General features: G+C 38.7%; 7 protein-coding genes across 17 annotated transcripts; 3 read left to right on the plus strand and 4 right to left on the minus strand.

The window, feature by feature from the left end:
* Positions 1–9,489: 9,489 nt before the first annotated feature.
* Positions 9,490–37,694, minus strand: mlip (muscular LMNA-interacting protein). Of its 5 annotated transcripts, none has more exons than XM_086168560.1 (13): positions 37,547–37,677; positions 36,183–36,433; positions 33,431–33,556; positions 23,196–23,333; positions 21,227–22,747; positions 19,767–19,838; positions 19,218–19,304; positions 19,054–19,137; positions 18,914–18,958; positions 17,840–17,881; positions 17,108–17,170; positions 16,873–16,983; positions 9,490–10,695 (listed from the first exon to the last, which is right to left on the minus strand). In XM_086168560.1, exons 4-13 carry the CDS (start codon positions 23,292–23,294, stop codon positions 10,486–10,488), a joined length of 2,334 nt encoding a protein of 777 aa, XP_086024686.1. In that variant the 5' UTR covers positions 23,295–23,333; positions 33,431–33,556; positions 36,183–36,433; positions 37,547–37,677; the 3' UTR covers positions 9,490–10,485. The 5 variants fall into 5 exon arrangements, with proteins under 5 accessions (XP_086024686.1, XP_086024678.1, XP_086024669.1 ...); XM_086168552.1 differs by having other exon boundaries at positions 36,179–36,433; XM_086168543.1 differs by lacking the exon at positions 36,183–36,433 and having other exon boundaries at positions 37,547–37,694.
* A 6,151-nt stretch (positions 37,695–43,845) lies between these two features.
* On the minus strand, positions 43,846–72,150 carry lrrc1 (leucine rich repeat containing 1). 3 transcript variants are annotated; one of them, XM_086168640.1, is made up of 21 exons: positions 71,552–72,150; positions 62,818–62,935; positions 62,291–62,369; positions 60,472–60,561; positions 58,148–58,204; positions 57,879–57,942; positions 56,810–56,884; positions 55,791–55,935; positions 55,426–55,544; positions 54,967–55,050; positions 52,888–53,003; positions 52,379–52,551; positions 51,208–51,353; positions 50,319–50,438; positions 47,632–47,820; positions 47,126–47,368; positions 46,911–47,000; positions 46,637–46,714; positions 45,991–46,266; positions 45,723–45,821; positions 43,846–45,554 (listed from the first exon to the last, which is right to left on the minus strand). In XM_086168640.1, exons 1-21 carry the CDS (start codon positions 71,708–71,710, stop codon positions 45,402–45,404), a joined length of 2,673 nt encoding a protein of 890 aa, XP_086024766.1. In that variant the 5' UTR covers positions 71,711–72,150; the 3' UTR covers positions 43,846–45,401. The 3 variants fall into 3 exon arrangements, with proteins under 3 accessions (XP_086024766.1, XP_086024759.1, XP_086024750.1); XM_086168633.1 differs by having other exon boundaries at positions 47,126–47,365; positions 47,632–47,844; XM_086168624.1 differs by having other exon boundaries at positions 47,632–47,844.
* Positions 72,151–72,880: 730 nt separating this feature from the next.
* Positions 72,881–79,558, minus strand: eloal (elongin A, like). 4 transcript variants are annotated; one of them, XM_086168685.1, is made up of 10 exons: positions 79,218–79,545; positions 78,009–78,065; positions 77,774–77,886; positions 77,341–77,654; positions 76,358–76,525; positions 76,179–76,276; positions 75,656–75,836; positions 75,412–75,517; positions 73,934–74,037; positions 72,881–73,798 (listed from the first exon to the last, which is right to left on the minus strand). In XM_086168685.1, exons 1-10 carry the CDS (start codon positions 79,293–79,295, stop codon positions 73,737–73,739), a joined length of 1,281 nt encoding a protein of 426 aa, XP_086024811.1. In that variant the 5' UTR covers positions 79,296–79,545; the 3' UTR covers positions 72,881–73,736. The 4 variants fall into 4 exon arrangements, 2 of the variants coding, with proteins under 2 accessions (XP_086024811.1, XP_086024802.1); XM_086168676.1 differs by having other exon boundaries at positions 75,406–75,517; positions 79,218–79,544; XR_015107795.1 differs by lacking the exon at positions 72,881–73,798 and having other exon boundaries at positions 75,412–75,539; positions 79,218–79,558.
* A 638-nt stretch (positions 79,559–80,196) lies between these two features.
* klhl31 (kelch-like family member 31) lies at positions 80,197–84,170 on the plus strand. Of its 2 annotated transcripts, none has more exons than XM_086168654.1 (3): positions 80,197–80,336; positions 81,249–82,454; positions 82,541–84,170. In XM_086168654.1, the coding sequence occupies exons 2-3, from the start codon at positions 81,280–81,282 to the stop codon at positions 83,271–83,273; spliced, it is 1,908 nt and encodes a 635-aa protein (XP_086024780.1). In that variant the 5' UTR covers positions 80,197–80,336; positions 81,249–81,279; the 3' UTR covers positions 83,274–84,170. The 2 variants fall into 2 exon arrangements, with proteins under 2 accessions (XP_086024780.1, XP_086024790.1); XM_086168664.1 differs by having other exon boundaries at positions 80,222–80,336; positions 81,252–82,454.
* A 5,051-nt stretch (positions 84,171–89,221) lies between these two features.
* On the plus strand, positions 89,222–99,312 carry gclc (glutamate-cysteine ligase, catalytic subunit). Its single transcript, XM_086168727.1, has 16 exons — positions 89,222–89,764; positions 90,633–90,745; positions 93,379–93,561; positions 93,794–93,907; positions 94,694–94,752; positions 94,896–95,032; positions 95,436–95,510; positions 95,760–95,876; positions 96,395–96,533; positions 96,677–96,789; positions 96,868–96,960; positions 97,041–97,145; positions 97,448–97,529; positions 97,622–97,731; positions 98,356–98,476; positions 98,564–99,312. Exons 1-16 carry the CDS (start codon positions 89,615–89,617, stop codon positions 98,743–98,745), a joined length of 1,893 nt encoding a protein of 630 aa, XP_086024853.1. The 5' UTR covers positions 89,222–89,614; the 3' UTR covers positions 98,746–99,312.
* Positions 99,313–102,349: 3,037 nt separating this feature from the next.
* On the plus strand, positions 102,350–112,353 carry elovl5 (ELOVL fatty acid elongase 5). The gene is made up of 8 exons (XM_086168715.1): positions 102,350–102,608; positions 104,939–105,003; positions 105,198–105,385; positions 107,904–107,981; positions 108,469–108,640; positions 108,962–109,086; positions 109,359–109,493; positions 109,895–112,353. Exons 2-8 carry the CDS (start codon positions 104,946–104,948, stop codon positions 110,021–110,023), a joined length of 885 nt encoding a protein of 294 aa, XP_086024841.1. The 5' UTR covers positions 102,350–102,608; positions 104,939–104,945; the 3' UTR covers positions 110,024–112,353.
* Positions 112,354–114,922: 2,569 nt separating this feature from the next.
* fbxo9 (F-box protein 9) lies at positions 114,923–121,087 on the minus strand. The gene is made up of 13 exons (XM_086168704.1): positions 120,921–121,087; positions 119,851–119,919; positions 119,239–119,370; positions 119,091–119,148; positions 118,485–118,581; positions 117,956–118,083; positions 117,744–117,858; positions 117,305–117,423; positions 116,756–116,846; positions 116,579–116,674; positions 116,388–116,481; positions 115,406–115,554; positions 114,923–115,316 (listed from the first exon to the last, which is right to left on the minus strand). Exons 1-13 carry the CDS (start codon positions 120,921–120,923, stop codon positions 115,208–115,210), a joined length of 1,260 nt encoding a protein of 419 aa, XP_086024830.1. The 5' UTR covers positions 120,924–121,087; the 3' UTR covers positions 114,923–115,207.
* Between the last annotated feature and the right edge of the window lie 809 nt (positions 121,088–121,896).

The following is a 121,896-nucleotide window of genomic DNA, read 5'->3' on the forward strand; positions in this document are numbered from 1 at the left end:
TTTTACGGACAGAATTTCTAGGCTTAGCCAAAGTGTGGTTTGGTCTGGTTTGGTGGCCAAAGGATAGAGTCTCTGCTTTCTGCAGATGTGGTTCTTTTGGCCTCATCAGGCCATGATCTCCAGCTCTCACGGGAGCAGTTGAACAATAAAGTTCTGTTAATTAGAAATATCTGTACAAACACCATGAATCATCCTGAATAAGCTCCAGTGTTATGGAGGACATTTACCATGTGAGGAAGTCATTGAAGAGTGGAACAGCAGTGAGTCCTGATATACCTGTGGAGGTGTCTAGGAGAGGCAGCAGTATAGTTTCCGACTAGATTATTCAACAGGATCTTAGAGAGTGAGAAGATGCCTGAAGAATGGAGACAAAGTGTAATGGTCCCGGTTTAAGAATAAGGGGGATGTCCAGAATTGCAGCAACCATAGAGGGATAAGGTTGATGAGCCATACAATGCAGTTATGGGAACGAGTAGTTATGGGAGTAGTTATGGGAACAAGCATTGGTATGATCTAGAAGAGGATTGGAAGAATGTCCAATGGCCCAGTTAAACCAAAATAGGAACTTTTTGGTAAAAACTCAAGTCGTGTTAGAACGAATGCTGAGGTGCATCCAAATAACACCACACCTACTGTGAAGCATGAGGTGGACACATGCTTTGGGGCTGTTGTTCTGCAAAGGGACCAGGATGACTGATCCATGTAAATGAACGAATGATTGGGGCCATGTATTATGTGACTGACTGAAAACCTTCACTCAGCAGGGGCATTGAAGATGAAATGTGTCTGGGTCTTTCAGCATGACAATGATGCCAAACACACTGCCCGGGCAACGAAGGAGTTGCTTCGTAAGAAGCATTTCAAGATGCTGGAGTGGCATGGCCAGTCTCCAGATCTCAACCTCACGGAAAATCTTTGGAGAGAGTTGAAAGTTCTTGTTGCCCAGCGACAGCCCCAAAACATTAGTGCACTAAAGGAGCTCTGCATGGAGGAATGGGCCAAAATATCAGCAACAGTGTGTGAAAACCTTGTTAAGACAGGAAACATTTGACCGCTGTCATTGCCAACAAAGTGTATATAACAAAGAACTGTGCTGAACTTTCGTTCTTTACCAACTATTTATTTTCCACTGTAATTTTCAAATAAATTCATTTAAAAAAAAAAGTGATTTTCAGGATTTTTTTTTCTCATTCAGTCTCATAGAAGCGTATCAATAATGAAAATTACAGGCCTCTCTCATCTTTAAGTGGGAGAACTTGCACATTTAGTGGCTGACCATATACTTTTTCCCCCCACTGTATACAACTGGTGTGCAACCATGTGTTTCTTCTCACTTGCATAGCTTGTCTGAGGCAAAACATTGTACTGTTATATCTTTTTAATTTCATTTCAGATGCAGCCTATTCACTGAATTAAAAATACATTTAACCTCGATGTACGTATAAATGCCAGTGTGATGATGCACATATTGCTTTTTGAGGTGGAATCAGAGATTAGTAACGATCTAAACAGTCAGGATCATTTTTTTTTTTTTTTTAAATCTACTCACCTAATTCCATCCCAGCCTGTTGCTACTCTTCAATTTAGTGTCTTTTCTTATCACTACATTGAGTTATTCTCAAGCCCAACTCCAGTGTCATGTTTTTGGGAGGGTGCAACAGACCCAAACGCAAGGACACTTAGGAGGTAAGGCGTCTAAAGCACTTTATTTGACAAGGAAGATGAATGAAGAGCTGTGCTGGGGCAGGATTGTTTCAGGAACTGGAAAAGAGCGATGTCAGGAGATACAGTGAGCTGGAAAGCCATGGCATACAGGAGCAAGGAAGAAACCACCAACAATTTGGGACTGAAGGGCTGGCAGCAGGCTCCTCTTATCCTCAGCTTGACAAGGCCTCATGAGCCGCAGGTGTGCCGGCACCCCAGCTGAAACTATTCACCTGCTCAATCAGACTCACTGGTGAAAGGAGCTGCACACAGAGCCCTGGCCCCGGATCCCAGCAATCAGTTTTCTTCCTTTATCTCTCCTGACTTACCTGACTATCTTGCAACATTTCTTTGATCCTCTCCTTCACTTTGATTTAAATTTTCTTTTCTGCTCATATTTTTTTTGCTTGGATGTTCCTGACCTTAATCTTTTTGCCGTTGGTAGTATGTTTTGGATGCGTTTACCATGTTGATGATCATAAAAAAAAAAAAATATTGTTCACATGTATTACATCAAAGAGAGAAAAATGTATCATAGTTATTGAATTTAAAAATCTTTATTCAGAAAACTACACTGTCAATTTTGACAGATCATACAAAGGAATCCAATATAACCCTCTTTCCTCACTTGCGTTCTTACTCATCTCTATTGTTTCCACCGCTTAAGATTCATATGGCATCAGTCTTGCCAGGTTTAAAAGGAGTTGCAGTTCAGAAAGACTGTGATCATTTAAGATTAGTTGCATTACAGTCCTGTATCTTGGGGTCCTAGCGGGCAGGAGATCTGTGATCCTTGTAGATTTCGCTGTCTCAAATGTTGTGCTGCAGGGTGTCACAGTTTGTGGGAGAGCAGGATGACATCAATACTCCAGAGCCAACTGAAAAACCATGATATTGTCTGAAGATTGTGTTATTTTGGTGACTTAGGGATAAACGTGGTCCTGAATTTCAATGCCAGCCAACCAAATATTTACATTTTATGACAGGATTACCTCCTCTGGCCAAAATCTACTGTTATCTCGAGTATTCCTGTGTAATTGGATTATTGTTGTTATTTGGTGTATTTTCCATTCCATGTTATTACAGCTGTCTTCTTGCAGTGGAATCCTTTTCCAAACCTGTTCAGACACAGGTTCTTTATCCTGATGGAAAACAGAACCTCAAAACTTCATTCGGAACTTATCAAGATGACTGTCACCCACTTCAGCAATTATAAAACCATAATATGACCATAATAATTTTTCAATATTAGCAAAGATTTTATGTCTCGTATCGTCAAATATTAGTTGATGCATGTTACCTAAATTTACAAAAACTATGATTATATTCAAGACAAACTAGATGCTCCCAAGTGACTATAATGATACTTAATGGAGCTGCCACCGTGGCTGATCTGTCATATTCATTTGATAGATCAATTCATGAATTATTTCTGATTACTAAGGAGTGCAGTTCAAAAATCTGAAATGTTATAGGTTGTTGATGGCCTTTATGCAAATTTAGACAGACTCAGTGCCTTAGATGGGCGGGCACTGTTCCATTGTTGACCACCATTATCCAGCCAAACAATGGTGGACAAATACATCAAGCTTCTTAATGATGTTCTTGTCACTCTTTTGCAAAAAAAATTATTATGATGTAGGAAAATCTGAAATGAAGCTCCAGAGGCTTTGTAACTGGATGGCAAAAGTCCAAATCTCAGTTCAGTTCATTTACTACTACTGTGTAAAATGTATTATCTGAGGATTTTTAACTGTAACTATTTTCTCTCTTTTTACATGTTTTGACGGTGTTATATCTCTGTGACACTAAATGAGAATAGAGAAAATGAAATACGGAAAATTACATTGACATTTTTAGTAGCGATAATGCAAAGTAAAGCATCCTCCATTCAAAGTAAACCACAATCATCTCAGTACAACTGTAACCCCTGGTGATCTAGGTTTCATTAAAGTGCCTATCTGACTACCCCACTACTTTTAAGGTTCCGGTGATCAAAATCGGAAGCTCCACTCCATGGCCCCTAGCCCCCAATACTTTATTTTCATAACCAATTAACAGCTCCAGCACCTGCACAGGCCATTTCAAATCCAACGGCAAGACCTTGTGACATTAGACCTGTTTACCTCCTAAACTATAGCATTCTTTGCAATGTAAAAATTGTTTTACCAACTGGTCGGCTGTTTTCAAACGAAATATTCCCTTGATAACATCATGCATCAGCATCATGTGATTGAACTCTGCCCCCTAAAGATAAAATCTTCCCATGGTGGTGGCTTACCTAAACTATTTTTAAGAACCATGTATATAGTTTTCCCTTTTTTTATTGTGAAATTATTACTTTTATAAGAACCTGTAGCTGTTTTCTCATTTAATTCTTACTGCCAGATAAATGCCATGTGGTTAAGAGTTTTTCAAGCTGTTGATAATATTTTCAGGTTCTTGAACAATATTTATTACTACTTCATTTTGTGCTGTACAACTGAATGGTTTTCTATGACCTGTGAAAAATGAACTCTTTTAGTCAGAGCTCAAAGTAATTGTCCCAGGATATGTTCTTGAGCATCCCACTCATATCTGAGTGACTGACTTTGAGGGAAAAAAATGATCAAAAAGGGGTACAGCAGAATCAAAGCTGAGGCTCCAGGAGACTCATTATTCAACTATGGATAAGCACAGGAGTATAGAATGCGTACGAACAATACCACACAAAGTATAAGATTCGTCAATTCGTATTTGTGCATAGGAACATGCCTAAATGTGTGTACGTGTGTATGCATAAGCAAAAAACCCAAACTACGACTACAACACACCAAGGGATCCCTGGTTACCAGGAGGTTTTTTATCCATGTCATTTTTTTTATGTGACAATTAAGTGATAATAAAATCTGTCAACATATCTTAGTTTGTATAAAACTGTCAAAAAAACATTTCACTCATAGGCTGCCATTGTTGTTTCATTGCATTACTCTGGGTAGTGATGCCACAGGTTGTACCTGGGCTCGGCCCCATTCATTTTACCCTTCAATTAAAAAAATGTCACCTTTACAACCCTGCCTATTGAAACCAGGAGTATTGTGAGCAGAATAATACTGAAGATAAAAGTCAAAATTAAGATAAACAAAGATGTGAAGAGACAGGAGTCGGCAAAAGTCGCTGGTATGCGTTCAGTAACTCCGTTGCTGTGCTAATAGAAAGGGAGCATCTGTTGTAAGGAGCTCCATTTTTTTGTCACCTGCTGTTCACTGTAGACTTGCGAACTCCTGCATTGACTAACTGGGTGACTCCTTGTCAGCTTCCTCCATGATCATGCTGGCACCCAGCCTTTTGTCATCAGATGCTACTTCTGCAGTAAAAGCTTGTTGGCATCCTCGCAGGAGACCATCCAGCATCTCCTGCCTTTCACACATTTCCCATGGACGTTTTGGATGCTTTTGAAAGAAAACTACAGGCATGGCGTTTGGCTTTAGTGGCCCTTTAAAACTAGAAGCACCCAGAATTATACCGACAGTTTGGATGCAATAATTTCTTTGGCCCTAACTTGCATCAGGTTGCCATGCAACCATCACCAACAATCTGATTTTGAACAACCATTGATGGATTGCCAAACATGATCGGAGCCATAGATTGGACCCACATCACAATAGAAGCACCATCACATAATGAATTCAGCTACATATACAGAAAAGGATTCAATTCAATCAATGCACAAATATTCTGTGACACACTTGTGTTTCTAGTGAACATTGTTGCCCGGTGGCCTGGAGCAACACACGGCTCAATCACGGCTGACTTTTGAGTGTTATAAAAGTTCAAATTTATTTTCTGGGCTACATATGGTTATTTTTCACATGAGAATATGAAATCCCCAGTGATGCTAGCAATACAAGTATCCATGGGTGAAAAATAATTTGCATCTTTGGGCCGAGATACTCGTTTGATCACTACCTTCTCCCACACTGAATCGTTTCATTTGTTTGTCACACTAGCATTAAATCATCCAAAACACTATTGTGCCGAAGCTTGGGTTTTCAATGGCCAATCACAGGATTAACGCTCAGGATGGCTCTCTAATAGAGGGTCATTGAATGGGTTTAGGGGTAATTCACAATGCGAACAATTAGGCTTACGTTGCCGCCACACGCTTCCCTCTATTATGCCAAAATACCAAACAAGTTGGTGCAATACAACAGTACTAACATGGAACATCCACACTAACAATTGGGCTTATTAGCATTAGGCTTCAAGAGGCTCACAAAATTCTAACTATTACAGGAGCAAAAGGATACTGGAAAGGTTACACCAGCCAGTCTCCCCACATCACATTACAGTATTTTGTGGTATGTTTCATCTTTCCCTACAACAGGGGTGGGCAAACTACGGCCCGCGGGCCACATCCGGCCCATTTTCTTTTTAATCCGGCTCGCCAAAAATTGGTACAGAATTCATACTTGATGTGAATAATTGGATCAATGAATGTGGGAGCTAAAACAGGAGATTATTAAATTTTTGGAGCTACATGAGAACACTTGAGAATTTTTCTGAGGTGAGCAGATTACCTCTGTGATTTAGTCTTTACCATGGACATACTGACACACATGAATGAGCTGGCCATGAAGCTACAAGGGAAAAACCAGCTTGTGCATGAAATGCAAACAAACGTCAGAGCCTTCAAAATCAAGCTGGTTTTATCTTCAAAGCAAATGTCAGACTATATTCAGACAAATGTCAGATACTATTAACAAATGGGTTTTTATTTTTTATATGTATTGTGTCTTGTAGTGACCAAGCCGATCTGTCAAATTTTAAAAGTCAATGCGGCCCCTGAGCCAAAAAGTTTGCCCACCCCTGCCCCAAAAGAACCTCAATCTCTTGTATTATGTCACCAAAATTTGCTCTTCTTCACACCATGATTTTGGTGAAGCGGGGGGCTTCACGCCTTCTTATAGAGATTGCGCTACCATATATGGCGATTGGAGGCGTTTCTGAATGCAAATTAGGCTAAATATGCATGAGCATCATCGTTTTGGACAGGTGGGATTCATCAACAGGTGTCAACATGTTTGATAAGAACAGATTCTTTTGTACTTACGCACACTGTAAATCTCATTCCTCATATGCAAGACTTTTTAACCTTTTCTATGCAGTTGATGAATGAGGTCATTGCCCCATATTTGGAATGTAAATTGAATTATAGATGGATAGATTCAAAAACATTGTTTATCCATTTTAGAGCACTTCAGTTTTAAAGTATTTCAGTTTATGACATGCTGATGTGGGTGAAAAAAGGCAAAAATCTTGATGCTTTTTTGGAGATATTTCAAACACTGGGAAAATAGGATGTGGGTATGGATCCACTGTTTACCACTGCCTGGCACAGCTGGGCTACAGAACCCGCAAGATATAGCTGTGGGTTCAGAAATTGAGGAAAGTTTTACTTTTGTTCTCTTTTGTCTCAAACCCCATATTCATATTTCAAGGAACATCAACAACAGCAGAGAAATTAATGCAAACTATTACACCATGAAATTAATATTTTAAATCATTCTGCAGAGTTAGAGATTTTCACAAACCGCGGTCACAGATTTGTTGAACAACATCACTGGGACAATTGCGACAAATCAACCAACTCAATCTGTAATTCTATGCAAATACAAAAATAAATAAAAGCACCTAACACACAGCATCAGTCAGTTTACGTGTTAAACTGTATTTGCTACAGGTAAACTATAATTATTTCTTTTAAGTGTTTTAAGTAAAAGGAATATAAACTATGAATTTTGTTGATGGATTCAGCAAAATGTCAACACTTTTTAAAGGCTAATAGGCTGATGCATCAGTTAGCAGCTGGATTGGTCATTGTACTTCCTATATACCTCGTGAACATGAGCTCTCATCAGGTGGTCTGGTTTCCCCCTGAAAAGATAAGATAAGATAAGATAAGATAAGATAAGATAAGATAAGATAAGATAAGATAAGATAAGATAAACTTTATTGATCCCCATTGGGGAAATTCCTTTGTCACAGTAGCATGACAGTTATAATGTCAATAAAAGGAAATAAATAAGACTATCAATATGAATAGAAAGGCAGAAGACAGAAGATAGCAAGACAAAAATGTCCACAAATAAATAGATAGCAGATAAATACACAGCAGTCAAAAACAACATCAGGGATGACAATGGGCAACATCAGGAACGGTGAGGTTGAAAAATACACTACTAGAACTAATCAACAATATAAATAGTGTATTGCCAGGCTGTTAGTGGAAAGGGTTTTTTTAAAATATGACAGCCATGTGATTGACAGGCAATCTGCGGACACAACACAGAAAAAGAATGCAAGAACAATATGTACATCCTAGAAGTTTTCATCCTTTAATTCTTTGGTGTAGTAATGACTAGATTTTACACCAAAAAACTGAAAATGTTATCACAATATCATGTAGTTTACCCCCCAAGACATGTGGAAAATGTGCAAAAGGCTTAGGAAACCTGAGTATTATTGTTTCAAGTTTAAATTACAGACAGGCTCGTCCAGTAGCAATTCTACCAGGGCTTCTAATATATGCTTCTTAAAGATGCAACAACGGGGGGGGCTGTGGCTTTAATAGAATGGGCGTCATTTGTAATGTAAGGTTGGCAGTTCACTTCCCGGCTCCTCCTTGCATGTCTAAGGTTTTTTAGGCAAGACACTGAGCCCCAAGTTCCTGATAATGGCCTGGTTAGCACCTTGAATGACTTTGTAATAGTGTAAAGCACTGTGGAACTGCATGGCGTATACATGTTCTATACATTGAGACCACTTACCATACAAAAATATTTCCATTGATTTGCTTCATGCAAAAGGAATTAAATTAAAAAAAAACATAATAATAACCAAAATATCCTAAAAGAGGAGATTCAAAAACTGGCGTCTTATTTTTTTTTTTGTTATGGTTCAGAAGCACAAGCCTGAGGAGTTTTTGGAGGAGGTGTGCAAAGATGGGAAAAGGGCTGCAGAGCGATGGCATTCCTCACTTATATTCCACCTATTGGAATTGGGTAAGTAAATAGTCAGAGTGATAAACCTTGTATTTTGGCACAAAATGCATGTAACATTTTGTCCAGTGTATTAATCAATGCTCTAATAATACAGACAAAAACTAAGATTAATTAAATATCAACTAATAAATTTCCTAATTTTTGTTCCTGGGATGTTGAATTTAAAATCGTTGTTGATGGTGAATACTGTTATGCCCCAGATTCAACAGCCTTAATTCTGTTTATGGATTGTGTAATTCTCACGAAACAGCCGGGTGTGTGTGAAATCCACAACGGGTACAAAAGACATCCTAGAGGCTGCCTTTAAATTCCAGCTTCTTCGGTTGCTTCCTGGAGTTTGAGTGTTTACTTTTTCTTTTCCCGTATGTCTTATCAGGTGGAGGATTCCCCAACATATGAGACCATTTTCATTCCCCAGTGTACCAAATGAAAACATTTCCTTCTCTCCAGTCAAACATGTACGTGTTGCCTCAACCCCAATTGTATTCGTACCTATATTCAAGCTTACTTTTAAATCACAAATTTGCAATTTCCTTTCCTGGTGGAAATGTCAGTGATAAAATGGATAGGATTCCAAAGTTGGGGAATCTCGACAGATCTTTTATCGAAGTTACAATCACAGATGATACCATTATTCAGTTCAACTCAATATTTTCTCATTCCAACTATATCTATACAAAATACAGTGGAATGCAATTCATTTCTGCTACTCGTGGATAGGAAAAAATGCCCATTTGACAAGTTCAGTATAAACCATTTATTGCATTTTATGATGAAATACTTTGCAGCATACTGTATAGTTATACCTATCATGGATTACAGCTGTTAAGACAGCTGTTAACACAGATAATATTTGCTATTGCTTGAACAACAATTTTTGACCAATCACTTCTTCTGTATGGCACTGACCTATGTAAAGGTTGTCAAGCCATAGCCTTAATGTATACACTCAAACTTGAAACTTTCTCTTTTAGCCTTTATCAATGAATGAGTTTGTTTCAGGATTTCCTACATTCCAAAAGTGAACTATAGTATTTACTTCAGTTCGAGTGGACATTCGGTACAGCGTTTCCTATTTTAATAGAGATGCTGGCTGAATAAACTGTTTTTGTAAGTATTATCTTTTGCAAATTTGCCATACATAGGATTTGTAGAGCCCAAGTTCCAAATACAATTTTTTAAAGAAATAACTTTGTAAAGTTATTCCGGTCATATACCGTAAGACGTATAATTGCGGTACAGCATAAACATAAGACAACCAGCCAAATAGTATCAGCAAATCACAGCCTCGTCTTACATCAAAGCAAAATACTATCTGTAGTGCCATTGCTTTATGTCAGCATCTTCTACATGGATGAACATCTACAAATACTGAAAAGGAAGTTAGACATTGGTGTCAACATTCATGATTGGCTGTTTGATTAGTGCTCAAGCTTTAATAAATGTACAAGCTTCAATGTCATGGAGTCCGGGGCTGTTTTTCCCCTAATGATTAAAGAGTTACTGTGAACTTTTTTATTCCCTTTTTCCTTGCAAGAGCTTGGCAGGTGCAGCAACGACTGAGGAGGATGGGTTCTTTTTATTTCATCCAAATAATTCAGTCATCTAAAAATGTATCTGAGGTATTTAAGGGTTGTAATTTTTCTGGGAGCCAAAAACTAGTGTTCAGTATCAAAATCTTTATTTGAAAAAAAATATGAAAACATCTTACAATCTGTAAATAGCTGACTTTTGGTGTTCAAAAATGAGTCTCCAGGGCTTCGATCTGCCCTGCAGTTGAGGTTGAAGACTCTGCCCCCGTTTGTTCAATGTGGTCTTCAGGTTCAGTAATCTGCAGGTCATTGATTGACGATGTAATTCCTCCAGGTTTACATTCCTCCCTCGATATGGGGCTTTTCGAACTGCAATTATCACTTTGTCTTGGGTCTTCCAAACTCATGGTTTCCCCCTGGAATGTAGAAGAATACAACTGCAATAATGTAATCATAATTATATTTATAAATAATTATAATCATAATTACATATATAATCATTTAGAAAGATAGCCAAGTAAGATGAGTCAAATTGAGCGGTTGTCCATCATTTCCTGTTTAGAGTTAATTCACGCCAGTCTGAAATCAAATGGAAAAATAATTCTCCCTGAAGCATAGTTTTGGGTCTGAATATTCATAATGCACTTAATCATAATTGGTAATTTTCTACTTGGTTCAGATGCTAAATTACTCACTGTATACTATATTTAATTTCTATTAAATTGAACTGAAAAGACACCTCACCCAATGAAGATTAGCTGAAAAACAATATTCTGATGTGCATTGTCAATGGCATTTCTGTCTTTTACAGCTTTTAATTGGTTTTGTAAAAGAGTGACCTAAAATCTCACTTCAATACTACAGTATGGTTCTGTAGCTGGGATGGGATTACAGCAAAGAGGTGTACTGGTATTAAATACTGCAATGGGTTGGAATGGCCATTGATGTGCTATCGCAATCACTGTGGAGTAACAATCAAAACACAGTTCATTTAGGCGGCGTTATTCATTTTGGAAAATTCGATTTGTCAGAAGAAAAGTGAATTGTGCTGTATTTTTAAAAAGAAACAAATGTACTGTATCTTTAGATGACCTGCATCATACAGTTTTGCTTTGCATATGTGAATAAACTACATACTACAGAATCGTCATAATGCAGGAAATGTGATGATATGCATGAGAAAGGGGATAAGGGGGCACGAGCCAGTGTCTCCCTGAGCCAGTCCCAAGCTAAGATAAATGCAGAGGGTTGTGTCAGGAAGGGCATCCACTGTAAAACTTTTGCGATAACTAAATATGCGAATCAAACCTAAGAATCTCATACCAGATCGATCGAGGCTGGGTTAACAACAACAGCCATTGGTGCCAATAACCTACAGGGTACCAGTGGAAATTGGGTTACTTTGGGTCGAAGAAGGAGAGGAGGCAGGCGTGTTCAGAAGCAAAGAGAGGAGAGGAAAGCCAGGAATCTGGGACTGAGAGTAGGGACTTTGAATATTGGGACTATGACTGAAGACAACTAACAGGAGTGTCAATGACTAGTTAGACTGGAGCTTTGACCTTTCCATTGACACAGAGGCTCCACCTTTATACTTCTTTTATTTATCACAAAAAATTTATCTTTAGATATATTTTTAATATTTCTTTTGTTGTCACAATCTCCCCTTAAGGCTATCTGCTTTGTATTCAATACGTTTTTTGTTTTTTTTTTGTTATTTTGAAGGGTGCATTCAGTGGACACCTAACAGCTAGTCATGACATTGAACCAACATAATGTCATTTACTTACAAGGGTCTCTTATTTTTGCTTGCTTGCCACCACTGAACTCTAGTTCTCTGAATGGAGGGCAAAGGTATTGACCATTGTTGTGTTGTATGAACCATATATTGCCCATGTTAAACCTGACAGAATTCATTCCTCTTCACATATTTGGCAATTCTAAATTTTCAGGCCCTTGCAAAATATAGTGATGCTGACCTCAGACAAGGAAGCAATCATCATACAGTGCCCCTGAAGTGATTATGCTGGTGTCTGAATGGTTGTGAAACATGGAACCATCTATAAAAACTGACAGCCATAAGTAAAATACTTCCCTGACAGCAGTTCCACTAACCTACGAATAAATGGTAAATTGTCCAAATATAAAGGATTCCTTGATGACTTCAATCCTTTTCATTGTCTTGCTACCTCACACGGGTCGATTGATCGGTCACGGGTAACAATGATTTACTTTGATCTGTCAGTTATCACAGCTTCAGACAATTTTGGCAGCAGCTGCTGCTGCTTTGTGAGTGGCCTGTCAGACAAAAACCTCCCGCTATTCTAAAAATCTGTTCATCTTTTGTCGCTGATTGTACCCGGATAACATCGAAGACTGACTTCAGGATGTCCACTACAGTTACACATTATCACCATCAGGGAATAATCAGATAAAATGTTTCAATCAATAAAGTTTTGTTTGAGGTTAGTGGATTACAATAACTCATTCAATATACGAAAAAAAAAATATTTTTTTTGAAAGCCTAAATACAGTCAAAAGACAAAAGACAGTTTAGAATTTATTGGCAGTTTCTTCAAGCCTCTGAATTTTCTTAATTGTTAAAATAAAATATACAACCTACAGTCTCTGCAATAGTTCACAGGAGCAAATTCATAGCTGGATCATTACCTGATCGAATGAAGTTGGGAATATCAGGCACATTACGAAGAAAACAAAGCAAACTCAACCAGTGCATTGAGCTGCACCACATATCTGAAAGATTCTGAAAGCACTTGGTGTTCAGGCTCAGGCCTGACATCATACAATCCCTTTCAGCAGAAGGCACAAACCAAAAAATCTCCGGGTGATTCAGAAGAGAGAAAGGCAAAAGAAAAATGTTTCATCTGAACTTGTTGAACCTATATTATTGTTGGTTTTACAGCATTGACTCACAGAAGCATGAACTGGCCCCTCCCAACATAAAGAGAGAATCGGTGGATAAGAATCAATGGCAGCACAAGAGATGAGATGTGAACATTTTTGGATGGATCAAGTGAAGAATAACGGTATAAGAGCTCAAAATTTCCTGATCAGATAAACATGAAAAAGAACAGAGGTTTTGGAACCAGCTTCATGACACTGAGTATTTCAATAATGAGACTTAGGGTTATAAAAATAGAACATACACTTAACAAGGAAGTAAAAAATAACAACTGCCGTATCCTGTCACCCGCCAACCTTTCGGTCTGACAATACTCATCAACACTTTTTTAAAATTGAAGCATTTATCTATAAACCTGCAGATAATTTGTTATTTGTTGCAGAGCACTTCTTCTAAAACAAAATTCTCACCTCGACAGACACTGATGTGATTTTAAAATGAAAACAAATTGATTAAAATTTAGCAGAAGTATACAGCAAGGTTCCGCATTGAGTGTTGTTTTCCAATGACTGTTTCTTTCTTTTTGTTTTACAGGATGGTTTGAGCAGAAAAGAGAGATGAAACACGATTATGTAATATGTACATAATATACATCATGAACAATTGTGAAATCCTCCAAAATTTTTCCATTATATCTCCATTATTTTTTGGCACACTAATAACACTGTCTTTTTTAGAAACATAACTAATCTCATGACAAATGACAAGGCATGGCGCAGAGATTTGGTCTGATGAATTGTCACACACTCATCTATCTCTGACTGCACTCAATTGAACTTCTCTAAAATCAGCAAATCATTTAGGGTTGTTACAGAGAATTGTTGAGGGCTCTCCAGCTGTACAGTACATAGTACTTAACATGAGGAGAAAAATTATTTTCTTGTTGCTTTATCACTATGGAAAACAATTGACTGTTTGGCCATGTCACAAACACACCCCCTTGCCTAAAATATGTATTTAAAATGTTTTAAAGGAAAGGCCTACTGTATTTTGCAACTAAAAATGTTTGCTTGCAATAAGTAAAGGAAAAAGTGATATTACTCAAGGCACAGCCTTGTAAGAGTTAGTTTTAAAGCTCATCAAGAGCAATCATGTCAAAATGAAGACAAGAGTGAGAAACACTATCACACAGCTCTTCACACTGTGTGATGAAGCAGGATATTGATTACATGCAAGAGAGCCGTAAGGAGGATAAATGATCTAAATGTCACACAGATAGGATAGAGTGAATCTACAGTGAAGCTGACTTTCATTGCCATCTCATCACCACTGCTAGGGCTTGATGCTAAAATCACCGAACTGGTGCCACTGCTTTTGACACATCATTATGTGCCCAACAAGTGTCTGATGTGAAACATTACAGGGAGAACAGATCCCCTCAGATGTTGATACCAGAGCAGTGTTACTACATCCAATATTGTACATATATTGATGTTGGTGCTAAATAAGGGATTGAGAAGACTGTTGAGAAGGAAAATATTACTCATAGAGTGGCAGGTTAAACAGTGATGATAAATCCATCGCAGTAAGTGCCTCACAAGTTTCTGTCAGCAAGCTTTTAGAATGCACCTCTTTTGCTACTTTTTTCCTCTCCCACAGCAAGATGGGTAAAGGCTGTGACAAAAAGATGACAAATGCAAATCAATATTGACCAGGGACTGATGATGTGTCAGTCAGAGGCAACAGATGGAGCCCATGTTTTGACCATCAGCCATGACACTGCACGTCAGAGACCAGTGGTTCTGGAAAATGTCCTTCCAGCATTTCCTCCATGGTTTTCACAAACTGAATTTCTTCACTCTTCAACCACAAAACACTGCTGGACATGAAATGCAACGAGGAGTGAGTAACTAGGATCCAAAGGAAAAAAACTGACATCTTGTTCATGTTGAATTGTATGCTGGTATTCAAATGCTAATTATAAAATATGTGCTTATATTGAAAAATAAGTAATCTCAATTTGGAAATAATGCTGTGCCTCCTCAGGAATTTGGTATATGTATGCATTGTTCCAGTCATCTTTTTGTACAAAACCTGTTCTAAAAAAAATCGTAATTCAATACTTAATTGCTGTGTTAAGGAACACATTGCAGTCCAAAAGCCTGAACTGCACAATGAACTCACAAAACTGAGTTCTGAGTCCCTGAACTGAGTCCCTCAACTCACAAAAATTCCTCACAGGTCTAACCAAAATATAGATATATAGCATAGGCTTTAAATGACAGCTCATCAGCAAGAAAGCCAACACTTTCATTTCTGTTGGCCTTCCATTGAGCTTGCATTTGCACATAACAGTTTTGTCATGTATACTATATATATATCCTCCTGCATCCCTGGGACCCTAAGTAGAGTAAGCGGTAGATTATGAATGAATTACAAAACAATGTGAAAGCAGGATTCAGCAGACTAGTCACTAGCTGCGAGACAGTACTTGCATTTTCAATGAATCTCCTGCAACAGTTGCATGTACATGGTCAGCTTTGATGTGAGTATGTGAGTGTCTGTTCAGCAATAGCATTAATGGTGTTGGGCTTGCTGCTATGGCAATAGGCATGTGCATGTCCATTGCACATGTATGACCACTTAAGTGTGACTTTGAAGTGGGCCAGTATGGTTAACAAGCATGGACACGATGTGCCCATAGAATATATATGTCACTGGCTGCATTTTGTTTATGACAAGATCTTTAGCTAGACCATACATACTTGAAGACGAGACATCTTCAAATTTGGGGTATTGACATAAGATGGCATTTGAAATCCCATAGCGGGACTGTCAATATCTGATCAACTAGCCCTTTTATGCATAATCTGTGGAGGTAAATGGTCACGTGAAACTGTAAACAGAGGCACAGCTGTAACACACAGCAGGGAATAAGAACTGTGAGTCTCTAGCTAGTTGTTAGTAGGATGACCAGAGGAGGAGGAGTTATTGCAGTGTCCAACTGTGATGGCCTGAGCTTAACGGGCCTCCTCCAGAATATTCAAAGTTAATGCAATGAATCATCATCTTTTCCAGAGACCCATCTTGGTCATACTGGGAGAAAAAAATCCTAGTTCATGCAATCTTTATGCTAACAACCCATCAACCCAATGAGCTGTGGGACTTCTGTTCTGTTACTAAGACACTTATAGTTTTATCACTGCTTACTAAGACACTTTATAGATTCACTGAAACATTTTATAGTTTATAGTTTATTTTTATTTCTAATTCTGCCTTTCTTTTATTATTTATTACTGTTATATTTTCTGTAACTCTGGCACTGCAATTTCCTTCGGGATTAATAAAGTTGTTCTTGTTCTTATTCTTATTCTTATTCTTATTCTTATTCTTATTCTTATTCACTGCTAGAGCTCCCTCCACAGGCAGGTGGACATATATTTTGTGTATTCAGGATACAAGGATATAACAGTAATAGTGCTACAAGGGTAAAATTTAACTATATTTAATATGTGTAATTGAAAAAAAAATTAGACAGGACAGTTGCCATCATTTCTGTTGGGTTTCAGGCACTCCGACATCCGCAGGAGAATCTAAATTCCATCTGTCATCGCAAACCACCTCAACCAAAAATGAAATAGGAATAATATTAATCAATTTCCTTTTTAAAAAAATAATTCGGATTAATTTTGATTCAGTGAATGCATACAGTTTAGATTGTTCATCCACTTACTGTTTTGTTGGTCTGTTTGACAAAAGGTTGTGGATAGCAGTTTTGGTACCTCTTGTCTTCCACCATCAGTCTTGGAATGGGTGTCATAGGGTGAATAACCCCAGGTTTTGTCTGGAAATAGGATTTAGTATTTTTAACAGGAGAGAAGAATTCAGTTTGTAAATGTTCTGGTTCTATTTGCAGTTTATTTTAAGGTGCAGTATTGTCTCATTAATTAGATAAAAACACGGTGTACCTTTTTGGCTTCCCCCAGTTTTCTCTCACCATCAACGGATGGATGCAAGGTACAAATAGATGCCTGAGTACATTACGAGTGAGAAAATCAATGAGTCTATTGGTGTCATAGCTGAAAATTATTATTAAAATTATTTCATGCAAATTTTCACTATAAATATCCAAGAAATTTGAGAGAAATGTGTTTCATTTATGATTAAACAAAGTCATTGATTGTCAGCTTTATTATAAAGTGAGATTTACACATGAATTAAAAGCTGCTCTACGTGTAATGGATCCTATACTTGCGTCCAGTTCCATTTTCACCAACATTTAGGTTTCAGTTTATTTGTTTGGTATCTCACCAGTGACATAACAAACCTAATTTCATATAATGACAAAGAAGTGCTTAATCAAACCAGGCTCTGCCATGTAGTCAAGTTTAAGATTTCTTCCCACATTATGATTTTCAGCACCAGACAGTGCATGACTGTTGTTAATGTGGGTATATATTTATTAGACCTGAAAAATCAATTTTCCCATTAATGTTACCATTAACTCCCAGTACTGATAGTAATAGTAATAGTAATAGTAATAGTAATAGTAATAGTAATAGTAATAGTAATAGTAATAGTAATAGTGCAGACTACCCCTCCCACTCACCCCATTGTCAAAACTGCGTCTTGTAACTATGAGCCTGATAGGGATTAGTGGATTGGTATTGTGCATGTAGCAGTTCAAAAATGTGACTCACATATTTGGTTTCACGTCCCAAGCTCTTTGCAAATGATGAGTTCTGCCAATGCAGGTGAAAATAAATCAATGAATGCATTTAAAAAATGCTAAACAGATCAACATTGGAAGCAAAATAGAAACACTGAAATCGTAACCACCTTAAACATGCAACACTTACCCTCCGAAAGTGACTGAAAGACAAAAGTCAAAACCATTCCTCAGTGACTTCCTGAACTTGCCTGAGCGCTATAGATGATTAGTGTTTTTTACATCTTCATCCAATTTTTGTGTTGCAGGAGAAAATTAACATCAAGGTTCTGCTGAGGATGTGTGTTCTTGCAGTTCGTTTGACATCTGTATTATCAACAGAACTGGTGACTGTTCTTCTCTCAATCTTTGACAAGCATCAAATTCATGCTATCTTATGGATGGCACACCCTCCTCCATAAATATATATGCACTAACACACATACTTATTTTCCCTGAAAACTACATGGAAGTTTCATTTCAGTGTTGAATGATAAAGAAGGAAAGCCACTTCATTTCTCCTGCTGATGATTTAACACTGAGAGTTCCCTTTTATCTTACTTCCAATTTGAATTTTGATAAATTTGTAGTGACTTTACTCTACATTTTTAGTTACATTTCCACCATTCAAATTTTCATGAATCTGTCTGTGTGCGTGTGTGTGTGTGTGTGTGTGTGTGTGTGTGTGTGTGTGTGTCTGTCTGTCTGTGCTTGCATGCTCTTAAGTGAATATAAATTTATACAGCATGTTATGATGAAAAGGCAATAAAGATCAATGCTTTTCAATCAAAACCTTGATAGTCCGCCCCAACGATCACTGCCACCAGTTTTAAGTTATGTAAGATTAAACATGCTAATATCATTGATGTCTTTCAAGACTGAAGTCTTTCAAGACTTTTCAAGACTGAAGAACATATTTGAAGAAAACATTTCTGAGATATGGCATTCCCACAAAACAAACAAATGGACAGAAAACATAATGTCTACATTAATGTGATCATATAAAAGTTAGATATTCTCATATAAATGTGTTCTTTAAATACTGTGTAAAGAATGAAAAATGTACCTGCAAACCTGTGTCAGTGGTTGACATCCAGGAAGGTTTCTTGCACTAAAATTTTGCAACACAGCCTGATAAATATTCATCATCAAAATCGGTGTTTCTCATGTTTAATTATACACAGGTATTTAAGTAAGATGACTCACAGGGGGAATGGAATTTGCCAATATCTCATCAATCGTTGCATATAGTTCCTCTGACTGCTGCCGGAGCTGAGCAGGAGAACACATCTATGGGAAGCATATCATGAAAATTCTCACCAATCTTATCTGGAAATACATGCTGACAAATCTGCTGTTTGCTTGAATACCTCAGCATGTGTATCATTATCCAACGTGAAACCTCTTTCCGGTGTGTCACGCTGAGTGACCTCTCTCTCCACCTGGTCATCTATAGCCTGTAAATACAAAAGAGACCAATGCAGTGATTTGTCCTGCCCAGATTGCTGTATGATTGGGATTGTTTAATAACCTTGGAAACACTGCAATATATCCACCATGCAATTCACATTCATCCTTTATATTATTATTAGAGGGATTTACCTCCAACAAACTGCACTGAATAAAACATGATGTTGTGTTTCTATGTCTCTGTTAAGGCTGATAGCATTTTCAATAATTCAAGTACTGTTATTATAGTTTGTGCTATTATTGTTATTGTGACCATCTGAAACCTGTCCCCATTTTGATGCAACTCTATAAAGAGTGATGGATGAAGAATGAAATCCCACTGTACATCCATTAGATGATTCCCCAAGTAAAGCTTTCAAACTTCATTACCTTATATCATCAGCCTGATGAAATATTCAATAAGGGTACAAGATGCATTAGTAGGAGTCGAGATGAATAAGTTAATTTACCTGTTGATCCAACAGAAGGGTGTTTGTAGGAATTGCAGCAAGGGATTTGTAGCTTGACTTAATCTTGTGCAGCTGTAGTTTACAGACACCAGACAATGAATGTACAGTAAACTGAGAGAATGTTTGAATTTTGTTAAACATTTCAAAACATGCAATGAAGAATTTCATATTTTTGGGCTTAAGTAATCTCATATTGCTGTAAGCTACTAACTATCTCTATGCAAAATTGTGACCTATACTCCAGTTTCCCAAAACCAGGTAGAACACTGCCTAAACAAACAAAGTCAATTTTCTCCTGCTCAGATTTAGCTGTCAATAAACATCCATGGTATGTTAGACTCTTGAAATAAAGTTGCCATTAATCAAAATATCTCATCATAAACATGATAAGAAGTCCTAAAGTATGACTCTCCCATATTTAAATGATACATTTCTCAAATTGGGCAGTTTTTGGCAATCTCTTTCAGATTGACTAACAAGAACAACATTTGTAGCCTCAGCTCTGCAGTAAATGTGAAAATTTCTCATACTTTCACCTAATGGCTCACATTATCATTCACCGCCAACAAGCAACTCTGTGGCATCTAATACATGCTACAAGACAGTATAGTCATTATCATCCTGAAGAGCTTTTGTACAGACAGTGTAGCTGAGGTAAATTTAACCAGCAACATTAGCCTCTCAATTCTGCAGCTGTTTGTTTCTCCACTCTGCAAGTATTTTTTGGAGGAAATAAATCAAGTGTGGATTTCTTCTCCAATTTCAATGCCAATTACAGTCATCATTAAATGGCGGCAGGATGAAGACAAGCAATATTGGGCTCCATGTAGTGTCAACTGTCATGACACCACAAAGCTGAAAAAAACATCACAGGTTTCATGTTTTTATTCTCCTTTGGTCTTTTCACCCCTGGACTTTCCTCTCTACTGACTATAGATCAACACCAGCTGCCTTGGTAATATCATGCATTTGATCATCACAGAATGAGTGATGATCCTGCTTCTAACTGACAAGAACTCCTTGATATATATTTTTTTTTTACTTTTACTAACTTTGCCTCACAACACATAACTCAAACTGATATCTCTCACTGATATTAGAGTGAGGCCAATGTCAAAAGCACACAGAAGCATCAAAAAGTGGACTGTAGCATGTTTGGCTCAAACCTTAACTTGATTGGCTGATATAGCAATGATCTCTTCCCTGAAACATGACATCTCTGATTAAAATTCAGTATTTTCATCAGTCAAGATCATTGTACAGCATATCAGTAAAGATAAACTGATTCAACATACAAGTGCATAAGGAACAGCCCTTGATAGCCACGTATCAAGTGGATGAAATCTGTTTTTAACTGAGTAACTCGCGTAAGACATGGAACAGTATGTCACAGAGAGGGTATTGAATAATATTCTGAGTTTGTAAATGACAGTCAAGCATGTGACAGTCAAAGTGGCTACCTTTCTTTTTTTACCCTCACTGGTGTCTGATATTCCACTCCCTGGCCTGGGGGAGGGGGTGGAGCGCAGAGAGAATGAAGGAGAAGGGCTGTAGTCTCTAGCTGGCAGTGCATGAGAGGGCGTAGGCGTGGGAGATCTGCTGGGTGATGGCCATCCAGTAAAGACGATGGGTGTGTAGCGAGAAGCAGACAATGTGTGAGGTTTGTAAAAACTGTGAGATGACATGTCACTCCTTTCTGACTCACACCTTCCCGGGAAGTTTTGTGAAAGACGGTGAGGTGATGTTGATGTGTCAGGCGGGTGTGATTGAAAGGGTAGATGATGAGGAAGGCAGGGGGAAGGTGATCTCAGTCGTTCAGAAAGCAGCTGGAGCTTTGACAGGGATGAATTTGGCTGCCAACTTAGTTTCTGCTTCTCAGCGGTCACTTTCTTATTGACAGGTTTTTGAGATGAGAAAATTTGTTTGTTAAAGCCATTATCCACCTCACCCTCATGATCCATGTGAGCATTACTGGGCATTAGCTCAGGGGTGTATGGCTCAGAAATAGAGTTTTGCTGCTCTCTGAATTGTGAACATTGGAACATTTCTTCACGGTGGAATGGGGAAATGGATTTTAATCTTGAGCAAAGTATAGGCAGGGTAGCTGGCGGGGATGAAAGAACCTGCTCCGATCTTGGCCCTGATCTTGTGAAATTTGGGTCTGAGCATCTCTTCAATGTGGTTCTTTGATCAATATACTGTACTGATGGAGGGGAAGTAACGCGTCTATTTTGTTCCTTGTGGACATGATCTTGACAGTCAATAGATGCTGATGAAGAGAACTTGGATGAAAATTCCAGTGGAACAGAGGCCACACTGGTAGCAGCTGAGCAGGCATTACAAAAACTCAAAGTAACAGGATTGACAGGCCAGCAGGGGGTGTAAGGCCTCTGCAAAGAAGAAGAAAGAACAGGAAGGCGGCCTTTTCTTAGGATTGCAGTTAGGAGAGAGAGTCGGGTAAGAGGAGGCCGGTGCCGTGAAGGAGGCGGCTGGAAACATACAGAAGAGAGGCTCTCACTGGATGAGAAACAGTTTTGAGGTATGTTAACCAGACTGGAGCCAGGAGCAAGAATGTGCCTTTTGATCTGGATCACAGAAGGGGAGAAGATGCCAGAGAGCACAGAGGAGCATGGAGAAACTGTTTGGCTTGAGGAGACAGGAGAGATTACATTGAAGAGCTTTGTGACAGACCCACACTTCTCCATGTCTGAGCCCACAGAGAAGATGGACTCTGTGGAAGAGGCCATGCTGGGAAACACATTTGCAGGGTGTGTGGGAAACACCCCCTGAGAAAAGTCACATGAGCTAACCTCAGCATGTCCTGAGGTATCGCGACACTGCTGGGAAACACCTCTGTGTTTATTAGCATTTGTTTCCATAGTGGCAGTTCCGGTAGCCTCATGTTTGAATTTATTTTCGGACTGAGCATTTGCTGAAGGAGATATCTCGGAGAGGCTTGGGTGATGGAAACCAGACTTCATCTGTACAAAAGAGAAAATTAGACAACTTTTATTTGAGTTTTGCATGCGCCTTTTGAGTTCCACATCTATTTTGTATGACAGACAGTTGGCACTGTTTTACACAATAAAAGTACATCTACTATTTTGAAAAACATCATGTGTAGAGTCTACAATGGTCTACACTGTAGGCCATTCAAACTAACTTTAGCTCAGGGCCCATATGGAGGAAAATCTATTCTCGAGTGGGCCAGACGGGTAAAATCATGACATAACTATTATTGTACCTATTGTTTAATTCACCCCTGAAGCCTAGTATCTTTTAGCTTTGTGAGCCGGATTAAACCCGTTGACTGAACAGGATGAGTTGTGCTGTTTCATATTACCAATCTCAAAAATATTTGCCGTTATTCAAGTTTCGTATTGTAATAATGTTGACCGTGAGATATCATACAGTAATCTGAGTACTCACATCAGCTGTAGCCTCTGGTTGATTTTTATTTCCTGTACCTCCATCTACTGAATCCTTGATATAGATTATCTCAGCCTTGAAAAGCCCCCCGTCTGACATGATCTCCCGGGTGGTCTCCTCATGTGACACAGCTAAGATCTGGCAGGAGAAAATGAACCAAATGTTTTGGAAGAACCAAGAGTGAAACCTGAGAAACCCTGACGTGAACTAAAGCAAGCCCAGTCACATAACAGATATGCAGAACGTCACAGCGTCACATGCCCTGCACACACAACTCGCATGTGCTTCTAGTGTTGGAGTTTTTAGTACTTGATATGGAAGATCGGGTTTCATGGTTATTATCAGGAAGCACAGTTTGCTTTTTAATTTTGAAAGGATTTTTGGCAAAGATACAGTGAAATAATTGCAGATTCATATTTCACAATTTAACACACGCTCAAATGTTGTATGCTCTTATGCTATTGCCCTCAGTTTAAAAATCAAATGTAAATATTGGCCATTCCTACTGGGTACTCAGCTGCTACATTATCCAGTAAATATCATCCTGAAGCAAACCATGACCGATTGACTCAAGATGCATTGCATCTTTAAACAGATTTGAAGAAAGGGTTATTTAAAGTAACATGGTAGTGACCAATACCAAAAAGTCAATCCTTCAGTCTTCTCAATAGTGTGCTTCAAAATCACTCTCCACTTCTCTCAAAACCCTTATCTGAATTAATGTGCAACCTCTCCAAAAGACAATTTATATCGGCCGTCATGGGAACCACAGAACCTCTCCATCACACGAGTGGGGTCCTTGAATATTCCATTCAAAGCTTGCTGATGTGTTATATATCCATTTTTTTTTTCTGTCACCCCCTGCATTTGATACATATGCACACATACAAACAAAAACACACAACAGCTGTGGTTGAGTTAGTAGAATGAGCCACAGCTCACATCCCTCCAGTCTGAAGGTTGGTGGTTCAAGACATTAAACCCCTCTAGTTCCCTATGGCTTGATTAGCACTTTGCAGGGCGGCTCTGCCGCCATCGTTTTTGAGCCTATGGGTGAATGTAATCCAGTGATAAGCACTTTCAAACTGCAAGGTGATGAAAGCACTGTCTATTTGGAGTCCACATGTAGACACACACCATTCATCATCACCAAGGTCACGTAATGGTGCAGTACTTACAGGAAGTCGAACTAAGTGTAACCCACCTAAAGGCCACTAGGGGTACTACATAGATTGAGTTATTCAACAGAATGAATGACGAAAGGAAGGAAGCTTATGTGCAGGAATAAGTCAGTTTTATTAGGTTATAATTCAGGTAAAATTATGCATTCATATGTTGTCTCTGATAAAAAATAAAAAAAAAAACAATGGAGATGACAAGTGTGGACAATCTAACAAGAAAGCATAGTAAGTGTGACCGGTCAGCTGTGGCTGTGACACCCCAGAGGAAATACACTGCTCACAAAAATTAAAGGAGCACTTTAAAGAAACACATTAGATACATCAGATCTCAATATGAAGTTGGATATCTATACAAATAATGACAGGGCAGTGTCTTAGGAACAAAAGGATGCCAAGTCTTTTAATGGAAATAAAAGTTTTCAGCCTACAGAGGGCTCAATTGTGTAGACACCATAAAATCAGAGTTAAATGAAGATGTGGCAGGCTAGTCCATTTTTTGCAAAACTTAATTTCTGCAACTCAATATGCTTTTCAGTATCTTGTGTGGCCCCCACGAGCTTGTATGCATGCTTGACAACGTCGCGGCATGCTCCTAATGAGATGACGGATGGTGTCTTGTGGCATTTCCTCCCAGATCTGTGTGAGGGTATCCCTGAGCTGTTGTACAGTCTGAGGAGCAACCTGGCGGCGCCTAATGGACCAAAACATAATGTCCCAGAGATGTTGTATTGGGTTTAAGTCAGGGGATCGTGAAGGCCATTCAATTGTTTCAATTCCTTCATCCTCCAGGTACTGCCTGCATACTCTTGCCACGTGAGGCCGGGCATTGTCGTGCATTAGGAGGAAACCAGGACCTACTGCACCAGCGTAGGGTCTGACAATGGGTTCAAGGATTTCATCTCGATACCTTATGGCTGTCAGAGCACCATTTCCTAGGCAGTAGAGGTCTGTGCGTCCCTCCATGGATATGCCTCCCCAGACCATCACTGACCCATCACCAAACCCGTCATGTTGAACGACGTTGCAGGCAGCATAACGTTCTCCTTGTCTTCTCCAGACTCTTTCACGTCTATCACAGGTGCTCAGGGTGAACCTGCTCTCATCTGTGAAAAGTACAGGGCGCCAGTGGTGGACTTGCCAATTGTGGTGTTCTTGAGCAAATGCTAGTCGAGCTCCACGGTGCTGGGCAGTGAGCACAGGGCCCACTACAGGACGTCGGGCCCTCAGGCCACCTTCATGAAGTCTGTTCCTGACTGTTTGGGTAGACACATTCACACCAGTGGTCCTCTGGAGGTCATTTTGTAGGGCACGAGCAGTGATCAGCCTGTTCCGCCTTGCACAAAGGAGCAGGTATCGGTCCTGCTGAGGGGTTGAGGACCTTCTACGGCCCTGTCCAGCTCTCCGAGAATAACCACCAGTCTCCTGAAATCTCATCCATGTTCTGGAGATTGTGCTGGGAGACACATTAAACCTTCTTGCTGCAGCACGTGTGGATGTGCCATCCTGGAGAAGTTGGACAACCTGTGCAACTTCTGTAGGGTTAAGGAATCGCCTCATACTGCCAGTAGAGATAATTACGCAAGCCAAAATCAGCACGAGTGGAAAACCAGCCAAAAAAGATCAAGAGGGAGAAACTTGAAATGACCTCCACATGTAAAACCAGTCCTGTTTTGAGGGTTTTCTAATTGTTGCCACAGAAGTGCACCTGTTGTTAATTCCATGAACACCAATACAGCTGAAATTGATTCACGAGGCCCTCAGCTGCTTAACCAACCAGAAAATTATCAGACAGGTTTAATTCAATTCATGCCAGGCACAATAAAAAAAGTGTTCCTTTAATTTTTGTGAGCAGTGTACTAAATATTACACCTTCAACCCCAACCATAAACAAGCAACCTTTTTGGGAATTCACTCCACACAAAATCTAGCCAGATAACAATGGCAGGTTTTATTCACTACACAGCAACAAGAAACAAATCACAAGGGCTATTCACTACACAGCAAGCAGGAGCCACAGCATAGACCAAACATAATCTAGAAATAAGAAGACAATAATAACGTGGGGGTGGTTTCACAATAAAGCAGTGACTACATGCTGGAATAGCGAGCGCCCGATGGCCTACAGATTACCACATACATCACTAAATTGAGGGTTTTAAGTGTTAAAACGTTAAAATAATCGTCGGGGGGAAAAAAAAAAAACAGTGGTTACACTAAATGTCTTGACTTCTGTAATTTGCCCTTGCTTTCCGTCCAGGTCAGCGCGAGAAAATTGCTTAGTAACCTCTGTAAAGTTCAGTCCCTCAGGAATGTTGTTCTAAAATGCCGTTTCCCCTCTGTTTCACATTACATTACATTACATTACATTACATTTGGCAGACGCTTTTATCCAAAGCGACTTACAATAGAGGACATAGGGACTGCAAATACACTTGCACATACACGATGCACACGTTCAACTGAGTTGCTAAAATCCAAAAGGATACCTCCGTCTTGGTGTGCTGTTTTCTCACCGCCGACACAGCTAGGTTTTACAGAAAATAGCCTTTTGACGTTTTGCCCCGGGAATGTAGTTTAAAAAAACGAAAACGGAACCCGTGCTGTGAGCTTCCGGTATTACGTCATGTCACATGACCATAAGGCTACCTTAAAATTAAAGGGCCAGCGTTTCCCGTCACATATGTGTGGATGGTGGGTTGAGAATGTCAGCCAGATTCACCTCTATATTTAAAATAAAGTCGGTGATCTTTTCGTTGACCTGCATCTTAGAGATACTGAAGGCAAACTGATGAAGGTAGAAAGCTGTATATTAGCTATACCTCTCTAAACAGTCACCAAAAATATTTCAATTAGCACCGTGGAGAACCAGATGAAGGGACAGTGCAGGGAAGAATATCTCCACCTTCTTAAAATGACTGCCTGGGTCCTTACTCGACTAAATGAGTTTTTGGCCTTAATCAACTCCTAATTCAACATGGCACAATTGGCTCATTTTTGTTTTTTGTATTTTTTTTTTTGTTTGTTTGTTTGTTTTTTTCTGCAAAATTATGCATGCCTGGAATTCATTTTGGACATCCTACTCATTGATTCGGTAAATTATCTGTTCCCCACCTCCAAGCGAGGTGAGATGAAATGTCTTCAAATGTTAAAGCAATGTGATGACCAGTAGATGGCATCCAGGAGAGCCTCACTAAAGAGCCTGGAATTGAAGCAGGTATGTTTGGTTTCTAAAGCGATTGCTCTACCTCCTGCAACCTCCCGCGCCATGCCGCCCACAGATATGGTCGGCGTTCTAGTCGCCTCTGTTTGGGGCCAGGGGAGAACGAGAGCGCAAAAATAGACCGCTGAACAACAACCACACACACCACTCACCCAAGAGGGCAGAAACAAAAACTCTCAACAACCAGTAACAACAGGTGTTACCAAGAGATACAGCAACAACTTAAGTGCAAATAGACTTGAAATCCAGGCAAGTTATAGGTATATGAGCCTGGGGTTATGCATATTGAGTGTGTATAGAAGTCATTCATATTGTGCAGGCATGATAATACATTGTTTGTATGCTAAAATATAGGTTTATTTTGCTTCTTTTCATCTGTTTCAGTTACACCAACATACCTGGATGGTACTAGCATTTTGGGATGTTGAGAAGTGAATGACACCAATCCAGACCATCCTCCAATGACAGAGGTTGTGAAGTTGGTCCAGGAAGCTGACCTCTAACAGCAAACAGCAATGGACTAACCAGAGGCTGTTAGACCTTAGTGCTATAGTGATGTCAGTGCCAAATGATTATCTAATTACTCTAATAGCATGATAACATGATCCATTTTTGACCAGAGGAGTATCCTCCTCAGCCAAATTAAACTCAAGAATCGTGGTTTGAAATGTCTCAATATGAAGGAAGCTCTTACACTAATATGGATCAAAATAAAGAAAAGGTCAAACATCAATTAGGATGAGGAGCAACCATGTCATTGTAAGCTGTTTTTAAAAACTACAAAAATCATCATAGATAATTTTTTAGATTCTAAGAAAATTTCTCTTAATATTTATTCCAGTACTGTTTTTTTTCTGTTCTCTTTATCTAAATAATGATGGATTTTCAGTCTACTGACATGTGCCTTATAGGTAATCTCAACTGTTATCCTGTTTGATGTCTACTTTTCGGGCACATCATTAGTTCATATGTGATACCCTGAGGTTACCAAAGAATATTTTTTATAATGATGAGAACTTCACCGTCATGATGTTATGATGGGTGTTGGGTGGCATATATGATATAAGAATCTACATCAATTGACATCCTGCATCATCCATCGGAGTAACACCTGTATATGTAATTACTGTGAATCACCAAGATCAGCAAGATCAGCAAGATCAAATCACCTTAAATAATAATAGTAACAAGTATACTCAAAATACTGTATATAAGGGTAAATGGGGCAGTCTTGTATATCTTTGCAATTGTAAGAGAGATTTTTAGTCCCGTTGGCACTAAGACACAGAGCCTCTCTGCTCTATGAGAAGTTATTTTCATTTATATTGTGCGTTAAACGTGAAAGGCTTTCGAGAGAGGCTTTGATCAGTTTCCACAATGAGACTGTTTAAGTGTTCAAGAAGCACAAATGACATCAAAAACTACCTGGGTCATAAAAGTACTCAAAAGCACATTTACAAAAAATAACAAGCTCAATGGATTGTCTAACTTTGTCAACCGTTACATTGAGTTAGTTTGTATATATTCCCAGTGTGATCACCAATTTATGTTGTAGATGACTTGCTGTGACAGGTGCTTTATCTGAGTGTGGAGTCTGTCATAAAGCAAAGAACTGATCAAACTTCTGTCCCTGCCTACTGCGTAAATCTAGCATTTAATCTGAAGAATAAATATATAAATCTTTTTGTGTCATGTTGTGAGAGAACTACTTAACTTTCACTGGATGATGAAATTCTCAAAGAACAGATTTTTGGAGGAATAGGGGTGGTTGGGCATACCAGTTGGATGTGAGTCATTTGAGAAATCTGAGGAGTAAAGTTGCTAAAGCAACATCAGATGTTCCACTACCAGTGGAAATTGTGCTACTGTGGGTCGAAGGAGGTGAGGAGGAAGGCGTGTTCGGGAGAAGAGAGAATATAATCTTTGAATACTGGGACAGTGACAGGAAAAGGTAGAGAGTTGGTTTCCATGATGCAGAGAAGGAGGGTGAATATACTGTGTGTCCAGGAGACCAGGTTGAAAGTTGGTAAGGCTACAAGCTTAGAAGCAGGTGTCAAGTTGTACTATTACAGTACAGACAGGAAGAGAAAATGAGTGGGAGTTATCTTGAATGAGGAGTTTGAGAGGAACGTTCTGGGGGTGAAAAGAATATCAGATAGACTTATGAGATGGAAATTGGAAATTGAAGGTTCAATGCTCAATGTTGTTAGTGGCCGTGCCCCACAGGTGGGATTTGAGTTAGAGGAGAAGTTCTGGAATGAAGCAGATGAAGTGATGCAAACATCTCCAGGGATGAGAGAGTGGTAATTGGTGCCGACTTCAATGGAGATGTTGGTGCAGGCTATAGAGGTGATGAAGAAGTAATGGGCACGTTTGGTATCCAGGATAGGAACACAGAGGGACAGGTGGTGGTAGACTTTGCAAAAGAAAGTAGTGAAAGAAAAGATAGGAACATAGGGTTATTTACAAGAGTGGAGGTAGGAGCACGCAGGTGGACTACCATCTTGTATAGACAAGGTAACCTGAAAGAGATCGGTGACTGCAAAGTAGTCGTGGTTAGTGTAGCCAGACAGCATGGAATGGTGGTTTGTAGGATGGCTCTGGTGATCAAGAGGATAAAAGCAGAGCAGAGGACAAAGTGGCGGAAGCTACAAAGGGAGGAGTGTTGCATGGCTTTCAGGGAGGAGTTGAGAAAGGCTCTGAGTGGTCAGGGAGAGCTTCCAGATGACTGGACAACTACAGCTAGTGTTATCAGGGAAACAGGTAGAAGAGTACTTGGTGTGTCATGTGAAAGGAAAGTAGATAAGAAGACTTGGTGGCGGAATGAGGAAGTGCAGGAGTATTTACAGAGAAAGCAGTCAGCAAAGAAGAAGTGGGACACTGAGGGGACTGAAGAGAACAGACCGGAGTACAGGGGAATACAGTGTAAGGCAAAGAAAGAGCTACCAAAGGCAAAACAAAGGGCGTACAACGACTTGTGTGCTCGTTTGGATAGTAAGGAGGAAGAGAATGATTTATACAGGTTGGCAAAATAGAGATAGAGGTGGGAAGGATGTACAACAGGGCTGGGTGATTAAGGATAGAGGGGGAAATGGATCGACACATGCTAGAAGAGTGATGGAAAGTTGGAAAGATTACTTTGAAGAGCTGATGAATGAGGAAAATGAAAGAGAGGGAGAGGTAACTATGGTAGACCCCAGAGTAGCAGGGATTAGTAAAAGTTAAAAGTAGTTGAGGAAGGCATTGAAGAGGATGAAGAGTGGAAAAGCAGTTGGTCCTGATGATACCTGTGGAGGATTGGAAGTGTCAAGCAGAGGCAGTGGTAGAGTTTCTGGTTGGATTATTCAACAGGATCGTAGAAGGTGAGAAGATGCCTGAGGAATGGAGACGAAGTGTGACAGTGTCCATTTTTAAGAATAAGGGGGATGTGCAGAATTGCGGTAACCTCTTCTCCTTTTCGGCTTTTCCCTTCAGGGGTCGCCACAGTGAATCAACCTTCTCCATCTAACCATGTTCTCCATATCCTCCTCTCTCACACCAACTAAATTCATATTCTCTCTCACAACATCCATAAATCTTTTTAGTCTTCCTTCTTGACCTCTTGCCTGGCAGCTCCACTCCCAGCATCCATCTACCAATATATTCACTATCCCTCCTCTCACATGATTCAACCTTCTCAGTTTGGCTACTCTGACCTTCTCTCCAAAACATCTAACATGTGCTGTTCCTCTGATGGACTCATTCCTGATCCTATCCAACCTTGTCACTCCCAAAGAGTACCTCAACACCTTCAGCCCTGCGACCTCCTGCTTCCTGTCTTTTCGCCAGTGTCACTGTTTCTAGGCCACACAGCATCACTGGTCTCACCACTGTCTTGTACACCTTTCCTTTCATTCTGGCTGCTTGTCTTCTATCACATAGTACCCCAAAAACTTTTCTCCACCCATTCCAACCTGCTTTAATGTGTTTCTTTACCTCTTTTCCACACTCTGTTGCTATGGACTGTCGCAACCCAAAGTACTTGAAATCCTCCAACTTCTTTATCTCCGCACCCTGTAGCCTCACCGTTCCACCCGGTTTCCTCTCATTCACAGACATATATATTCTGTCTTGCTGTGACTAACCTTCTTTCCTCTCCTTTCCAGAGCATACCTCCATCTCAGAGCTGATCGCTGATGAAGTCTCACTTCCACCTTGAACATCTCTCGTACACCTACAGCACACCTCACCACTGTCTCACAGCTGGCATACATACCAGACTTCCTCATACAATACCAGAGTTCCTCTCTCGGCACCCTGTCTTATGCTTTTTCTAGATCTACAAAAGCGCAATTCCGCTCACTTTGACCTTCTCAGTGCTTCTCTATTAGCATTCTGAAAGCAAATACTGCATCTGTAGTATGCTTTCCAGGCATGACGCCATACTGCTGCTCACAAATGCTGACTTCTGCTCTCCAGTCTAGTTTCCACTACTCTTTTCCATAACTTAATTGTATGGCTCATCAAATTTATCCCTCTATAGTTACCGCAATTCTGCAGAATATTACAGAGTCAGTATTTGTTTTGAGAGAGTGGGTGGACCATGATGTTTTCAGATGACATTGTGGTCTGTAGTGAGAGCAGGGAACAGGTTGAGGAAAATCGAGAGAGGTGGAGGTATGCTCTGGAGAGGAGAGGAATGAAGGTTAATTGCAGCAAGACAGAATATATGTTTGTGAATAAGAGGAGCTTAGGTGGAACGGTGAGGCTACAGGGAGTGGAGATCAAGGAGTTGGAGATTCAACAGTCCAGAGCAACGGAAAGAGTGGAAAAGAGGATCAAGCAGGTTGGAATGTTTGGAGAAACATATATGTACTATGTGATAGAAGACTAGCAGCCAGAATGAAAGGAAAGGTGTACAAAACTGGTGAGAGTGCCATATGGTGCCATATGGTCTAGAAACAGTAACAATGACGAAAAGACAGAGCTAGAGGTCGCAGATATGAAGATGCAGAGGTTCTCTCTGGGAGTGACGAGGATGGATAAGATCAGGAATGAGTCTTATCATATACAGTAGTATATATTTATACCTATATATATGCGCGTGTGTGTGTGTGTGTGTGTGTGTGTGTGTGTGTGTGTGTGTGTGTGTGTGTGTGCGTGTGCTGGAATTGGAGCTGCCAAGCAGGACGTCGAGAGGAAGAGCCAAGAGAAGATTTATGGGCATAGTGAGAGAGGATATGAAGGTAGTTGGTGTGAGACAGGAGGATGCAGAGAATTTGGTTAGATGGAGAAGCTTGATTCACTGTGATGACCCCAGGAGGGAAAAGCCGGTGACACTTTAGATTGTTCAGTTAGATAGTCACTTTTTATTCAGTTTGAAAGCTGACTGCCTACTGCAGTACACGTGCTCGAACAAAATAGAACTCAGAGGCAGATGGCATTTTTAGTTTGCTTCAGGTGGGTAATGTAAGTTCAGCTTTTTATTTCATAAATATGAGGACTTATATAGACTTTGAACATTTTGTTTAAAAGTAGCCTCCAATCCAGTGTGTCTTTCTTTTCAGAATGTCTGTTTCATGCAGAAATAAAATTTCATTTTCTCTGTAGCAGTTCATTGATTTCATGGATATATACGTATATAAAGAACATAAAGGTTAAAAGAATGCGATATAAGAAGTTTTATCTATATTTATGTCTAAAGGGTTTCTGGCTCCCGGTATTTTCTTTTCTGTTGGAAAGATTAAAAATGCTCTTTGGGAGTTTAAGGTTGTCAACCTGTTGCATAGAACAATAGCCATGCCTAGAAAAGTCAGTTTGCTAAAAACATGCATATACTCAGTTGTGATCTTTACCTGATTTGGCTTTCCTTCCAGAGCTCCTGGCCTCAAATCCTCTGCAATAACACTTTTAATCGGTAACTTCTGCACCACTGGAACAAATGTAAAAATTGAGGTGTTGGGTGACACTCCAACTGAAACCTGTCAGACACAGAAGAGAAGAAAATAATAATTCCTTCAGCTCTCAGGTATGTTTTGCCCAGAATTTCTATGTAAATTGAACACACGTGGTTTAGGTTCTGATAGTGAATTTAACATTTATGGGATAGTTGTGAGGCTTATATAAAACACAGATCCCGCCTCTCAATACCTGTCACCCTTCACATCACTGAGACACAGAACTCAATTTATGTGTAACCACAAACTGCTAATGACCCACTTTCACAGTTGCTCACATAGACCAGCTAATTTAGTACCCTTCACTGCAAAACATCAACACGCTAACTTAATGAGGAGTAATGATTTGGAATTAACTCAGTTAATATGTTGGTCTGCCAAAGGTGCTCCACATGTGTTTCACCTGTACTTGTGGTTTGGCAGTACACTCTACTGTTTGGCACAAATCTTACAAATATATTTGGAACTTTAGAACTGTGGTTCATACATAACAAAAAAAATCTGCTTATATATATATATATATATATATATATATATATATATATATATATGTGTGTGTGTGTGTGTGTGTGTGTGTGTGTGTGTGTATACGTATATATACATAATATACATTGATACAGTGTGTGTATCTATATATGGGCACATATATATGTATGTATATATATATATATATATATACATGTGTATATATAGACAGTATATACATAGAGAGAGAGAGAGAGAGAGAGAGAGAGAGAGAGAGAGAGAGAGAGAGAGAGAGAGAGAGAGAGAGAGAGAGAGAGAGAGAGAGAGAGAGACACACAGACACAGAACCTGATTTACAATGCAGATGTTATGTCTCAGAAGCCATCTGAAGATAAGCTTGTCATTTTTTTGCTATTCACATGGTAATAAAAACACTTTAGTTGGCGCTATATTGTTAATATTTCATGCAAAGGACTCAAATGTGGGCAGTTCAAGGTATGAACTCCATTGAAATATAGATTTTGTGGCATTTCACTGCCTATCTGCTTAAAAATGTCTATTTTTTTCTGTTCCTGAAATCAAAGAATACATTTTTAGAAGTACCACTCCTGCTAAAAAATTGCAACCTTTCTCTCAATAGTGTCACAGGGTCATCTATAAAAATGAGTGGTTTCCTTCAGTAATCGAAAGAGGTATTTCCATCAAATCCTTGAGAGTATGGATGGTGCCAGATGATATGAGCTTTCAAGATCTTACCCTAACCCCTGTGACTTATAGGCAACATTCCAACCTCACCTAGGGGTACTCTTTTCACATATACAGCCATTTGTGCTATTTCTCATGATATTTGAAGCATTATGATTCATCCCCTGGAGTGAAATAACAGTTGTATTGTGTGTGTGTGTGTGTGTGTGTGTGTGTGTGTGTGTGTGTGTGTGTGTGTGTGTGTGTGAGCTATCTCAATGTATTTTCTCTCCCACAATAGTATTCTACTATATGCATGTTCAACATGCTTAATGACTCCACTCAGGGCTTAGAACAGATCAGGATCCCCCGAACTCTGAAAACTCCACCAAAACCTCCGTGCTGTCACCAAGATATTAAGTAATCCTCAGAGAAGATGTAAATGTAATACAAAATGTATTTGAGAAACTACACAACTGCAGTTTCAACAACAAGATCTTGCAGTGGGTATCATGCCCTTGATGACTTTAAGCTTTCACAGACCTCTTAAATACTGTATGTACAACTTATGCTGCACAACTATGATATCTAAGATAGGAGGGTGAAACTACAACCTTATATTATGTCTATAGGTATATTTTACTTATTGAGCCCGGTACATCATCTGTCTTTTGTTGTCACGCTGGGAAGCCTAATTCAAACATAAGTCCAGCATGTATTAATTTGAAGGCAGAAACTGACATTTTAATATTAACTTAGAACCAGAAACCAGGATAACGTGAGCAAAAGCTATGACTAAACTTTTGAAAGCAAGGAAATGTAATAAGGGACCTTACAAGATACAGTACATAATTTAACAGGTGAAAGATGAAACAAAGAAAATTAAAGCGATGAAGGCTGTTAAAAAAAAACCAACATATTTTAGCAAGGGGTCAGCTTCCCAACATACTTTAAAGGCAATTGAAAATAAGTAAAATACTAAAAACTACACATATAAACACACGCAAAATGCAAATCTAAATCATTGAATATACTTGATAAATAAATATATAAACACAAACACACACGCACACGCATATATACGTGTATGTGTGTGTATGTCTGTGGATTTTCTTGTTTTTTAATCACTGACCTCATTACTGCATTATCTACTCTGTATCTCTGTGCAAAGTCTTTTTTCTGACTTTTTTAATCCTAACATCCATCCAAATGTAATATCCTATATCCTGCAACCCTGCTCTCAACCCACCCCTAACCTCATTCTTTAGACATAACCCATCTCTCTGAGCCTCATTAATACATTACAGGGTCATGATATTTATCCCAGATACCAACGTAACTATAATCAGCACAGATAAACAAATACCTTGGCTAGAATAATAGCATATCTTCTTGTCAACTTTTTTATCTCCTTATTTTAACTTCATTTGCACATCCTCCAAATCCATGGCAGAGTAAGTTTAGACTTTCAAAAGGTTACAAGTTAGTATTTCCTACTTGCCCAGCGGTGACCTCTTGAATGTTGAACGGCACGCAGTGGTACACCAAGGTCCTGTCTTCATAGATCACATTTCCTGTTCTTCTACTTCATCATGCTGCCAGTGCAGCTCTGTGTTCATTCCTATTCTCACTTTCAGTCGTATTTCTCATGGCACGTCAGACCCATTCCAAAGACCAAATACAAGCAGCACTAAATCATTTCCTGAAGCAGACCACCCATCATGGGGTTCTTTAAGGAGACACACATAAACACTGACAAACAAGAAAGTAAGATGTGCCTTGAAGCAATATAGTATTACATTCTGTGGTCCTTTGTTGGGGTCACTGTGCAATTTACAGCGACTGATCCCCAAAAATCTTAAGGTGATCTCTCTTTATTGAATGATTTGTGCTTCCTGTTCTACATCTATGTTATAAACACAATTTCTACATTTTTTTCTTCAAATAGTTTCTCACATACATTCACATTCACAAATAATACCTCAAAAATAGTAACTGCTATCATCCGAAACATTGTGTTCCTCAAATGTTTATCACAGTGGTTCATACATGCCACAGTAAAAGCATAAACTCTTGGGTGTGTCAATCAGTAATAACTTTAATTACAAGCTAGAACAGCCCCTCCTTGGACAGTAGATAGGAAGTTCAAATATAGCCTGGTGCCTGCTGAGAGGGGAATGCAGCTACTGAGCAGATTTGGTTATCTCCCCAGATAACAAAAATAATGTTTTCCTTTGAACTGTCATAAACAAAGTGGTAAAATACAGAAAATGTGTGCTCAATAGCATCAGGAAACTACCAACATGATGAAACCCATCTGCTCATTATCTGAATATTAGTAGTTCATCTTTAATTTTGTTTAAAAGATATGTTTAATTTTCTCACCCATGTTCCATCATTCTACCAATGTGAAGATAAAAGCATGAAATGAATGAAAAAGTTTTTAAGAACAAGTGCATTAACCTTCAAAAAGATACATTTCAATTTTCAGAAGAGACAAACATTTTGAAAGACAGTTCTCTGGGGAAGAGACTTTTCTGTCCAGAAGTGTTTCGTAATGTGACAGGAAATAAGATAAATATCGGACATCTGGGTATAAACAGTGCATGTTTACAGTATGGATCTTCAGTATGGAATCTGGTGGGCACAGTGAGAGATTGAAAAATGTTGATGGATAAAAAAACAAATTCCTTAGCAAGTTGCATTTTCACATCGGATTTAAATTTGAAGCAGAAAAAGAAACCTTATTCCTAGAGATGAATACCAAGACCAGTGTACCAAATTCAGTGGAAAAAATGCCAAGACAGTAAGGAATTGCTCTTGTTTCCTGTCCATGTCTTCTCTTCAATAACAAAATTCTCTTACCTCCGCTGGGTTCCTATTCAGACTCTTCATATCTGCTTCAAATGACTCTCCATACAGAGTTGTTACTGGTACTTGTTTGTTGTTTGTTGTTGGGGAACCTGTTTCAAAACATTACATGCTGATCTGAGAACTATAGCAACTTGTCAGCCCCCCTCATGAGTTTAATGTGTATTTCTGTTCTGTTGGTGTGTGAATCGCTATGCAGATTTCCATTTATAGACACATAATAGCCATAAATAGCTTGCAGACTGCAGGCAATGTGCAGGACACCTCGAACAATGGTCATGCTCCGAGCCTCAAGCACCACAGCAATATATTTCTTCAGGAAAAAAAAAAAGATTAGTCAGTTTCAGTTCCAAGCTCTGCAAACACTCAGAATACTCTCACTTTGAAAGGGTTAATGTTTTTTTCTTTTCATGAAAATGTGTTTTTCATGTTACAGTGAAACACGTCAGACAGTAAAGGGTTACTTATTTCTTTGTCGGTTCAGTTGAAACGATAAAGGGCTGTAGATAATGCACTGATATGGAAATGGATGTTGTGGTATATAACCATGGTGTTGTCAGAAATTTGTGCCATAACATTCACGGTCAGGGACACTATCATGATCAGCATTATAAACAGTCAGTCAGAAGATCTGCCCTAAAGGACTGCTGCATTGTGCATCAAAGCAAGTGTAACTGCAGAAAACAGACAAGTGAATTCAAGTATTTCACCAAAAATGACAATTTTGATAGCAACATGCCATGGGTCATCTAACATTCAATAATCTCACCCCTAACACTGTGCCAGATTGATGAGGCAGAGATACCGTGTAATGTATCAGCCTGCAACCAATCCATTCACATTTCTGTTTGTATAGATATCCCTGTTTGTCTGACAACCTAAACTTCTCTGTCCTGTCACTACTGAGTGAAAAGAGACCTTTACAGTGGATGCTAATCATTTCAGTACACAACATTCCTCATTCCTGTTGCAGCTGCTCTTGTCTATTTCTACCCTGCTGAAAGCAGTGTAAGCACATGGAGACACTCCCAAACTGAAAAAAACAAAGTTGAAAGGTAAATATTAATTGAGCACACCATCTTTCAGGATCCTGAAAGCAAATCAAGTAGGTAAAATACACATCTTTAAAAAGAATTGAACCATCATTTATAATACAGAACGCATTCAAATAATCCACTATCCTTTATTTTAACATGTATATTAAATGCAGAAACATTTGATTTTGTTTCCATTACTTCTCCTTTCAAATTTTCCATTCGTTGGTCGCCATAAATCAACCTTTTCCATCGAACCATACTCTCTGTGTCCTCTCCAACTACTACTATAATTTCATATCCTTTCTCACTACATCCATAAATCTTCTCTATAGAGAGATAAAGTTAATGAGCCATACAATGAAGTTATGGGAAAGAATAGTGGATTTGATGTGGCGCAGGAGGTAGAGCAATCATTTTCGGAACTGAACATTCCTGGTTCGATTCCTTGCTACTCCTGGTTCGTTGAGGTGTTGTTGAGGAAGACGCTGAAACTCTAACTGCTCCGCTGGCACTGATGGATGGCAGCCTACTGATCATGTTTCATCTATGATGGTTTAATTGCAGAGGCCACAAGGCATTCATAATTATGGATAAATTACATACAATGAAGTGATGAGGAAGAGTAGTGGAAAGTAGACTGAGAGCAGAAGTCAGTATTTGTGAACAGCAGGATGGCTTCATGCCTAGAAAGAGTACTACAGATGCAGTATTTGCGTTGAGAATGCTAATAGAGAAGTACAGAGAAGGCCAGAGGGAGCTGCATTGTGTTTTTGTAGACCTACAAAAAGCATACTGTGTGACAGGGTGCCAAGAGAGGAACTCTGGTATTGTATGAGGAAGTCTGGAGTGTCAGAGAAGTGTGTTCGACAGTGGTGAGATGTGCTGTAGGGGTAACAGAGAAGTTCAAGGTGGAGGTGGGACGCCATCAGGAATCAGCTCTGAGTCCCTTCTTGTTTGCCGTGGTGATGGACAGGCTGACAGATGAGGTTAGACAGGAATCTCCATGGACCATGACGTTTGCGGATGACATTGTGATCTGTAGTGAGAGCACAGAACAGGTTGAGGAAAATCTAGAGAGGTGGAGGGATGCGCTGGAAAGGAGAGGAATTAAGGTTAGTTGCAGCAAGACACTGGACATTCTCACACCCTTGTGTGAGAATGAGAGGAACCCGGGTGTAATGGTGAGGCTACAGGGAGTGGAGATCAAGACGTTGGAGGATTTCAGGTACTTGTGGTCAATAGTCCAGAGCAGCGGAGAGTGCGGAAAAGAGGTAAAAAGACAGGTTCAAGCAGGTTGGAATGGGGGGAGAAAAGTGTCAGTGGTACTATGTGATAGAAGACTATCAGCCAGAATGAAAGGAAAGGTGTACAAGACAGTGGTGAGCCCAGCAATGCTGTATGGCCTAGAAACAGTTACAATGATGAAAAGACGGAAGGCAGAGCTAGAGGTCACAGAGATGAAGATGCTGAGGTTCTCTTTGGGAGTGAACAGGATGGATAGGATCAGGAATGAGTCTATCAGAGGAACAGCACATGTTAGATGTTTTGGAGAGAAGATCAGAGAAGCCAGACTGTGATTGTTGGGTATGTACAGAGGATGGATAGTGAATATATTGGTAGACGGATCTTTGAAGTGGAGCTGCCAGGCAGAAGGTCTCGAGGAAGACTAAAGAGAAGATTAATGAACGTAGTGAGAAAAGATATGAAGGTAATTGGTGTGAGAGAGGAGGATACAGAGAATACGGTTAGATAGAGAAAGTTGATTCGCTGTGGTGACCCCTAAGGGAAAAGCCGAAAGGAGAAGAAGAAGAAGAAGAAGAAGAAGAAGAAGAAGAAGAAGAAGAAGAAGAAGAAGAAGAAGAAGAAGAAGAAGAAGAAGAAGAAGAAGAAGAAGCTCTGATAATTTTCATCATAAAAGTCGATTTTTAGTTTTTAGCTGTATTCTATCAACACATACACCCATATTAAATTATTATACTTTGTCATCCCTTGCTGGAAAATATTTCTCTGTATTTAACCCATCATGAATGAACCAAAACAGTTCAGAGCCACATAGTACCTGCTTGGGGTTCAGTGTCTTGCTCAACAACACTTTGACAGGCTTGTAGGGACTGCAGGAATCAAACAAGGAATGTTTGGTTCCAAAGACAACCACTCTAACCTACTGTGCCCATATATAGCTGTATGTCAAATAGGCTTGTATGTATAGTCAATCACTCAATCTTGTGTAGCTACACCAGTTTTCAACAGTTTCGCTGTCCTTCAACACCCTCTCAGACTAAAAAAAAGGCCACCTTATCACTTTCCTCTCCTGGTAGAACTCCTTTACAACTACCCCAAGACTACTGGTAGCTATGAAAAATGAAGAGAATTTGTCTAGGAATTCTGGAGTGATGCACTTACTGGGGTTTGTTTTCATCTTGGTGTGTCCCCTGGGCTTTGGAGATTATTCATCTCACAGACTTTGGTGAGATGAATTATCTACTGCGGCTTCACCAGCTTCTTTTTCACATCAGTCAAGCAGACATGGAGACACCAATCTATGTCAGCAGGGTCCTGTATGGCTTCTACTGATCGTTGCACCGTCAAGCCCGCATGTTTTTGGACAACAAAGCATTCTCAGTCATAAGATCAATCATGTATGAATCCATTTGATAGAGTTTCTTGTTGTCTCTTGGTCGTGACATCCTTCTTCCTGTTGGCCTTGGATAACATGAGTGATAACACGTCCAGCTTTAGGTCCATAAGGATCTCCATCATTGTACCATTTTTCTATGGACGATTGCAGAGTTGTTTTGAACTCTATTACCATTCTTATGGAAATAATTATTGTATTATCCTCATTTGTAAAAGTACTGTCTTGTTTACCAAAGGACCATCAGCTCTAACATTAATGATAATGTCCTGTTTTGCTGACCTTTGTTTTGGAGCTAGACAATGCTGCCCCACAGCTTTACAATAACTTAGTTAGAAAGTTACTTGCAGTGCTCTTACCTGTCTTTCCCAATCAAAAGCGGTGGATGGATAACACAGTGAGGCCCCTGCTTAAAAGCTGGGATGCAGCCGATACAGCAGGCAACAGGCTAGCCTATGGAGGGGCTCGGAAAGATCTGAAAAAGGGTATACAGCTGCCGAAAAAGATAGAGGCAGTGCATTGGGGAGTACTTCAACAACAATAACCCAAGCTATATGTGGAAAGGCATCTCAATGACTGCTGTCCCCTTGCTTGAACCCCAGTGATCATGAAGTGCTTCAAGAGGATCTTCCTCATGCACATCAAGAACACCAGCCTTGTTGGGCTGGACAGCCTACAGTTCACCTACGGGGAGAACTGTTCTATGGAGGATGCTGTCTCACTAGCACCTCAGACAGCCCTGTCTCACCTTCAGCAACCTAACACCTATGTTAGGATGCTATTTGTGGACTTTAGCTCTGCCATAAACACCATCCTCCTGGACAAGCTGACCATGAAGCTGCTGGGATTGTCTGCATGACTATGTTCCTGGATCAAAGACTTTTTCGCCAACCAGCTACAAATGGTGAGAACGGGGGCCTCCACATCTTCCTCACTGAGCCTGAACACTAGCATGTTGCAGGGTTATGTCCTCAGCCCTGTCATCTTCACCCATATCACATAAATCTGTTCTGGATCATCCTGAACACTAGCAAGACCGAGGAGATTGCACTGGATTACAAGAGGTCCAGGAATACGGAATACACTCGCCTCTGCATACTTTGGGAGAAGGTAGAGAGTGTAGATAACCCCCGGCTCCTGGGTATCAACATTACATCCGACCTGCCTTGGGCTGTGAATATTTCACACCTGGTGAAGAAGGCCTAGCAGCAACTCTTTTTCCCCAGGAAGCTGAGGTGAGCTGGGCTCTCTTCCTAGTTGCTCACAAACTTTTACATTTTGTATGGCAGCTGCACAGCACGAGACAGAAAGGAGATGGGCTGAGTTGTGGGAACAGCACGGCGCTTGTGGGCTGCCTCCTTCAAGATCTGGGCTCAATCTATGCTGCCCAGAATCAGAGAAAGGCCTGACTCATTGCAATGGATCCCACCCATCTACCATATCCATCAGGAAAGCAGTGCAGGAGCATCAAAACCAGCACATCATGGCTGAGAGACAGCTTCTTTCCTAGAACAGTGCTTAGACAAAAAAACACGATGCCCCTGTTGACAAAAACTCAGACGTCCAACCCTGTAAAGATATCACACACCTAAAACATCCTATACCCTTGGACTAGCAATAAGCTGCACTTTAATTACGTTATATTACATTACCATCCTGCTGCTCCCATCTATTTCTAATCTATTCTACTCAAATGTGTATATACAATTTCTATTTGTATATACTATTTATACCTATATACTATGTCTATTGTATATACCATGTCCGCTCCTGTGTACATACTATCCTTATTTATACTCTCGTGCCTCTTTTTTATGCATACTCCGAGCCGAGAGTTCTCAACAAAATTTCATTATGCTTGCACAACGACAATCAAAAATCTTTACTCTTGAGTTAAGTCTTGAGTCTTTTCATTTGGAGATAATGTTACTCCTAATGTTGTCCTATTGTCTAAAACTGTAAGATGAGCTGTTACTATCTACGAGGAACCCAGCTTTTAAGAAACATTTTTAGCATTTGACATCAAAAGACTATAGCTTCTGTCTCCAGTTTTCAATTTTCTGGCATTATGATTCACAGTTAAGGCAACATAATTGTTAAAGCTACCGCATCACAGATAAACATGTTGAAACAGCCAATTATTCTCTCGCTCCTCAAAGTTCCTGTTCAAGAGGCCAATCATTAATTTCAGGAAAAATAACCTATTTAAACATAACGTTCTGTAACTCGTTCCAAATGAAGAAAACTAGAAGTATGTGGTGATATGCTCAGGATTCAGCCCTTGATATAGACGTCACTAATGCAGCGTGTTGGATTCCCTGTAACTGTCTGACAGAAGAATTTGACAGAATGTTAAACAAACATAGAGCAGAAGCTGCTGAGATTTAAAATCCTTGCTCTTGGATTTGAAATGAAAGGTGATGAAGGTACGATGCAAAGCAGAACAGTAGAACAAAAGAAAAAGTGCTTAAGCCAGTTATAATACCATACTGTATATACAGTCCACTACTCTCTGAGACAGATTGGACTTCTGATGCTGCTATTGTGCACAACACACAACAGTGACTCACAGTCACCACGTAGGGCACTATGCAACAAAAACAGACAACTCTTTGTTCAGATGCTTACAAATTATTCCTTTTAGAGCTTAATCCAAACAAGCAATTGGTAAACGATCAGCAAAATGTGTGAGTGCATTTTACAGAATCTATTAACTGCACAGTCCAGATAGAATTCATTATAGCCAGTATGTATATGAAAGGGGTAGTAAAAAGTAAAAGTGGAATGAGGAGATATTTAAAGCTCCTAGAAGAGGGTGGTTGGGGTATCATCAATTATTTTGGGTTTGCTAAATATGTACCCTTAACAAACGCTGGACAGACTAGGATACCTCATCTTTGTTCTCAGTCATGGAACCTCCAGCATTCAGTACAAGTTAAAATATGTTAAACCCTGAACAATATGGAAATTTGACCATTATATTTCAATATTCGTCAATGATATAATCTTTTTTGTAGATCTATCCAGGAGTACTCTAATATCCACATGAATAATAGTTTAATTTTGTGTCTTTTAAACTAGTTCACCATATACAGTTGTGATTGTAGCCTACTATGGAGCAGATTCTTAGATAATGTTTATTTAAATGATATGAATTTATCTTGTTGCATCGTAACTTTTGCCTCAATACTGTGAAAACAGAATTTTCTGTGTTGCAAAACAGTCTAACTAAAAAACCTATGCACACCAGTCCCTAATTTATACAGTAGCATACAAAGTCATCTTCTCAGATCCTGTATATGATTTCACTTTGGCATCTCTGAAGACTCGGTCCTCGGAAAAAACAACCTGACCTCAAGCGATTGATTTTGAGTAAAAGGTGACATGCATGTTTTTTTTTTTCCATCAAGCCTCTGTTCCTTCTCCACCCAAGAGGATTATCATCCATCAGTCTGTAAATGTTTCACATCACAATAAGCAACTTGTCAAGAGCAACAGCAGAGATGTGCATTATTGGCCATCCATCCAGCAATCTGACACAAATCGCAGCTAAAACCTTTGAAGTCAGTGTTTTTACTCAACTCTGACCAAGCTGTTTCCACATTTTAAAGGCAAAAGATTTTTCCATACCTAGTACTTGAGTTGAAAATAAAGTCAAATCGAAAACTTGTTTGATCATATGTTGAACATTGTGAACAAGTTGATTTTAATGTTAGCATTAACAAGTATTGAAATAGCCCGTGAAATGTCTTGGCTGATATACATTTTATCTTTGAATATGGCTTTGGATTGTTACTGAGTAATTGCAAGCTTATTTTTTAATTGGTGCCATGTCCACAGAGGATGTAAATCTTTGCACTGAACAGAGGGAAGTCAAATTTAGTATTTTTCTGAACCCTGAGCAGCTCCCTGCATTCTCTCCCTGCATTTTCTCGTAAGTTAAGTTATGGTAGCCGCTGAACAATCAAAAAAAACCTTATGGACTTCACAGTTTTATAGGCTGAGATGAAATTCATTATGTAGAGTTGAGGTAGGCTAGACTGACTGGATTCATTTTTCACATACATCACATTTGGTCATTTTAGCAAATTCATTTAATATCATAATTATTATTAGCAGCAGTGAAATCTGACATGAGAATCCATCAGCACTTCCATGGATTTTCTTTTGGCTGCGGTCAAGGTGGGTAGAAAGCACTGTCGTAACAGTCAGATTGTAGTTGTCTGTCAGGAATGTCAGATTCATGTGGCGGCTCCTTGTTGGGGCTGTGTGTCAAGAACTCAACATCTTCATCTGAGGTAGAGGGATGAGTGAGGATGATCCGTGGGATCTGTGAAGTGATTGCCAGAGAGGGAAACCGTGTTGAAAGAATAAATAGGTGCATGAAAAGATTATCTTTAATTATCTATTTTCAGCTCTTTTGATGAACATAAAAGCACAAGTTTCAGGATCTGATCTGTGTACACCAAATTAAATGATTGTAAAGGATGAGCCTTACTGGCATTGTGTGTTTCACAGCTTGAAGTAGGTCACTTTTCATCAACACTTCCGCCCCCAGGTGAGACAAGGGCCTATTCAGGCTACTTTCCAAATCATGCTGGAAAAGAAAGATATGATAAGAGAAAATGAGTAAGGAAAGGCTGCGAGAAAGACATCATAGTTGTTTTGAAGTTGTAATCCAAAATTGGTTTGATAACCACTGAAAAGCAATGGTAATACTTGTGAGTAAGTGCTTTGTGATAATTCTGAGATTTAAAAAAACTAACCACAATGCCATTGCCATTGCAGGCTGCCTCAATCATCATGGACAAACAATCGTCTACACACTCCCCCTTCTGTTGTGTGCTTCTTTGATCATAACTGTCTTGGGTGCAAAGCTGACAGTTTGTCATGTCCTGATTATACTGTGGCTCATCCAGAACGCAGATCTCATTCAAATGCAACCACTCCCTTTGCACCTTCATCTTGATGCAGCTCCCAGCATTTCGTAATGCGCTGACAGCCTCGAGGTGGGTTGCTCCCTGCATGTTGAGGCCATTGACCTATATGGTTACATTATGTTGAATAAGAGCAGGAGTGGCTAAGACAAATCATGCATAAGTGCAGATTCACTGAGAATGTGTATTCCCAATAAATCCAGCAGTATCATCATTGGCATGAATGTGAGCATTATATTGGAGTTTGCATTGGTGTTCCCTTTTGTCAATGAAAAAAAATCACAGTTCATAATGGCTTTACCACAGAGGGGAGCTGCTGAGACCAATCCACCTATATAATAATGCCCTCTCTTGGCCAGTGGTAGAACACCATAAAAGGTGATTTTTGTCAATGGTAACCTTTACTAACGATAATAGTTTAAATGCACAAATAAAGTTGCTGTTGTAAATGTTCCATAAAAAATGTTTCTCTTACCTCTAGCAATCTATCACCGATGCGGAGTCCGGCTCTTTCTGAGGGCCCCCCTTTTGTGACTCTGGAAATAAAAATACCCTGAAAGGAAGTACATATACATACTCCCCTCAATAAAAGCTATTATAAAATTTGCTAAGCATTTTTCACTACAGGTTTGATCATTTGCATGAATGAGCAGAGCACAAATACAGATGTCATTTGGCAATTTAGCATAAAGAGATTGATGACCTAGAAGGGTCTGTGAGATTTCTTGATCTTACACACTGTAAGTTACCTCATCATGGTCTCTGTAAGGCAAGGAGCCCTTCCCACCAGCAATGCTGATGCCCAGACTACCCCTCTGGCCAGATACTTTGACCTGTAACTTAAAAGACATACTTTATGTAGTTTTAAGGTAACATCAGATATTTTCAGTCACATCCTTGCCATTTTACAATGTAAAACACCACGGACACAATTTGGCATTTAAGAGAGATATAGGGCATTTACTCTTAATGGCACTTGGGAGATGGAGGATTCCCCTTTAGGAGAGGTCTTCTCTGTCTGCAAAGGTTTCAGATGGCTTGTGAAGGGGGAAATCCTTGAGAAGTTATCAAGGTCACCAAGGAGACTGGACCCTGCATTAGCAGCCTTGTGTAGCTGAAATTTCTTTCCCTCAGGAGTGGTACCTCTCTGGTAAGAAGCCCAGCACGGAGAGCTATCACACTCTGACAACTTGCCTGCTGCAGCCTGCTGATAAGAAATGATGCCAAGCTTTTATGTTCAATAATTCTTGATATTTACTTTGAACTCACACTTGGGAGAGTGCAAAACATAAAACATTTGTCCCAACTGAAGTAAAAAAAAATCTTCTATCTCCATATAATGTTTCTCAGCACATCATTTTGAACCACATAGAAACATAAGAATCCTGTTTAGGACCACACTTCATGCAAATCATAGAACAAAACTATACCGACATCAAGGCAGCAACATACCAAAACTAGAAAACAAACCTGCATGAGTTGCTTTATTTCCTCAGTTTCCTCTTTTTCTGTGTGGTGATCACTCATACTGTCACTGGTTGGCAACTGTTGGAGGCTCCCTTGTGGACTTTCTTTGGTTGCCACCCAGCTAAAGCCAGGAAATGCCCTGTTTTGGCCACTGGTCCTGAGGGATGGGTTAGTATGGGGATTTCTACTCTCCTGAAGATAGTCAGAAGATAGCACCTGTTGTTAAAAATTAATGTCACCATATTAATTTGAAAATCAACAACACCCATGTCAAAGAAAATGTGGATAATTTCATCCATCACTGCAGGGTATATTTTCTTATGAAACTGAGGTACATCATGCACAACATATCAACATGTAAATCGGAGAAGCTGATTAGGTATGAAACAGTGATTCATTTGGCTGTGTATTTTTGTGCATCAGGAGTCACTAGAGTTATCATGATGCATGAATTTCATCACCCTTTGTATTCAATTTGTCTGTTGACCAAGGCCAGTTTCCTTTGAGAAAAAAAAGCACTATATAAGCCAGGAAAGTGAAAATCTAGATACCAGAACCTGTCCAAGAGAACAACCCATTAGCCACTTATTACTACTGCTATATGTCTCACGATATTGATGTGAATCTTTTTTGGTTTTTAGTTGTTGAGAAAAACTACGTTTGTGAATACCTCTATGGAAAAATCAACTCCAGCACAGCTAGTGATACCATTTGATACTGGATAAGATTTTGTGTAAATAATGGAGTTTGAATCAACACAAGGCTCCCTGGCTGCCCCTCTAGTAAAGTGTTTTTGCATCTGTATCAGTGACACAACAATTTCAAAACCTCAAAGACCTCAGTAAGTCTGAGTGCTATTGTTCCAAGCCTTGTACTGATTGTCTCATTTTTTATTTTGAGACAACCCCTTTATTAGTCACATAGTTTCAATTGATTCCTATTTTATAAGGTATATACAGACCAGACACTACATCGCCCGAAACCCACATTAACATCTTCACCATCAAGAAAAGCATTACCTTTCTTAAAATAACCAAATATCACAAACAGGCTGTATTATCTGTATACTGAAAGCATGCCGGCATCAGTACAGCATTTAGCACATGCAGGGTACACAAGTCAACAATGACACATGCTAACAAAGCATTACAGACAGCTGGAATGACATAAAAAGCAAAAGGAGGGGCCAGAGAAGGACACATTTGATTGCCTGTTTAGTTAGTCAGTTTCAGCCTAAGACAATTTTTGATGTATTATGGAGAAGCACAAAATAATATTTATTTAAATCCCTCATCAAAGGTCGTTCAGATATATTATGTTCCGGTCAAATTTGGTTTATTAAAGCCAGAAAGTGTATGATATTCATTGAACTCAACAGGCCATTAGTCAAAGGAATGACAAACATGATTCTTAGTGTTGCACTCATTTTATTGATCAGTGGTTAAATCTCATTCAAATCTCAAGGCTCAGTGCCTCTTTGAGATCCCGTTTGTGCAGTTTTGATCAGAACATAATTAAAAACATAAAAACAACATGAACCAGTTTCCCTGGTCCACTTTTTTGCAAATCAATTTAACAACAAAATAATACAATTTATTATGTACCATATAAAAGAATACGATTTGTGAAATACTGAGAAGTGCATTTAAGAGGAACTTCTAACTGTATTTTTAAAAAGGATGCCACCCTTGTGGTACGAACCGCATTATCACCAAACCTCCATTGATTATTCTGTACAGTACTCTTTGTTGTGGGGAGGCGGGCTGTCATAAAAAATACAGCCGCTTTTGGCATCTATTTGAAAACAAAACAAATCATAAAAGCAGTAAAGCACAGTAGACATAAATAAGATGGCATTATTATTCCTGTGTAATGATTGTGTGGATGAGTAAAGTCTGATAAGCAGGACTTAAATTCCAAACCATATACATTATTATCATTAGCGGGTCTAATTATAACCGAGAGTATCTACAAATGAACAAAAAAGGCTTCAAGATTGCCTTGGAAACCCAGTCATTTTATATGGATTGAATAAGACATTAATATCTGGGTTTTGTTCATTATTTTGATTTAGAATGGAAAAAAAATATTAATATGTAAATGAAAATGAAATCTGCTATACACTCTTTATTTACATCTGAGCTGCCAAAAAGTACAAAAGTATTAATATTCACAAAAGACTATACAATTATCTTTAATCAGTAGGTCCAAAAATTCCTGCTTTGTATGCCCCAAAAATAAAAAGAAATAGTCACCCAGTGTTTTTAAAAAACAGCTTTAGAACAAATAAAGAGAACATTTACAAAGTTTGCACCACTTTATAGAGATGTAGAACAATAGTGCAACTACCTAATGCGTATTTTTAAAAGAGGCTTTTAAAAAAGTAATAAAACTTTTAAATATTTTAAAATGATCTCCTCTGCAGGTTATTGCTGACGATATACAGAACAAGAAGGCACAGCGGCTCTAGTAGGCTGAGTCGAGCCCATTTTACACAGGATATAAGATGGATTAAGGTTACCGGCATCCCAGGGTTTAATAAGAGGAAGGGTAGGCCACACTGGGGTTGTAGGTAAAAGAAAACAAGAGCTGCAGGGTTGTGCGGGATGACATGGTGAGACACAGGAGGTAAAAACATCTCTGAGGTAAAGTCACACAGATGTAGTCACTCTGTCTGCAGCATTATTGACCTCATTTTTGTTGGAGTCCAGGCCTTTGGCAGCATTCAGGTCATTGCGGAGATTCTCTACTGCTTTCTTCATTGATTTTAGCTCACCTGGGTGAGGTGTTGCACGGCGAAGTAGTGTTCCCTGTATACATCAGAGTACATCAGAATTAATGATACATTTGCTGCAGATCAGGAATAAGATGCTGTGATTTAAAGGTACAGTAGGGTGATAACAGAATTGATGGTTGCCAATTTGCAGTATTCACAACATGGAAATTATGGTAAACTGAAATGGAAGGGAAGAATAACATTACTATCTTCTTTGATATTTCGTTAGTTGTTTCATGTAATTTAATTTACATAAGTTCAAAAAGTCTCACCTGTTACTCCTTTAAAGTTACAAATATATACTGTAGTCTATTGTCTACATATGGATGGCTATTACTCATTTTCTAATGTCTGATATTTGGCTGAGTCGCTCATCATGTATCTGCATCATTAGAATCGGCATATTTTATCTATTTATTTGTCTAGTTAAGGGTAAGGAGAGGCCACCAATGATACACAGATTTCAGCAATAAGATATTTGAATAGAATTTGAAAAAAATAATCAAAGGGTATCAACAATAAACACATTTTTAAATTAAATGTATGTTTTTGTTTGGGTTTTTTTAAACCATTCAAAAATGATTTTCCGGAGCTATCTTGTGTAATATATTTTTATACAGAACTTGCTAGATATATGGGTGAAATGTGTGATGCAGAAAAGGAAAAAAAAATGCCGGTAAAAAAACTAACCACTAAAAGGCACAGAAAAATAAGTCATCATCGCACGTGTTTGCAATATCACCATGCTTTTCATTATTTAATCACTATAGACCAAACGTTATCATCAATGGCAACGATCTCACCTTGTCATTCTCATCATCCTCATCTTCATCATCATCCAAGAAGTGAATGGCACTGATCCTGTTCATGGCTTTGTTGTCCCATGTGTCATCTGCCATGTCATTCACCAGGCTCTCAAGGGCTCCACAGCGGGCAAGATTATCAGAGCCTTTTTTTTTCAACCAAAACATACTATTAGTACAGCCCATGGCGGCAGATAAGTACTGATACAAACATTTTAAAAAGGGTAAACTCTTCAGCAAATCAATATCACCATGATTGCTATTCAACAATCTGCCAACTCATCTAATGAGGCTTTCAAACAACCCAACTCTCATAAGCAAAAGCCTGAAACTGCCAGATCATAGTTTCAAATCCCAGCTTAGTCACTGGCTTACAGCAATACAATCTACCCAGCCCCCAACCTGCTATACAACTTCACTGATCTGACCGCCATCACTTATAACTGGTTCTCTTCTACTAAAGAGTCACCATCACATTAGTAAAAAATTTCTTCTTGAGGGAGAAACAGGGGCGTTTTGAAAATGAAGAACACATCCACAAAAACATCTAATGTTTGACAATAAGTCACAATTATTTCAGATTTGGGCTCCAGGCTGAGGATGGCAGCAGAGGACAAATTCCAATAAACTCTTGTATCAAGCAGAGGCACAGCCAGCCATTGGTTAGATCCCTGTACCCAGTGGGTGAGCTTTTAATGGAAGCAAGCCAGCCACTGTTAAGCCTCTTTAGCTGTAAAGGCCACTGCATTTCTGGAAAAAAAAATCATGAAGGAAGGCCTCAAGGGACAGGAGATGCCCTGATCTGTTATAGTCACTGTGATCCTTTACAGGACCTCATAATCAACAGATACTGCAGGGAAGGATCAGAGGGCAGGGAACACACTGTGCTTCCCGAAGCAGATCATGTGATAATGTCATCAAGGACAGAGAGCAGTATATATGAGCCAACAACTGATGAGGAATATTACTCAAATGTCAACGTCATGGTTCCATGTTGTTTCACCAGACAAGAAACTCTACATGTCAGAAGATGCTGATATACTCATGTGTAGTATGAGAATACAAATGTGTACACCTCATACGTACACAAAACATTATTTTGGAATCACTTTTTGTGGTTAATCACAATTATGTGATCTGAAAACATGACAAAAAGTGGTAACATCCTTACCTTTATTGTCAGATTCATATGGTTGTTGAGGCAGCAGCACGCAGGTGAGGACTTTCTCGCCTGAAGTAGGATCCACATCTGTCTGAAAGGTGAGGAGGGGCTTGGACTGGTTTTCTGACAACCATAAAGCTTTTAGCTGCAGCGTGATCAGGGACATTGGTAGGTGGGTGAGCCTGAACACAAACAGGAAATAAACCATTGTCACTGCTGATGGCATAACCTAATTGACTTCTATAACTAGAAATGTTAACCCAAAGAAAAAAACAAGAGGCTAACTATATGTTAGGACAAAGTATGCATGACACTGTTACCAGAAGGTAGTAAAACTGCTGAGCAGCTGTTTTGACCATAAAGATAATCTGAGGCATGCTGTTGAATATTTTATGTGAAGTCAGTGCAGTTCTAAAAAGACTTATCCAAATCAGGATATACCAGAAAAGCAAAGCTGAAACAAGCCCATTCTGAAAGACAAATAAAAGAGATTGTGTTTTATTGAATGCTGAGCAAACCTGTTTCCAGAAACATCTAGCACATGTAGCTCTGTGGCTTGAGACAGTTCCGATGGTATCCTTGTCAGTCTGTTCTCACGTACACAGAAGACATTCAGACCACTGCAGCCCCCTATCTGGATAACAGAAGACACAACTTGATTAAGCAAAAATGTCAGCAAATACAGGAGTTCTGAGAAACAAACTTACCGTTTAGTGATGCCTCTGACATTTATGTTGTGGAATATTTTCAGTAAGAAAAACTTAAATCTAGGAAAAAGTGAAACTTTGTTTTGAGCATTTATTCACTTTGACCCAGACTAGGGGAATCCAAAGTCAGAGGAGTTAAATGTCAATGGGATGTAGCTGAGGGACCTATATTTAGGAACAATTAGGCTGAGTGGCCAAAAAAGCAGGGGCTTGATGGGCCAACTAAATCTATTAATCTGCTTTATCCTGGGCACTGTGCAAGTGCAGAGATTCATAGCATTAAAAGAAGCAGGTTAAGCTCATTTAATTTACAAAAGTAAACACACAAAGTAGTAATTACATAATCAAAGCAGAATGAATCCTTAAAAGTAAACACTGGCATCTAAAACAAACCCAATGTGTCCAATTTGCAAACAAATTTGATATTGTATGACTTATTTTTGTTTTTATATAATCTCTGTTGAAACTCAGTGAGAGAAAATGAGCAGCTAATAACCAATCAATAGAATCTATAAACTGGGCCAATGGTCAAGTAGCCCTGCAAAGCACAAGTCGATATTTGGGCCAGGAATACAATGTGATTGTTGGAGATGTCATGCAATGGTGGAAAAACACTAACCATGGATTCATTATCTAGACTAAGTGTGCTGTTATTATTCTCCACACCCTGCCGTCTTTGCCTTATTAAGACATAGGGGCATTGTACAATGTCTAAAGAAGCTTTAAACCAAGCAAACACACACTCAACAAACAAGAGGTTGGAAAAGAATGTCACAAACAAACACAATGAAGATACTCAGAGCTGGGCAAACCAGAGGACTGAGCAAGAAAAGTGGCAAAAAGACAGCAAAACAAGCAGAAGCACTGTTGAGCCAATTATGAATGAAAAACGTCAACCACTCTAAACAATCAGACTAAAGGTTAAAGAGAATAATTAAAATAATTTTATTATGACTATAAAGCAGTATACAAGTATACTCCACTTTCTTTTTTTATTCCAGAACAGCATTGCTGTAACCACAGTTCTAACCACAACATAGTGAATGTGCCACTACATGCCAGCATTAATAGCTTCTCACAGTTACACAACATACTGGTTCAACCCTAACGTTTTGGTGAAACAAATTTTGGAAACAAATACCATGTTTGATGAAATATTTCAAACTGTCAAAGCGAGGGATTCACTGCATTAACAGCTGTTTAGTTGGTCAGATTATTTTAGCAAGGAATACAATAACTCAACCTCTAACCTTATGCTTACAATATTAGAAGGATCAAGTTTTGACATCAGTGACTTAAAGGAAAATTATAATCATATCGTCGTTCACACGTAGAAGTGCATGATTTGAATAAAAGCTAAAATCATGCACAACCACATGATACCAGAGGTCCTGCTGCCAGTCTGGCACTGACATTTTTTAAAGTGTGGTTAAAATATAAATGTTTATAACATACTTCAACGATGTCATTAAACACTACAATACTTCTTGTTTCAATTATTACTTACTCCTATCTATAACCATAGACTGCAAGGCAGTTTTATTAGAAAATGTATACATATATTAGTTTGTTTATTTGTCTTTATTAATTTATTTTTTACTATTATTTGCACCATTTGTAATGCTGCTATAATAACTGAATTTCCCTGTTGTGGGCTCAATAAAGATCTTATCAACTATATTATGCCATAAAGTGGTATGTAGTTAAGTGCTGATTTACTATTATTTATAATGTAAGCTAAAATGTATAGCGACTTCAATATTTTCCTTGTTCATTATTTCATTTTTTCCGTTTTTCAGCTTTTTCTCAATTAAGAGCTGAACCGCTTCCTGAGAAACATTAGTAAAAAAAGTTAATATGTTTGTTTAAAAATTAAAATTAAAATCAGACCTCCTTGGGTAAAGATGATAGTCGATTTCTATCACAGTTGAAGTTGGAAAGTCGTTTTAATTTCCCGATACTTCTTGGCAAACTCTGTAAAAAAAGAAGTAAAAAATAAATAGATAAAGAAAAACAATTGAATTAATGAAAAGAAAACATATTTAACACCAAATCTTATAGAACAATGTTTATCAAATACATATCTGCCTTCTAATATCATCTTAAGGTGCTGATTCACTGATAATTCAACTGCCAACAATGGGTTTATTCATCCAACTTGAACAATACCTACAAAAAAAAGAATTTCTCCAAAATACCCTGCCATCTAGAGAGCTCAGAAGAAGAAAATAAATACACAGTCCTGCAGAAACTGTCTTCAATCAACTTCAACAATGTCAGCAGACGGACTTAGAACAGGGCTGTTTTAAATTACTTTGGTTAGAAAAAAAATCCAGCTTAAAAACATACCTGTATCTGATTCTCTGTAAGCACCAGCTCAGTAAGGTTTTCACAATTTCCAATGCTTTCTGGGATACAGGAAAGCCTGTTCTGATCAGCTTTCAATATTGACAGTTTTCGTAGTTTTCCTAAAAAGAAAGGAATTGGTTACTGATTGTCAGATTATTTTTTTAACCGCAATACTGTGGTAAACTGATTGCTCTTGACTGTGTTGATTCCTCTCAGTTAATTCAAAGACCAAGACACATGAGCTCACTAGTTACACTGAAAGCAGCAGTTTACTTTTTATCAAAAGACGATAGTTTATCTATTAAATTATAAAAATAGCAATAATGTTGATTATTACGAAATGTCCTGAGAGACTGTGTGTTTACCAATTCTTTCTGGGAGAGCATCAATGAGGTTCTGAGATACCAGCAGGTCAGTTAGTGCAACAAGGCCCCCAAGCTCCACTGGAAGCCGCTCCAGCTTGTTTTCTGATACATCAAGACACAACAGGCTTTTCATGCTGCCCATCTCCTGAGGTGCAAAGCAGAGATCAAAAATGTGACTGAAAATAGAACAATTTCAAATACAATATTGGAAAGCAGTCAAAATGAGTAGAAGAGTACAGTTGACCAAACAATATGTATTTTTACTTTCAGCAAATATTGAAACAAATTACTGCATTGATATTTAGTAAAAATTCTGAGAAGCTTGTCGAAAAAGGGGATACAATTTAAAATGGGATATATCCACCCCGAGTGGATTTCATAGTGATTCCGTTAGTGAAAAGTAAGTCTAAAAACAAAATATGTATTTTCTGCTATTAAGATTGTCTCAAACTTTGATCTGAGAAAGATATGGATCAATAGAGTTGTTGTCCTCACTGCCAAAACTCAAAAAGCTTGTAACTCTGAAGGGGAAATGCGCTGCATTCAGTCACATTATTCATCACAAGTAATTTAGATTCAACAAAAAGCCAAAAGTAAATAACGGCTCATATTATATAGATAACCTGTCTGCAGTCAGCTTTGATTCCCATCAAAAATAATGTAAGGTGAGATGGCAAACTTGTGAGCATTTCATGTGATGAAAGTGAAATCATTAATTATAAAAAAGTATGCATCATGAGATTAAATGAAACAATCCAATACTTATATACCTATCATATAATTCTCACTGGTTATGAGTTTTAAAAATGATGAAAACCTTGGCACAACACAAGCAGAAAGCCAAACAATCTATATAAGTATGATATTTAGACAAAACTCTGGATATTACACCTTTAACAACTATGTTGGTCACTTCTTCAAGAGCACTTGTAACCTCAACGATATCTGTGTCAATCCATGCTAAAGAACAACGATTAAAAATGTAGAATGCACCAAAATAAAGACAATGATGAGCTTACTGCAGGTATTTCAGCCAACTGGTTTCCATCGAGCCACAAGTCCTTCAAACTGACAAGACTGCCTATTGTCTCTGGCTATGTGGGAGGAAGAAACACAGGAATTGAATTGGTGAGAGCAAAGAAAACAGAAGACAAAGAAAGACAATAAAGCAGAAAAAAAATTTAGGACTTACTCCTATTGTACTTCTTTTTGATTTCACAACTAATTACTTGTAATTTGTCTTACATCTTATATCTATCTATGCGTATGTCCTATATTTTTTAAATTTAACCAGGAAGACTTTTTGCCACTGTACATTATACTGACCAAGGTTGGCCCAGACAGTTGTTTCAACCTCCATTATTGGTCTGTTATTGGTCTGTCATTATAAATAGCTCCCTGTTTGGACCAAAACAATTAGAGGAAAATCAAACTAAAAACAAAAAAAAGAACTGACGGTCAAACATGGCTTAAACCTGTAGTAGGCTTCAGAAGAGCTAAGAGAAGATGCAGAGTGTGTCACTACCGGTAATTGTTTTTGTTAACAGTACAAATAATATCTGACGTTACACATATGATACCGGAAACATCACTTACAGCCTAAAACTGAACAACTTGAAGAGCAGAATAATTTAATTATACACTAAAATTTATCAGAGGTATATCATGGGTAAGAGATAAAACTGCTATTCCAGCAGACTGACTTTTTATCTGACTGCAGGGCAAAATTCACTCACAAACATGAATTTGCAAATATGTAATTACTTATCTGTACAGTGTATTGTGCATTGACTTGAAGATAAAGTATAACATATCAACAGCCATCTCCATTCAGTCTGATGGTCAGTAAATCACGCTCTTTGTTTAACCGCTCACATAAGATTACAACTTAAAGCCCAAGCTAGAAGCAGATGGTCATCCTCTCTTCTGCGTGATAAGAAGTAGAAGCTGTTCTTGAGGAATGCTAATCTACATGGACTTGATGAGAACATGGAAACAGCAAAAGTACATTCCTGCTCATTTTGTGAGTAACCACATAGTAACACAACTACCGTGTGGAAATGGCTCCCAGCATCTAGTAATACTTACCAAACTGTACAGCTCATTATTGCCTAGGTCGAGTTCTTCAAGTTTCTGAAGCAGTGACATGGATCTGTAGATTGAGACAGTTCGATTCAATATAAAAGGCATGCGACTCAATAAATCTTTTATATGTTGAAGTCTTAAAAAATATTGAAATGTATTTTTGAACAATATTTTGAACCAAACCACAGTCTGGTTCTTACATGCACAAAGAGTAAAATTGTATAAAATGGAATTAATGTGCAACTGCTCAGTGGGATGGATAAAGTACTTACTCTGGAAGGAATGTCAGGAGATTTTCTCTGAGCTCCAGGGATACCAAATTGGACAAGCTATAATGATGGACGAGAAGAAAAGGTGTAACTTTCTCAAAAGGCTATGACAACCATCAAAGAAAAATCAATTGCATCCAATGAATACACACATAGTCTTGATAATGTGTCCCTAAAGAGAGGAAGGACACCTAAATAAGTTTTAAAATGGCCACGAAAGACTTCCTTGCAATCAAAGAGAAAGGAAGTACTTTGGAGGTACATCAATTCTTATCATGGTCATAAAAATGTCAGCAGCATAAACAGCCAGTAGAAACTGAAAAGTAAAGCAAAATATCTCAACAGGCTGAGAGAAATGGTTATCTTTTAGCAGTGCTCATTTTACATGAGCACTGCTTGTGTTATTAAAAAATTAATAAAACAATTGAGCCCCTCCATGACTTTAACAGCCTAAAGAAATAAAATAAAGAAAAATTCATTTGAGAAAGTATTGCAACAGGATAACGTAAATGTTAATATAAAACAAACACCAAGAAAAAAAGATATAACAAAACATTTGTCCTAACCGGTTTTTCGTTAACCTACATACCTTTACTAGTACTTTTTGATGCTCATTTTATTCATACCAACACATTAGTCGGCAGGAGATTTAAAGGAAAAGAATCTTCAGCCATCTAAAATCAGTAACTCTTCTGTTAATCTTGTGGGTTTAAGAGAAACTCATCTTAGCATGAAGAAACTCCAATCCACAACAGAAATCAATGTCTTTCAACCCCAAAACACATATGTTCTCAAACAAAAGAAAAAAAAAACATTAGGTCGTTTCAACACACATATGGATTTCATTTCCCATGCCTATGAGTTGGTCTTTTCTCAAAGGATTATGTAAGACCGACATGGTGCATATAAAGGCATATAAAAGCATATAAAGGATTGTTGTACCAGGAGAAAAATTGTGCAGGCAGATTACTTGGATTCAACTTGAGCATGTGGTTGAAATATACACAGACACACATTTTGTGCATTTTGCAGGATGGACAGCCATATTTAGAACCAAATCCCAAGACTTTTTAATACTAGCACAATAGAATGACAATAAACACTGAAGTTCCTATAAGGACATTGTATATTTGATATAATCACCAAAAATAAATCACTATACAGATATAAATATAGAATTTTGAATGTAGGAGAAAAGATAAGAGCTGAAGGAAATGATATTAGGACATTAAAGGTACACCCTAGGAGATTTTGAATAAGTAATACATTTGTAAATTAAATCATCCCTTTGGCCATATTTACCTGAAACAAATAAAATAATGTTTTATCTTATCTTACATAGTTCTGTCACTAAATCTGTTTGTAACTGAACCCAGCAATTAGAATAAGAATTTTGGCAAAGATGTCTTTTCGGGATTGTTGGGTTTTTTTTTGTTTTGTTTTTTTTGTCTTTTTTTTGCAAAGCAGCCTTGAAAAAGAAATTTGATAATTCTTCTCTCAAGAGTTCCCTGAAGACAATACAAACAACATATTCCAGAACTGCACACCAGTATTTTATTTGTGAGTGAGTTTGCACTGTATATACAGACTCAACCAGGGTGGTTGTCACTCAGTTGGTATAGCAGACATCCATCTAATTGGAAGGTTGGCATTTCAGTCCTAGCTACACTTGTCTGCTTGCTGAAGCTTCCTTGGCCAAGGCACCAAACTCCCAGATGCCCCAAAGGGTCTGGTTAGTCACAAACCATTGATCTGTGAATGCATGTATGTGAAATCCATGATGGAGCGCTTTGAAACCACAAGGTGATGGAGGAGGCGTCAATTCCATTTACTATTTTTGGTGTGCTCTATGTACTAGCATCAGGTTTTCTCAATGTTGCATGTATTTCTCATTTTAACAATCAACTTTAATGCTTAACTTTATCAAAAGCTGCCCCAAGGTGCTTGGATTTACAGAGGCAACGGAATAAGTGGCCAACCTGGTCATTCTGTCCATGGTCTGTAACAAAGCCAAATAATTTATGTAACAGATTCCATATTGAAAACATACTGTAGCGTTTAGAATTACTTAATATTACTTTAATCTTAATACCGAAAAGAAAAATAGCAACAAGACTTGAAAATGCTTGCTGACAGGAAAAGTGAAAAAAGATTTTATGCACCACAAGTGGAACACCTGCGCGCAATTTAATCAGTGAGATATTAGCAACTGCAGAGTCAAGGGAAAATGTTGTTTTAAATATTTGTATGATAAGTGAAATATGGAAATATTTAATTGCATATTAATTGCAAAGGCTGCTGCACTCAGCAAATGAAAATATACTTACTTTCCAATGTTTTCTGGAAGAACTTGTAATGAGATGTCATTGATGGAAAGGCATGTTAGATTCTGTAACTCTGGAAAGCTCTCAGGTAGCCTGGAAAAACAGGGGAGTCAGTGTTGAACCGCATGTTAACCCAAAACAAGATGTAACGCAATTAAAGGGTTTTAGCAAAGTCAGTTGGTGTGTGTTTAGTTGTTCACAGCAGTCCTAACAGTTGAAAAAAAATCATATATATTCATATACACACACACACACACACACACACACACACACATACAGATATGGATGGAAATACACATACTGTAGCAAGTTGCGAATATAAGGGTTTACATCCATGGTCACGGGGGAAGCTGATGTCAGCCTATCCCAGCTGATATCGCGCGAGAGGCAATTGGCAATTGCCTCTCGTCCGATGTCAGCTTGCCAATTGGGGACTAATAATTTTTTTCTGATTCTGGGTACACCCTGGACAGGATGACAGTTAATCACAGGGCCACATACAGACAGACAAGCATTCACTGCCTCAGTCGGACATCTGGGCAAATTTCCAAAATTTTCCAATTAACCTGCTGCATGTTTTTGGACCTATATATCTATATATATATAAGCGTACATACGCGCACACGCAAACGCACACACACATATATATACATATATACATATGTATAAATAAACATGCGTGTGTGTATATATATATATACATGCATATGTATATAGATGTATATATATATACATACATATACATATACATATCGATACATGCTTATATAAATGCATTATATATGCATATATGCATATATATATGTACATATATGCCCACATCTGCCTGGCGCCTCTCACTGGGGACAATTCATAGTAGAAAAAGTCCAACCACTCTCAAGAGGCATTCCATTTCCATTCTGCATTCCAGTTTTCTGTAAAGTAAAATGCTCAATGTGGCGATTAAAATATGGGGCAAAGAACATCAAAATAACTGCATTAAATTTCAAGATTTTAGGCTTCCATTACAGAAAAATATATGATGAGGGCTAAAAAACATTGATCCCATGACAATTTATATTTGGATATATGATATATATATGGCATATATCATATGTTTTTTCAAAACTAATAGCCAGCAGTCATACACACATTTGTCAAGCTTTGTCAACAAAGTGGCAAACTGGGTGGTTGAGACTATTTAGATATGGGCTGTAGTCTCTCTTTGCTCCATGGCAAACACGCAAATATCTCCATAAACACATAATTGAACCTCTTGAATTTCTCCATCCCAAATGTGACTGTTGAAAAGAAGAGGGTGACTTCCAAAAACACTATATAGGACGATGAATATTCTAAGCAACAAAAATAAGTAGGGTGCTTTAATATGGCATAACCGCAATATTTAGATGACATAAACTTTGGTGAATGACAAAATTGCGAATAAGCATAAGCAGCTTAAATAAAAGTGATTTGAAAATTGGTTTTAGATTGTGAACTTTAAAACCATTGAGTTTCTTTATTATTACCGTTCCCTCTTAAATTTTATACTGCATGACAGTATAAAACGGCCATGTGCAAGCTAGACTTTAATCCACCCACATAATGAAAACATACAACACAACCTGTCAGGGAGATTCTATAAATGCTCATTCTGGCAGGAAAAGAGCAGGGAAACTTAAACACACAGTACAGACAATGGAAAAATGAATTCCTCCCCATAAGGCCCTGGTTTTAGAAACCTTTTAAGATATTCTTGAACAAGTTCCAACTTGCAGTGTTGAAAGTAAGTCTGTAATTATTAGATTTTTAATATTTAACCACCATCATCTTATAAGACTACCTTGTGAGTGGATTTCCACTGAAATCTGCAACTTGGAGGGCTTTGCAGTATGAAATACTCTCTGGAATTTCCACAATATCTAAACAAGAAAAAAATACAATTAAGACAGAAAAATGTAATGACAGAACTGAAACTTAGAGGCCCTTACTATGTTCTTTAAACATAACAAACCCTCTCATTTAGTTTCATTCTATAGCCACAACTCTAAAATGTCTAGTTGGTTAGAAACTGTGGTGGAAATCTGAAATGGGCTTGCAGTCTGCTATATTCAAACATATAAATTAACATAGAGAGGTTATATTGCCTGTTGAAACATTTACTTTATAATAGTCGCTCTTATATCTGTAAATATTTCTGCCCCTACTGATGATACAGATAGATACAAGAAAGAGGGAATCAAATCACAGGAGGTTTGAGACATGATAACTAATAAATGTTTTAAATAAAGGGAATAATAATGTCTTCAATTGAAAAAAAATGTTGTGTCTGTAAATAAAATTGTGATACATATGCATTTTCTGGCTTACCATTTCGAGAGACATCAAGTTCTACCAGCTGCATGAAGTTAGCTATTTCTGGTGGAAGTCTTTGGATCTCATTGTCACTCAGGCCAAGCTTCCTTAGTTTCACCAGCTGAAAAAATGGCTGTGAGAAGAAAAAAGGATCATGAATGTTTCGTTTTTGTTTTTTGTTTTTTTGATCAAGTCACAACATCCTTAACAACAAAAATTTAACTATTAGTTATTGCAATTCATCTTTCTTTATGAACAGGGGGATAATAATTCTGAATTTCAAGATTACATCGACCCCAACAAATCTTTTGGATCAGCGTGTCTCTCAACACTGATCCCATGTTATCTCGCTTGACATCTTGCGAGTCTGTCTTCAGATGGGAGTGTGCAACAACTAAGACAAGAGCTAGTCGATCAAATTAATTGAAGTAAAGCCCAAAACATTACAGTTTAAATGATGGCGCATAACAGTCTGACAGATGGAGCAATAATGGGGAACCATTTTGAAACATACTTTTACACCTTACTTAGTGACAGAAAGACAGAGTTAACAAAGCAGAAGCACAGAGCAACATAGGGCAATACCTCAGCAGTCATCATTTAGGTCAATTCCACAAATACAACTCTCATTACAATCAAAATTTGGCAAAACATCTTACCAACAGTCAGTATCCTTTTCTCAATAGGTCCCAACTAATACAGCATTGTCCTCACAAATTTAAATCAAACAGGTGAGAATTATTTTGGAACAACAAAATTATTCTCTAGACATGCACCAGGTTAGAATTTATTCGTGTGTTTGTTTGTTTGTTTGTTTGTTTGTTTGTATGACCTACATATTTTGATTTTCTCTGGTCCCATGAAGTGAAGGCTTTTGAAAGCATAAAAAAACAGATTACTGTAATAATTTTTCTCTATGACAATATTTCATGTTTCTCTCCTTTCAGTAAAGCAAACTGAGAAAGCACATTCAACTGGAAATTAGCTGCAAATATATCTAGCTTACTTTAAATGAGATCTTTGATCATAAAAAGGGAACAAATATAACGGATAAGCAGAATGGTGGACAGTCGACTCAATCACGGTTGATTCTCTTTCTTCTTTTACAGTTGTAAACTTTGTCCGTGAAAAAGCCTTTCTGTTCACACCACACTGATTTTATGATGATGTTTCTGTGGTTGCTACTGGCTTTGTCGATGTGTACATAATGCATCCCAGGGACAATCTATGTACTCAATTACATAAATGTATGTTTTCCTTACAACAATCATTACAGGCACAAAGATGATAGATTAAACTTTAACACTAACAAATTCAGCAATTTCCTCCCATCACATGACTCTATAATCATTCTAACAATTTAGCAGGTAAATTTTGCTGCTGGTATTTCCAAAAACAATATTTTTAGAGTGTTTGCCAGAATAAACTTGGAGTGGTATCGTCTTTTTGTTGTGAAATTTAAATAAAGAGTACTTGCTCATTCGATCACATGCACATACTTGAAGCATTAAGCAAGTGCAGGCAGACATTCAGACTGGTGAACATAGGGGACAAAAGACTTTCTCAGGTTTCTTTAATCTTTTTATTGAATAAATAAATAATAGTAGCTCAATCTGAATTCCATTTAATTTTTGCATCAGTTTAGCACACTGTGCTTAACCTGAGGAGATAAATAGGAAGTAGGAACCGTTGAAAATGTTAGTAGCTCCTCCCGCTGCTTTGTGACAAGGACACAATGAAGAATCCATCCATCGTCTGCCGCTTATCCTGCACTCAGGGTTGCGGGGGTCTATCACAGCTGTCATCAGGCGAGAGGTGGGGTACACCCTGGACTAGTCACAAGTCAATCGCAGGGCCACATATGCAGATAAACAACCATTCATTCACTCATTCAGGCCAATTTTCCAAGTTTTTTTCCCAATTAACCTCCTGCATGTTTTTGGACTGTGGGATGAAACCCCCACAGACACAGGGAGAACATGCAAACCCCGCCCAGAAAGGTCCCCTTGTCGGAAACTAACTAGGATCCTTCGAGCTGTGACGCAGAGGCACTAACCACTGCACCACCACAGAAAGAATTATATAATAATAAACAAATTAAAAAGTTAAAAAGCAGAACTTATGACACACCGAAAGCAACTCAACCTTGAAATTGTTGATTTACGTTTGACAGGCTGATGCAATCTTTCCATGACAAACCTCATTCCATGAAGGCTCAAGATTAGACAACTTAGTCTCCAATGTGGGCAGGGGACAAGGTACAATACCATATTTTTATGTAATAAGTTTGCCACAGATTAACATAGGTATCCACCTATTACACAATGTAAACACCTATTATGTAACAATGTGGTGTTCCCACAAGGAAACGATGGCAGAGACATGGAGGGGTTGAACACCAACAAACAACAATAACTTTGAACATCTGGGATCGCCCGTATATACCCCGCTTAACCCTTAGCACCATAGGCTGAGAGGCCGCATCCTTCAGTGTCGCCACAGTGCCCCCCCAAACACCCAGAAGGGACCCCAGAAACACAACTACTCCCTCAGGGGCGTCCTGATCAGCCTGCCGAAACGGCTCCGGCGTTCCTCAGTCACAACAGCAGGAGGCACCTGGCACTGGATCTGCTAAGGTGCTGCTGGAGGCCTGGATGTTGGGTGACCCCAGCGGGGAACCTGGAAATGAGATACGACTTCCCCCGGCCCCCTGTCTGCCGGCTTCAACCGATCCAGCATGACATGCTCCCTACGCCCGCCCATGTCCAACACAAAACTCTTAGGGCCTGCCTCAAGCACCGGGAAAGGCCCATCGTACGGGTGGTGCAGAAGCAAGCGGTGAGCGTCATGCCTAACGAACACAAAACAAGCTGACATGAGCTCTGCAGACGCAAAAGACTGCGGGAAACAGTGGTTGATGGGACCTGGAAAACGCAAGCCAAAGGGCACAACAGGATAGAGACGCAGAGCAGACCTCTTGGGCAAAAATTCCCCTGGGACAAGTAGCTGGCGAAGCACCAGCTCAGCGGGTGAGGCGTCGAGGTCATCCTGGGGGCGGAACGCAGCCCCAGCATGACCCACGACAAACTGTCCACCCAGTTGTCACCAGAGAGTGCGGCCCGCGACGCAACCTTAGGGAACCAGTGAAACCGCTCGCACAAGCTGCTAGCTTGAGGGTGGTACACCGTCGTCCACAAAGACCCTGCTGACACTAACGAGAGCTCCGGACCCCTGTCTGAAGTGACGTCGGACGGGGTGCCGAAACGGGCGTCCCAAGAAGACAGAAAAGCCACAGATACCGCCGTGGCCGTCCTAGGGGACAACAGGACCACCTCTGGCCACCTAAAGTTCGATCAACAATGGGGAGCAGGTGCGTAAACCCCGTGAAGGAGGGAGGGGCCCCACAATTCTGACAAACTTGAAATTGATTCAATCATTTTGGGACAAAAAACACAACATTACATTCAGTTAACGTAAACCAGCGGTATCTGCAAAGTACCAGTGATAGAAAATGGGACAGATCTACAAAGCCATAATAAGGCGTTCTGTCTGTAAATTTATTTCTAACTTATAAACATTGACATATAATGCAATGTGTATGTTGTGACAGAACCTTTGCCACCATGCAATGTAAAGCTGCTGTCCTCGGTGTAGCATTCATGAATTATTAGCAAAATGTTGCCATGCAGTATGTTTACGTTAGAATTTAATTTAGTCTCAAAACACCTGGCCAGGGGCAGGATTTTTGTTGTCAAACGCATTCTTTTTTCAGTAGTTTGGAGCATGAAAAATGTATGTAGCAATTTCAACAGGTACATGGATTGGTTTCATGCAACCCATACTCATTGTAGGAAGACACAAAGATAGAACACATTATCTGAACCACAGACTAGTAACCCAACAAATCGGCTTACTTTTGTTTTACTATCAAGGTCTGTTTAACCAAAACTACGCAGCTCAAAGTGTATCTCCTGGTGATATTATCAAGGAAGTTGTGGCAAGTGCAGGCTTGTCAGAACTCTAGAATTCTCACCTTAACTCTAATCAGCCAGAAAAAAGCATTATGTAGACTCTATTTAGGGGTTCTGCCATAATTTCCAGACTATAAGCCGCTACTTTTACAAACACTTTGAACACTGCGGCTTAAACAGCGATGCGGCTAATTTATGGATTTTTTTGGGCTAACAAGCTTGATGCCGCCAACATATTCAGCCTCGTCACATCAGACCAGTGAAATTACCATGAAATTCTGAAGCTGTTCAATTCCGACACTGAAGAAATCGCTCTAATGGTTTTAGTGCAAGAGAAAGATGAAGATAGCGACCAGATGAAGTAAGACAATGCAGGGATAGAAAATGGATGGACTTTTCCATGTGTTATTTATTATTAATCTTTTTCATCAGCCATGTTACAGGCACTGTTCGGAAAAAAAGAATTTCCAGTACGTATTTCTGGATATAACTGGTATGTATTTATTAAAAGTTTAAAAAAAAAAACAGCTTTCTGTGTAAATATCTCATGTAACAACATGGACACCTGCAGCTTATAGACAAGTCCGGCCTATATATGTACACATTTATCTATTTTTAGCTGGTGCAGTTCATATTCACTCAATAGTGCACTCAATAGTCTGGAAATTACAGTACTTAAAAATTTTTCCACCAGCAAATTTGTTCAAAGTTGGTCTTCTGTGGCAAAGTTGTTCTTCTGTGGCTAACAGAAAAATATATAAAAACCATAACAAAGACCAAAACCCTATCTCACCCCATTCCTCAGTCTGATCTGCAAATTACAAGTCTTTCAGCTAAGGGACACTAAACCACTTCTGCCTGTCAGATCCACATCTCAAACAATCACCGATGTGTAACACCAAAACCAAAAGAGGCTGAAGTCAAGATAGGTTAACCATTCTGTCAATCTCTAGTCAATGTTTGAATTTTCAATTTCATCTGAGAAGCTGTTTGTTAAAGAACAATCTGGAAAGTGTTTTGCAGAAGGAGGGTACATAGATTTTTCCATAACAGGGTCACAAAATTATTGACAGCTTAACAGAAGCATTCATTCACACAAGTTGGGAAAAATCTGAGCATGCAGGAACATAACAAAGGGAAGAGATTTTCAAAAAGGATTATGCTAGTTGTACCTTTCCTGTTGTTTTTCTATGTGTTCTTAATAAAATGCAAATAATAAACTGCATATGCATTTACACCACAACATTGACTAGAGTTAAACGATCTCAAACACAAGTCCAATGCATTTATGATAGTATACATTAATCCCCCAGGATAAGTCACACTACGACATACTTTATACATTTCATGAATACTGCAGTCCCAGGTTTCAAACTAGATAATCATGCTTCATTCTCTCACACCCACACCAAAGCAGTGGTGATACAATTATGCACCAATGCACTCATTCTTTCACTTTAGTGCCAGATTAATTTAAGTTCTTTTCAAAATCATCACCTTTCAGATGAAAATGAACTTGCAGACAGTCCAGTCTTAAAATGCAAGTAAACAGAGTACAAAAAAAGGACAACAGAAAATAGACATTCCTCTTCAATAAAATTAAGTTTGAGTGTTTAAATTCTTTTGCAGAATACAGCATCTAATAAGCTGACACCGAATTTGGTTAACTGAAGACAGCTTCTTTCTAGTAAAGATATTTTTATTTCACAATCCGCAGACAAATTATGGTAATTATAAATAAAAATCACAATTGCCATGTTGATCTATTTTATCAAACCCTAAATCCCAGCAATCATCATGTGTAAACATTGTCTTGAAATTCTGCTCCTAGTCAGACATGGGTGCTGCTTTCATTATCAAGACATAAATGCTTTCACAAACATAGATGAAAACAGTATCATTACCAGCAACACACCATCTTCCAGTTTCAGTTGAGCAGGGTTAGTAGAAAATGCAACAATTTACAAAGTAAACAGTGAATTTAATTTCTTGCATTCGGATTCATCCTAAGATGCTTTCAGTCTGCAGTCAAAGAGCAATTAATAAAAAATGCTTTTAAAAAACAGTCGAACTGTCTGAGGGTCAAATGTTTCACAAAAATGTGAATAAACTCACATATATGAAAGTTAATCCAATTCTCTGCAACAACTGAAATAAGGAATTAAAAGTATATATGCAACAACTGAAGCTAGGGACTAACTTGGAAGCTAACTAAATGTAAATCCAGTTATCGACCTCAGAGATACACACTGAACTGGACTGATGCAAAACCATTTGAAAGTGTAAAGCACTGATACCAAAAGTTACATGCAAAACAGAATAAGGCCAAAACATAATGTATTCCTCTTGTCAGCAGGCAATATGACTAACAGGTTAATTTGGCTAATATAAACAGTCTCGTACAGGACAATACTTTTCTTTGATTTAAAATGAGCACACTAATAAAACAACACTCTTCCATTTTAGCACCGGTTTCAAAATTGAAATAGTAAACAATGTCACACAGTCATGGCGGCCAACTCCAAATATCGTCATACCTTTACATTTTTTGCAGGAAAACCACGTGTTATCGTTATTATTATTTGGATTCCTCTATTACAAACATAGATTTCTAAAAAAATGCTCATGTATAACTAAATGAAATGCATATAAACTAACCTGTGGTTTTATAATTAGCTGTGTGTTCTTCACAAAGAAAGACTCAATAGACCAATAAATCAATTGTTTGAAATATTTTAATTAGAAAGTTATAAGCCTGCATAAAATATGAGTATGTGATATGGCTGTTTGTACAGGTTGAGTGGCAAAAAAATATCACCCAGATTTACATCTGACCATTCATGATTTGATTAATAGGAGTTCGGGAACAGGTACCACAGTAAAACAAGACCTATTCGGCTATAAACTTTGGGGTTATGCGACCAACCCACAAGGTTGTTCATCCTTCCACCTACTAAAGCTGGTTTTGAATACATTGCAGGTCAGACCCTGGGATCTGCAGTTTCTGCTCCAAACAGAGAAACACTACAAAGTGTTTATGGCCACGGAAGTAGCATGACAACCCTTTATCCAGTATCCCACTTAATCCAGAGCACTTGGGTCACCAGAGGCCAGGTTGCTACACTTCATCTCCGGGACCTGCAAATCTTCCTTCTGTGTCAAACAACCAGCAAGTCTAGTGAAAGATTCTGACCTTCTCATGAATCCACTGTGATAATCTGTTGTCAGTTTGAGTTTTTGGATTAAGTCACAATTTTTTCACTCCTGTTTATTATGTATGGCTGGGCAATTACTTGAGTTAACATGGATAGAAAATCACACAGTTTAATATATCAGAACTGACACAAGACTCTTTTTTTAAATGAGTGCAGTACAGAACATTTTCTTTTCTATATTCTTCTAATATTCAAAAGGATTATTTTAATTTAGGTAAATCTCACCCAGCCCCATACTATGGTTTGATGTTATTTTTGCTCGGAATAAGACGTTTGGAGGTCTAATCTGAAACATCAAGAAAATGGAATTGACTTTTTCAACACTCCTCTGAAGAAAACAAATAATTGAAAAAAGATTTGGCTGACTGATTAGTGACATATTGGCTCTTGCTTCCGCTGCGTGTTTCTTTTACAATGATTATTTGTGTGACAAGTAAAAACCCCAAAGTTCTGCGACTGCTATGAGGAAAATTTAAATTCAGTGTCATTTAAGTAATTTTCCCTGGCGAAACATTAAAATTATTGTGTGACACAATAATGTTCCTTGATATCTGTTTACAATTACGGATTATGACGTCTTTGCATAAGCCAACATACTGCCACCTTTTAGAAATCACCCTACCACAGAATCAAGTGTTTTACAAAATGATTGAACGAGCACCGTCTTTAATCCACAGCCTTTGTCTTCCTGAATATCATCCTTTTTCGGCATCCAGTTGAGAGGATGCTAAGCAGTCATTCAAGCAACACCCTGCTGTTTCAGTTCAAATCCTCCAGTTTAAAAAACATTCACAAGAAGTCATACTGCAGCATGTACTGCACAAGAATCTACAGCCAGAGAATAATTTTGTGACCCATTTGCTGTGATCTTATGGTTGAGTTTTTGACAAAAACATTGCCATACTTTGTATTGGTCTTTGAACACAAAGCAATTTGGCATTCCAAGTATTCGGGTTTGGGCCTGTAGCTCATCTTGTGCTCTCAAAGAGTTTAGGCCTGGTGTGTTTCAAACACTTTGGAGACCGAACAATCAACTGTTGGACGACAGCAATCAGTCAAAAGAATAACTGCGGTCCAGCATTAATTTTTGAGGCATGCATTTCAGGTTCCCAAGTGTTTAAAGCTCTCTGTATACTGTTATGACAGACTGTCCTATCGCGAGCATCAGTTGCAAACTAGGGGTCGTCGGGGTTCCTGTATAACCTGTCCAGCAGGTTGAACACAAAGCATCAAATACTAAGACGGCCCTGAATACCAGAGGCACCTGTGAGCGAAACTGAAATGCCAAGACTCTTGTGCACAGTTAACCTGTTGAGTGAGACGCAGACCAAGAGAAATTTTCCGCTTACACAGGTAGCTTGCGCCTTGCTGATCTTGTGCAATGATTGTCCCCAGCCCCCAAATGGAGTCTCATGGGACACCTGAGCAGCTCAGTGTCAGAACCACTTTAGCGCTAGGATATGTTTATGTGACCAAACTCTCACACGCACACATACACACGACTTAGATAGTGTCTCAGTGAGTCATTTAGACGAGTCAGAAAGCAGGAAGCAGCACGCTTACCTTGGGCAGGTCTCGGAGTTGGTTGGCATCCAGTAACAGCTCCTCCAAACTCCGCCCGTAACGATAGATCTCGTCGGGAACATACAACAGCGAGCAGTGGCGTTTATCGATCACCTCCACATGACGGTTGCACCGCCACAGGGGTATGCAGTGAAACATCCCGGGGGAGGTGGGGATAAATCTCGTACCCGTGCGGTAAACAAACAACGACGGCGGCGGTGGTGGTGGTGGTAGTGTTGGTGGCGGTGGGGGATGCAACAGTTTGTTACGGGACAGTCCTGGGCTAAATTCACAGCCGAACACACTCAAAGCGAGCCGCGGGTAAACACCAGAAGTTCAACCGTAAATGAGTCGCGGTAACGTTACCGAGCTAATGTTCGTGAGGTCGCTACGAACACGGGAATTACTCTCCGCCGTTGTCTCACTTTCTTTAGTTTGAAGGCACCGGATTTTACCACCACTCGTTCCCGCGTCGACCCCCTGCCGCTTTTAAAACGCCCCTCGTCTGAGTGCGGGACGGACAGGCTACATGTCAGTGGAGGCGAGGGTTACGTTCTCGGTTTTTCTCGTCATCCCGGAGTTAATTTCCTCTCCTGCACAGTTTCTGACCCGGAACACTCACTCCCTCATTCCAATCCTACGTCATCACTCCGGGCTGCTCCTCCCCCCCCCCCCGTTCCCGTCCGCGTCCGCGTCCCCGTCCCACACACGAACAGGGCCGCCATGATAGGACGGAGCGGGCCAGTGAGCACCTTGCAAGTGACCGCGTGGAATTTCACAGATTTCACACGACACGGACGTGTGTCAGGAGCGCGTCGCGTTGCATCGGTCGTGTTTAATTATGCACACCGGAACGCTTTCAAACGTTGAAAGACAGCAAATAAGATAACAATGTGCAGTGTACTGTATTTCAACGCATAACACAAGTGGGTCAAGTAGCCCACGATAACCTTTTTATCGTACTGATCAAAGCGGTTGTGTACCCATCGCAAAGTAATTCATATCGTTCATGGTGTTAAAATAAGCTGTATATTGTCAGTCAACACAATCGTATTTATGACCTTGTTACATATTACACGCCACAACAAGGTGTTAATAGTACACACAGTGTTGAGGCTTGCGCGCTCACAGTTCATTTTGAGCTTCAGAAGTGCTGTGTATAACAATCACCGTGAACCACAAACCAATCCCTTCTCAAACAATCTGGGACTTCTAGAGCCCCCGGCAGTTGCCTACTTTGCATTTTAAGATCCCAGCCCTCACGTCCTATGTCAAGCTCTTTACTTTTTAATACAGTAGCTTTAGATTGCGTTCAAAAGCATTGGTGTAAGCTGGAAATGTGTCGAAATATGAATTACTTAGAGTGAAATCGTTCAAAATTTAAAGCACATTTGAAATGAGGAGAAATAGAAGGATTCTGGGCAGCATACTAAGTGCATGAGAGCATGCAGCTCTCCTCCAATTCATAAATTATACATGCAGAGAGATTAGGGATATGGTCGTAGCAGGCTGCCACAGGTGGTGCTGAAGGCTGCAGACACGTCTGGCCTCTCTTTAAGTCTCCAACAGTTGTTACAACATTTAAAAGAAAAAAGACAGACAAGGTACTTGAGAAGTAATAGCTGCGGCTTGACAAAATGTTTCGAGCATTCGCGCTGTGCTTGTCAGATTTGTGTTTCACCTGTTTCGTTTCTGACAATATTTAAAATGCGGAAGCATGCAAGTCTGCTTATATAGACCAGGTTTCGTTAACTTATTGCCAATTCAAAGACACTAACCGGTTGTTCGCTGTAACAGACACTTATATGATGCCCCGTCAAACACACTATTTTGAAGTCCAGTCAAACAGTCTTTTGGATCAGAAATTGTTTATCAACAGTAGTCATTTTAATTGAGAAATTATCCGTGCCACGAGAGCCGCTAGAGGGAGCCACACTCCATTTAATACCATGGCTTATTGGACACACCCAGGGAGAAATATTGAATTAAATTGTGTTGCCTTTTTTAATTGGTCCAATAATTCACTTTCAGCAAAGTAGAAAAAAAAAAACACAAAGATTGCAGATATATTTTGGCAAACAAGGTTATTCAAGGGGAACACAGGCTTGTGCTGCACAGATAATCAAAGACAGAGTGCACTTTCACTCCATACACCTATCAAATGACCAAAAAATATGAAGGACAGTTATCTCCTTCCGAGCTGCTTCTTAAATGCCCTTAGGGACTTCGCCATTATAGGAGCAACTCCTGTGAAAACAAAAACAAGATTACAAAGGTAAACTGAAGCAAATAAAAATGATTTCATTAAATCAAGATAAATTGTTAAAGCTATGATAAAAATCATTAAGATACAACCATGGGACAAATTTGCATGGTGCTTACTTGTTTTCTTACGAGTATCCTGTGTATTGTTTGGTCCTGACATTGTGTTGCTGGGCCTGCTGGACTCATTACTTGACCTCAGTCTGCTTTCTTGGGCCTTTACGCTGAAAATCAAGAACACAAGCAAAATGCATGATCTGATCTTGAGGTCTTGAAAAACAAGACTATTCTACATCTCCATCTTACAGCAATGTTAATTTCCATCAAGATTATTTTCAGTCTACACAATTTAGGTCAGAATCCTATCCTTTTTAATCACTTCTTCCAAATTACTTGTTTCATCTTGTGCTTGAACTGACCATCAGAATGACAGGCATGTTTAAAGCCAAAAAAAACATAACAGGATGGACAGTCAAGAAACTTAATTATCCTGAGTCATCTTACTTCAAACTATCCTGGAAAATCCTTCTTAGCCCCTGCAAGATGAGCAGTGGCTGATCGGCAGCTCACTCAGCCAATAGATCGTCCCATCCCAATGCAGAACCAAACACTTCAGACACTCCTATGTGCCCAAAGCTATCAGGCTGTAGCAGTCTGGACAAAACAATACTCTGCCGGAGATGCCGGAGATGCATCTGTAATACTGGCCACTACCTGCAACTGTCACTCATATCCCTGTACAACTGTTCTCACACAGCAGTTTGGTATCTACTTTTACCCATTTACTGTTTTTGCCACTGTCCTTTTTAATGTCTATTTATATTTATGGATGGATGCCTTTTGTTATCCATTCTCTGCCCGGTGCTGCTGCCACACCCGAATTTCCCTCATGGGGATAAATAAAGTATCTTATCTTGACAGTGCATATGAAGAGGGTTTACGTGTTTATAGTGGACGCACAATACAGACTCCTGGATCTAAAAAAAAAAGTTAATTGCCTACAGCATTATATGGACAATTGATGCAACTTCAAGGTATGCAGTAGGTGAAAAGGGAGCTCTTTACATTACAAATGACATGACTTGGTGTGTAATATCAATTTAAAATCCCTTTATGTGCTTAGATAAAGGTTAATCATTTTCCAAAGTGTTTTCAAATTCATATCTAAATTTTGCACAACTAAATCACTTGCCTAACATATACAATTCATTACATTCTTTTGATTGTAGCATAGCCATGATATAAACTCCAAGTTAGTAAAGAAGCTATTATTAACAACTTGTATTGCCAGGAAAAAAAGTAATAATTCCAGTTTAAACCAGAAACAGTGCTCAGTTCTTATTTGACAAAGCACTTCGCCCAGTGGTGTCACGAGTTTTTGGCAGATTATGCAAACTCACAGAAACCATTTTGTAGTTAAGTGTTTTTATGCTGAGGGAAAGCAGGCTTAGTACAGTGTTTAGCATTTGTCTCTAATTTAGAAGAACATCGCAAGTGATCACCTTTAACTGTTAAACACCGCTTTGTCAAACCTAAACTTGCAACAGATACAACCAAATGTTGAAGGACTCTATATTGATGGTAAGACATACCCACACCTGAGCTGAGGTAACTGAACTGCAGTTCCATGAATTTCTTGCTGAATTCGCACCTCTCTCGGAGGCTTAGCAACTGTATGAATGAATGCCATTTTCACTTGACGACCTAGGGGGAGCAGCAAAAACATCTAAAATACTTCTTAATGTTATGTTAACTTCAAGTCATTCAAACAAGAGTTTTTTGCAATTAGATGATCATGTGCAATTTAATCACTTTTAGGACACCATATTGTAAAGAACACACCTTTGGGTTTCATTGAATGAGCAGAGACTATGGTTTTTGTTAGAGCCTGGAGCTTTCTCTCCCTCTCTTCGGACAGTCTGATATACATCTCTTTCCAGGATTCGTACTCTTGAAGTCTGGAGTCTTTGAAGTCCCTCTGACAGTGTTTACCCCACAAGTGGTCTGTTGTTCCCATGTAGACCTGGGAAGACAACCCACAGATCAGCGAGTAAAATAAATTCCTTTTTCTGCTCTCTCATTATATTAAAAAATAAATAATTGATGACATGAGTGTGAAAAGTGTTGTTGGGAAAACATTTTTTGTGGACTGAAACACCATTGGGGGAGGGATGGTAGCTGCCAGCAGCCTACACTTCAGCAGTGAAGACATGACTGCACACCCAGTGAAACATGTAAAACCTTGAATGCAAAGAGACCAGATTAAGTAAAAATATTCAATTCTTTTCCTCCATCTACTACACTATGCAGTTGCTTCTGAGAGTGACCACAGATTGTCCGCTGTTTTTAGGCATTACGTTCTTACTGGGTTGTATTCCTCAATGCGCAGTAGCTGCTCTGGTGTACACCTCTCCAACACAGGCTCAAGAATTTCAAATGGGACCCCACCAGTTTCATAAAGCACTGAGAAGAAATGACCAAAAATAAAGTCCAAACCACTGGCCTAGTATTTGACGCTGCCAAGGTTCTTTGGGCTTGACTCACGGTTGATGTTGTTCTGCAGTGTGCGGATACACTGTTGATACAAGCTCATCATGGAGGGAAGGAAGACTGTCTTGGCACCAGAGTAGACTTGCATCTTCTTGTAATGCCGCTGACCAGTGAAGACTGCAGAATCCTCAGCGATGTCACAGCAGTCAGACTCCCTTTGAACTATGAAAGAAGGGAGGGTAGATGAACAAAACTCTTTGGCTGAAACTGCAGCCATCTAGTGTGCAAACTGTACCTTTCTTCTCAATGTACAGAATACCAGAATTTTTTTCACAGTCAGACAGAAATGTGGGTAAAGGATTGTTAAACCGATCCACCACAGACTCCTTAAACTTCTAAAAAAAAGAAGGCATTATTTATAATCATTCAGTATGCACTTAATGCTTCACGTTTTAAAATCAATTCTACCTGCTTTGATGACAATAGCAGATCCTGCGAAGACAAGGACTTGACAGGTTTTATGACGGGATCTATTCTTTGTTCCTCTTTTACTACTAGTTTTTTGGTACTTTTCTTAATGCCAGGTCCTTCCTTTCGTCTGGAAAAGTTTTCATCATAGTTCAAGTAAGATTCAAAAGACATGGAGGGCTCTTCAAGCTCACTTTCATTTTCTTCTGGCTTCACTTTATTTTTTTTATTTAGTGGTTTTGAGGGTTCTTTGTACTCTGACTCCTCTTTAAACTCAACATGCTTCTTTCCCTCTCCCTTCTTCCTTTTACTGTTTTGGGTGTTTGAGCTGCTTGATGTTCCAGAAAATTTCTCATGTTTAACTTTTAACGTCTTAACCAAATATTTGTCTCCAGACTCAGACAGTGGTTCGTTATCCTGTGACAATTTTTTTGATGGTTTTGATTTTGCCTGTTTTTCTGACCTAACGCATCTAACACTAGAACTGCTGTTCAGCCTTTCCTTGGAGTCTTTCCTGGGTTTATCAAGAGAGTTTTTGTTTCCTAAAGTCCTATCACAATCTGACTTACGATGATATTTGTTCTCCTTGGAAACAAGTGAATCATCCATTTTTTCCCGCAAGAGAGCATTTTTTTCACTCAGTGTGAAATTTTCCAATACATTCTTGTTACTTTCACTTTCCTGTTGATCCAGTTTTCTCTTCTGAGGTTCTTTTGACTTCTTTACACGAGTTATTCTGGACAAATGTTCAGTTGAGGATTCCAGATTGTTTCTATGTGAGGTGACGCATTTGTTTGAATCCTCCATTGCCAAAACTTCAGTATTTTGGTTATCCAGATGGTCTTTAACAGACATGTCTGATACATTCCCATCTTCAATGTGGCTGCATCCCAGATAGACAAAATGGAAAAAAAAAATAGAATTAAAAAAAAAAAAAGCACAAGTGCATCATACAGTATTTAATATATATTTTTACAAACTACACAGTATAATGGAGCAGACCTTAAAGATTTCTTAGGAACCAATTGTTTCCAACCTCTGACTAAGGACTTCGCAAGATCTCCAGCCTCTGAATGTCTTCGCAAGGAGTTAACGGTTTTTCCAATTCCAGTTTCCTAATTTAAAAAGGTAGACACACACAGTTAAATACTTTACCTTTTTTCTAAGTTAACAAAAAAAATATATAGTCATTGTATGCAGATCAACAACTAAAAGCTCTGTTCTATTGCACACTTACTGCAAGAATGTCTAATGTGATATCCAGATCCTTAAGCTTCTGCAAGATTTTTAAAACCTGGGAGGAGAAAAAAAAAAAGCATGGAGCCATGTGATACTGTGTTTTGATACATTCTGGAGCAATTATTTTAAACCTATTTGGACAGATATGCAAATTTATCATGCATGATTCAGACAAAGTTACTATGCTAACCTGAACGAAACCTGACCTACCAAATATGGCTGTTCTGGTTTTGGATCACCAGCTGCTGATTGTGCATTTGGATCAGAAGCTATGTATGGGAGCCTCACACACCCACTTGGGCTGCTCCTTTTACTGCGAACTATAAATGGATAATGATACTGCAGGCCATGGTGTTTGTACAAAACATAATGTTTAAGGTGAACATTTGAAACGCAATAATTTACCTTTACTTCAGACCAACTTCCAAGTGACCTACTCGTAAAACTGTCTGCCTGTACAGAAAAATCAGTCACTGATGGACAGCAGCCCTAAGCTGAACTGGAGGAGTTGCCAATTATAGCAACAAAGCTCCTCCCATTTACAGACTGACTCCACTGATAAGCTTTATAGCAAAGGTGTCATTGACTGAACAGACCTCTTCACACATTCAAATAGAAAACTGGTAGATTTGACAGAGCTGAAGTTAAAGTTAATGGACACTTTTCAAAAGGGAATTGGCTTCTATCATTCAGTCTTAGTCTTGCTATCACAGAGTGTGATACTTGGCAGTGGTGCATGTAGATTTAAAAAAATGCACTTGCATTTGTTATCATTAAGACTCAGTGGATAAATATGGAGAGGTCATAACATAATTGTACGACTATATTTCTTGTTTATTTGAAATTTTAGGAAGTACACGTTACATTATTTGGAATGAAAAGTAATTGACAGGCCTTAAAGACCACGTAAGATAAGGACTTTCTCCTTGACAGATGTAGAGTTGGAGGAAAACTTGTCAAGGACATTAGTTACGGATAACTGCTACACAGATTTTATCTTTTTTAAATGAACCTCTTACAAGGTTTATACACAGGTGACAAATCGCCGTCATGAATAAAACGCAGTGGAAAACAGTCAACATAAGCCGAGTGGGATAAAAACTAGTCGCCGCAATAGTTAACGTACTTTTTTTTTGGGGGGGGGGTCATAGGTTTCATATAAGCGCTTGACGTTTATGTTTTCGTTCCCAGATACAAAGTTATCTACCGTAGCAGATTCTGTTGAGTCTGTGAGTTGAAGTTTGAAGCGCAGGACTCTCTTCACCACGTCCGAGTCGCCGGCCATCACGGTGCTCCACGTGAGAGCTTCTACAAACACACAGACACCTGACGAGAGCGCGCCCTCTGATGATGCTATTAATGGGCGGAAGTGAAGGCAAGCGGCCTTTATATGTTGGGCTTTGGAGGAATAATTGGGAGTGATGACGTCATTGTGTTTAGAGCGTCACATGTAGCAGAATAGTCATGCATTGGCTAATGCTACAATAGTAAACAAATCAATATAGGAAGTGCTGTTTTGTTGTTTTTTTTTATCAGGGAAAGTCCCTCGAGACTCGTTTTGATTTTTTTTCCCCAGATATCACAATTGATGAGTTGTTCTTGAAAATTAGGACGTCCACTGTATCATTTGAAACTGCAATGGATTATGCCATTAAATGTTCTGGTAAAGTCTGGCGTGTGAAATGCAAATATTTTTCACTTCACAATGGATGTGAAAGTGTTAAAATGAAGTGTCTGAACACCATACATGTATAGAAGTAGACTGTCAGTGTTTATACATTAAGGCTTCTAATTTTTACATTTGAAGTGTATCAGCAAAACATGGCCCTGGGATTGGCTTCCAGAGCATCTGTGATGTTACACATTATGGTCATCAGATAATTATTGAAAAATGTGCTCAGTCTTCTATGAATATGAAAAAGCCATCTATTGCTTTACCCTCCATGTCCATCACTGAAGACAATGCAGCTTATACAAATAATAATTTAAAAAATAAACTTGTCAAGAGGGAAACTTTGTTTGGGTGATTTGTTTGAGAAAACAGGCTTCCCCGGCTTACCAGTGAGTATAAAATAATCCTTTCCTGACAGTAGATGTCCACATGTCTGTGTTGACATCAGCTTACAGGAAGCTATTGTGGGACATTTCGTGGAGAGGGGTCGTCCTCAGCCACATGGATTGCACAATATGTGATTGGCACTTACTTCCCAAGAGGAGGAGTTTACTGAATTTCTCTTTCAGAAGCACAAACTGCTGGTCTCTCTCTCCTGCTCCAGTAACTGGAGGCACAAGTTCCCTCTTTCCCAGCCTTAACATCGTTTGTCGGGTACGTAAAAGTATTCCAAGCTTTACTCTTTGCAATATACTTTTCAAAAGGCAGGTAGCTGCGGTAAATCGGACAATTTCTGTTTCAAAGAAACTGACAATCTGATTTTTTTTTTTCTGATTTCGGTCTCAGAAGGTAGATCACTTGTTTAAAGTTTTTTGTGATTGACTTGTTTACCTTGTGGTTGCACAACCCTGACAGGATGGTCTGAAGTGCAGTTTGATATTTAACATTTCAGTTTTTTAACCATGTTGTTCACTGGCTCATTCTCATAAATAGCCTGATCAATCATTATGTTTGCTTTAATTCGAAGTTAAACATTGAGAGGCCACATGAGGCCTGCAGCTCATGTCTCCACGTCTATAAAAGGAACGTCATGGTTGAGCTGTCTAATGGTGCTATTCCTGGACATGCTGCTGATAAAATGTGACAGATGCAAAGAGGGCCATGTTAACTACTCACTCACTCCAGCATCACCTGGCACAGCACATGCTTTGGAGGTGTCAGTGTCTGGTTGTGCCCAGTGAAAATTTATTGACTTCAGAATGTTGGAAAAAGTCTTTCACATAGCCCAACAAGTTAGATGTACAAGTGAATGGCATTACTTCTGAAACCAAGAATGTGACAGACAATGAAAGGTCTATCAATGTGCAAAGCCGAGGATCAGTAGATGCTAATTTGATGATTCAATCGGGCACTTTTTTACAATGTCGTATTTTTGACAATATGCCTTTTAAAGGATGCACATCTCCCTCATTTGAATTAGATCATGTTTTGTTTAGGCGAGGTTAAAGCTGAAGCTCCTATTAGTAGTTTTATTTCCTGAATATTTACTATGTCGCCTGCGCTCATTTTGGTGTACTAAAAAATAACTCTATTCTATCTATAATCATACTCCAACTATGTTTTCAGAAGATCTGGGCTGTGTACTCCTGCTGCAGCCATGGCACCAAAAAAGAACAAGGCAACTAAAAAGAGTAAAGGAGACATAAATGAAATGACCATTATGGTTGAGGACAGTCCCATCAACAAGATCAACGGGCTCAACACTCTGTTAGAGGGAGGAAATGGTTTCAGCTGCATTTCAACTGAAGTTACAGATTCTTTGTACGCCCCCAATCTCCTGGAGGGTTTGAGCACTATGCGGCATGAGAGCTTCCTCTGTGACCTGACAGTCGCCACCAAGTCCAAGTCATTTGACGTCCACAAAGTTGTCATGGCCTCTTGCAGTGAGTACATTCGTAACATACTAAAGAAGGATTCAACCCTCCAGAAGATTGACCTCAATGACCTCGCACCAGTCGGCTTGGCCACAGCAATTACATATGCATACTCTGGAAAGCTCACTCTGTCACTGTACAGTATTGGCAGTACTATTGCCGCAGCAATGCTCCTGCAAATCGGTACCTTGGTGAAGATGTGCAGTGATTTCCTCATGCAGGAGCTTAGTGTTGAGAACTGCATGTATGTCGCAAATATTGCTGATGCCTATGACCTTAAAGAAACCAAAGAGGCGGCGCAGAAGTTTATGAGGGAGAACTTTATTGAGTTCTCTGAGATGGAGCAGTTCCTGAAGCTCACTTATGAGCAGATTTGCGATTTCCTCTCTGATGATTCCCTGCAGCTCCCTTCTGAGATCACAGCTTTCCAGATCGCAATGAAATGGTTGGACTTTGATGAGAAGAGGTTGAAGTTTGCAGCAGATCTCCTAACGCATATCCGCTTTGGCACAATCTCTGCCCAAGACTTGGTAAATCATGTCCAGAGTGTGCCGAGAATGATGCAAGACTCTGAGTGCCACCGTCTCCTTGTTGACGCCATGAATTACCATCTGCTGCCATACCAACAGAATATCCTTCAGTCACGCAGAACAAAAGTGCGCGGTGGTCTCAAAGTGATCCTCACTGTTGGTGGCCGCCCTGCCTTGACTGAGAAATCTCTCAGCAAAGATGTTCTCTACAGGGATGTTGATAATGTGTGGAATAAGTTGACAGAAATGCCAGCCAAAAGCTTTAATCAGTGTGTGGCAGTTCTAGATGGCTTCCTGTATGTGGCAGGAGGAGAGGACCAGAATGATGCAAGGAACCAGGCTAAACATGCAGTCAGCAACTTCTGCAGGTAAGAAGAAAAAGTCACTGTTCTAACTTGTTTTGCCATGTTAATTTGTGCGGAAAATAATTTCGAATCCATTCCATAAATTCCAGGTATGACCCCCGCTTCAACACTTGGATTCATCTGAATAACATGATTCAACGTCGCACGCACTTCAGCCTCAACACCTTCAATGGCCTTTTATTTGCTGTCGGAGGAAGAAACGCTGATGGTGTTCAGGCATCAATGGAGTGCTATGTGCCATCCTCCAACCAGTGGCAAATGAAAGCACCAATGGAGGTCCCCCGCTGCTGCCATGCCAGCACAGTTATTGATGGCAAGATCCTTGTAACTGGAGGCTACATTAACAATGCTTACTCGAGAGCTGTGTGCTCTTATGACCCCTCCACTGATAGCTGGCAGGATAAAAGCAGCCTGAGCTCACCTCGAGGTTGGCACTGTGCTGCCACGGTGGGAGACCGGGCCTACGTCTTTGGCGGTAGTCAGTTGGGAGGTCGTGGAGAGAGAGTGGATGTCCTGGCTGTAGAATCTTACAACCCTCACAATGGCCAGTGGAGCTACTGTACACCTCTTCACACAGGCGTGAGCACGGCTGGCGTCTCCATTGTGAACAACAAGGTCTATGTCCTCGGGGGTTGGAATGAAGGGGAGAAGAAATACAAAAAATGCATTCAGGTTTACAACCCTGATCTTAATGAATGGACTGACGATGACGAATTGCCAGAGGCGACAGTCGGCATTTCTTGCTGTGTTGTCACCATACCCACAAAGAAAACGCGAGAGTCAAGAGCCAGTTCAGTTTCTTCTGCACCAGTCAGTATATGAGGATTAAGATCAAATTGATGATGTTGTTTACATGCCTAGGTTGTCTGTTACATAAATCTCAGTTTTAAAATCTGCTGGTGGTCTTTTTCTGAGAGATCAAATAATCACCTGAAATGGTCATCAACTTCCTTAGTTTTGCAAAAAAAAAAGACATCAGAATTTCAAACACATTGAAACTCTAGAAATGTAATGTATTGAGATGAATCTCATGAATATGAGATAACACGTATAGACATAAATAAGATAAAGACAAACTTGGCATGCCAAAGTACATCATACCAATTTCATTATTTTTTGAAAGAAATTCTTTTGGGGGCCAATTCAGATGTTGTGACTTGATTAGCCCTTTTTCTGTAGCATGTAAAATGTTCTCTAAAGCTCAAACATAAGGTACATTGTATTCAAAATCATATAAGCTTTTTTACTCAATACCATGACATTAATTATACTGTGATGCTTGATACTACACAAATATTAATGGTAATGGCTATTGTGTCAGTCCTATTTGTATTGACTGTGGCAACTGTGATTAACATATACTTGAACAGAACAAGTAGGAGCAAAAAGCCAACACCTGCCAGTGGAAGGTGACCATCTTGCATCTTTTAACATAAACTGCACTATGTGGCTGCATTTAACTTCAAACTGTCATGTACTGACAGTTAAAACGTCGTGATACTGTATCGGTGGGAGTGAAACAGGTTCAGTGGGGACAACGCTGGAATGTCAACAACCGAATTGTTTGGACGTATTTTGTTAAAGAAAAAAATAAGACAAATACACCTTGAGAATAATGGTTACAGCCTGAGCTCTCTTGGAGGTCAAAATTTACGATTTCCCTGACTGCTCATGATTGTGTTTGTTTCTGTGTTTTTAAATTAAAGAGATGACATATTAGCCAGTTTGCTGTGGTTATTTATTCAATATGTGTCATTGTTGTTAAACAATATTTTAGCATGTTTTCTTAAATCTGTTTTTGTGGTTTGGTTTTTTCATAATTTTGAATTAGCATTTTGCTTTTACACATTACGTTACTTTGTCCATAGAATAAATTGGTCTGACTCCATTGTCCACTTATTTAAAAGGGCACTCAACACTATACAACATTTGCATGACTGCAAGTGGTATCAGAACATAAATAAGTGGCCTGAATTTTACAGTTACCTTCTGCTAACTTGACCACACAAGCATCCATCCAAATTTTTTTTCTACCAGAAAGGACATGTGATGTAGTCTTCTTAAGTTCATATCAGATTTCCCTTTGAATCAATATGTGTAATGGTCATGTGCCTCAGATTTGCTTTCTTGGGCCTGAACTGTGGGTACCGTCTCAGAGCAAGCACACTGCCATCGCTGTTACCAATTGTGTTTGAAAGCATATATGTTCAGTTGGAGATCATTTGTTTAATAAGGTTGCTAATCTTTTACTATTTGATATTTCTAGTCCATTTCAGTAACTTATGTTTTTTTTAGATTTAGTTAACATGTTGGTGGTTTGGCTTAAAAGAAAATCCTTAATGTGTCTTCCTTATCTTTTCCTTTCGGCTTTCTCGTCAGGGGTAGCCATGGTGAACCGACCTCCTCCAACTAACATTATTCTCCGTATCCTCTTCTATCTATCCTTCCTCACGCAACCTATCTTCACCACTTCCTCTTTAACCACATCCATAAATCTTCTCTTGGGTCTTTATCTCGGCTTCCTGCCTGACAGTTCCAACTTTGGCATCCTTCTACCAATATATTCACTATTCCTCCTCTGTAAACCCTAACCAAAACCATCTCAGTCTGGCCTCTCTGACCTTATCTCTAAAACATGTAACATGTGCTGTTCCTCTGACAAGACTCATTCCTGATCCTATCCATCCTGGTCACACCCTAAGAGAACCTTGACATCTTAATCTCTGTGACCCCTAGCTCTGCCTCCGATCTTTTTGTCAATGTCACTGTTTCTAAACCATACAGCATTGCTGGTCTCACCACTGTCTTGTACACCTTTCCTTTCATTCTGTCTGAAAGCCGTCTATCACATAGTAACCCTGACACTTTTATCCACCAATTCCAACCTGCTTGAACCTGTCTCTTCATCTTTTTTCCACACTATCCGTTGCTCTGGACTGTTGACCCCAAGTACCTGAAATCCTCCAACTTCTTGATCTACACTCCCTGTAGCCACACCGTTCCACTCGGGTTCCTCTCATTCACACACATATATGCCGTATTGCTGCAACCAACCTTCATTCCTCTCCTTTCCAGTGCACATCTCCGCCTCCATTTTCATCATCCTGTTCCCTCCTCCCACTACAGATGACCATGTCATCTGCAAACATTATGGTCCATGGAGATTCCTGTCTAACCTCATCTGTCAGCTTGTCCATCACCACTGCAAACAAGAAGGGAGTCAGAGCTGATCCCTGATGGAGTCCCACCTCCACCTTGAACTTCTCTGTTACACCTACCGCACACCGCACCACTGTCTCACAGCTATCTTACATGTCCTTCACCAGTCTAACATACTTCTCTGCCACTCCAGATTTCCTCATATGATACCAGAGTTCCTCTCTTGGCACCCTGTCATATGCTATTTCTAGGTCTAAAAAAGCACAATGCAACTCCCTCTGGCCATCTCTGTACTTCTCTATTAGCATTCTCAAAGCAAATACTGCATCTGTAGTACTCTTTCTTGGCATGAAGCCATACTGCTGTTTCAAATGCTGACTTCTGCTCTGTCTAGTTTCCACAGCTCTTTCCAATAACTTCTTTGTATGGCTCATCAACTTTATCCCACTATAGATGCCGCAATTCTGCACATCCCCCTTATTCTTAAAAATAGGCACGATCACACTTTGTCTCCATTCTTCAGGCATCTTCTCATGCTCTAAGATCCTGTGGAATAATCTGGCCAGAAACTCTACCGTTGCCTCACCTAGACACTTCCACACCTCCGCAGGTATATCATCAGGACCATCTGCCTTTACACTCTTCATCCTCTTCAATGCCTTCCTCACTTCACTTTTACTAATCTCTGCTTCTTTGTGGTCTACAATAGTAACCTCATCTACCCTTGCCTCTCTTTCATTTTCCACATTCATCACCTCTTCAAAGTACTCTTTCCATCTTCCCATCACTCTTCTAGCATCTGTCAATATGTTTCCCTCTCTATCCTTAATCACCCGGACCTATGGTACATCCTTTCCATCTCTATCTCTCTGTTTCGCCAACCTGTATAGATCATTCTCTACCTCCTTGCTGTCCAACCGAGCTTGCAAGTCATCGTATGCCCTTTGTTTTGCCTTTGCTACCTCTATCTTTACCGTGCGTTGTATCTCCCTGTCCTCCTGTCTGTTCTCTTCAGATATGAGTCTGAAGAGACTCATGTCTCCTCAGACCGTTTCCCACTTCTCCTTTGCTAACCGCTTTCTCTGTATATACTCCTGCACTTCCTCATTCCACCACCAAGTCCCCTTATCTACTTTCCTTTCACATGACACACCAAGTACTCTTCTACCTGTCTTCCTGATAACACTAGCTGTAGTTGTCCAATCATCTGAAAGCTCTCCCTGACCACCCAGAGCCTTTCTCAACTCCTCCCTGAAAACCATACAACACTCCTCCCCTTTCAGCTTCCACCTCTTTGTCCTCTGCTCTGCCTTTATGTTCTTGATCTTCCTTGTCACCAGAGTCATCCAACAAACAACCATTCCATGCTGTCTGGCTACACTCTCACCTACTTATAGTTTGCAGTCACTGATCTCCTTCATATTACCTCATCTATACAAGATGGTAGTCTACCTGCATGCTCCTACCTCCACTCTTTTAAGTTACCCTATGTTCCTGTCTTTTCTGGAAAGAAGAGTTCACCACAGCCATTTACATCCTTTTTGCAAAATTTAACACCATCTGTTTCTCTGCGTTCCAATCGTGTATACCAAATTAACCCATCACTTCGTCATCTCCTCAATTGCCTGCACCAACATGTCCAATGAAGTCTGCACCAGTTAGCATTCTCTCATCTCTGGGGATGTTCTGCATCACTTCATCTAACTCATTCCAGAACTTCTCCTCAAAGTCACACTCCACCTGCGGGGCATAGCCACTAACTACATTGAGCATCACACCTTAAATTTCCAGTTTCAGACTCATAAGTCTATCTGACATTCTTTTCACCTCCAGACATTCCCAAAAAACTCATCCCTCAAGATAACGCCTACCACATTTCTCTTCTTGTCAGTACCATAATAGTAAAACTTAAAGCCTGCTCCTAAGCTTCTAGCCTTACTGCCTTTCCACCTGGTCTCCTGGACACACAGTATACACTTTCCTTTACTGCATCATGTCGATCAACTCTCTACCTTTTCCTGTCTTAGTCCCAATATTCAAAGTCCCTTCTCTCAGTTCCAGACTCTTGCCTTTCCTCTTCTCTCTCTGCTTCCTAACATGCCTTTCTCCTCACCTTCTTTGACCTACAATAGCCCAGTTTCCATCGGTTCCCTGTAGGTCATCAGTACCAACAGCGATCGTTGTTAACCCGGGCCTAGGCCGATCCGGTGTGAACTGGTTATTAGGTTTGATTCGCATGTTCGGTTTTGCCAAAAATTTTATGCCTGGTGCCCTTCCTGACGCAACCCTCTGCATTTATCCAAGCTTGAGACCGGCTTAGGGAGACTCTGGCCAATGCTCCCCAGAGGCTGGCTCAGGGAGACAGCGGCCCGTGCCATCCTGAGGCTGCATTCTGTCTCTGCTCTCACTACAGATGACCATGTCATCTGCAAACATTATGGTCCATGGAGATTCCTGTCTAACCTCATCTGTCAGCTTGTCCATCACCACTGCAAACAAGAAGGGAGTCAGAGCTGATCCCTGATGGAGTCCCACCACCACCTTGAACTTGTCTGTTACACCTACAGCACACCTCACCACTGTCTCACAACAAGCATACATGTCCTGCACCAGTTTAACATACTTCTCTGCCACTCCAGACTTCCTCATACAATACCAGAGCTCCTCTCTTGGCCTGGCCATTGAAGAAGTGGTTTTAGAGCAGTAAAAGCCAACAAGACAGGTAAAACAAGCCATTTAATGCAAGTCAAACAATATAGGTTAAACAAGCTGTTTCAAAATTCACAATTGTTCCCTTAGGTGGCTATGTAGAATTCCATTCTAGATGGATTCTGGCTCTCCCTTTGAGACTAAATTCCTTCAGTATCAAACTCACATACATTGTAGAAAGTTACAATGTAAAATCGCGAGGTAACCAATTTTGAGACGGTGCATCATAGCGCTAGTCATGTGGATCTATATGCAAACAATCTGTATGAAATTGGCCGTTTATTCTCTTAAATTCGTTTTTTTTTCTCCACCTGCCCACAATAGACCTCATCAGCTAAATCGAAAAAAAGAGAAAAACAACAATTTGCTGAGTCACGATGTCATTTCATTATTGACATGTCTTGGCACGTAATATCTCCCATTCTTTCCACACGGATGCTTTGGGGTGAGCACATGGGATTGAGATCACATCCTAAAGGACATGTTTTATTGTTTAACCCGTAATGCAACATCAATAACTGCTTAAAGGGACATGTCAATATAATCATTGTATATAAACAGGTATACCGAATTCAACAGTGAGGAGGATAACCTGTATCTACCATTGGAAAGAGCAGGTTAGACAACAAGGTGTGAAGTCAAAATATGAATTCCTTACATTAGTACAGCAAACCAATGAATAGTTAATCGGCCGTTAGCCTTTTTTTTTCTCTCTCCGTGATCTCAAGTACTTGTGCATTCTTCTTCTCCGGAGAGTACATGAAGGCAGCGTGCATGAGTGGGAGGGTCCGAGAGGGGAATAGTGCTGAGTCACAGTGACATCAGGCGTGTAGGGGGTTGCAACGTCGAGTGCGTCGCGACACCTAAATACCAACTACAGCGACCCTCCATGCTACTCTCTCGCACTACGCGCAAAATAATCAGCTCTCCCCTGAACCACGCCGCCGACGGCTGCTTCCTGGGTATTGTCTGCGCACACAGACTTGGCTGTGCGGCTTTCCCCGCCGGCTTCTACCATCGCCGATCTAACGAGACGTTAGCAGGTGATGCGCAGGGGGCCCTTCCACCTCTGGATGCCTGCCTACGGTTGACGTTAGGACCAGAGATTCTGATAGCAGTCAGAGAATCCTCTCGACCCCTGCGTCGGGATCCAGGCCCCTGCCGCGTGTTTGGGCCCTGACTTCATGCTGCTTCTATGCGAGTTGGACAAACTAGCTAGCTAGCTAAAGTGAAGCGCGTAAGTTCAGCGGCCAGCAAGACACCAGCCGTCGGTCTCCTGCCAGCCTGTATGTGCCATGGGGTTACTGTCACAGGGCTCTCCGCTGAACTGGGAACAAACCAAGGAGCATGCTGACCATATCAGAAAACACGGCATCATTCAGTTTCTCAATATCTACTTCAAGGTGAAGGATCGCCAGAAAGATGTGCTGAAATGGGGTGACGAGGTGAGAAACTTCTTTTTGTTTCTAAAGGCAGTGACTTGTTTTTTTTTTGCCTGTCAAGCAATGAAATAAAACGCTTCCATCGATGGAGACTATTATTTCATTTTTTTATTTGCACATGTGCTATTGCACAGTATATTTATTTTTCAATTTGTAGATGAGTCGGATAACGACTCTAGCATGTCTTTGCATGTCTAGACAGACAATGTGGGGTTTGTTAGTTATTGCATCAGCCTGATGAAAGAGGCTGGCAATCAAACATCAATAAATCTGGGGAAAGGTTAATGGAGAAGGAATAACATTAAGTTCGATGTGTTTCACTTAAAGTGACTTTTGCCTTAAATTGCCAATGATTTAGTTCTTTAATTCGGAATTCCTCCGAGTTTTAAGTTTTTCCCCCATCACTACTCCCCAGTGTGCTACAGCTTGAACAAAGTGTTTTGATTTGATGAACAATGTGGAATGTTGTTGTTATAGATCAATCCCCCTTTCAGACAGGGGATTACAGCGTAGCAGAGGCACAGTCAAGGAATCAGAACTGGTGAATTGGAATTGATGTGATGGAGTCGAAGTCTGGTCTTGAAAATGCCATGTTTGTGCTTGAGTTTAGCACATGTGTGGCGTAAAAGGTGTATTTTGAGTTTGCTTGTCAAATAGTAGTTGAGTGTAGCTGATACTCCAAGGAAGATTTTAATATTGCTTCAGATAAAACACAATAAATAGATAATGCCGTCTCTGTAATATCATGCCTGAATTTTAACTTATGCATTCTTTTAGGACTGAAAAGGATTATGTAAAACACAAAAAGTAATGGCTTAAATGTGCTGCTGACAGAAGTTTGACTTTTTCCTGTGTAATGATTAATCTTAAGGTTGAGTACATGCTAGTGGAGCTGGATGACAAGGATGAGCAGGTTCGACTTGTCCTGAATGGCAGTCACGTTTTGGCTACTCTTCAAGACCAAGGTGAAAAGATAAACCCCAAGTAAGTGCCAGCATGCATGGTTTGAGGTTGTTTTGACATTGAATGTTGGCCATTGTAAAGAGTGGTCACATCACTAGATTTTCCTGGAGAAATGCATTAAGCTTTACGTTGAAACTAATAATTCAAACTAGTAATTGTTTACTAGTCACACAGGTGTTTGGGGTATAGATACACTTCTGAAGGAAACCAACATGAATTGTTAAAACTGTAGCTCGTGGAAAATATTCACCATACTTTATCTCTATCCTCAACTATTGGATTAATGTGTAAAGAGCTAATAGCCTTGATACCGAATCATGTTTGTGCACGGTGACATTGAAGTCAAATAAATTGTTTTATTACCTCTGAATTGTTTTATTACCTCTTAAACTTAAAAGTGTAGCATGTCATAATGTCAGATTTTTTTCTACTAATCTAGAGTTCACTGTCTGGTTAAAATAATAAACTAGTGTTTGGATGATAGAAATTTCCCCTCTTGTTGTCTGTCTCAAATCACCATTATTTAGTTTAGCTGTGAAGCAATAGACCACACTGACACCAAGTGGTAAAATATCAGTGTATTACGATTAGTTGGTGTGAGAATTGGTGAGCATCTCACGTGTGTAAAATATGTCAAACATGTCATTTTGAAAGCAAAATCAGGGCACATGGGGTGAAACCTGTCCAGAATAGTATAGGAAACTGTAGTTAGAACTGCAGTTTAGGTAAGAATTTTCTCCTGCAGTTTGATTGGTGTCATTTTCCACAATGGATTTGACTATAGCTTTATCTTATGACTTCATTTGGCATTCAAATCTACCATCTATCATTTGTACACTCAAGTAAGCGTCTTATCAAAGGCAGTGTAACAAAGGAAGGATAGGTGATGTGATGCCAGTATTTCTCTTTTTTAATATATATACATTTTTTAATTAAAAGAATTTTCAAGAACTGTATTCACAAATTTGACTTAAATACATGACCTTATGGGGCATCTATTTTTTATTTTGTTTTTTAAAATTATTCATTTATTTACTTATTTTTAATTTAAGAACACAATTATGGTTGGTTATTTGGGGCCGTTTATGTTATATGTGCCTACCGTAGATCATCTCTTCAGGCAATCTCTCGTATAAGAAGAAATCCTTTTCTAATTGGAGTTTTCTATCTTTCATTTAGGTTAGGTTTTTGAGTGTGGTTTCATAACAGTCAGGAGCCTCAACTGATCAAACCTAATACTTGGGCCAGAGGGCAAAATGTTTGTCAATGTATTTCCCTTGGTTAGTCAATTATTAAATTAGGTTTTACAGACTTAAATGTTTTCCTGATAGAAATGACAAGGTATTGTAGTGTCTTATCTCCTTTTACCTATAATCTATGGCCACTGTCTGAAATGACCTATATTCTTGAAACAAACATGTACTTTTTAGTTTAGATCATAAGTTTTGTTTTTTTTTTTCAAGTTGTATAACCAAATACATACATGAATAATAGCTATATGCACATAAGACTTAAACATAAAAAACAAGAAAAAGTGATTCATACAGACATCCAAATAAAAATTTACCTTGACCTAAAGGTGTTGGCTAAAGCTTTAGGTAATTTTGCCTAACTTTCTCACATTAACAGTTTTCGTCAACCCATTTTGAAAATTGAGGAAATGAAAATGTGCATGGGGGTATTTTACATAAATTGGCAGTTTATAAGCACACTGTTGATCATAATTCAGTTTTGTATTAATTGATATCATATCAAAATATGTTCTAGAATCTATTTTGTTGCATAATTAATTTTTTATTTACTAAACTATTCCATGGATTGATTCCTTTATTTGATGTACATCTTTTCACAAGGATTAGGTGGTTACATATAGCTTTATAGTTGTTAATTTTAGTTGTTATGACCAAAATAGATTATGAAATGCCATGGTTAGACTCAGACACAAGGACCAGGAAGTTGTGTATGTCAGTTGTAGATATATTGAAATTATTTCCGATTGAGAACTATTTGGCTATTTAAAGAACGATAGGAAACCTCAGTTCATTCACTGCCTTTGCACATTGTGTCTACGTTGGAGTTTTGGTTCTGTTTTTACCACAGTCAGGATGTTATGATAGATATGCATATGTTCATTCACTGTTCGAGAGACATCTTTTAACTTATGTGAATCCCTGACTTTGAAGTTAATGTATGGTTCTCTTTATCTCTAAAGACCACTGATACATGTCAAGCCTCATCATGGAATTCTGTTTGCATGCCCAAACTGGTGAAACATTTTTTTTTTAGATGAGGAATTGTCTACAGGCTATGTAAATGTTTTTGTATAAGCTTTGAGAGTTATGCTTGCCCTGCTGTCCATGACGTCATTCTAAATCTGCAGAGCCAACTTCACCCCGGGGACATACCAGTGGCAGTGGGAATAGTGGAGTCGATACATTCCTCATTACCGCCCCTCTGTTGCACACACCAACATGTACACTCTGAAGCATAGATATGTTGCATTAATTTGCACTGCCAAGATTATGGTTGATGTTCAAAATACATGGGGTAGTTGCCAATTTTGTCAGTCAGGCAGGCAATGTTGTCGGAGTCTTTTCTGTATTGTCTCTTGTTGACCTATAAACGTTTATACTGTGCTCTTCATGACATTGCAGTCACCCCACACTTTGGAGACCTGAGTATGGCAGCTACATGATAGAAGGAACACCAGGCCAGCCGTACGGTGGGACAATGTCAGAGTTCAATACTGTGGAGGGAAATATGGGGAAGAGAAGGCGAGAGGCCTCATTAGTCCTGAACCAGAAAGAAATTCTTTGCACCATCACCTCATTTCCAAGGTATTGTTTAAGGTTTTGTTTTTTGATTTTTAATCTCTCCTCATAACTTTGAAATGTACAATTACTCTTGGAAATCATTTTCATCCATTTTTATCCTGAAGCTTACGGTTATGGGTGTTGACTCCATATCTTATTACCCACAATGGCACAATCATAAGAAACCATTTTAGTACTATTGTACTATTGTAGTAATATTGTTAAATCATATATGTATTTTTGAACTTTTTTTTAGGTTAGGTTGCCCCGGTTTCACTAAGCCAGAGTATCCGCCGACACCAACTGAGGAGGGAGTGTCTAAGTCGCTGTTTTTCCCGGATGAGGCAATCAACAGACACCCAAGATTCAGGTATGTGGCTTGGGAGGCAAAACTACACATAAATGAAAGTAAAATCTGCTTTAGAGATGGTTTACATTTTCCAATGATAAATCATTTAATTGAAACATGTCAGCAGTAATTCTCCTTCGGGGGAAAAAAAAAATTCCCCTTGTTTTACCAGAGCCTTGTAGGGCTTCAAATAGTGTTTTTTGCTGAAATGCTAATGCTATTGTGTTGACTGATAATTGGGCAAACATGCTGCAGTGTTTCTCTGTAGTGACATTGCCAAACTATTTGTTGATGTAGGGATAACCAGGACTGTGTGTTGAATTCCGTTTAACAATGTGACTGGAAGAGAATCAATTTGGAGTTTAGGCTAATAAACATTAATGTGGAAATATGTATGTCAAAAGAAATGCTATAGATAAGTGATAAGTAGCCAATTTTCTTGTAGCAGCTATCTTTTGAGCATCAGCCTTCTTTTCAGTTAAAGACTGGTGTTGCATGGTTGGCTCAATCAAATTTTCTGAGTACAACTATCTTCTTCTTCTTTCGGCTTTTCCCGTCAGGGGTCGCCACAGCGAGTCAACTTTCTCAATCTAACCCTATTCTCTGTATCCTCCTTCTCTCACACCAACTGCCTTCATATCCTCTCTCACTACGTCCATAAATCTTCTATTTGGTCTTCCTCGAGACTATATTTATTCGTGTGCTCAGAGTATGATGATGTGAATGACAATGCCTGATGCTGCCCATTTGTCAAATAACTTGTTTAAATGCATGTGTCTGTCTTTATACATGGATTTATTTTTGCAGCACGCTTACTAGAAACATACGTCACAGAAGAGGAGAGAAAGTGGTGATCAATGTTCCAAGTAAGTATAAAGGCTTCTGATGGCATTAACAGCAAGTACTACAAAATTATGTTTGTAACTTTCTAACACATAATCTGAATAGTGAAGATGAGTGGAACAATATATTTGTCAAATTTATTGTTGTTCCCTTGTGATTTTTTCAGTCTTCAAGGACAAGTGTACTCCATCTCCATTTGTGGAGTCATTTCCCGAAGATGATGGTGAAGCAGCAAGGGCAGCTTTGCCTGACCATATTTATATGGATGCCATGGGCTTTGGCATGGGCAACTGTTGTCTGCAGGTATTGTGTGAACAGTGTCACCATTGGTTTGGAATAACTAAATCAATTACTCTGAGTAAGGTAACCATATATGCAACAGTACATTTCTGTTTTCAGCTGAAGCTTTAGTAATCATAAAGTTAGTGCAATTATGGCAGGAAAAAAAAACTGACAAGATAGAGGAATGAACTACCACTAGTCATTTTATCTTAGTTTTGGTTTTACGACAATTGCTTAAAGGAATCCCTGGAATTGAGAAAACGATTTGCCCAAGGCACCGATATCCCACGAATTTAATAAATATCCATAAATGTTTATTTTCAGGGATCTGATGATTAAATTGTCATTACTTTGACGTCATCTCATTACAGTAGTAACTGCTAATCCATTTTTTGTGCTTTTATTCCTACAATGTGTTTTGTAGGTGACATTCCAAGCTTGTAGCATTGATGAAGCAAGATACCTTTATGACCAATTAGCAACATTCTGCCCTATAGTGGTGAGTTGATATTTGAAATACATGCCTGATGCCATATATTGTTCTATGTTACCATTAGCTGCACTGCTTAATACATTATTATGTTATTGAAAATATTAAGGACTTTAGTTCATGTGGACATGGATAAACAACTAATACTTGATTGTAATATTATCTATTTGGATTTTTTATCATTTTTTCATCTAGATATTTTGTTCCAGCTGTATTTTATCCTAGTGCTAGGAGTAAAAGTGTTCTGACTGTTTTCAGATGGCATTGAGCGCAGCCTCACCCTTCTACAGAGGCTATGTGTCCAATATTGATTGTCGCTGGGGAGTTATTTCTGCCTCAGTGGATGACAGGACACAGGAGGAACGCGGGCTGAAGGTGAGTTCAGAGGTTAAAAAACAGCCTTAAAGTTGTGCATGTGGACACTGAAGTGCAAAAAAAAAATATATCTGTCTGTCTCTTGGGGGGATATTTGTAGATTGTATATTTATATATTTTGGATTTTTGCTGCTGCTCTCCTCTTTGCTGCTAATTGTTAATAAATTTGATAAACACACAGATGCATGTTAGAGGTCTACAAATCTTTAACCTCTCATTGCTATCTTGAGTTAACTGATGAGTCAACTTTTTGTAAGACAGATATTTTGGAATCCCAAGGCATAATTTACTAATGAAGTGTTTTGTTATTGCAGTTAGGTTATTGCAGGAGGTTATTATTATTGTCTACTATTACTATTGTCAATATTCAAAGAAGTCCGATATATAAACAGACAAGAATGGATGTGCATTAATCTGTTGGCATAATTCAGAACTTGTGAACATGTGAAGTGGACATGGTGGTTTCCTTCAGCCTTCTTTCTATAAGCATAAGGGATAAAGTGTTTGTTTCTTTGCAGACCTTGCAAAACAACAAATATCGAATCTTCAAGTCAAGATATGATTCAATTGACAGTTACCTTTCCAGCTGTGGAGAGAAATACAATGATATTGACTTGACGATAGATGAGGAGATCAACAAGCAGTTGCTTGATGCAGGTAAAAATATTTCGTAGAAATATACGAGTGTATTTATTACGCTGTCAGTTCGAAAACTACTTTAATTTCTTACTGAATAAATCCTTGTCTTTTCCGCCATTAATACATCTGAGCTTTACAAACAAATTCACAATCTTTTTCAGGAATTGACAAGCTCCTGGCCCAGCACATAGCTCACCTCTTCATCAGAGATCCACTCTCTGTCTTTGAGGAAAAATTAAACTTGGATGATGAGAATGAGTCTGATCACTTTGAGGTGAAGATTTCTGTTTTTCTTTTACAATTGCTGACGATGAAGGGACACAACTCTGAACTGTGACATTTTTTTCCACAGAATCTCCAGTCCACCAACTGGCAGACAATGAGATTTAAACCACCACCTCCAAATTCCGATATCGGCTGGAGAGTTGAGTTCCGCCCAATGGAGGTAACAATCACCTGGACCTTCATATATGTTTGACTCTTGTCCCAAGTATAAAGGTTAACTTTCTTTACCTTTACCTTCAGGTGCAGTTGACTGATTTTGAAAACGCTGCATATGTTGTATTTGTTGTCCTACTTACAAGAGTGATCTTGTCTTACAAACTGGACTTCCTGATTCCCTTATCAAAGGTGAGAGATGGATTTGAGTGGTAATTATTCATATTAGTTACAGGGGAAATATCCTGATGATATCAGGCCATATTTATGTTAATTTTTAAGTAAAGTTTTGATGATTTGTAACTTAATTTGACGAAAGGATAATTTGGTCATGGCTTTTTCCAGAGAGAATGCCAGAGACATAGTTATGAGTCGCCGTTGTTGATGTTTGAATGTTGATGCATCAGTCTGAGATAATATTGTGTAGACAACCTTTCCCAAACCTCTAAAAATGTCTTTGGTTGTTTTAAACACTTCTCTCCAATTTTTGTCAGGTTGATGAGAACATGAAGGTTGCTCAGAAGAGAAATGCAGTCCTGGAGGACATGTTCTACTTCAGAAAGGACATCTTCAAAGGTGATTACAAGGGCAACTTCGGCTTGATCTTCATGGTACATTTCTCAACAGGGTTTGAAGTTTTTTGGGGAATTTATTTTGTCCACAAACAGGCTGCAACCCAGTTCTAGATGGTAGCACTTCTGCTCAGAATGGCCTTGAGAGTGATGGCACAAACGAGGAGTTCACGCTGATGAGCATCGACACCATCATCAATGGAAAGGTAGTGAAAGTTTGCTTTGTCCTTAATAATTGTTTGAATTGTACAGGATAATGAGAATCTATCTAAAAATTAACAAACTACTTTCCAATTAAGTGTAAAAAAAAAGAAAGCCCAGAAAATATGCAAAACACTCAACAAAAATGTACAAGGACTTGTATGTTTGTGAAAATTAGTAAATCTAGACATTTGAACATAAATGCCATTTAAATTAGGGATAAGATCATTTCAGTTTGTGTGGATAAGAAGATTACGGTACATTAAATTAAACAAAGATGAAAAAAAAAAAAAAAACTATTCAATACAATGTCAGTTACTTCAAAATCTAAATGAGAACATTGTATTAGAGGAAGCAGAGGGTACTAGTCCTATACTAGAGTTTCTGGTGCCACCTGATTCAGTACTGAAAAAGTTTTTGGAAAATCCAGGAAAATTATGCCACAAAGAGTAGGGACCAGATTCCACATTGCAATATTTTTCTTTTTTTTTAATTGAGTAAAAATGAATGAACAAAGCTATTTAAAAAGTGTGAACCCTCATGCTCAATGATGAATCTATGGGCCAAGGATTTATTTGGTCAAAATGGTTGTTCAACGATATTATTTATTTTTCTGTTTTCACCAATAGGAGGGAGTTTTTCAAGGACTGATCCCAATCCTCAACTGTTACCTTGAAAACATGGAAGTAGATGTTGACACAAGGTGTACCATTTTGAATTATCTGAAACTCATCAAGAAGCGTGCCTCAGGTAGGAATATGTAACATCCCCATTAACCTCAGGGATAGTTCCTTCCTATGGCTGTGACTGAGCTTTTTTTCTCCTGTTGACGAGCAGGTGAACTGATGACTACTGCCAAGTGGCTGAGGGAATTTGTCGCAAATCATCCGCAGTACAAACAGGACAGCGTTATAACAGATAAAATCAACTACGACCTGTTTGTGAGGTGTGACAGGATTGCAAGAGGTGAAGAACAATGCCCCAATCTCATTGGAAATCCAGTGAACAAGTTCAAATAAGATACACTGTTAGGGGTGGGGGTTCTTCTCTATACATAGAAGCATGTCAAGGGAGACCAAATATGTGTCACAAAAGAAAGAGGGCCAGTATCCAGAAAATGCGTTTCATCCTGTGTGTATTTGAGTTATGAAAAACACACCACCAGCAACTGTATGTATAGTCTGTATCAGATTTGTATGATTACAAATTATATTAATAGGGGTAACACATGCAGAAGGTGATGTTATAGAAGTCAGATGCATATTTATTTTTCTCTGGAAATTAAACTTATCTGTTTGACAATGTAAATTTAGCAAATAACTGTACAGTAGTCTCTCTTTAACCATATGATCTGTAAATATGTTCTGCTCTTTGAAACATTAACATGAGAGGGTTGTTTCTGTTTTATTTCATTATTATGCTGGTGAACAAGCTTTTACCTCCTTGAGAGTAATTCTTTTTGCAAGGCAACTGATTGTGTTGCTCAGCAGAAGTTGTGACAGTACAGTGAATGTAGAATTGAATTCAAGTGGAGACCGTTAATGTTTGCAGTGTGATGCTGCTTTGAATAAATGGGTACAACAGCAGTTTTTTGTTTGTCTTTATTGACTTCCAGTTTTTCCCTCTGTAAACCGTAAACTCTTCCCCAGACATAACAGAACTGACATCCCTCCAGTTCCCCGAGTTAGTTTCAATCACAGAAATGTGTGCAGTCACATTTACAAAATCTAACAAATACTCTACATAGTATATCTAGATTAGGCTCATTTTTAGTCTGACTTCCAATTCGCAGTTTACTGTTAGTGCACTTCTGTCAACAAAATTACTTTTCATTTTATCATGACAGTAACTGAAGTAATGTATAAATCATGTCTGGCCTTGAAAAGATATACAGTAGTTGTACAGGCCCACACAGAGGACACAAGTATATATAAAGAGCTGAGGCCTTAATTATATATAAAGAATTGATCATCAAAAAACACACAACCTTTGGAGACTACTCTGTTTGCATTTACTGAAAAGTACAACCATTTTCTGAATAATTTGTTCCCTACAAAATAAAGATACCAAACTGCTGCTTCATTTGATGCTGAGCTGCTTGTAGATTGGAGCATTGGCTGAGTACAGTTTGGTTCAATCCACATTTAGCCAGAGGAGAGCGCTCACAATAAAACGATCAAGGACAAATCATTTTTAAAAATCAATATTTGCATTCTCATTTCTACACTCAAGTAAACTACCGCTTGCTGCAATTCACAAGAAGCCTGTCTGCTTTAGTCATCTAATTTTTGACAATGAGAGATGAATCTGCAATTTCTGACACAGGGCTTTAAAGCTCTTGTTTTATGAAGAATTATGGTAGCCAAAATAGCATGTCAGATTTGAATCGGGTTGGGTTTTTCACAAAATGTAAAAACCTTTACGTTTTGCCCTCAAACTACATCTATAATTTTAAAGTAAACTTACCCACTTTCATATGATCATCAAATCACAACTCATTCAATGGTTTTGGCTGGGCATATCCTAATAGATATCAAATGTGTAATTGGTAGCATAAATCATGATTTTACATGACTGATGATCAGCCCAATTAACTTGAGATTTTTGAAAACAGCATTTCATATTATTTCATCCTGTCTTGTACAGCAGGTTTTGAGATTTTGAAAACTGCAAGCCCAGTGATCAATTCGATGTGGTAATTGAGCGGTCACAGCTTTGATGTGAAAAGTCCACTTTTCGGGTTGTGTTAAATGTGTTATCTCTGGAAGTTTGTGGTTAAATACTTAAGTTGAGTGTTTTTAAACGGCACGTTTCACAGGTATAATACAACAGATCTATATAATGACAAAGAGTCAACTATCAGCCATCTGATTCTTGGTTTAATCAAACATTCATTTAGAAGGATAATTAGTTGGAAAACATACATCTGCATGCCATGAACATAAAAGTGATAGAAGATGTGTCATAAACAGCTGATACTCTTGTCAAAGATGCATCATGTGGGAGAGCACTGGACTCAAAATAGAAGCATGCGGTGTAGAAAGAGATCTAAATGTGAAATTACTATAGGCAAGTTAAATGTAAAACAATATTACGTAGTCCCAGAAAAATCAACAAAGTCATTGATTCGACTTGCTGAGCCTGTTTGTCAGAGAGGAGCATTGATATTAAGAGCTGGAATAAACTCACCCCGTCAACAGCTCTCACAATGGCATTACCTTTCAGAGGAGAACCTTCATTAGGCCATTGCAAATGAAGTAAGACTGAAGGACATGTTCCCTGTAGTTTGGAGCTCAGAGGCTGTTTATCATGACACTACAGGAGTGATTGGGCAATCTGAGAGGAAGGGTGTGAAATAATTATGTCATCTGAGTTGGGCTTGGTAGGTCTAAAGTGACTGGGAACCCCGGCAGGCAGAAGAAAACGCTGTCCCAAAGAGTTCTTATTAAACCCATTGTTGAGGGAATGCTGCAAGAAGGGTCAAGCCCAAGGGTGGGCAATTATTTTGACTGGCGGGCCACATTTCTTATTTAATTTTTATGCGCGGGCCCACTAGGTATCATGTAAATTGAACAAAATAAATATTGAAATATTCAAATTTTTTGGCATTTTATTTCAACTTCAAAATCATTCATTATCATATAACTTTACTGACATTATTTTGTACGTAATCATCCCTACAAAATTAAACAAAAAGAAAAATAAGGAGCTTCTAAATCCAGGGTGGGCAATTATTTTGACTGGCGGGCCACATTTCTTATTTAACTTTTTTGCGCGGGCCAACTAGGTATTATGTAAATTGAACAAAACAAATATTGAAATATTCAAAATTTTTGGCATTTCATTTTAACTTCAAAATCATTCATTATCATATAACTTTACTGACATTATTTTGTACGTAATCATCCCTACAAAATTAAACAAAAAGAAAAATAAGGAGCTTCTAAATCCGGGGTGGGCAATTACTTTGACTGGTGGGCCACATTTCATATTTAACTTTTTTGCGCGGGCCAACTAGGTATTATGTAAATTGAACAAAACAAATATTGAAATATTAAAAATTTTGCGTCATTTCATTTTAACTTCAAAATCTTTCATTATCATATAACTGTACCGACATTATTTTGTATATAATCATCCATACAAAATTAAATAAAAAGAAAAAATAAGGAGCTTCTAAATCCGGGGTGGGCAATTATTTAGACTGGCGGGCTACATTTCTAAATTAATTTTTATGCAAGGGCTAACTAGGTATCACGTAAATTGAACAAAATAAAATATTTTTGGCATTTTATTTCAACTTTAAAATCATTCATTATCATATAACTGTACCGACATTATTTTGTATATAATCATCCATACATAATTAAACAAAAAGAAGAAAATAGGGTGCTTCTAAATTCAATATTGATTGAAAATACTTATACAAATATTCAAAGAAAATAGTTTGTCGGGCCGGATAAAAAAAAGCAAAACAGGCCATAAAATGCCCAGGTCTGGTTTAGCCGTAGGCTTAAATCTGCGGAGGGATACCCTCAGGGGGAGGAAACGTGAGGGAGTTCAACATTGTAGTACCAAGAAATACTGATAGTATTCCTGCGCGTCCCGTACATGGATGAGAAAACAGAGGAACGCGATGATGAAAGTGAAGTTTGTGTGTGTTGCCAGATAGCAGGTCATCTCCTGGCTATAACCCTCCTACGGGGCACCGGGCCAGCCTCCCTGGTCCTCCCACTATTTTTTCCGCCGACCGACAAGGCTTCACATTGTGCTCCGAGCGACGGCCAGCCGAGGTTGGGCAGCACTCCCCGGTCCTCCGGACTCGACGCTGCGACCACACAGCCGGAATTTCTCGAAACGTCGCTCTCTGGGTGACTTTATGGTGAGCCTTCCGGTCCGGTTCTCGGGGGGGGGCGAGGGGGGGTATGGCGTCCGGATGAGGTGAGTTGAGGCCGGTGATGCTGGAGCGATGACCTTCCGTCGTCACTGTCGATGCAGGATGCGATGACTTTTTATTTAGGTGATTTTTGCCTCCCTGGAAATTTGAGGACGATGTTATAAGCTCATGTGTTCAGCTCGACTTTTCAACGGATCTGTGTCTGTGTTTCACTCAACTCGGCGCGTAAAATGCACTTGAACATAACTCTAGCGTTGACCCCCAACAGAAAAATGCGAAGCTAGAGAGAAATTACTCTTGATTAATTCACATGCTGTGCTTTTACACGTTTACATTTCTCATTAACAGTAATGAGTTGCTTCAGGTATTGCATAACTAGTGATTCCACAACTGTGGTAATCATATTAGCACTTAGACAAACTTTTAGATTGTCCTTCATATGAAAACTTGTGACGGCAAGTCTTTCTCCACCTACCTGCGTTATGGGTGAGTAAAGGCACACTTCCGATTGTACCCTCATGATCATATAGTCATTATGATTTAATTTTCAACTACACAATACTCACATGTTAATCCTTGCCTTGACTTTGCATTTCTTTCTCTCGGTCAACCCATTAGACTGTGTGTGATAGAGAAAAGGAAGATTCTCGTGATTCTTCCTCCACGAGAAAGTGAAAGAGTTTTTATCGTATCCATATGAGTTACAATATCTGCTTAAGCATGAAAGCCTGTGTCAGAAGCCAGTCCATGGTAACCATGAAGGGAAATGTGATTGAAAGTACTCCAGTCAAGTGACCAAATGTATTGTTTTAGTTCATCTTTTGGATAGACAGACAGCTGTGTATCATAAATATATTTTCAAAAAATCTATACATGCCTGCTGATCTAGCAGTGTCGTCCCTCCATAGACTATGTATGCAGGACATAGTGCTCGCACGTTATGTGATATCAGAGGCAACAAACATGTCATAGTTTAGTTGAGCTGCGCTTTGCAATGACAGCAATTCCATTATAATATATTCCATTTCAAGATTTCACAAAATTAAAAGAGGAAGCAGGGGCAAATCTACTAAGAAACTATTTATCCAAATCTATATAGATGGATATGGGTGTTTCTTATTTATAGCAATTTTATATAATCAAAAAGCCTGGTTCCCCTTGAGACACATTATCAAATTAACACTAAAACATAAAATCCCATTTCGATGAAAGGCATCTTGACCAATCAATTCAGTGACAAATTGTGTCCCCTGTCTAGTGATACATACCAAACAAGGTATTGTGTACTGTAACACGACTGAACTACAGTGATATTCTAAACTATATTTCTCCAAATTACAAATAAATGCAAAAAGAAAATGCAGCCTTCAGTTGTTGCAAAAGCAGGCTTTGCTACTGTGTGTAATCATGATCTGATTACGGCCCTGCAGATTATCATGTTGTGGTACGGCTTAATGTATCACTGATGATCACTGACTGGATATTACTTTGCACTGCCATTGGATTGATCAGAATAAGCCATATTGTTTCCTGAAGGAAACAACCAATGGCAATATATGTAGCTGTCTCTTTGTCTGCCTGTCAATATTTGTGTGTGTGTGTGTGTGTGTGTGTGTATGTGTGTGTGTGTGTGTGCACGCGCGCGCACGCATCAGTGCATGCGCTTGCATGTGTGCTACATTCTATCAAGAAAAGTCCACTACAATGAACCTGAGCAGAGAGAACATTCTGAACGAGGGAATTTGTTTTTCAGTGATTCTATTGTTGCGTTGCATCCCTGAAACAAATTTTGTCTGTTTGAAATATGAAGGATCAGAAAATGTTATTAGGAAATTGGATACAAATTATAGAAAGTAGTGGTCAACCGGCTGGCAGCCAAATACATTGACACACATAAAAGAAACAAAGATCTTTGTAAAGACAGTAACACTTGTCAGACAAATGACCTATTTGTGGAGAAAAGCTGTGAAGAAGTTAATTAGATTTTAAAATTGGCTTCTGTGTGTGTAAGCATAAATTGTGGGCTTATTTATTCTTTGGTGTGAATTGTAAATTTCACAATAGCTGGTTGTCATTTATGACTTACTGAGTCTAGAGAGTATTTTTATTCAAGCATAAACTACCTGGGACTATGTCTGAGGTACAGTTAAATGTATTGGACTCAAACAACTCAGCAGAAAAACACCAAAACTCAATGTTGCTCCACATCCCTGGATATGTGAATACATGTTTGCTGATTACTAAATTCCAATATGGGATGGTTTTAAAATGTGTAATTTGTGATTTAACGTTAATTATATTTTCAATATTTTCAGGTTACAAATGGAGACGTTCAATCACAGAATCAACTCTTATTTAGAGTCATGGTTGGGTCCAAGAGGTAAGAATGGTTTAAATCTTAGAAAGCATTAAAAATGCATTTTAGGTGTATGGGTGGGTTTCTGCCTTCCTGTGACAAACCTGAGCTGTAAAAGTAAACACCCAATGTGGTCCGCTGCTTTTCACTTTTAAAGTGTCAAACATCAATTTCTACTTGAAGTAGTTTAGCATCTTTCTATCCTATCTATATTTCAGATCAGCGGGTGCGAGGATGGCTTCTGCTTGACAACTACTCACCAACCTTTGCACTAACAGTGATGTATCTTGTGATGGTATGGAAAGGGCCCATGTTCATGAGACACAGGAAGCAGTACTCCTGTAGGGGCCTCCTCGTCTTCTACAATCTTGGCCTGACGCTCTTGTCACTCTACATGTTTTATGAGGTAAGACTTTCAAGAAAAAAATGTGCTATAAGTTTAAAAAAGCTCCTGTGCATAAGCTGTATCCACTTACTGTAAATAATGGGACAGAACTTCCCAGGCCAATGAGTTGAACCAGTGATAAACTACCAACAATTATCTGTGTGCATTAAATGGACCAATAAGGGGGCTTCTAAGCTTGGCAAAAGTCAGATTGTTCATGAAAATGACCCAGCCTTGAACTTGACACTGTCAGGTGTAGGGGATTTATCTGTAAACGTTTTACAAGATAACCGTTGATCGTAAATAGGGATCATCAAAATTTAATACTGGTACTTGCTCTCTCCAACTCTAAAGCCTAAGATGTATAAGAATAAAGTAAAAAAAATATACCAAGAATAAAAGCTCATTGTAGTTTGGATGAATAGTAGTGCCGGATGAACGTATCCTATCATAATTGCTGTTCCAGCCCAGGAAATACAGATACAGATGAATATTGGATTTTGAATGTGTTTTTCTGTAGATAAAACAGAAGATAATAAGTGTGTCAATGTTAAAAGTGCCAAAAGGCAGATCTGAGACAACAAAGTTTAAATATTACACAAGATACCCATTTCAGTCCTTGACACACCCATATTCCTACTTTAATCAACCACTCTATGTCAACTCACAGCCACAGTACACCATACACTGATTTCTCCACTCAGCTGACGCACCTCACGAGAATGCACACTCACTTTAATGCATCATGCATTGTCTTCACTGCTCTACTGTATACCAGACCGCTGCCGACACACCCACTTCACCACTGAACACATTCACTTCGTTGATGAGCACACCCACTTTATTCAATAACGGACACTCCCACTTCACGACTGGGTACTCTTCACAAACCCACACACGGCTATGCACCACACACTCACTTTCCAGCCTCACTATTCACCCGTCTCACAACGGATACATTGGTTTCACAAAACCACAGACCACCTTCACACACTATCAACTCTACCTCACACATACTGATAGCACACACCTCATAAAACTGTAAACTCTCCTCAATTCCAAACATACTCATTCCACTATACCACAGATTCAGTTCAATACTTTCCTGCTCGCAATTTCAGTACTTGACTCTCCCATTTCACTAAATGTCAAACTGTCAAACAATTTTTTTTACCATGATTGGCTAGAAATGGGCACATAGCAAACATACACCGCCATTGAAAGATCTCATCAAAGACAATGCTTCCAGGGAGTTAGAGGGACTCTGCTCGATGTTGACAGGCTTGTTGTTTTAGCAATCAAACTCACTAAATGATTTCACAGACACCAGAGTAGCCTGCTATTGTTTGCTAGAAAACTGCTTTTTCATAAGCAGGTTACTGCATCACTGAAACGGATGCAAGTCAACCAATTTTGAGTCGAATTTGTATTTAGAAAGGAAGGTATGCTGCTGGAGTTGCTTCACGTATATATACCCCCCACAGTTTTGTTTGCATATGTACAACCAAAATATCTTTCCTCACCAAATAGCTGCCTTTATGTCTGCTTTGTACAAAGTCTTGCAGGATGGCTTTGTAATTTGTTAAACCCTGTATTTGATGTTAACTATTGTAAATTAAAGTGTGCGGCCTTTGTGTTCTCTTGAATTTCCCAGGCCACTTTTAAATCCTTATTTTCAATTAAGCACTCAATCAAAAGAGATTGGTATTTATTTTCCTATATTAAACAGGAGCATATGATGGCCGTTAAGGGCGAATCAATGTATATCAGATTGGAGTGAGGCTAATGTTTGCATGATAAAATACCTGATCATCTGAATACAAACAACATAATTCAGTTAATATTTCATGGCCCTTGACATTGTTATTGTGAAGTATTTCACAGTAGACAGCAACACACAAGGACAACTGATCTTTACATAGTTAGATGAATCAGCAATTAACAACAGCGGGTCATCTGAATATACAGATTTAGTCAGCATTTGAATGAAGCACATGAATTTACTTGGGAAGTGCCCTAGGAGGTAAATTGTAGAGGTTGTAACTCCTATGATATTAAGCTTTAAACTTGCACTTTATTTTTGAGAATATACGTCAACAGTTATAAAACATATTTATGTCATATTTATACAGTCTTGAGTTGTTTAATGAGAAGTGTAGATCTGGCATCATTACTGGAGACAGACCGATGGGAGGTGTAAAGGTCCAAACATCTTATCTTTCTTTTCCAATCAAACTGCCCAAATGTAACATACAAATAACTTATCTCACAAAGCTATAATCATATATGACATATGGTTGATATAACCATTAATGTATGTTTAAATATATTTCACCTGTTTGTAACAGGCCAAATCAGTAGCAGAAGAAATATCAGTTATCACACCCTGCACCATACAGATACTCATGTGTTTATATTTATTAATTTCCTTATATTACAACCTTTTTTTCAGTTTTTTATAGCAGGGTTAATTTATTCTGTGTGAGGGTCGATGAAAATGTGTTGTAATCTGTCATATTTATTTTGTCTCCTTCTTCAGCTTGTAACTGCTGTGTGGCATGGTGGTTACAGCTTGTACTGCCAGAACACTCACAGTGCAGAGGAAGTGGATAACAAGGTGAGTAAGTCTTACATTTTGAAACACATTTTATTTTTAGCGCTGCAGATTTAGTACCTATTTCCACTTTGTTTTAATTCATTGGGATTCAAATAATTTCATATTTGGTTTATTGTGGTCAAAAAAGAAATGAAGAGGTATAAACAATTTATGTAGGCCAGCAGCATATACAATACACACAAAATGTGTTTCATATTTTCCTACCTCCTGCTCTGAATTCTATGATCCAGTACCTGTAAATCCCTTCAGATAAGCTGCAGAGACAGAGAGTCAATTTAATCCGACTCATGTCACCATCAGTGTTCCTACTGAACTCTGCAGTGCGGCTGAAATTCTCACAGTGAAATGTGCAATGGCTTGCAGTTCTACAGTGATCAAATTGTCTGTTCAAATAGTGTGTCACTGCAACAGAGTTCAAATACAAAGATGTTCTGATTGCAAAGAAAACTACAGAATTCTGACATTTGTATTGCAATTCCTTTTACAGGTGATAAATGTCCTGTGGTGGTACTACTTCTCCAAGCTGATTGAGTTCATGGACACGGTTTTCTTCATTCTTCGAAAAAACAATCACCAGATCACATTTCTTCACATTTACCACCACGCAAGCATGCTCAATATCTGGTGGTTTGTTATGAACTGGATACCCTGCGGCCATTGTAAGTGTTTTAATGTTACTTCACCCTGCTGTGGCCTATTGCTCGCCAGTAACCATGCTTACTCTTAGGCTCTGGTGCGAACAAATAAATAACAAATAATTCAAAGTGCTGTAATCTTTTATCTCAGAAAATGCAGTACTTTATTCAGGCTGTTGCATTTCCTTTGTATTACATGACTTGGACTAAAGGGCTCTGAGGATTTTTGCACATTTATTTGTTGATGTTACATGAAACACCTTCTTACAATATATTTGACTATTTCTGTCACTTGGAACACACTAACTGTTAACTTTGCTGTCTACCTCTTCTGTGTCTTGCCAGCATACTTTGGTGCTTGTCTTAACAGCCTCGTCCATGTCGTCATGTATTCCTACTATGGCCTGTCAGCAATCCCCGCCATACGGCCATATCTTTGGTGGAAGAAATACATCACACAGTTACAGCTGGTGTGTCCCTCCTGGATTTGTTTTTCTAATTTTTACTTGCTATCCTCCACTATCTATATATCTTTTTTGTTGCGATTACCATTATAAGTTTCTATATGTTACTATTTACATGTTGCAGTGTGCCTGTAATACAGTCCAGGTGACTGAAGGAGAGATGTTTTCAGTGTCCATTTGAGATATTTTAAGATCGGGATCAATATTAGCTTTCTAGACAAGCTCAGTCACCTAGTAACTCTGGTGTGTGTCGTATGTGTGTCATATTTCCTCCACAGATTCAGTTCGTCCTAACTGTATTGCAGACAATGTGTGCAGTCATCTGGCCATGTGGCATACCCATGGGATGGCTGTACTTCCAAATTACTTACATGGTCACACTTATTATCTTTTTCTCCAACTTTTACATTCAGGTAAGTTGTCCTAGAAGTTTTCCACTAACGATTCAATACTTTTTTTTGTTGCCAAGGGAACACTGACTCTAGCCAGTAATTGTTTAAAATTATAGTAATTTGTTGGCCTGCAGATACGATGCGCTGTTCCTAAATATCATAGGATGAATATGTTTTTATTTATTGCACCATAACAATAACTATTATTAACTATACATAACTTTGAAGAAGCATTTGTGCAAATATTTACTGCTACATGAAAGACATGAAAAATGTAAAAAGATTACACGTTATGGATAATTTAAGTGTGTGCACAGGTATATACATTTTACATTTTTAATTGAGAATGTCTTTAAAGTTGATAATTTATTTGTGATCGTTATTAATTTGTTTGTGGGGAAAAAACATTTTCTCCTTTCTAGACATATAAGAAGCAGACTGTTTCCAGAAAGCAGGATCATCAAAATGGATCTTCTGTATCAACAAATGGACATCTAAATGGAATGCCATCTCAGGAACACACACTGCACAATAAAGTTAGGGTAGATTGACATTTGAAGACCCTGTGTCCCCAAATTCTTACTAGCGAGTTAGCTAATGCTGCTACATGTATATCTTCTCATCCAGCCATAGTCGCATTCATGCAGACTCTCCATGTTTTCTCATACAGTGGATTTGAATTAGATGAATAGCTGAATGGAGAATACTTATTGTATTGTAAGAACAACTGCACAACAGTAGCTTCACATCAAGAAAATAATGTCTAGTAAGCTGATACATTTTGTTTTTCGCAAACAAATTCACTGCAACAGATTCAGTAGTTTGTTCCACACAAAAATACCAAAGATGGACAGGAAGTATGAATGGGTGTAGACAGGTCACAATTTCATCAAACATGATGTTTAAAGGTGCATTTTATAGAACACGGCCCTAACGATTGTCCCTGATTATCTGAATTATGCATTAATTCCACCTTTTGCTGTCCTCGTTTTCACTGAAAGGCTTACAAAGGCAGACATGTTTGCCGTATACTAGCATAGAGGGTTGTTAAATTGGGAATACTGAGCCATCTTAAAAGCATAACCAAAGCTTATTTAGGATTCATATTTAACCTAAATAAAAATAAGAATAGCAATACAAATTGCTAAGACAAGACTTTTCCAAGAGCACAAATTAAACCCAAATCTTAACCGTGTCAAAACATTGCTTAACCATATCAACTAAAGGGTCAAGATAAACCACTTTTGGTATTGCTCCCAGTAAATGCTGCTATGCTATGACTCAGCTCTAAATACTCCAGTTTGCACTATCCAATAAATTGACACAATTTATTCAAGCTGATAGAAACAGGCATTGACAGTTTCATCATCATTGTTGTCTCTGAATGTGTAAAATGAAGTGAACAGGAATAAGATACAATAAGATTATATTTAATCAGTCTCACAACAGGGAAATTCAAAAATGTCATCGCTTTGAACCTGTTGCTCCTTAAAGCTCACAGTGACGATCCAACATATGCCATGGTATTTTTGGTTTTCTCCTCTTAACACAAATTCCCCCAAATAATTTCAGTTGTTGGTACAGATTGAGTTATAGTTTATTGGTTATAGGTAAATCCTTTCGTTATTGGACTTTTGTGGGGGGATTAGGTTAGTTCCCAATAGAAATTACGTGAAATTTATTCTTAAGCAGACAGATATTTTCACTAGCATGGAATATCGTTGATGGTCAACTTCTGAAGGAATGGATGCTGTGTTTGGGAGTGTTTTATCAAATACTATTATCGTTTATGTTTCTGATCTATATCAATGTTGTGCCTTCTGGATCAGTATTTTGTTTTTTATTTTATTATTATTATAGTAGCATATGTCACCTTATAACATGCTACCACAAGATGGCTCATTGATCCCCTAGAGACTCATATCTGTTAGAGGTCTTGCTCAGTTTCAGTACCTGGCTCGCAATGTTTCTGGTCTTGGGTGAAATTCACCACTCACTCAGTGTCATCCAGGATTGGCTCCAGCGCTCCCAGGATTAGTAGTTTGGGTTAATAAAATAATTACTTCGATCCCGAAAATTTCAAACGCGGACACATAATAGAATATTTGCTTTTTTGAAACCAGGGAACTTGATTCTACTGTTTTATAACTGATTGAAATTGATATGAGGAATCAGCACCAAGTTCCACTTCATCATAATTGTGTTTTTGAATAATAATGATAATTTTTAAGGAATAAATTCTCTGTTGGAAATAGAATCTTGATTCAAATCAATAATTGTGAAAACAACCTTGAGGATTTCAGCTAGGGCTCAAAGACAGTATCGAATACAAACCATCTAGGATACATTTACTTATAATTTGTTTTACATATGAATACCCTGGACACGGCGAACATGTAGTTTTCTCTATTATTTATATTTTTATCTATTTAGTCCTTTTAGTCCTTTAGTTAAGTTTCAAGTTACTGATTAAGTTCCCAAAATACTGTACACCACGTTTCTGTTTAATATTGTTCAAAGTGCTTTAAGAAGGCAGAAAATAAATGACAAGTTTCAACGTTATTGGTTGTAGAATTATATCAACTTTTGTTGCAATGACAAGTCATGCATCTTTTTTCAATCCAACTTTCATTTGAGGGATGTTACTTTACTGCAGCATAATTGAAACTATGCTATGTGAATGACAACACAATAAAAAAGTGTATGGAGAAAAATATTTAATCTTCCTCTTAATTTTTGATCCAGAACAAATAACCATATCCCTTTTGTTATTGTACTATTGTTTGTATTGTTGTATTGTCTTAAAAATTGGACTGGGGATAGAGAGGAAATAAGATGCTTCTCAAATGAAAAATAAATCAAGGTCCAAGATTACTGCTTATCTTCATTTATGACAGCTAACTTAACAAGAAAAGAAAAATTGGTTGTACACCCTAAGAATTAAAACAATAAAAATGAAACCTGACAAGAAAATTATTCTACAATAGATCCTCAAATGGTCAAAAATAGTAAATTAAATTCCCCAAATAAGACCAGAACGTTTTTGAAGAGGTTGAGAAAATGACTAAGAGACGAGAAGCTAATCTTTTTTAACAAAGACATTTTTTTTTGAAAATGACAAAAAGTTCACTAGTAATTCCTGAAGAAGTTGATGTAAAACTTCTTCCTGAAAGTTCAAATAATTTCATTTTCATTCAATTTATATACACCTCTCATCCCAGTCTGTCATCATCCACCAATCGTCTACTAACAGACTGAATATGTGTCTCATCAGGTATTTTGTCTTAATAATACCATTGATTCTTCAATGGTAAGTGTTTGGTGGCAGAAGTTGAAGGAATTATATATATTAACCTTTTTCTTGTAAAATATGTTTTCGTCAGACTATTATGTCCTTGCATTATGTAGAAAGCGTGACTTCATGAAGATGCTTTGTTCCAAAGTTGAAGAAATTCCTTTTATGCAGGCTGATTTGTTTATATTAATAGTGCGGTGTAAACCGGTGACACCACTTTTGAAAAGAAAAAAAATGACAAAACCATCATTGAAAATAATTTACATGTAAAACAGATTGCGCTGCAACCAGTTGAAAGCACCAGACCGTTTGTAGAGTTACGACACAGAGCTTGTAAGGAAAACAACAACCTACTTAAAACATAGCTGGCCCTCTATCATGCCATCATACCTGTGATACATTCAATGTCGGGATCTATTGCCAAAGGCAACAAATGCATTAGAGAAATGAAAAAAATGTGGAAAATATGATTAATCTCTTCACAAATAGTTAACTTAAAATATCAGGGAATCCTTAGTAAAAAAAAAAAAAAAGGAATGAACAGGAGACTTGGAAATTTTGCAAGAAATAATCATTATTTTCATGAAACTGCTTAAAAAAACTCCAGGAATGAATTAGACATTACATAAGAATAATAAGGAAATTATCAAAAAATGAAGAAGTCCACTCAGTGACAATGTATCAGAAGTCTCATGAAATGCTTGGCCTTGAAAAATAATTTAAATACAAGTGGGATTAAACAACTTATTATTCTGAGAACATTTACTTTGGTTGTGTGGCTTACAGTTTGATTTGCATACCTTAGGGGTTGAAATTGAATATATCAATAACCATAGGCCTGCTCTGAATATTTATAGGAATTTGTTTCATCATTTTAATCATAAGTGGCTTCATCGAGGCAAACTGTCAACATGTTCACCTGAACTGCTGTATGGCCGCTGCATCGGGACCACTAACACCTACAGCTGGGGTCCGGCGCCCTGCACACTGGAATGCTGTGTGAGGCACACAGAGCGCACATTTGCAAGACAGAGCAACTGTTGGTGAGCATTGCTGGTTAGTCTGCATGCCAGCCAGCGTGCAAACTAAGGCTCACTTACTGTCTGACAGAGAGCACGAATGCCCCCCCCACTCTGCAAATGATAGAGATTCGACAGGACAATGCTCCACTGACTTTTTGAGAGCATCAGCATTTCAAAATGTGCTTGACTACTAATCATTGATAAGTGCCACTACTGGTGGTGATATTGTGGTTAGAAGACAGCCACTCAAGATCTACAAAAACAGAAAACATTTTTGGGGAATTAAAAAGGTAACATTGCTGAGAGAAGTCAATGAGATTCATTGTGATCTAAATAAAGATCCACATTATTTTACAATAATGGATGGAAGAAAACCATGCTGTTTTTCTTTCAAAGGCTACAAATCCAATCCAATCATGCTCTGATAAACATTCAAGTATGTAAAGATGACAAATCAACTCCTTCTTTAAGTAAGCATATTATTTAACATCCATAACATCTTAATTTAACTCTTCAATTTTACATAAATATTTTGTCATACTAAAGGTGGGATAGTTACGCTCCAGTTTACCTCATCATCCCTCTTTATCCTCTTGTGGCAGGCTGGTTTCCCTAGTTTGAACAAAAATTTGTGATGACCTGCAAAGTAGTGACATCTGCTCGGAAACTATTTTTAAAATTCTGTCTTGAAACAGTAACAAAACGTTCTCATTGCAGCCATACTGACATCAACAGGCCACAAATTACTGTGCCATAATCCAATACAACTTTCAATTTTTCTTTCTACAAATCCTGGTTTATCTCTCTGTGCTCCGTTCCCAGAAAATAGGGGATTATTCCCTCATGCCGCTCAGATCTAGGAGTCAAATCAACTCTGAAATGCCTTTTCACTGATGTTTTGTAATATCAACTGCTTTGTGAATCCTAAATAAAGAGGAAATGTCTTCCAACTTTTAGAGGAAATAACAGTCTACACGACTGCACTTCAGGTAACTTTGGTTAATATGTCTGTTGTCTTTACACAAGCCAATAAACATGACCAAAAGCATGTCTGTGCATCGCTTGATACATCACATGCTTGGATAAGTCCACCACAAACAGACAATTCAAATCAGTAAAACCAGGATAGCAAATTCATGTTATTATGGTTTATTTGAGGTGGAGGTGTACCATAAAAAGAACCAGCATGAACATTCATTGACGGGGACAGCGGGACAGGTCACTAATTATTTTAGTCCATAGCATATCATTTCTGAGATCAGAAAAATTATTAGTGTTCTATCATTTACACCAGAAATATTGACATGCTAAATGTATACACTGACTGCTGAACCCATTTGCAGCACAAATCAAATAAGCTGATGAACGTTTTGTTAAACTGGTGATAAAATGGTCCTCCATGGGGTGATGGCAGTTAGTTATAGTGGCTGTTCTGAGAAAGCTGTGTAACTCTTCACGCGTGCAAAGAAGAAAGGTGTGTACATCCTGTCCAGGTCAAATGCCGTGACGACAGTTTCTCCAGTGAGCCTGCAAAAGAAGTGACAGCTTAACCTTTGAAAGGTGATCCATTCATGTAGTCTTCTCCACTTCCACATGAAATACAGTATGTCCCTTACTTGTAAGTGATGTGGCAAGAGTGGTGGATCCACACCAGCTTACTCTGACGCCCTCCAGAGGATAGCTGCAGTCCCACATGGAAACGGTGCTCAACCTCAGGAGCTGGGTTCCGCCTGCAGAACCGATTCCTATGAAACTCAGCCGCTTTCTAGAAACAGGAGTTTCAAGGCTGAGTTATAACGTGGATGAATAACATGTTACTACTGTCACTTTTCAACATATTCAGGCTATTGCCACTCATGGTACGATAGCTTTATCTATGTGGCCTTTGTGCCAAAGGCCTTAAGTAGGAAGAAAATAAACTACCGGTACGCAAAATAATTTCAGTTTGGGTTCTTCATTATCAAATTGAAGAAAGCATATAATTTAGAATGTGAGTCAGAAAATGCTGCAGTTGACTGCGGAATGGAATAAAATCAGAATGAAACTGATATTGATAAGAAAAAGTTTAATTCACAGTTTACATAGGAGCCAGAATCCATTGTGAGGAAAAAATAAGAGAAATTAAGCAAAGTCAAAGTCAGCTTTATTTTTGCTTTCTCCACATGTACTGGACATGCAGAGGAAACAAAGAGACATTTCTCACAATCTCACGGTAAGTACAGTGCATGCAGATACAGTCTGATATTTGACGGCATGAGAGTAGCAGCGGAATTTTTTTTTCAAAGTTAAATTAAAAATTACATTAAAAATAAGATACATTGCTTTTTATGAAATCATCTGTATTTCAGTAGTTACTGTAAGTATGGGGTACTTGTATTTAAACTCTTTTTGAAAAAAAAAAAAACATTTAAAACATTATTCATGAATATCTTCTTTTGACAAAAGAAGCTAGTGGGTTAATAGTTAAGTGTGTACCAAGCGAACAGCTTTTATCAAAATTCTGCAAATAATTTAGATAAGAAAAAGGCAGACGAAATGTCTGCCTTTGCCTCGAAATGTCCACCAACCCGTTTATCCACAAACCCCTAACTTACTCACCTCTTCCTTCTTCTTGCAGACAACAGCAAAAACTTTGGTTTGATTGTCTGTCTCCTGTGACAAACGGAAATGACCGAACATGACGGAATCCATCCTGAAATGTGGGACAAATCAAACAAAAGAAAAAGGGTTGGGACACTTATTGAGATTTATGATGGCAGCTGGGTGATTAGAGAAGGTAAAGGGAGTACCTGGTGTTCCTTGTACGCAAGCGAGGGACGACAGACAGCGGGTCCTCGGGGGTGGTCAGCATTAGCACATGGCCATCAGGGAAGAATCGCAGGTATCTGAGGTGAGTGTCACACATTTCAGATTTGAGTTCAACCAACATTAACAATGGAATGGAAGTGGAGGAAACCCCTATCTACCTGTAGTACTCAACGTGATGCCAAGCCCTGTAAAATCCATCAAGGGATTCCTCTCCCTGACGGATGTATGATGTCTTGCTGATATAGACACCTGTTCAAATAAAATGAAAATCTGTTGAAGCTTTAACAGATTTCACACAGAGGACTAAATAAAAATAATATTAAAGTGACACTTGTGGCATGGACCAGAAGAAAGTATTGTGAAACCTTATACTGTATACGCAGTTGTGGAATAATTTTAGACTGAAACCTGATGTTTTCTGCAAACACATCTTATTGAGTTTGTATTTTATATCAAAAAGCATATATTTTAGCAATGTAATGTAGGATGGCATAATGAAAAGTTGGATTGATTGATGGACTTTAGTTGAAACCAGAAATTCCATGCAATTTATTACAGCAATTTCAGCTCAAAACAAAACAGAAAACAATACACCAGTCGGATTATCATCTTGCCCAGTAGTTGGTGGGAAATAGAAAACATCACCTCTAACAAACAAACGGTGAACTACATAACCAGTATTTGCAATAATTTAAATGCATCTATACCATCAAAACGAACACGTGGCCTCTGCAGAAACATCTCCCTCCAGGATATGAAGGGTGCAAGTTTGGTACAGTTCAGCCCCCAGACTCTAAAGCAAGCTAGACGCCAAATCTCAGGGTCCCTGGACAGAAGTTTTGAGAGACAAAAAAAGGAATAAGTGATCCCAAAAGTTTCTTTATGTAAGACAGACTCATTATAACAATAGAATTATAAATTAAAATGGTTCTTTACATCTTCCTTGCAGTGAAAAAAAGTAGAATTATTTTATCTGCCTACTATATGACTGTCTGTTATCACATATTCAAGTTTTTGATGTTGGGTATTTAATAATCAGAAAAAAATCTACGTTAAAAACTGAGAATATACATTTAGTCATTCTTTAAAGTTGCATATTGTCAATTACTGGTGTGAAAAAATTAGGGAAAAACACCATGCGCTGACCTTGCACAGATGTAAAACCCACGGCAAACCAAAGACAGTTGCTCAAGGGCACGCATGTCAAGATCACTTGACACAACCCAGCGAAAGATGTACATCAGGACCTCCCGTGGCAGAGCTGCAGCCGAATTTGAAAGAGGAAATGAAACATGAGCAAAAAACAAGGTCAAACAGAGCAACTTGTGAGACCATAAACCCCAAATAATTATACATACCTGAGATATGCATCTGAGTCTTTTCCAACTCGGGAGTGCAGATCTTTGGAAAAGAGTCCAGGGTGAGTTGTTGCTCGAAGTACGCAACTAGATCCTCAATGTCCCCTTCAACATCTCTCACTTCCCCACTACAATGAAAACAGAGTTGTCACGTTCTCTACAGTATTTACTCTATCAAAATTGATTGTATGACATCATAAACTTAGCTACCACTAAACCATAATGTAACTTTCAAAGCCTCTTATTATTAACATGGTGGACATTCACACATTTTCAGCCTGAAATGAATGCTTCCAACAATGAAGCATGATGTGAATGTGATGTTCCTGCCTGCAGCACAAGAACAAACAAACCAATTCTATATTGAGCAAATGGGTAAGAGTTGCATTGAAATTTATGAAATTTGAAATACTGCAGTTTACTTTTAAAATGACCCAAAAGATAATGCTGACCCAAGCTGAGCCAATGTGTAAAAGATCTAAAGCACTTGGAAATGTTGCAGACTACAGTAATCAGAAATAAAGCTCACTAGTTTCCGTCAACTCGATCAGCATCAGGACGGCTGTAGTTGATTTTAGACTCAATGTCAGGCACAAGCTGCATAGCCAGCCGATAGAACTTGATTGCTGCAGATAAAGACATAATTTTATACATTAGAAAACAACCTTCTCTACTACTGCAATGCAATATTTCCTGTTGCAACATGCAGTATAAATGACTTCATACTGATGGAACAATGTGTTTCATTTGAAAATGGAATAATTCACACTTTGGCTCTTGATACCTTTGAATTGTTGGATATGAAGAACCAAATCTAGGGAGAATTTTGTTCGGGGGCATGTCCCTACCTCCACTCCAATACAATTGTGATTAGAAAGCCAAGCTCTTTTATGACATCTGGATATTCTGGTTATACAAGATAAACAACAGATATGGTCGGAAAGTGTTGGGACTATTTTCTCTCCTTAACTACACACCTAACTTTCTACATGTAACATGTACTGAGTTGTGTGGACTCACTACATCTAAAACTGTGCCCAGTTCAAAGCATATCCTGTGAATTGAAGTTTGCAAACTTTGGAATAAAATTCTAAGATTTACAAAAGAAGGTTGACTGTATGTCCTGGTCACATACCTTCATAAACAGCTCCACTCTGCTCTTCCTGGACAGCTCTCAAAAACAGCTCTGTGGCCTAAGGGAAGATTCCTCTTGTCAGTTGGTCAACATTCCTTACCTTTCACACCCAAGGCCCTTTATAATTGTTTGAAAATGAAATACATACTCTTTCCTCCCGAGCTATTTCTTGTGTCCTCTTCAGACTTATACCTTGTTGCAATCGGTTATTGGTTCCATCAGTGCCGGAATCTGGTTTGAGTTCAGACATCCACTGAGCTCTGAACGCTTTGAGCTCTTGCTGCATTTGGAGAAATAAACAGTTACTTTGTGCAACAAAGACATTTCTGTTAGTTTTAAATAATGGGCAAAAAAGTGATGTAATTTTCCCGTTTTTTCCCCAAACAGAATCTCAAAAGTCACTTAAATAAAAAGTGAACCCCGTAGGTGATTTTATGTTAGCTTAGGATGTGTTTGGAATACACCTTAATTGAAACAGCAATTGATAAAACATGTCAGTCACACTGGTATTTAGAATTATCTAAAAGTAAAGCCTCAATTTTAAGGATGAAAAGTATGTAATGGTACTGAGTCTGTCAACAGTGATTAGTAATCTGCATGACCAAATGAAGATGGACAAAAGTCCATGGAATAGTCCTTTTGGATTTAAAGACAGAAAAAAAACTGTGAGCAACTGACTATCTAAATAAATATCTAGAGTCAGCATAAGGAACAGATTTTAAAATATGAATTGTTGTTTATTCCAGATTAGATTTCAAACCTCAAGATTTGGGTCATCCGACCCTTCATCTTCCTCCACTGTACCTCCAATATCTGCATTCTCTTCAGCCTGGAAAGAGATATCATATTTTACTTAGTGCCAGAACATTAAACAGCAATCATATTCATGACCGACAAACAACCAAATGCTGATGGTCAGGCAAGGTAAGACAGCCACCGCCTGACACATTAATCAGTGCTTAGTCATTCTTTAGTCGATTACGCCATGGATAGTTATTTTAAAAAGTATTTAAGACTAAATAGCTGACATTTTCAACCCCTGCTGGCCATGTGTGCACCTGTTGCGACACGTAAAATGAAAATTGCGTAATACGTAAATAGACACTTCACCTGGTCTACACTTAAAAAACTTAGTAACCCAGTCAATTTTAAGAAATATTAAGTTTATGGATTGATAATATGCCTTCTCTTCAGCAATAATGACAAACAGATCTGTTATTGTTTGCAAAGTCCCCTCAAGTCTAAATAGCATTTTTCTTGTTTTCTTGTATTACACTCTGGTTGTACTTTCTTTCCCCCTAAAATGCAGATCCCTCACAATGTTAAACCACCATCACTACAGTATTTTTATAGTATATGCCTTTAAGCACTCGTGTTGAAACCGTTGAGACAGTAAAAAGTCAATTAACATTGCCAGAATTACGCATTGTTCTACTGTGTTGTCATGTCGGTTTTACTGAAAGTTAAAGGGAATCGTAGTCATGTTTGCAAAATAAATACGTGTAGTCTTTCGCTGCACAGTGAAGCCGTCACCTGTTGAGGCACCGGGGCTTGTAATTCATCCTCTGCCTGTCAGTGACGAATTTAGCCCTTAAGTTATTTCAAATAGACAACGAGTAATCCTTTGGGCAGCATGGAAAACTTACACGTATACAGTTATCACATTCAATCGCAAGGGAAATGTTTCAGTGTTTGGTAAATAAGCCTGAAGACACGTAGAACAGAGCGGCGAGGGCCAGGTGAACCAAACATGAGACGTAAGCTAAGTTAGATAGCAAGCTAGCCAGCTAGCTAGCTGGCATGTTTCCGGCCAAAAGCAAAGCAACCCACCATGGCAGCCTCAGTTTGGCTGAGAAGTCGTCTTGCTATTTTCACCAGCGGTTAATAATAAGATCTACAGTTCACGGTCGGAGAAACGGACCACACAACGAACATATTTACGAGCACGCAGGAATGCAGCCATTTCGCTGATCAGCTCGTCACTCTGACGACTCAAGTAAGGAAGTGAACCTGTCTTGGCCACCGCTCCCCGCCTGCCTCTCCGTGGCCACTACGTTCATTTCTCTGTCCTAAGTTCCCAACAAAACTAAGTTTAAGCGATGATTAAGTGCAGACATTTCATATTTCAATATTTCTCTTTCATTTAAAAGTAAAAAATCTGCGGCTGCAATTTTTATTATTCAATATATATTGTAAAGGCAAGTCGAGTGGACGCCTGCTTATTATGTAACATTATGTAAGGTCAAAACAACCTGGCTGTGTGTGACAAAGGCTGGGATATGTAGTTTTCATACCCTCGCCTTCTTGAAATAATAGCAAACTCATGTTTTCAAGTTGTTACCAAAACTAAACAACTGAGCAATATGTTGAATAAGGAGTTGATTTTGGCAAAAAATTCATGTTAAAAAATGGTGTCCGTCTCAGAAGTATTTTAAGAGGGTAATGATATTCTAACAACATATTTAGGTAATTGCATATATTGTTGTCATTTCAATGCAAATAAAATGTTTCATTAGGTCCATTTATTTTACTGTAATTTAAAGACTCACCTGCCTCATTGTCATGGCCATAACATGTTTTTTTTTTACGTAAAAAGTATTACTTTGATGAAAAATTACCAAGATTCTTGACAAATTGTTCAAATATTGATTAGAAATAAACGTTAACACAATTCATAGGACACATGGCTATATATTTTGTTTCGGTGTGTCCGGCCAATTTTGAGAGAATTTGCTCATTGTTTTTCCATGATTAATGTACATAGGAAAGATCAATGCAGCCTCTCTGCGGCATGGGCCAGTGTCTC

Source organism: Fistularia commersonii, chromosome 2 (genome assembly GCF_037954325.1).
Source record: "Fistularia commersonii isolate RoL2024-O1a breed Wild chromosome 2, RoL_Fcom_v1.0, whole genome shotgun sequence".
NCBI classification, from domain to species: Eukaryota; Metazoa; Chordata; class Actinopteri; order Syngnathiformes; family Fistulariidae; genus Fistularia; species Fistularia commersonii.

Coding starts and splice junctions, on each gene's coding strand:
- lrrc1 (XM_086168624.1), bottom strand. CDS start 71,710: ATGTTTCACTGCATACCCCTGTGGCGGTGCAACCGTCATGTGGAGGTG. Junction 62,936..71,551: donor AACTCCGAGACCTGCCCAAG/GTAAGCGTGCTG, acceptor TTCTTCTCACAG/CCATTTTTTCAGCTGGTGAA. Junction 55,545..55,790: donor TGCTCTCCCAGAAAGAATTG/GTAAACACACAG, acceptor CTTTCTTTTTAG/GAAAACTACGAAAACTGTCA.
- fbxo9 (XM_086168704.1), bottom strand. Junction 116,847..117,304: donor GCCACGTGTTCGTTTTGATG/GTATAGATGCAT, acceptor TTATTTGAACAG/GTGTCTATATCAGCAAGACA. Junction 116,675..116,755: donor CATCACGTTGAGTACTACAG/GTAGATAGGGGT, acceptor CACTCACCTCAG/ATACCTGCGATTCTTCCCTG.
- mlip (XM_086168543.1), bottom strand. CDS start 37,576: ATGAAGAGTCTGAATAGGAACCCAGCGGAG. Junction 19,138..19,217: donor ATAATGATACACATGCTGAG/GTATTCAAGCAA, acceptor TGCTTCCCATAG/ATGTGTTCTCCTGCTCAGCT. Junction 10,696..16,872: donor TCAAACAGACCAACAAAACA/GTAAGTGGATGA, acceptor TCTACATTCCAG/GGGGAAACCATGAGTTTGGA.
- elovl5 (XM_086168715.1), top strand. CDS start 104,946: ATGGAGACGTTCAATCACAGAATCAACTCTTATTTAGAGTCATGGTTG. Junction 105,004..105,197: donor GTCATGGTTGGGTCCAAGAG/GTAAGAATGGTT, acceptor TCTATATTTCAG/ATCAGCGGGTGCGAGGATGG. Junction 105,386..107,903: donor CACTCTACATGTTTTATGAG/GTAAGACTTTCA, acceptor CTCCTTCTTCAG/CTTGTAACTGCTGTGTGGCA.
- klhl31 (XM_086168654.1), top strand. CDS start 81,280: ATGGCACCAAAAAAGAACAAGGCAACTAAAAAGAGTAAAGGAGACATA. Junction 82,455..82,540: donor GCAGTCAGCAACTTCTGCAG/GTAAGAAGAAAA, acceptor CATAAATTCCAG/GTATGACCCCCGCTTCAACA.
- eloal (XM_086168676.1), bottom strand. CDS start 79,295: ATGGCCGGCGACTCGGACGTGGTGAAGAGAGTCCTGCGCTTCAAACTT. Junction 77,887..78,008: donor TCACATTAGACATTCTTGCA/GTAAGTGTGCAA, acceptor TTTTTAAATTAG/GAAACTGGAATTGGAAAAAC. Junction 73,799..73,933: donor GGATACTCGTAAGAAAACAA/GTAAGCACCATG, acceptor TTGTTTTCACAG/GAGTTGCTCCTATAATGGCG.
- gclc (XM_086168727.1), top strand. CDS start 89,615: ATGGGGTTACTGTCACAGGGCTCTCCGCTGAACTGGGAACAAACCAAG. Junction 96,790..96,867: donor ATGAGTCTGATCACTTTGAG/GTGAAGATTTCT, acceptor TTTTTTCCACAG/AATCTCCAGTCCACCAACTG. Junction 96,961..97,040: donor TTGAGTTCCGCCCAATGGAG/GTAACAATCACC, acceptor CTTTACCTTCAG/GTGCAGTTGACTGATTTTGA.